Source organism: Meriones unguiculatus, chromosome 14 (assembly GCF_030254825.1).
Source record: "Meriones unguiculatus strain TT.TT164.6M chromosome 14, Bangor_MerUng_6.1, whole genome shotgun sequence".
Taxonomy (NCBI): Eukaryota; Metazoa; Chordata; class Mammalia; order Rodentia; family Muridae; genus Meriones; species Meriones unguiculatus.
In genome coordinates, this window is record NC_083361.1 from 40396325 (window position 1) to 40514027 (window position 117703).

Below are 117703 nucleotides of genomic sequence, written 5' to 3' on the forward strand. Positions count from 1 at the left end.
ATATCAGTATAATATGAGCTTGTCCACCCAGTATTCTCCAAATCCAACTCTCTGAATCCTATATGTTCCAACCCCTTCAAAACTTCATTTTCTCTTCTTCTTTTTTTTTTTTTTAATAACCTCACTAAATTCAACTAGTGCTGTCCATATGCAACATGAGTTTGAGGCAACCTATCATTGACCACATCTCCAGAGAAAAATTACTCTCCCCTACCTTACCCAGTAGCTATCAATCACCAATAAATAAGTCCTTAGATTGAAGGGGGCCTCATGAGCCTCTACTCCATCCGTGCTGTTGGCTGACTTGATGTTATGGAAGTAACCGTGGCTTCTGTGATATAATGAGTACAACAGCCAGGTCACGCTCAGCCATGCACTTCACAACACTTCTCTGCGCCCTCTAGTCCTTACATTCTTTCTGTGTCCTCCCCCAGGATGTTTCCTGAGACCGGGGTTGGGAAGGAGCTGATATACTTGTCACATTAAGACTGAGCTCTGGCAGTCACTTATTCTCTTGCTTTCTTCTTTATATACAGTCAGGGACCTCCAGCCAAAAGATGGGTCTTCCCTCAGTCAAGCCTCTCTGAAAACACCTTGGGGAATGTGCTCAGAAGTATGCCTCCTAGGTGACTCCAAACCCATCAAGCTGACAATGAAGATTAACAATCACAATGCTATGCCCAAAACTAAGGGGCCTGGGCATTCTCCCTCTATGTGTGTTCAGTAGAAGAAATGCCTTAAAGGGGAGATCTGGTCCATTGTGATTTGGAAGGCAAATAGTGTCACTTTGCTCCATGAATATTGTATGCATCTTATAAAAACTTCTTTAAAATCCACATCATGAATTCCATTGGGTAGATACTCTGCCCCTTTGAACTTCCAATCTCTCTTTAGAGTGATTTGCTTTGGTAGACAAATTTCTCTAGAAACCATGCATCTCAGCTAAATTCTTCCTTTTGAAAAACAAGAACTGAGAGGGATAACTCATGTAACAATGCTAACTATATGCTAAAGAAGTTGGCAGTTTCTAGACCTTCAACCCTAGCAGTGGGAATTGTGGTCGCACTATAAATCAGAAGAAATTGCTCAAAATGAACATCTTTACTTAAATTACATAGCTACCCAATCCTAGATTTAAAGATAAAATTTATAGTGCCCAGCCAAAGTGGATAGAACACATTTTACTGTGAAATGGGTGTGTATTGCAAGGCAAGCAAACTGCTGGAAGGTGGTAATGATCTGTAAAGTGCTCTTTCCTGCAGACTTATTCCAGCCCCAGATTCACTCTCATCTCTAGATTCTCTTCAGCTTCCGGGAAACAGTGCTCCCACCTTCCTATATCTGTAGCCCTCCACAGGACATGATGTCATGTACACAAGTAACTATCCTGCCCAGGCTGACACAGCTATTTCTTGAGATCAGTCCCTTTTGCTTTAATTCTAGCACGTTCTCATAATGTACTTCAGTAAGACATCACTGGCTGTAGGGAACTAGAATTTAAATCAGCTGACACAAGGGCCAAATTTTGAAATCAGAGAAAACATTCTTCCAGTTATGATCAGACGATAAATAAATAACTCAACACCCTTCCCAATCATGCTGCCTTTTTCACTGTGCAAAATTATAAACTAAACTGCTTGGCTACTCCTATTCTGAGAATCTTGTGCTTTTATTATGAAATAAGGATATTTCTCAAGCTCATAGTCACTCTTTGTTGTTACCTCTTTTAAAAAAAGAAAAATTCTAGGATGTGAGTTGAGTTTTTTAAAGCTCTGTTTTGACCAGTCAGGAGAAAAGGTAAGTTACCTGCCTACCAGCTGAACTGCCCCACTCCCTAGACAGGCTCACTTCCCACAGGCCCAGTCTACCCCTACCTCCTACCTCACCACCTCACTGGGGTCCCTGTCCCCCGCCTCCAGCACACTACTGCTGCTCACGTGTAGGCCATACCAGTCGAAGAACACCTGTTACACTCTGCTGCACCAAAGACCAAGCTAGTCACCAGAAGTCCAGCCCCCCACCTGGTCAGAGAGTCCCTCCTGGATCAGAGATCAGCAGGCCACCAGATATGCAGGCCACAAAAACCAGAAGACCAAAGAGAAAACAGAAACCAAGAAACAAAACACCCATTCAACAAACACAAACCCAGATGCCCAAACAAGAGCTGAAGAACACAATGAACAACAGCCAGGACAATGTGGACCACCACAGTCCCGCTACTCTATAACAGCGAGACCTGAATATCTTAATGCAGCTGAAGTGCAAGATAATGACCTTAAAACCAACATCACAAAGATGATAGAGGTCCTTAAAAAATGAAAAAATAAATCTTTAAAGAAATTGAGAAAAAGACAAAAAAAATTGAACAAAATCAATAAATCTTCCAGGCATAGTGATTCACAACTTTAATCTCAGCAATCAGAAGGCAGATGCAGGTGGATCTCTGTGAGTTCAAGGTCAGCCTGGTCTACAAAGTGAGTGCAGAACTTCCAGGGTTGTCACACAGAGAAACCCTATATTGAACCCACCCCAAACAAATGAACAAGAACAACAAAATCCCCTAAAGAATGAACAAACAGGTGAATGAAACAGTTCAAGATCTGAAAATGGAAATAGAAGCAATTTTTTAAAATCACACACAAACTGAGAGTATTCTGGAAACAAAAAAATTAGGTAAGAAAACAAGAACTACTGTCACAAGCATTCCCAACAGAATAAAAGAGATGGAAGAAAGAATCTCAAGCACTGAATATATAATAGAAGAAATAGATTCATCAATCAAAGAAAATGTTAAATTTAAAAAAATTCCTCATAGCCAAAGTTTGGGGATAGTTCAGGGAATCTTATGAAAGAAGGGGGAGATAGAAAGACCTGGAGGGGAGAGGAGCTCCAAAAGGAGACCAACAGAGCCTAAATAAATAAATAAATAAATAAGACAAAACCTGAGCCCTGGGGGCCCTGAAGAGAATGATATCCCAGCCAAGGACAATGCATGGAGAAGACCTAAAATCCCAGCTCAGATTAGCTCATAGATTCAGTATCCAAGTGGGGCCCATAGTAGGGGGTACAGGGGCTTTCTCTAGTATGAACTCAGTGGCAGGCTCTCTTATCACCCCCCCCCCCCAGCTTTGCCAGGCTACAGAGGAAGACAATGCAACCAGTGCTGATGAGATCTGATAGGCTAGGGTCAAATAGAAGAGGAGGAGGACCTCCCTTATCAGCAGACAAGAGGAGGGGCATGGGAGGAGATGAGGGAGAGGGACACAGTTGGGATACATATTAAATGAATTGTAATAAACGATAAAAATATAAAAGTAAAAAGAAAAATCCCAACACAAATCATCCAGGAAATCTGGGACATTATGAAAAGACCAATCCTAAGAATAACAGAAATGATAGAAATAGGAGGAGGAGGAAGAGGAGGAGAAGAATCCTAGCTCAAAGACTCAGAAAATATGTTTAACAAAATCATAAAAGAAAATTTTCCTAACCTAAAGAAGAACGTGTCTATAAAGGTACAAGAACCTTACAAAACACCAGATAGATTAGACCGAGAAAGATAGGCTAACAGCACATAATAATCAAAACGTATGGAACACAGAAAGAATACTAAAAGCTGCGGGGGGAGGGGGAAGCTAAATAACATATAAAGGCAGACATCTTACAGTTACAACCCACTTCTCAATCTAAAAGCCAGAAGGGGTCTGGACAAATGTCTTGCAGATGTTGAGAGACCACAGATGCCAGCCCAGACTACTATACCCAGTAAATCTTTCAGTCACCATGGATGGAGAAAATAAGGTATTTAACAACAAAATCAAATTGAAACAGTGTCTATTCACAAATCTAACCCTATAGAAAATAGAAGAAAAACTCCAGTACCAACAAACCACAGACAATAAATAACTTCACACCAGCAAAACCCAAAGAACACACACAACCACCACGATCACCACCACTACCACCAACAACAAAATAACAGGAATTAACAATTATTGGTCATTAATATCTCTCAACATTAATTGACTCAGTTTTACCAGTAAAATGACACAGGCTAACAGAATGGATATGAAAGCAGGACCCATCCTTTTGCTGCATGCAAGAAACACACCTCAAAATCAAAGATCAACATTACCGGTGCTGGCAGATAGCTCAGAGGTTGAGAGCACTGACTACTCTTTTAAAGGACCCCAGTTTAATTCCCAGCAGCCACGTGGCAACTTACAACTGTCTGTAACTCCAGTTCCAAGGGATCAGCACCCTCACACATACACCAGTGAACATAAACACCAGTGCACATAAAAAGAATAAAGGGTTTTGAAAAAAGTTTTCCCAAGAAAATGGGCCCAATAAGCAAGCTGGTGTAGCTATTCTAAATATCTAACAGAATTGACTTCAAATCAAAATTAATCAAAAAAAATGGGGAAGGGTAAACATACTAAAATATGTACACCTAAAGAAACTAATCAAGAAGGAGGACTCTGGCTCAGATGCTCAATCCCCATTCAAAAAGGCAAAGAGGATAGACATAAGAAGAAGGAGAAAACAGGGAACAGGACAGGAACCTACCACAGAGGGCCTCTGAAAGACTCTACCCTGCAGGGTATCAGAGCAGATGCTGAGACTTCTAGCCAAACTTTGGGCAGAGTGTGGGGAATCTTATGAAAGAAGTGGGAGACAGTAAGACCTGGAGAGGACAGGAGCTCCACAGGAGAGCAACAGAATCAAAAAATCTGGGCACAGGGGTCTTTTCTGAGACTGATACTCCAACCAAGGACCATTCATGGAGATAACCTAGAATTCTGCACAGATATAGCCCAGGGCAGTTCAGTGTCCAAGTAGTTTCCATAGTAATAGAAACAGGGACTGTCTCTGACATGAACTGACTGGCCTGTTCTTTGATCACCTTCCCCTGAGCGGGGAGCAGCCTTACCAGGCCACAGAGGAAGACAGTGCAGCCACTCCTGATGAGATCTGATAGACTAGGATCAGAAGGAAGGGGAGGAAGACCTCCCCTATCAGTGGACTTGGGGAGGGACATGGGTAGAGAAGGGGAAGGGACGGTGGTATTGGGAGGGAAGAAGGGAGGGAGCTAAGGGGAGAATAAAAAGTGAATAAACTGTAATTAATAATAATAATAAATAAAAACAAAAAATAAAACACATTTCTAAAAGAAATTAAAAGTCATAATATTGGGTGAGTAATAGGATGAATGAGGATGTGGGTGGAGTCATTGGGAAATTAGGTAAATGACATTCCTATATTATGCTTTATAAGTATATAAAAATCTCAACAGTAAAGATGAAATTGAAAATATTTGACTGTCCAAGTGGCTTCCCTAGTAAGGGGAACAGGGACTGTCTCTGGCATGAACCTTATGGCTAGCTCCTTGACCTCCCCAGCCTCCCATGGGAGGAGCAGCCTAGCTAGGCCACAGAGGAGGACATTGCAGTCAGTCCTGGTGAGACCTGATAAGATAGGGTCAGATGGAAGGGGAGGAGGACCTACCCTATAAGTGTACTTAGAGAGGTGCAAGGAGGAGAGGAGGGAGGAAGGGTGGGATTGGGAGGGAATGGGGAAGGGGTCTACAGCTGGGACACAAAGTAAATAAACTGTAATTAATATAAAAAATAAAAAAAGAAAATATTTAACTGAAGTCTAAAAATAGGTACTTTATAACATGTAAAACTATGATAGTGGAATATAAATGAAGATGGATACATTGTATGTAAGTGACCATCAGTTCTTTGTCCTTTCTTTGCCTTGCTTCATTTTGTTCCATTAGGAATTTACATGTCTGCATATCTTCTTGCACTTTATAAGTGGACAAAATTTTCTAAATATTTACATCATAAGAAGCACAGTTCACACTTATTATTAAATTATACTTTTCTCATAAAAAGAAAGATACAAGAAATCTTAATTGACTGATGCCCATTAAAATAAATTGAACTGTGGCCTGGTAATGCTGCTTCCCCCTCAGGAGGAGATAATTAAAGAGCAGGCCAATCAGTTCAGGTCAGAGACAGTCCCTGTTCCTATCACAATGGAACCCACTTGGACACTGAACTGCCATGGGCTACATCTGTGCAGGGATCTCAGGTTATCTCCATGCATGGTCCATGGTTGGAGTATGAGTCTCAGGAAAGACCCCTGTGCTCAGATTTTTTTATTTTGTTGCTCTCCTTGTGGAGTTCCTGTCCTCTCCAGATCTTACTGTTTTCCACTTCTGCAGCCACTCCTGATGACACCTAATTGACTAGAATCAGAAGGAAGGAAAAGAAAACCTCCCCTATCAGTGGACTTGGGGAGGGGCATGCATGCAGAGGGTGGAGGAAGGGAGGGATTGGGACAGGAGGAAGGAGGGAACCACTGGGGGGGATAGATATAAAGTGAATAAAGTGTAATTAATAAAGAATTAAAAAAATAAAAATTTAAAGAATAAAAAAATAATAAAATGAACTGACAATTTAAAAAAAAAGAGATGGGAAAGGACAATACATACTCATTAAGGGAAAAAAATCTATGAACACGACATTTAAATATCTATGGCCAAAACACAAAGACACCCACTTTTCTAAAAGAAACATTGTTATAGCTTCCATCACATGCTGACCTTCACAGCTGGTAGTGTCAGACTTCAATACTCTACTCTCATCACTAGAAGGTTGTCCTGACAAAAACTAAATAGAAATAATGGAGGCAACATGTTATGAATCAAATGGACCTAACAGACACCTACAGAACATTTCACCAAAACACAAAAGAATATAACTTCTTCTCAGCGCCTTCCAGAACATTTTCAGAAACTGGACACCTAATCAGTCACAAAGCAAGTCTAACCAGATACAAGAAAACTGGTGTAAAACTCCATTCTAGTTGCATGATCATGTGTTAGCGAAGCCATATACTGGATTTAACATGAGGACAACTGAGACCTATAGCCTTGATGACCCCTCCTTACTGTGGACCTTTAGGCAAGTTCTTTAACTCTCAGCTTGGGAAAAAAAAATTACATGTATTTTACCTTTACTTATTTGCCAATTATGGCTTTATTTCTAATTTATTACCTGTCCTATAAAAATGGAGCTGGGTCCTTTAAAGTATTTTCCCTTTGAAATCTGACATAATATGATTTATCAGTGGAGGGCCCAAGAGAAAACCTGTAGGGTATGTGCCCAGCTGGTTGAGGGAGTCATGTTTCTGGGGCCAGCTCCTGAGCAAGCAAGCCTTCCCCAGATGTCAATTCCTGCTGCTCCCATGTGCAGAAGTCCCAGCATCTCTTCACAAAGGTAGAATTGCTGAAAGGTCTTACCTAAGACAAATTCCCAGGAAAACATCCCTAGCCCCTGGAGAGGAGATTTTCTGCAAGTTCCGTAGGATAAATTCTCACTAAATTAATTTCTAAACTAACGACACATCATCAAAGGAAGACACATCAGATCTAGTCAGGTGAGACCCACAACACACAGCTTTCTTCTCGAAGTTCTGTCCTGTGGGGTCAGAGGCAGACAGCATAGTTTTGGGGACCAGAGTGTATACATACATACATACATACATATATACATACATGCACACACACATTTATATGTGCATACATTAATGCACAATGAGGTGAGCTCAAATGGGATCTGACATTGAGAATTGTTAATGGTGTTTATTACCTGGACAAGATCAGTTGAGCTGAATTCATGCTGTGCTGGATCTTCACTAGCCTGTCACACATGAATGGTGAGGAGACATCATAGGGTCAGAGGAGACTACCATGAACCACCTTGGTAGCACCAACTACCAAAGAACTCAGTTTGCAAATTCTTAGGCTCAGTAACCTATGAAAAAGCCAGACCCGTTCTGAAAGGCCCTGTGTATGTATTCATGAATGTTCATATGTGTGCATATATGTATTATGTATGTATGTGTGTGATGGCTATTCTTGGTTGTCAAGTTGACTACATATAGAATTAACTAAAACCCAAGTGGCTGTGTAAACCAATGAGGGATTTTTATTAATTAAATCATTTGAACTGGGAAAATCCATCTTTAATACAGTTCTCTGAGATGGGGAGATCCACCTTTAATTGGGCCACACCTTCTGCTGGCAGCTTATATAGAAGACATAGAAGTAACCATTTTCTTTTTGCCTACTTGCTCTCACTGGCAAGTTCATTGCTTTACTGGCATTGGAGTCTGCTTCTTTGGAATTTTGGACTACACTGAAGACCAGCTGAGACATTCAGACTCATGAACTGCATTCTTGGACTTAGTGTTGAGATAAAGTCATTGTTGGACTAGCTGGACCACACCCAGAGATGAGGCTCCCTCAATCAGCTGGGCACATATAGATCTATACATAGAGTCATTCTATCAATTCTATTCCTGTAGAGGACCTTGATACAGTGTGTATGTATGTACATATATGTGTGTATGCATGTATTTATGTATGTATACATTTATTAATGTATGTATGAATATATGTACATGTGTATATGTATATAAGTTTTTGCTGTGTTTGTACATCTATATGTATATCTGTATGTGTGTGCATGAATGCATTTTTATATATATGCATTTATGTACATATGTATGTTTGCTTGTTTGCTGAGACAGGGTGTCACTTTGTAGCCCAGGCTGGCCTCAGTCTTAGTGTGTAGTCCAAGGGGGTCCTCCTGTGTCTGCCTTCAGATGCTAGGATTGCAGGAACAAGCCACCATAGTTGACCCACATTTTGTATTAACAATGCTGCAAAACAAAGGGCTAAACTAGAGGAAATTCTAGTAGTTTTTATAATAAATATCTGTTTACTACATAAGGCCAATGTCATTAATAGAATACTAGATTGCATATATAAAGCAAAAGCAGCAGGAAATAGAGAGGATTGCCTGACCACTTTTCCATTTTCCTTTCTAGCTCTGAGTCCCAAGGTCTCACAGAGTAGTGTAAAAATGAATTTAGAATTGAGTCTGTCACATGGACTGTCTTTTTCTCCTGTTGTGTAGGAGCATTTTCATTTGTGAGAGCTCAGGTCTCAGAGGTTAACCTTTCAGAAGCACTGTGAGAGCTTCTACCCCGGCCATACCCAGCTCCAGGAAAGGTCCTTAGGGAAAGATGCCACTGCCTCCCTGGATTTGGTGGTTTTGTGGCCTCTTATGTGCCTTTTCTTTCTCTTCTAAACATTTTCAAATGTTCACTAATTAGATCACTGGCTACATTTATATTTGTGTGTTCAATTATGTTAGAAACAAGTGCAGGGAATTTCAAAATGTAATCATTTATGGAGAGTAAGCAGGAGGACAGTGTGCTGACTATCTGGAATAAATGTAAAATATTATTTCCATGGCCATCTTCTATTGGATTTGCTTCAGCTATATTGTATATGCTAAAAAAATAAAGCAAAATAGAATTAGGATGAGTGAGCTAAGGAAAACAGACTGGACACCCAATGGATTAGGTAACCCATGCAGATATTCTCTCGGTATTTCTGGCCCATCCTTTGATATCTGCCTAATCAACTGATATTTCTACTATTTTGGTCTTCTGTTCCAAACTTAAACCTTTATCTTCCCTTTCCCACTTAAGGTCAGGCAAATGATAAGAACACTGACTTTGCAGAGAAAATATCTGTGCATGCTCCTGCATACAGACGTGCATCTTTTTCTTCACATTATCCACATTCTCACAGCTGGTCTGACCATGCTGCTGCTATTCCATCTAAAGGCATCCCCTACCTACCTGCATTCAGTTCTATCATTCCTCTTCTAGGAGTGATTAGCCCTCTCTCTCTATTTATTTTTCAATAATACACATTGCTACATGTCTTTAGATTATTCCATTGGTGTTTAAACATGCATTAATTTCATAAGTATAAAACTTCACCCCCTGAGGCTTCATCTCTATGTGGTTACCACAGGACTCCTTATATCTCAGGCAAAGCTTAGTTGACCCCAAGCATATCTCTTACCTCAAAAGACAAAAACGGTCTTATTACTGAACCAATTCTGAGTGGCCATGTCCTGGAACATGTATTCAGGCTGCCCAGGATAACATGCTCTACATGAAGATTTTACTGAAGAGTCCAAACCAAGGCAATTACCAGACACATTAGTGGGGACCACAGTTATATTGGTTGCTGCAATGCAGAAGCTTCCACCCTGGATCTCAGATGCTGTGTGACAACATTCTCAGAACTGCATGCAGGTAGGAGATAACCTTAGATAGGATGGAAGCAACATGTTTGGACCAGCTGTGAGACTGTAAAGAGCTTTTGGGTCAGCTGAAGCTAATGAGAGTACATAGCAAAGGTTTTAATAATCACAAGGATTTTAGCCAGACACAGTGGTTGGCAATGAATGGCCAATAAGTGGACTAAAGAGAGCACAAGATCATGTGGCATTGGATTACAACATTCTCACCAGTCACAATAAGTAAGTTTCAAAAAAGAAAATAAAACAAATCAAAACCAAGCAAATAACAACAAAAAACCAAAAACATTTTCTAGGAGGCAGGGGTGAGTTGGTCAAGTTACAGCTCATTATGTGGAGGACAGAAGACTATTTTCAGGATTCAGTTCTCTCTTCTCATCATGTGGGACCCAGGGATGGAACTTAAGTCATCAGATCCGGAGATACAAAATCACTTACAGAGTGTAGATTCAGTATATTTGAAGGCAAGGTTTGATAAACAACTTACAGGGAGGAACATTTTATGAATTTCAGTTTTGCTATTGCTGCTAACAGAACAGCATGTCATAGAGAAATAGAAGGCCTCAGGTGGTCCTGAGATAAGCTGGGGTTTGACAGGAAATGACAAACGGCAGGAACCCAAGCCACTACAAGCTCTCACTCTAACCACATTAACCTGTTACTGCGTAGAATTCCAGGGACTCCTCTGTTGTTTTACATGCATCAGTATCTAGACTTGGAGTTCCTGGATGGCTGACATCAGTATACAGATAGGAAAACACGGGCCTGTAGTGAAACAAGCAAAGCAATGAAGGGACTCTGTGACAGCAAATGCAGAACTTGGGAATTAGTCGGAAGAACGAAAAACTCCAAGGAGAAGGGAAGCCCCACAAAAATAATACAGTACTTATATAACAGGGAGAGCAGACTGCAGGCTTCATCTGCCCTCTCTTAGTTAGCTTCACTTGTATCCCCACAAAGGTCTGCGACATCACCAAGAGAACAGATTTTCACATGAAGGGGGAAGGGGCTCATTTTCACACTCAAAATGAAAGTCCCCTTGTAATTGTCCCAGTGATTTTCATTCCTCATTTGAAACTGGGAATTTCAAGTAATTTTTTAACTCCTCCCTCTGAATTCAATGTTCTGCCAGTCCTTTGATTTTTGTGACAAATTTACAAATATTTGAACCCTAGCTCAATCTTTATAGATAAAATTCACCTGAATGTTAAGTTGGAAACAGTTCAGAACACATTGTTACTGCCTCTTTGTAAACGCCAGAGGGCACTAAATACTGGAGAATGAGGAAGAAAATTGAGTGTACACAGCAAACCTCACTAGAGGGATTAAAGGAAAAAGTCAGAATAGGAAAGTATAGAGGCCTCAGAAGAATCCATATGTAGATTATCTGTGCTACCTCAACAACAGAGGGTGCATTGGGTTGCAATCTAGAGAAACACACTACTACTAGAATGAGATGAAAATTAAACTGATAACTAAGATCTTCTCTTAAAGGGGCAGAGTAATCAACATCTGGGTGGTAGATAATCGGTTCATCCCTTCTCCCTTTTCATATGTTCCTGTCTCTGAGCCTTTATTTCTTTCTCTGACTGTAGTCCATCCCCTCATCCCTCCACCCCCCATCACAAGAGTGAAGTGAGAAAAGTATCCATACAGAATCAGATTCTTCTAAACTACTAATACCCAGACTATGTATTGAAAATTATTGTTATTACTAGAAGCCATGAAATTCAATATCTGACTGATACTCACTTATAGCGTTGAACATATGTAGCATTGAGTCAAGACCCTAAGCAAATGGAAATTTAAAAAATGGTGAAAATGTGACTGTTGAAAATACGCTTTTCTTTAGAAAGCACATTTGTCTCTGATGCTATCTGGGTTTCTTTTCATTTTTTTAAGGAAAGAGGAAAGAAAGATGGAAATTTAGGAGGGGTGGGGGTACATCTGTGAGAACTTAGGGGGGATTCAAAATGGAATATAAACGAAGCATATTATATGAATGTCTCAGAGGATAAACCATTATATTAAGGTAGAAAGATAGCCCTTATAGTCATATATGCACAAAATGTACTATACTATGATTATAAAGATTTCCTTAAAACTTAGTAAAACTGAAGAACATAAAGGCTGTATTATAACTCTATTGTAAGTATTGAAAGCTTGGTTATATTAAGTAATATTAAAAATAATTTGCTCTTCTAAAATGATACGCTCAGGATGCGAGGCTAAGCACTGCACTCAGGGTCAGCCGCTTTGGACCCAGAGAAGAGCATGTCTGATTGCATGCGAGTTGATGTCCCAGGTCCCGCCTCTGAGAAAAAGGTATCGGACGGGTCTGATGCTCTTTGGGTGGATGACACCTAAATGAACATCTGTACAAAGTCCCAATTTATTTCTAATATCAGAGATCAGACCTCTACTCTTGCCTGATGCGTCTAAAACAAAAAGGGGGAACTGTAGAGAGCTGCGGAATGCCGTGCCTTAAAGATGGAGCTGGTTTCCGCCTTCCACCTTCCCGATGGTGAGTGCTCTCTGTCACGAACAACTCCACATTTGGCTAAGGCCGAGGATCTGGCTTGCTTCCATGTATGTGGACCTATCTGCATTGCCCCCGTGGCACGCCTGGGTTGGCTACCCAGAGGCTATTTAAGCTGTGGGCTGGCTTTCCCCGGGGTCCGAGGATTGTTCAATGTTCCTGAATAAACTACATTGAAAAAAAAAATAATAATAATAATTTGCTCTTACGAAGAAAAGGAAGCCATGTTTCCTGCTTTCTCTCCTCTTGTCCATCATTACTAACAGGGTCTGCGTCTATCTTCTCCTTGTAGTGGACTGTAAGGTTGGATTGATGTTTGCCAGTGTCACTTCTCATTTTCAATCTCTATCCTCCATTTTGGACCCCAAAGAGTCACTTAATGATATCCCCATTGTATTCTTGACATGCCCTGCTTGTTTTAAAGTTTTTGTTGGGTGACGTTCTTACATACCTACATACTTTTCGGATTTACCTAAAAATATCCCATCCTCATCTTATGCTTTTCCTCCTTCTGAAAAAGTGTGGAAACTTACAAGTCAACACTGCAATATTCCTACTGGCTTCTCATTTCCTGTGTCCATACCCTCTGCTGAGAGTGGAAACTGTACTTCCTACACCATAAGCATCTTCAGAATCCCACAGGCATGTGCTGGGATACCATCAAGCGCTCAGGACCTTTTCACAGTCCTAGAACAGGGGTGCTGAAGAACAATGCTCAAATTTTCTTTTAAATATATTTAGCATATATTTTAAAAAACATTTGAAAAAAGTAAAAGTCGTTTGGTTAATATGTTTATTTCCTTCAGCGTAGTTATATTGGTAAAGGGTTTCTTTTTGCACAAGATAGTTATATTTGTTTAAACTTGGCTTAATAGAAAAGGCTAAACTGAAGCTCTTTACGTGTTTATTAGTAGATTATAATGTGACTCCAAATTAGAAATATCATCGTTTCCTACCTTTATTTTTTTTACAATGCTTAAGAATTTTTAAGCGCTTTGGTAATAGCATTCATCTGTTTATTGTTGTGTAATGTCTGTGTTTGTGTTGGGGTGGTGTACACACCACAGTGCGTTATTATTTTCTTTTATCATGTGAGTCTGAGGGTTTGAACTCAGGCCATTGAGCTTGGCAACAAGCACCTTTACTGACTCAACCATCTCCCTAGTCTTATTTTTTTTTAATTAAAAAAGTCTTTAATCCACGGATAAAATAAATATCCATGATTCACTTGTACAAATAAATTATGGAATGAATGATTCAGAACTAAGAGACAATTTTTCTACGCAGAAGAATTCTGAATAACTTATGTACTTAGTCTTGAGGTGGAATGTGGCTTCCAAGCTTAACGTTCAGCTGTGTATTGTAACTTTCTTCAAAACTATATGAAAAATATGAAATTAAAGCATCTGTGACCCTCACAGGATTGGACTACTAGAATTCTCTGGTAAAACTGGAGAAGGGATTACTACATGAAGCCCTTACCCTATGCACAGGTATTTCAGCAAAGAGAGGAGAGGAGGCATAGAGCATGCATGTAGACTTTTGCCCTTGTTTTAGTCTAAACAACTAAACCATAATGGTAAGATATATGCATGTTTCTAAAGTCTGATAAATAGACACCCCTACCCAACCAGGATCATAGCAAATAAAGACTCGGCACGCAGAGGTGTAAGACAGGCACCTGCCTGGCACTCGTGCACTAAGAAAAATTGTGTCAACCAAACCGAGCTCAAACAATGGTAGCAAGTTCTCTCTCCCTCCTTTCCTCATTTGCCCCTTCCTATCATCGTCCTTTCTTTTTTTCCCTATTACCTGATGGTCTGAACATCTTTATACACGAGAAACTTATCCCCACCTATACTAGACTATGGTTTTCATAAACATATCTCTGAGCTTCTTTGAAGTGTCTTATCTATAAGATGGGAACAACACTAACAATAATGCCTTTCTCCTATCTCTTAGCATTATGGAAGGGTTAACTGATAAAGCAAAAAGCTTTCTTAGAATGTTACCATCTAGGGTTCTTGATCAGCTTTGATTCCTCTGGCAACTGAAAAATTAAAAGGCAGGAAAGTCTTGATCCCCACAGGTAACACTGGAGAAATTGTGAACAGAGCAAACTGGAACAGACGAAATCAGCAGTTGAAAAGGGTTTTTATTGGGCATGAGGAAACACAAACAGCAGGCTCACAGAGAAAAAGACCCTGCACAAAGCAGGGAGGGGAAGTAAGAGGAAGTTCTGCTACTCCCTGAGGTCTGGGCTTTTAAAGACTTTAAAGGGTCTTCCTGCCTTAATTTATTGTTGGTCAGCTTGAAAAACAATGGAATACCTGATTGGCCCATTATTATTGAATAAACATCTCCTGATTGGGACAGTCCGTCAGCAAGGACATGCTAACTGATTAGAGAAAAGGCCCACAAAGCCTTTCAACTGCTAGGCTTTTGTCTCAGGAGGGTGAGGTTGAAGGTTCACCAACTTTATTATCTAGCCAATGTCCCCATTCCTATATGAGTGTCTACCCAAGAGACTCTCAACTCCTCACCCTCAACTGATTGAAATTACTCTTATTAAGTCTGAGATATACTGAGGAGTTTAGTTTTAACTTTATCTAACTCTCTTTACACCCTCCTTAGAAAGAGCATCATGCCCACTTCAGAGCTTAGGAAACTGAGGCATGGGAAGATTTCCATCTCAATGAGGATTTTAATGCTAGTCAATGGCAGAGCCTAAAGTTAAATGTTATCAGAGAAGAAAAAGAAGAAGAAAAGAAAGAAAGAAAGAAAGAAAGAAAGAAAGAAAGAAAGAAAGAAAGAAAGACCTCCTTTTCCCATTTGTTCCTCAGACTTTGCCATTGTTCAGTAATTAAATGGAATTGAATAAAACTGGTGTGGAATAGGTCAAAATCAGCCAAATTTGGTAATTATCGGTATAGTTCAATATGTCTTTAGAATTATGTTTGCAGAGGTCATCAAAAACTATTTTTAGAACAATTTTATTAAAATTTATAAGTAAAAACCTCATAGCATACAATTTGCAGCTTCTGGGAGGAGGCCTGAAAACAAAATGGGAGCCCCATTGTTAGACATTGTTATTAAGTCTTTATACTTTACAAGAATAAGTTTCTATTTCCTAAACCTAATATACTCTGTAAACCATATTTTTCAACCTATGCCGAACTTGTAATCCCATGCATGAGGCATACCCATCCCTTTTGCCTTGCGTAATTCCTTATCATCTGTGATTGCTCTGCTTCCACATGGCCTAGTCTTGGATTTGTCTACCCCACAGGCAGCCCTGAGTCCCCCACTCTTCCATCCAGGTGATAACAGCCAATTATCTGATAGTTGTTTTCTTCTTCTCTCTCTGTCTGTCTCTCTCTTTTGGGAGAGGGGCAAGGAGGTATTTTACCGGTTTTATTTCTACACATTTTTTTTTCCTGGGCTATGCTGGTCACACATCCATGCTGGGAAGCGCCATGGTGTGTCAAGGACACATTTGGATTTTAATAGTAAGTCTATTTGGGGAGCATGAATTAGCTCACCAAGCATGAGGTTATCCTTTGATGGGCATCTACTATTTGTCCAAGGCCCTAACTACATTGCCACAATATTAACATCTATTGGAATACTGAGTTAATGAACACTTTAATCATTACAAGATTATTATTTTTTTACAATAACATTACAATATTATCCTTTGGATAATAAAAATTGGTCCCAACATTCTAAGCAATGTTTGTATTGACATTTTTGTGTGTCATGTACTTAGCTCTTTAAGGTGGGAGACCTTTAAGTTTGTACCATGGATTGTAGAAGTACACCATACTGATAAAATCGTTCTCCTTAAAACAGTAAAGATATGAGTAGTAAATAGTTGCAGTATCCCCTCAGTAATAACAAATACGATGGAATAAAGACATCTTATGTTTTATTTATTTTGGAAAAATTTAAGCCTGGTGGTGGTAGTGGTGGTGCATGCCTTTAATCTCAGAACTCCTAGGCATATATCCAAAATATTCTCAAGTACACAAAAAGGACATTTGTTCAACCATATTCATAGCAGCTTTCTTCGTAATAGCGAGAACCTGGAAACAACCCAGATGACTCTCAATGGAGGAATGGATACAGAAATTGTGGTACATTTACACAATGGAATACTACTCAGCAATTAAAATCAAGGAAAACATGAAATTTGCAGGCAAATATGGGGCCTAGAAAAGATCATCCTGAGTGAGGTATCCCAGAAGCAGAAAGACACACAAGGTATATACTCACTTATAAGTGGATACTAGACATATAAGATAGGATAAACATACTAACATCTGTATAGCTAAGGAAGCTAAACAAGAAGGAGGACCTGGGGTAAGATCAATCCTTACTTAGAAAGACAAATGGGATGGACATTGGAAGTAGGAGAAAACAAGAAACAGGACAGGAGCCTACCACTGAGGGCCTCTGAAAGACTCTACCTAGCAGTGTATCAAAGCAGATGCTGAGACTCATAACCAAACTTTGGGCAGAGTGCAGAGAATCATACGAAAGAAGGGGGAGTTAGTAAGACCTGGAGAGGACAGGAGCTCCACAAGGACCAAATATATCTGAGGACACCGGTCTTTTCTGAGACTGATTCTCCAACCAAGGACCACGCATGGATATAACCTAGAAACTCTGATCGGATGTATCCCATGGCAGCATCCAAGTGGCTTCCCTAGTAAGGGGAACAGGGACTGTCTTTGACATGAACTCTATGGCTAGCTTTTTGACCTCCCCACCCCGCATGGGAGGAGCAGCCTACCTAGGCCACAGAGGAGGACATTGCAGCCTAGTGAAACCTGATAAGCTAAGGTCAGATGAAAGGGGAGAAGGACCTCCCTTATCAGTGGACTTAGAGAGAGGCAGGGAGGAGAAGAGGGAGGGAGGGTGGGATTAGGAGGGAATGAGAGAAGAGGCTACCGCTGAGATATAAAGTAAATAAACTGTAATTAAAAAATAAAAATTAAAAAAAATTAAACCCTGGTGGTGGGGCACTTGGGAGGTGGAGGCAGATGGATCTCTGTGAGTTCAAGCCCATCCTGGTCGAAAGATCCAGGACAGCTATGGCTAGACAGAGAAACCCTGTCTCAAAAAAAAAAATTATAAGTATACATGTATGTGTACATACACATATGTACAGGTACTCAAAAAAGCCCAGAAAAGAGCTTTAGACTTCTTGGAACTGTAGTCACAGATGGTTATGAGCAACCTGACATAAATGCCGGAATTGAACTCAAGTCCTTGGCATGAGCAGCAAAAGTTCTCATTCATTTATTTATTTAGTTATTCATTCACTCATTCATTCATTCGTTCATTCATTCATTACAATTTATTCACTTTGTATCTGTGCTGTAGCCCCTCCCTCGCCTCCTCCTAGTGCCACCCACCCTCCCTCTCCTCCCCCTATGCCTCTTCCCTAGTCCTCCAAGTGGGTTCCTTCATAAGGAGGGCTATCTCTGACATGAACTCATTGGCTGGTTCTTTGATCACCACCCCCCCGGGTGGTGCAGCCTTGCCTCACCACAGAGGAAGATGATGCAGACAGTCCTGACGGGACCTGATTAGCTAGGGTCAGATAGGAGGGGAGGAGGACCTCCTCCATCAGCAGCAAAAGTCTTAAACACCAGATGGTCCACCCAACCTCCAATAAGAGAAGACATAAATTATGGTTTCAATACACTGAGCAACCTTGTGTGGGTGAATTGTTTTCTTCATTTTATGGATAATGGAGCTGCCACTCAGAAAGGTTAAGAGACACAGAGATAGAGCTAAAATGTGAATGAGCTAGTATTTGTAAGTGGTTCCACTGGACCATTAAGTGATTAAACCTCCATTATCATTTTCATTAGACAACCTTGCTTGGAAGAAAGACAATAGACTATCAGGTAAAGCACAGCAGCGGGAATGTGGAAGCAAGGTTGAATCTGGGGTTATTTCCAAACTGCCCATTGTGGCGGCAAGCTAGCTGAAAATAGTTTCAGTAAATGATGAGTGAGACATATTAAGAGAAATGACAATAATAATTAGTATAGATGTAAGGTTAAAATATTTGACAAAATCAAAAGTAACTTGTTTTTGTTAAGTTTCAAACCTGGGACAATGGCTATGGTAGCCTATTTAACACATCAGAGTGGACCTGGCCTGCATGTTCTCCCAGTGTCCCTCAGTCCCTGTCTGTTACAGGGAGTGGCTGGCATACACACACTCTACCCTGAGTTCTTCAGCCCAGAATCTGGGCTGCTCTTTCCTATATAATCCAGGCACATTGGTTACTTGCCCTTTTTCTACCTTTGTCCTGATGGCTGCTGAACCTCATTCTCCTCTCTCTCCTCTCCTTTCCCCTCCCCGTTTCCCCACATGACCCAGCTTAGTCTGGTCTTGTCCACTCTGAACTTTCCCAGATACCTCTACCTCAGGCTAGTCTCTAACTCTGCTCTCCCTTTTATCTACAATAAATTTTCTTCTTCACCATTCCTAGGATCAGCCATGTCTTGTCTTGTCTTGTCTTTTTGTCTTTTCTTTTCTTTTCTTTTCTTTTCTTTTCTTTTCTTTTCTTTTCTTTTCTTTTCTTTTGCCTTGCCTTGCCTTGCCTTGCCTTGCCTTGCCTTGCCTTGCCTTGCCTTGCCTTGCCTTGCCTTGCCTTGCCTTCTTTTCCCATCCTGTTTTCTGCTTCGCTGAACTAAAGCTGTAGGTTCGATGAAAACCTTTGTCCTCTAAGTTGTTTTTTGTCAGGGTATTTTATTTTAGGAAAAGAAAGGACTTATATTTTTTAAGACAAGAGAATAACAAAAACACAGTGTAAAGTTAATCTTGATTGACAACTTGACTGGATTTAGAATCACCTAGGAGACACATCTCCTAGGTGAGTGTTTCTGGGAGGATGTTGTTGGAAAGAGTTAAATGAAGTAAGTAAGGGATGTCAGTAAGGAAGGAGTAAACAGTTCTATCATAATTATGAGAAGAGGCACGCACATCTATTGCTCACCTTATACACATCCATTTTTCAAATACGGTTGCAAAATACATCACGGAAAGACTAGTTCCGCAGTCTTGAATCACTTAGACATGCAGTGTTCCTAGAAGTTCAGTGGAAGAAAATCCGGACACCATAGAAAAAGAGGGACTGCGGCTGTGCAGCAAAAATCATAGCCATCCCGGAAACTTTAAACGGTGATTTCTCCGTTTCCAAACTTCACTAGAGCACACAGCAACCACACCATCAAGATATGCCAGATATTCTTTGGTCAACTGTCCCTTATTTCTCAAATCACCCCAGTCTAGCCCTAAGCAGTGTGGTGATCCCTGCATTGCCAAGGTGCCCTGCTCAGGTATCCGGCCATTTCACCTTCAGTCCATCCCACCCTGATCACCTCATCAGTAATTCCTATCTCCTAAGTACTGTGGGGCTGCTAGGCCCAATTCAGAGCAATCCCTTCCCTGGGGATTCCTCTGCTTCTTTGTTAAATTAAGAGGTAGAGTGAAGCGTAGGGCAATGCAGGCTGACTTCTAGCATTTATCCCAGCATGCTCCGCACAGACCTTAGAAGGTATTATTCTCAACTAGACTGTAGAAGATGTCCCCTTACCCATTCACAATTATAGGGTATTTCATTGTGCATGCACACTTACCTAGCCCATGCATAGCTATCCAACTTTGAAGGGACAGAGACTGACCCAAACTCTGATCTTCTCCCACTGCAGAAATGCTCCCGGTTCAGAATCCAGGAAGTGACCATTAAAGAACCAACACTCAAATTGCCGCAGATACCTAGCCGAGTGTCTTCTGGAACCTTGGAGAAGACACACGTCATGCTCAGGCCTTAAAGGGAGAGAGGAGCTTTAAGGGAAGTGTATCTTTTTCCCGCCTGACAGAAAATAACCCCAACTGGGAAGAAGATTTGGTCCTAGCTGGCTTCACTTTGAGTGGAGGGCCAGGCAATCCAGAGCGCCCAGGCCTACTAGTAGGCTGAGGCTGCCCACCAGAGGGGATGTAAGAAGGACTGGAGACTGTGAACTGTGCGCACCTGCCTTGAGTGGGTGGACCGGTTAAAACAGGAAGCTCGAAGCCTGTTGAATATGGAGCTGGATGGTCAAGAGCGAAGGGAGCCCCGGGACTCCCAGGAACCCACCAGACCTGAGGTCCCCAGGGATGATGGTAGGGTGGAGGAACCAGGAGTTCCAGAAGAGATAGATGTGGTGAGGGGCCCTGGGGAAGCAAGAAGTGTGGAGCGGCCTGACCTCTCCAGTGATGTGGTCATGGTGAGGGTCTCTGAAGAGAGCCAGGTGGAAACACCAGAAACCCTGGAGGACAGAAGAAGAGTAAGAAGAGTGGGGATGCTGCTGCAAATACAGGAGGCAAGAAGTGGGGAGGAATCCGAGGTGTCTGGAGAGATCAGCGAGTCGGTGGTCTCTAAGGGCAAGACCCCAGGAAGGCAAAAGGGGCAGTGGAGAAATCGTCAGCGGGAGCTGGCCGAGCAAGTGGGCAATCAGCAGGAGGAAGAAGGGAATTTAGGACAGGTTAGCCAGAACCAAAAGCCTGACATGAAAAGGACAGAGCAGCACAATAGCTTACAGTCAGTGAAGCGCAGGAGCGCAGACTCCAGTCTGTTTGGCCGCCGCAAGAGTCAGGGCAAGTACCGCCCGGAAAAGAAGCCCAACCTGCAGAGCCTCCCTAAGCCTTCAGCTGCGGTCAGTCCGACCGTGGCTCGTCGCTGGACCTTGACTCCTCGGGTGTCCCTAGTGCCTATGGTTCACCGGGGACCTCGAACGTCCCTATTGACTCCAATATCTCTGACACCTCAGGTGTCCCTGGGTCTGGACACCTTAAGGACTTCAGAGTCGTCTCCAGGACAAAGGCGACCTACCATCCGCTTCAGCCTCTGCCCCAACCCATCTCGCCGCCCATCACAGCGGTCCACTGGACCCTGCGTCTCTCTCTTCAGTGCTTTCAACGAGCTGGCAAAGCTGGGCGACCCGAATCTGCTGGAGATGGTGGAGGAGGAAGGTAGGACAGCAGGCAGGCGCTAAGCAGACACGGGAAACTTCTCAGGGCGGGGTTTCTGGGGGACATTGGCAGCTGTGTGTTTCTCTCCCGTGGCGAACCCCGCGCTGCGCAGATCCTGCTAGGCGGAGGGTGACATTCTGGGACGGACCTGCCCGCCAGGGACCTACAACCTGGGACTCCCTATAATCTCCGGACGTCTCTCTGTCTCAGACCCCACTGACCCCGAGTAAATGGCATTTCTGGCGCCCTGGCTTGGGAATTCTGCTCCTGGAAGGTGGATTTTCCAAGGATAGCCTGCACAGACGGCGACCCTCCAGTAAGGAGCTGGCCCTGAGGTCTTCCTGTCAGCTCTTTGCAGACTTTCAGCCCTGTTTTGAGATGGTGATTATAGGAGGGACAAAACTTGAGGTTTAATAGCTCTTGTGAACTGTTTACGGTGTGTGTGTGTGTGTGTGTGTGTGTGTGTGTGTGTGTGATACAAAAGCCTTAACTGAAGCCTTATTTCTGTTGAGAACACTAGTCAGATTTTACTGAGGTTTTCACTGACCTATATTCTGTTGAATTATGTAGTTTAGTTGACATATTTTTTTTCCCCTAAGTATACAGTTTTCCTGCTGGATTCTCCAAGCCTCAGTTCTCTTAATGATTCTGGGTTTTGTTTGTTGTTTGTTTGTCTTAAAAAAAAACAAAAAAAACCTGTTATTAGATATAAATTTGGGCATTAGAAGAGGGAAGGGTAAGATTTTTCTCACTCTGTAGCTCAGGCAGGCTTTGAACTCATGGCAGAACTCTTGTCTCAGAGCTTGTTCTTATTGTTTAAACATTGGTTTTCATTTTTCTATCACACGGGTCCATGGAACATGTAACCACTCTGTAGTGAATATTTTAAGAAGTGGCCACATACTGTTTTTAATCCCACCAGCGGCTTCTACGAATTCTTTGAAGAAAAAATATAAAACAAATGTGTGTGTGTGTGTGTGCTATGTTTTTCTGGGTAATAAAGAACAATACTTCATCGCATCAAAGACTGAGCTATTTCAGTCTTTCGGGCATTTGCATCTCAATGCCATTCAGTCTTAAGATGAGCCTACTTACTTGAAGCTCTGGTATAATCTCAGCTATTCCTCTGACTTGGACGGAGGTAGGAGAAATTTATACTGAAAGAAGTCCAGTGTCCACATCCTGTGCATACCTCTGGACCTGGCAGCCCAACACTCAAAAGAGCAGGGACCTAGCAGCAGGGCTTCTTATCTTTCAAGGTGGAAAATCAGAATGTCCCCTGCTTTGCTGTTCTGGTCTGGCCGCCTATTCATTCTAGTTGCTTTTCTATTGCTGTGAAGAGACACCACTACCAAGGCAATCTATAAAAGAAAATGTTTTGGGAGGCTTACAGTTTCATAGGGTTAGAGTCCATCACCATCATGGCAGAGAGCATGGCGGTAAACATGACAAGAGCTGAGCCTTACATCCTGATCCACAGGCAAAATGCAGAGAGAAAGGGGAGAGAGAGAGAGCTAAATGGAAATGGTGTGGTCTTTTGAAACTCAGAGTTCACCCCAGTGACATACTTCCTCCAACAAGCAACACCTCTTTTGTTAATTAAATTTTTATTTTTAATATTAATTACAGTTTATTTACTTTGTATCCCAGCTGTAGCCCCCTCCCTCAGTCCCTTCCAATCCCACCCTTCCTCCCTCATCTCCTCCCATTCCTCTCTCCAAATCCACTGATAGGGGAGGTCGTCCTCCCCTTCTATCTGATCCTAGCCTATCAGGTCTCATCAGGACTGGCTGCACTGTCCTCCTCTGTGGCTTGGTAAGGCTGCTCTCCCCTCAGGAAGAGGTGATCATACAGCCAGCCACTGAGTTCCTGTCAGAAGCAACATGTCTTAATCCTTCCCAAAACAGTTCCACCAAACTGCTGACCAAATATTGCAGTATATGAGCCTATAGGGGCCATTCTTACTCAAGTTAACACACTACTGTTTATGTTTCTGTGACTGCTATTGACAAGCTGACACTGGAAAAAAATAGATTAAAAGCTTAGCAATAGAAATGGAAGTTTAAAAGCTGAATGTAGAGTCATGTTTTTACAGCTATATTAAATAGTGTATCTAATAAAACTACCCGCCTTTTTTTCACGAGGATATTTGAGTTCTCATGCAGTAGTTAGTGGTTCTTAACAGGAATACACTCTAAAAATCTGCACTTAGGTGATTTCAAAAGCCTGGGAGGTAGAGCTTCCTCTCGTATACCAGGACGCAGAACAAAGTTGGGAGCATTAACCCATCTGTGATCTGATATTGACCCAAATAGTGTTTATTGTGCTACGTGGCTGCGTTTTATTTTGTGATGCTGGTGAGTGTGTAACGTGAGATGATCTCTTGGAAAACACAAGGGCTATTTTGGGCACTAGTTTTGCAAGAGAGCATGCTCTTGATAGGGTGATTTCTGAGAGGCTCAGTTTGCACTGGCTCTCATTTCTAGCATGTAAATGATGGCTCATTTTAATGATTAGTACTACCCTTCACATCTCTGGTTTCTCACATACAGCAAGTCTCCAGTGGTAGAGGAATCCCAAGGTGCTCATTTGGAGCTGGTGCCAAGTTTGGCCTCCTCAGGTCCCTTGTTTTGTTTTGTTTTTGTTTGTTTGTTTTGTTTTATAACTTTTAAAAATATTTATTTATTTATTTATTTATTTATTTTAAATGTTTTATTTAGATTAGTTTTATATGTATGAGTGTTTTACTTGTCCGTGTGTGGTGTGTGTACCACATGCATACATGATGTCCTCAGAGACCAGAAGAGGACATTGTGTCCTCTGGGACTGGCATTACAGATGGTTGGGACTGCTAAATGAGTGCTGGAAATGGAATCTGATCCCCTACAAGGGTAACACATGCTCTAAACTGCTGAACCATCTCTCCAGCCCCTTAGGTTTATTTTTATTCATGTATCTATGTTTCTGCCATGTGTGTAGGTGCCTGTAGAGGCCAGAAGAGGGCCTTGGATTCCTTGGAGCTGGAAAAACAGGCAATCACCAGCTGCCTGTTATGGGTACTGGAAAAGGAACTTTGGTCCTCTGGAAGAGCAGCGTGGACTCTAAAACCCTGAGCTCACATTCTAGCCCCAGTCCTCTTGTTTGGTGTATAAGTGTATCTGACATGTGAACATTTGTGTGTGAGATAACCAGTGAGTTGTGTGTGTTTGTGTGTGTGTGTGTGTGTGTGTGTGTGTGTTTTATATGGGGGTGGGGAGAAACTTATCCTCCTCTATATTTTTGCTTAGAAGAAGACTCAACACACAGAGAAGTACTCATGGGGTAATCTGGGGCAAGGCTAGAGTGGAGAATACCTGAACTGCCACAATGTGCAAGATGAGCTAGGCTGAACCAGAGGAGACAGTTTACTCCAGGTCAGGAAAGGTTAAAAGTTAAACAACTGTGAGAGGAGAGACTTCCTAAGAGGAAGTCTCCCATCCTCTTAGGAGCCCTGGATGGGAGACTTCCTTTGTCAGAATCTTCAAATGCATCATGCCAAGTTCAGATTAGAGTTTGCACGTGCTTATCCTGCCTGCTTTTGTGTTAAGCAAAGGAGAAGAGGCAGCTGAAGGAGGGTCTCCTGTTCAGAGTTCTTATTTTTCTCTCTTTAAAAACGGAGCTGTCAAATCACTGTGTGCCTTGTGTAAAGATGTGCTTTTGGTCAACTCTGTGATAGGGGTCCATTTGTGTCTTGCACTGTTCTTTGTTGTAACTATGACCATTTTTTTGTCTTTAAGAAAAGAAAACCCTACTGAGTTGATGTCCTCTGTACCATAACTTGAGAGATAAATATGTATCTCTGAGGGTTTTGAGTCTGACCTCTTTGCAACAAGACTTGTTCATTCATTTGGTGTTGCTTTAATGATAATGGTATTATATGAGAAGCATAGTTAGCTCATGGGTTTGCAGTTAAGACTGTCACATGTACATCTTGGTTTCTGGCTATGTCACATATGATGGTGACAGATATTATTGCAGGGGTACAAATGAGAGAACATTTTGTGGTAAGACACAATACCAGAAAGAGTTGGGGGCATGGTGTTCTCTTTCTATGTCAGGTTGTTCCCCTGAGGAATGACTGAGGCCCCTCTAGAGTTAAATTTGTTTCTTCCAAATGTGATACCTGGAATGGCCCAGTTAGGTGTGCCTAGCTTTTTACCTTCCCCTTTCAACATTACCACACTGGGCGTTCGACTCCCAGCACATAAAACTGTGGAAGACACACTCAAGCCATATCGAAACCATGTTAGAATAATCAGTCTTCATTTCACTCACAAGTCAAATGAGAACTGTTTGGTGGCAGTGTTAAATCTTACCTATCTATTGAGGTAGTATTTGCTGGAAAAGCCCTTGGAGTGTGGTTTTGTATGTTACAGACCTTTCAAAGAATGTTTTATTTCTCTTTTCCTCTTTTACATGGAAAAGTCAACACGCAGTGAATCTAAGTGGTTCAGCCATCACTGGTTCATTTTCATGATATGCTTGAAAGTGTGGAAGTTAAGTACTTTTAAGAGCACCTCCTGCAACACAAAGATATGATTGTAAAAATAATCATAAGAACTTTATTCGGACGCCCTGAAATTTAACCCAAATAACGTACAGAACTTTGTAAAAGATGAATTAGTAATATAACGTATGCTGGCATTAGTAACCTCAACAAGGATCTCTTACCCTGCCAAGCCCACACATCAGCTCATTTAATGCTCACATACCTTACGAGGTGCAGATAGCACCACACCATCGATGTGTCACCTGAACGTTTGTGTTCATGTCACACTTTTGCAAGGGAAGCTATGGATGCTCTGCTTGTTTGCCATGATGCATTCCCTCTTTATTTACAGTATCTACCATTTATTTGTAAATAACACAGTCTGAGGCCCAAATGAGAGCCTGAAAGTGCAGCTAATATTAAACCCTGCTATCTTATTATATCAGGCCTATGCTTCAGTTTAATTTCTAAACTAGTCACCATAAGATATGAACAACTCTATCTAACAAAAAAGAATGACTGTCACCACATACTGAAATAAAATCATGTGAATGTGATGGATAATGATAATGCTGTTGTGCTCAGACTTCTGAGAACATAAACACCAGTGATTTCCATAATCTGTGAAGAGGTGTTCTGCTTCCCAAGTCACTGCCAATCGTGGGGTTTGGTGAGTTGTACTATTTCTTTGATTGTGGAAAACCCACATAACTGGTAGTATTATATTTTCTACATTTTCAGAATATATACCAACTCTTCCTGGAATTATATTAGCTAGAGATGGTCTGTGAAAATATTTTCTCATCACTTCTACTGAGCTATTTCTCCAAAATATATTGTTATCTAAGAAGTTATTGTTTGAGAGATATTCCTCACTGTATTCACAAATTGGAGTTCTGAGAGGTTAAGAATCAGTTCTGTATGTAACCACCTGCACTGGCTGGAACATACTGAAGATGTATGTCCAAATGACTAAACATCTGACCATCGTGAAGAAATCTGGCTGCCTAGAGAGTGACTTTGTCTTCTTAAATAGCATTAGCTCTTGGGTAAATACAGAAAATAACAGAAATATTATCTCTCACATAGAGAGAGAAATAGGTAGATGTTCACAGTTCTCACTGGATGATCTTTTGGAGAGATTTGGTGCTGGCTTGAAGAGTATGTTGATCAGAGTTACATTTGTTTCCTAGTGACTGAGATTGTGTCCTTAGAATCAGGAGTTTTTAGAGAGACTTCCTTTAGAGGGTGATTTCAACAGTTTAGCTCCTGGAATGTCTTGTACATGTTATTTCAGTAATTTTTTCTTTGAATTTTGTTGGCTTGTTAAAACCCTGTTTCCTCCTCAGGTAGACTTTTGAGCAAGTGCTGTCAACATGATAGATTTTTTTTTCCCTTATTTCTTCTAGGCTTAAGAGCCAAAAGCATGGACTATTCTTTCCAAAGAAATGAGGTAAGTAGAATGTCTGTGCATCAGCTTCGCTACATATAAAGTACAAAATGAAGCCGAAGTTAGCCCCTCAGATGTGCAACTGCCTCAGACCCTGCATATCCACACCTACAAGAAACTGTTCTCTCTGCTCTCCGACCTGCTCATCCTGTAAAGTGAGACAGACTCCATGCCTCATTTACTGTTTTCATTTATCATTAGCTCTGGCATTCTCACTCACGGAAACCTTTCTGAATAGGTTGGCTCTTGGCCAATTGCTTGATTTAAGAGTCCCACAACTTCTAAAATTCCTTTAAAAAATAGGTTTTTAAACAGAGAACACTATATGCTCTTATTGGAGAACAAGCATATGTTTGAGCTGATCTTGAGGTTTCCTGTATCATAAATTCAGATGTGCTGAGGTTCAGTTTGCAAGACAATAACTTTGAGCTAATCATAGTGGGGAAGTGTAATTCTGATTATTGTGTAACATCTATCTATGTAATGGTTGTTAGTATGGAATATGCTTTTATCAAGGGCTATGTTTGGTTCAAGTAACTCAAGAATTAGAAAATTCTTTAAGCTAAAACAATAAAATCAAATACAGTTGGTCTCTGTATCTGAAAGTCCCATATCTGTGAGTCAATCAACCGAGGTTTGGAGGAAGTAAACAGGAGATTGTCCTATAATTGCATTATATATGCCATAAATACATATGATAGAGTTACACAAAACCAAAGGGTACTGTTGCTGCTTATGTTTGGAGCATTTTGTCTCTGTGATGATTTGGGGATCCTCTGAATGAGGATTTTGTTCTTGTAGAAGCTTGTGAGATCCACTCAGTTATCACTGTTACTGCATTTTGTAGCACTTTACTTAATTGCATAGTGGCTGGGATCTGGGAAGGAGGCACATGACACATGAAAGACGTGCCGCTGTTGAGGGAAACATAGGCTTGACCACAGTAGGAATTCTTATGCATAACAGGTCTGCGACAAAGGAGTCAATGAAATACTCAGAAGAGAGTTTATTATTAATACTATTAATTACAGTTTATTCACTTTGTATCCCACCTATAGCTCCCTCTCTCGTCCTCTCCTAATCCCACCCTCCCTCCCTCTTCTCCACCATGCCCCTCCCCCAGTCCACTGATAGGGGAGGTCCTTCTCCCATTCCTTCTGATCCTAGTCTATCAGGTCTCATCAGGAGTGGCTGCATTGTCTTCTTCTGTAGCCTGGTAAGGCTGCTCCTCCCTCAGGGGAAGGTGATCGAAGAACAGGCCAATCAGTTCATGTCAGAGACAGTCCCTGTTCCCATTACTATGGAACCTACTTGGACACAGAATTGCCCTGGGCTACATCTGTGTAGGGGTTCTAGGTTATCTCCATGAATCATCCTTGGTTGGAGTATCAGTATCAGAAAAGAGCCCTGTGCCCAGAGTTTTTGGTTCTGTTGCTCTCCTGTGGAGCTCCTGTCCTCTCCAGGTCTTACTATCTCCTACTTCTTTCATAAGATTCCCCACACTCTGCCCAAAGTTTGGCTATAAGTCTCAGCATCTGCTCTGATACCCTGCAGTGTAGAGTCTTTCAGAGGCCCTCTGTGGTAGGCTCCTGTCCTGTTCCTTGTTTTCTCCCTCTTCTGATGTCCATCCTCTTTGCCTTTCTGATTGAGAATTGAACATCTTACCCAGAGTCCTCCTTCTTGCTTAGCTTCTTCAGGTGTACAGATTTTATATGTTTATCCTATATTATATGTCTAATATCCACTTATGAGTGAGTATATACTTTGTCTTTCTGCTTCTGGGATACCTCACTTGGGATGATTATTTCTAGTTCCCACCATTTCAGCAAAAAGGTTTTAAAAAGAAAGAGAAACTTCATCACTTTATTTTCAAGCTTAAGAAATAATTGTAGGTTTGGGGACCCAATTAGAACAAACTTTTCTTTCTTTCTAAGGTCAGAGATAGTCAAGTTCCCTACCAACTTTCTTTAAGAATATTACTGCGTAACCTTCAGCCATTTCACACTTAAATAACTGTGCTTTCTGTGTTGTGGTAGAGTGAAGGCACTATTAGGCTCTTGAGCCAAGCAAGAACAAACTAAATTCCTTTATTGTTTTCATGGTGGAAGTGGAGATTCACCATTTATTTTATTTTTTATAGCTTTTAAACAGTTACTTTTGCTTCTATTGAAATGCGTATGTGTGTATGATACGCTCATGCGTTCAGGTGCTCATGGAGGCCAGAAGACAGTGTACAGGTCACAGAAAGAGTTACAGGTGGTGATTGGAACCAACCTCAGGTCTTCAAAAAAAGTAGCAATCACTCTTTACCTCTGAGACATTTCTTTCTCTCCCCCTTCACCATTTGTTGTAGTAGAGGCTGCCATTTCAGAATTATCCAATGGTGAGTTTTATTTGACATTTTGTGATATTTTGAAAAACAAATGGGATTCATAAGTGTAACTTGGGTTGGCTGAAGTAGTTTGAATACAAGCACAGGCTTAGCAGCATCTCTGACATCAGTCAGAAGGCAGAGAGGCTGTATTTTTTCCTGCCCAATCCACTGTGTAAGCTCTAGAACTTATGAGAATATTCCCAAAAGCTCCTGAAGTATCCTTAATCCATGATTATTAGTTTTTTTAAGACTGATTTGCCCAGAACCAACCAGTCATAGTGAGATGTTGGATGTGATCCTCCCAAAAAGATGTAACTGAGTGTCCAGTGTGTATATAGATCTCAAGTCACTTTTGTTAGCTGGGAGCAGTCCTTACCTCATTCCCAGAAATTCAGAAAGTAAGAAAGGGGACCTCAGGAGCAAGTTTGGTGATATGTGGATCACTGAGCACATTTACAGTTCTCAAGTGTACTGGAAACCCATGTCCAAGAAAGACGAAACGCTCTAGCTGCAAGTGGCTTGTGTGTATTATATACACAACTGGATTTTTCTTCCATTATGCATTTTTAAAAGAATGGCATGTTGTCTCCAAAGCTACAGATTTTTAATAATTCAGGCCAATGGCAAGAAAATCATGAAACATATGGTCAGTGATGTGTATTCCATTTTGGTACTACTCAGAATCCTTAAAATAGCAGCGCTCCTGGTTACTATACTGTTGTGTAGAAGTTTTTAACAATTTCACCTGTTGCAGATCCTCTCCTGACTTAATAGAGCTTTCTCTATAACTCCCTCTCTCTCCCTTTCCTCTTCTCCATTCCTTCCCTCTCTCTTTTTCTTTCCACCCCCACACAACTACATATACACATGAAAGTATATATTAGTACATACAACTTAACGTACTGTTTCAGAAGGGGAAATGGCATTCAGGTTTGTGGTTTCATGGTGTAGTATTTCCACAGAGAGAAGCTCTCTGTTCTTGCTTTGAAAACTTAAATGATTTGATTGTTTTGCTCAAGCCATCCTTAACAGCACTGTATCTACCTGTCCACCTTACCTTTTACTATTGACAGAGCTTGAACGGCAAGGAGACCAGCTTTCTCATCAGTACAGAGCCAGAGGCACTGGTAAGCGGCAGAATATGCTTCCTTTCCTGGGTGGACGGACACAAAGATTTCCTTCCACGGCCTGAACTGGGGTACTGTCACCTAAATCCCTGGCCCTTTAGTGCCGTATCTTAGGAATGTATTCATTTTGAAAAAGAAAAATATTTATTTAAAAAATTACATCACACATTGTAATGAGAATGACATATAAAGGGTGTCAGTTTGCATTTTAATAATTTCCAGTTTTGTAGAGGCTCCATCAAAATTTCCCTGTGCTTATGGAGAGGGTCTTGGACTTGAACCCTCTGCCTTAATCCATTACAATATGCTTCCATAAATTAATGACTAAGAATAATCATAATTTATACTTTAAAAATTAAAGTTGGATCAGTTCAGAAGTTATTAGACTTTAAATTTTATCAAGTTTAGGTATTTTTTTTTTATTTGCTGAGTCAATAAGCATGCTGTTAGAGGAGACAGGAAACGGAGTTCAAGTGTCCTCAGTTTCTGCTGACATTGTCTTTAAGGTCCTTAGTTGGGCTTCGGAGCCATGTCTCCTTTGTACCTCCAGACTAAGACAATTCCAAAAGCCTTGCTTGTATCTGTTGATCTCCAAGGTTGATGTTGGCCTTTACTGTGTAGAATGAGCCTCAGTGGTAACATTACTAATGTGTTTGTCGTGACTCAAATTGGAGATGGAGAAAGTAAACAGTGTGGCTAGCATTGCATCATGTGCTAGGCAAACTAAGAAACTTTAGCCTTGGCTTAAAGTAAGTTCTCTCAAGATTCTCTATGGAAAAGAATTTTTTTTCCTACACGGTACTAATCTCTGGGTTAGTAGGCAGTATGCACATAAGGACTACAGGTCGTGCTTAAACTTAAATTGCGTGAGAGTAATGATGATTTACTGTCAATTACAGTAGCAGAGATTGAACCCAGGACCATCTAACACGTGTTCTACCATTAAGCCACATTCCCCTTCCCTGAAAGGCTTCTTATAGGAGACCTTTCTCTTCTCCACCCTCCTCCCCCACATTAGTTCATATATTTATGCCATCTCTTGTGCTATAAACTCGGTAATACCTTCTTACTGAATTAGAGAACATTTTAGTGCAGCCTGTATAACTTGGACATATCCTGTTGCTGTGTTCTGTTTCATTTTTAATGTTTTTGTCATTTCTGACACTACAAAATACTGCAAGCTCACCTTGTACATTTCTCGCCTGAACCCTAGAAAGAATCACTTCTCTAGAGATCTTTGGTTTTCATTATGACTGATTATCATGAATTTTTATCACTCTAGATCATTTTAGACACATTCAAAATAGAGTAAGTGGAGGAGCACTTGCTTAGACTGCCATAAATGCAGGAGCTTCCCAACATACACATGGATAGCAGCCTTCCATGTAATACTGCCTGTGGGACTAGGGAATGGGGAGGAAGGAACTGTTTTTGGAACCAGAAGGAGAAAATCAAGTACATGAGACTCCTTGAGTTTATACACAGGAAGGTGAGGAGGGCTGGAGAAAAGCATCCTGGTTTTTTACTGGAGTATCCCTGGGCTTATTTCCTTTCTCTAAAATAAATGTTTTTAAAGTTCAGTTTCTCTTCTTTTTTCTTTAATGGCCCATAACTTTTGTGTCCTCCTTAAGAAATATTTTTCTTGCATCAATGTAAAGGACAATTTCTCTGATTTTCTTCTGCAAAATAGCATTTAATTGAGTTTAGTCTGTGATCCTTTTGGGTTGGTTAATTTTCATCACTCCAGACAGAGACCACGAGGCTCACCATACCATCCAGTTCACTCATGTCTCTTATTGAATCTATGGTCAATTCAGAGAAAACATCAGTGAATGACAGTAATCCTCAGGTCTCACCAAAGATGCCAGGAAAATCCAAGTACAGAGGAGAAGAACTTCAGAGCACCAGAACCATGTAGTTAATGCAGTGACTGATGTCCACCATGAGTGAACAGCAGTGGCCCCCCTATCTGCACATACAAACACTCATTAGATCTCAGAATAGCAATTTCACACTGTCTTAATTAGGGTTTTTATTTCTACCATGACTGTGGCCCAAAATCAAATTGAGGAGGAAAGGATTTATTTGGCTTACACTATCACACCACTGTTCATCATCAAAGGAAATCAAGACAGGAACTTATATAGTGCAGGAACCTGGAGGCAGGCGCTGATGCAGAGGCCATGGAGGGGTGCTACTTAACTGGCTTGCTCATCATGGCTGGCTTAGCCCAGGGTTTGCACCATCCACCATGGGTTGGGCCCTTCCCCATCAGTCAGTAATTAAGAAAATGCTTTGCCTACAGCCTGATCTTATGCAGGTGTTTTCTCAGTTGAGGTTCCCTCCCTTCAGGTAACTCTAGCTTGTGTTAACATCATAAAACTAGCCAGCACACACACCAACCACCACCATCTATTAAGGCTGCCCCAGAATTGAAACAATCCTTCTTGTGAATTACTGAGTTCTTTTAATGATAATTTATGTGTTTCTTACTGTTTCATTTTTACTAACTATGAGCAATGTTGGGCCCGTGGATGTAATGGACTTGATTTTTTTTTTTTTAAAGTTTTCTTCTCGTAGTCCAGAGAATTGCACACGGGGGCTTCTGCCTGCCTGCTAAGCACTCAGAGCACTCAACCAGAGAGCTCTTTCAGATAGTCTTCATTCTTCCGGATAACTTCAGGTCATTTACTTAGATTCTTAAATGATACCATGGTAATAAAAGATTGAAGAGCATTCATTGTTTCAATAATTGAATAATATTTCCTCTTCCCCCTCAGTATCTGGGGAAGTCCTGGAATATTTAAAATTAAACCCTATGTCAACTTTTTTTCTTTCCTGGTCTTTTGGGGACAAAGTCTTGCTTTGTGTCCTGGACTGGATTGGAATGCTCAAACCCTTCTGGGGTTATAGGTGTGTGTCTCCACACTGTGATACTATACAAATTTCCCACACTGTCCATCACCCAGAATAATGTTGAGGTTTGCTATGTTTCTTGATAGAACAATGTTTAACAAGACAGGTTCACTTTGTATTTCTGTTATTACTACACTTTTTCACCATTTCTTTTCTCCCTCATCTAAGTTCCAAACATGTTTTGAAAGTTGTTCCGCTTCCTTCTTCTCTCCATTTTATCTTCCTTCACTGACTAGGAGACCAAAGTTGTGTCTAACTGTGATCTGGAAGTAGGTTATAAGGGCTTCATGGTTTGGCTACTACTTGAAGTCTCCAAATGAAGTCAGTGAGGGTATGAGGCCTGAGAAAGCCTAGGCTGAGCAAACAGGAGTTTGAGGCTGTTGATTATAAAAGTGACCTCCGAGGCCTAGCGGCCATGCTGGGACAGAATGAGCCTGGCATTCCTTGGAGCTGAATAAGCTGAAGGTTCCAGAAATCAGAGACACCACACTGGCTGATCACTCAATCATGCTAAGGGCAGTGAGCTGACAAATGCATTTGCCCAAGTTCTCTGCACTCCTTGACAGGTGTGTTTTCCTCGGCCACCTCCTGTATACTTTGCTCTTTCAGAGATGAGAGTTTCTATTCCTCCACTATTCAGCTTTAAATGCTGTGTACACATACTGGAGGTTTGTGCAGTAGCAGGGAGAGCAATGACAGTCCTGTGGTGCGTGTGATGTTTCAGAGGGTGAAAGGATTCCCTGGGACAAACGTAGCACAGGTGGACATGAAACGAGAGAAACTCACCAAACACAGACATTCTGGGGCTGGCGTCTACGCAGGCTTTCGGCTGTTTTGGTGCCGTGGTGATTTGGAATAACTAACGCTAGTGTTATTGTGGTTAGCTGCCTGGTGTTGAGGCAGTGCCAGCCTTGCTCTGAGTCAGCATCACCACCTGCTCTACCCTGTCATCAACACTGTGAAGCTCGGGTTGCTGCGATGTAAACTAAGCTCCTTCCGGTAGCAAGCCCCTCCTCTGAGGGAACAACAACAGCCTTGCCCTGGGGCTGAAATGTCTCAGCATAGCCACCTACCCCAGAGCATAGCTTATTGGTCCACGTGTCTGTGTGCTGAAATCTTGAGCCCTAAACAGGATTTGCCGACTCTCCATTGGTTACTTCACAGCCTGAGAAGCGATTCAATTTGTTCCTGAGGAGGCGTCTTATGGTAAAAGAGTGCTAGCTGCTTGAGTGTCTGTAGTAACAGCCTGAGTGCTTTCTGTGTCATAAATGCTGTCCACACTAAGGGACTTTTCACTGATTGCAAGTTCCCAAGCAGACAGCATTTAACCACGGTGATTCTCAATCTTTCCATTTGACGAGTCTGCTTCCTAAAAGAATTCATGCAAACACATTCACATACACAGTGCAAATAGTTTCAGAGGCTCAGGAATCACCAGGAATGTAAGTCAGAGTAAGCTAGATGCCACCAAGTATTACTTTGTAGTAATTGGGCATCTCTAAGGACAATATACAGTAATATATACACAGATAAAGGTGTTATCTTGGTTTTTTTTTGTTTTGTTTGTTTGTTTGTTTTTTTTTACTTTGTCCTTTTATAATATGTAGACTGATTATATCTTTCTAGCCAAATAGCTTCCATATATTTTGGTAGATTTTATCAAACATGTTAGTTTATAATGTTGTACAACAATGTCAATGATTATTTTATTTATTTTCCCATATTAAAAACTGATTTATAGTCAAAGCATAGCAGCTTAATTTTTCTCAGATTTTTCTTTTTTACATTCTTTTATGAAAGAAGAAAAGGCTGTGGGTCTTATTTACTTATTTTTACTTACATTATTCTGATACTTCATCTGTTCTCCCTGTTTTACCGGTCATTTTTGTTTTTGTGTACATTTCCCCACTCTTCTCCTCACACGCCTTGAAAGCCTTTTTATACTCTACCACAGTTGCCAGGAACTTGTGGGTAAATAAAATGACGGTTCACAGTCCTTGTTTGTTCCTGGCCACCACCTGCCCCTTTTATGGGACCTCTCAGCTGGGCTGACAAGCGCAAAGCAGCAAACAGCACAGGGCTGCAGAAGATGCTCACAGGTATCGTACCTGCTGGGAAAAGCCAAGGGTCTAGCTCCCATCCGCCAGCTACAGGAGGCAGCGGGGAGACAGCCCACATCACTCACCAACCACTGCCTGGCCAAGCCTCACACTGGGCTGTTACAAGTACAAAGTATTACACCTTTCACATGAATGGTGAGGAGTACAAATCAAATGTGAAAGCTCTTTCTCCCCTGCAATGCTCAGTGTTGTTTGTTTCTTTGTTTTGTTTTGCTGTTAGAAAAGGGAAGGGATTCATGAACTTCATGTAAAAGGTGAACGTGTAATTCTTACTATTATATTGAGAAAATCCATACACCTATAAAGAAAACATGGATTATAGCGTGCCTGAGACACTGATAACAGACATTTGTAGGGCTTAGCCATGGTGAGGTCGGCTGGCCAGCCACCTGCTTCTGATTCCTTTGTGTACATCTGTAATCACTAACACCTTATGTTCACATGGTGAGACTGTAGTTGGTGTGCAATTAATCAAGCCCTGGAAAAAATGCATAATAATGTAGTATACTAATTGGTGTGGTGTTTTATTAAAACCACACATTTCTGCCTGAATGTGCACTTCTAGTTTCAATGTATAAGTATATACATCTTACAGTTTGGTGTAATTGCAGCATTTTTGTGAGACGTTGTTAATGTGTTTAAGCATGCAATTAATTTGTTTCATCCCTTCCTGATTATATAACATTTAATCCTCTGTGGAATTTTGCTTTATAAGAAGGACCTATTTTTTTTCTTGTGTGTGTGTGTGTGTGTGTGTGTGGTTTGTCATGACTCACTGTGTTAAGTATGGAAAAAATGAAGTGGTGGCCAAATTACAGCTAGTTTTCTTCATTTCTTTGCCTTTCGGGAATAAATGATAATGTGAAATCATGTCATGTATGTCTTCTACAGTTTCAAAAAAGGGAACAAAGCAAAGATTCAGTCTTCTTCACAGATGGAATTAGACAGATCGACTTTGTCCTTTCCTACGTGGATGATATGAAGAAAGATTCAGAGATAAAGGCAGTGAGTACTTATCTGGGAGATGTGGGGAAGTAACAAGACAAATTTTCAATAGACAGAACTGACTGAGATCCTACTGAGTATAGAGCCTAACAGCTAACATTCATTTTCTGAATGTTTTGGAGGTGATGACAGTGACAACTTCTCTCTCCTCCCTTCTTCTCTCTTCCTTTTCTCCTTTTTCCTCTTTTTCTCAGTTCTCTTTCTATGCAACTGATACACCTTGCTTTATATATTATACATGATCCCACAAATAAAAGATGTATCTATGAATCTAGCATAGTGGTTCTCAATATTTCCAATGCTGAGACTCTTTAATGCACTTCTTCATGTTGTGCTGACCCCAACTAAAAGATTATTCTGTTACTACTTCATAGCTATAATTTTGCTATTATTATGAATCACTATGTAGTTGCATCCCAGAGGTTAAAAATCACTTATCTACTTTTAGGAGACTGTTTCTCTAACCAAGGACCATGTATGGATACATCCTAGAACCTCTGCTCAGATATAGCTCAGTATCCAAGTGGGTACCCTATTAAGGGGAACAGTGACTATTTCTGACTTGAACTCAATGGCAGGCTCTTTGACCTCTCCTCCCCTCACCCCCAAGAGAGGAGCAGCCCTGCCAGGCCACAGAGAAGGACTTTGTAGCCAGCCCTGAAGATGCCTGATAAAACAGGGTCAGATGAAAGGGGAGGAGGTCCTGTCCTATCAGTGGACTTGGAAAGGGGCAGGAGGAGATGAGGGAGGGAGGGTGGGATTGGGAGGGAATGAGGGAGGGAGCTACAGCAGAGATACAAAGTTAATAAACTGTAACTAATATTAGAAAAATAAAAAGACATTACAAACAAAAAAAATTGTTTATCTAGTTTATGCAGTTTTCATCTTCAAAGTGCATGGCCAATAGAGTTCATAAATAATACCCTTTGTACCAAGCTCTAATCCTGACTCCACCACTAATTACCTTCTGAGTTGTTTTTTTATACTCTGCTTTACTTCCTCTAAGACCACAAGGTAGTTTCACAAGGTCAAGCATATTGTCTTGATGATTGTTCTTTCCCTAGGTGCTCAGAATGGTGGTAAAGTGTGATGAGTGCTCAGTAGCTAGCCAGTATTACAAACAATGAATAAGTGAGTTGATGTACATGTGTAATGATTTATTACATATACATATAAAACCTGAAAACTGAATGTTGTCTCCAAAACACGAACTTCCTTAGTTTTGTATCTTTCTAACTTGTTCCAGTGACTACCCATCTATGCCTCTGAAATTCATAGAGTGGCCAGCTTTGGATCTTTTCATATCTCTGGTGGATGCTCTTCTCACACCTGAAACTTTCATGAGGATTTTTGCTTCTTATGGCCATCTTCCTTCTCAGAAGGGACAGTACATGCTGAAGACCCCTGTTGACTTTACTCTTCCTCTCTTGTTCCTAAAATTCCAGAGTTTTTAATATCATTAACTTCACCTAATTTTTATTTATTCAGCCCCCAGTCTTTTCTTTATTTCTGTTACTTTAGCAGTTAGCTTTGGCTCACTATCATTCTCTTCTCCACCCCTCTTTTCTGATGACCATGAACACAGCACACACATAAGTGTTTATCTTGGCATTTGTCATTTCTGTCCTTAAACGTCCTTTATCAATGTTTTGAGCTTATAGTTTAAGTACTCATTTTAAAAAAAAATATATCATTGGTAAGTACATTCCATTTATCTGTTTAGCCGACCTCTTGAATCTTGCTTGCCCGTAATCTCTTTTTTTTTATCACATAGAGACCAGAAAAGATACTATTATATTGGCATGATTTTTCTTTCCTTTCTTATTTTCTTCCTTTCATTCTTTCTTCCCTCTCTCCCTCCACCTCCACCTTGCTTCCCTTTCTCCTTCATTCTATAAATTTTTTCATTAGCATATGGTGGTTATGGAAAATGTGACATTATTATATATGCACTAATATGTTTTGATCATGTTCATCCCTTTTTTCATTTATTTTTTCTACCACATCTTTACTTTCATACCCCTCCCCAATTCCACTGCCAATACTTGTTTAGTTGATCCAGATTTTTTTCCCTTAACATGCTGATTTCCAGTGATCTTCATGCAAACTACATAATTTCATTTTCCCCCATTTTTTTCATTTTTTTTATTTTATTTTTATCAGTTACATTTTATTAACTCTGTATCCCAGCCGTGTCCCGATCCCTCATTCCCTCCCAGTCCCTCCCTCCCTCCCTCATCTCCACCGTGCCCCTTTCCAAGTCCACTGATAGGGGGGACCTCCTCCCCATTCATCTGATCCTGTTTTATCAGGTATCTTCAGGACTGGCTGCAAAGCCCTCCTCTGTGGCCTAACAGGACTGCTCCTCCCTTCGGGGGTGGGGAGACCAAAGAGCCAGTCATTGAGTTCCTGTTAGAAATAGTCCCTGTTCCCCTCACTTTGGGAAACCAATTGGTTACTGAGCTACCGCAGGCTACATCTGAGTGGAGGTTCTAGGTTATATCCATACATGGTCCTTGGTTGAATGTCAGTCTCAGAAAAGACCCTGTGCCCAGATATATTTGGTCCTTGTGGAGCTCCTATCCTTTCCCCATCAGACTAACTCCCCTTCTTTCTTATGATTCCCTGTACTCTGCCAAAGGTTTGGTCATGAGTCTTTGCTTTGAAAACACTGCTAGTTAGAGTCTTTCAGATGCGCTCAGTAGACTCCTGTCATACGTTCAATGCACATCCCATCTGTCTTTCTAAATGAGGATTGATCATCTTACCCCATGTCCGCTCAATTGATTATCTTTTTTAGGTGTATAGATTTCATTATGTTTATCATATCTTATAGGTCTATATAAGTGAGTATATCCCATGTTTGTCTTTCTCTTTCTGGGATATTTCACTCAGAATGATCTTTTCTAGATCCCACCATTTGCCTGCAAATTTCATGATTTCCTCCTTTTTGATTGCTGAGTAGTATTCCATTGTATAAAAATACCACAATTTCTGTACCCATTCCTCTGTTGATGGACATCTGGGTTGTTTCCAGGTTCTGGCTATTACAAATAGAGCTGCTATAAACATGGTTGAGCAAGTGTCCTTTTTGTGTACTTGAACAAACTTTGGGTATATACCTAGCAGTGGTATAGCTGGGTCTGGAGGAAGCACTATTCCTATTTGTCTTAGAAAGCGCCAGATAGCTTTCCAGAGTGGTTGTACCAGTTTACATTCCCACCAGCAGTGGAGCAGGGTTCCCCTTTCTCCACAACCTCTCCAGCATGTGTTATCGCTTGAGTTTTTCATCTTGGCCATTCTGATGATTTTCCCCCATTATTTCCTCACATTTTCCTTGTTCACTTAAACCTGTTGTCTTAGTCAGTGTTCTATAGCTGTGAAAAGACACCAGCAACTCTTATGAAAGAAAGCATTTAATTGGAGTTTGCTTAAAGTCTCAAAGGTTTACTCCATTGTAATCATGGCAGGGAGAAGAGAGAACAGTGGGATTCAGGCAAACATGGTGCTGGAGAAGTAGCTGAGATTTTTACATCTGGAGCCACAGGAAGAGAGAAAGTCAGTGGACTCGGCATGGGCTCTTGAAATCTCAAAGCCCACCCCCATTTTCTCCAACAAAGCCATACTTATTCCTAATCCTTAGCATATGTCAGTTAGGCTACAGAAATCTGTAGCATAGCCTGTAGTACAGGAATACTGTACTGGTTGTGTACAGTAAACCTACAAGGACACATCTCCTAATCCTTCTAAGTAGCTCCACTCTCTGATAGCAAAGCATTTGAAAATGCGAACCTATCTGAGGCATTCTGATTCAATACGATACATCTGTTGATGAGCGCCCAGGCTGATTCCACAACTTGACTGATGTGACTAGAGCTGCAGTAAATAAGGTTCTGCAGGTGTCTTCATAGTGACTATTCTCAACTCCTGTCATCTTCATGCAGCTAAAGTCTGATAGTCAAAAATTGTAATCACTCTGCTACATATGTTTTCCTGTCCAGTCCCCCCATATTATACTTGCTTGCCAAAAATTCACTTTAAATAAACCCAACGTCTTATGTACTACATGCAAAGGCCTATGCATCAAAACCAAAACACTCATCTCCACATAAGAGCATTAGCCATTTCTCAGCTCTTCTCTGCCTTGACTAACATATTATTAAGGGTTCTATAAAGCAGCAGAACTTATAGAATGAATCTCCTTCCCTATATATAAAGAAAGAGAGTTTATTATAATCATTTATAGGCTGTGGTCCAATTAATCCAACAATGGCAGGCTATGAATTGGGAAGTTATTCAGGCCTCAAATCTGGGTATCTCAGCTGGTTCTCAGTATACACTGGACTTCTGAAGAAGTAGGCTCTAATGCCAGTTAAGGAATAGACTTACTAGCAAGGTCAGAGCAAACAGATAAGTTGGAAAAAGCCTCCTTCTTCCATATCCTTATATATGCTGCCAGCAGAAGGTGTGGCTGAAATTAAGTGTGTCTTCCAGTCTCAAAGGTCTGGACTAGAAGTGCATTCTCCCACTTCAAAGCAAGCAGACAATCTCTGACAGGTGCACCCTCCATTTCTGGGTTGTAGTTCATTCCAGTTGTAATCAAGTTAACATGCAAGAACAGCCATCACAACTAATCAACATTTGGTAGAGTTAGTTCCCTTCCCTGCTCTGTGTCTTTTTTTTTTTTTTTTGTTTCTGGGGCTCTACATTCACAACCCTTTCAATAGCTTCTCCTTACAAATCTGTCTTTGTCTCACAGTTTTAAATCCAAAACCTTCCTTTCTAGTTCCTAATTCTCTACAAAGTCCCTAATTCAATGATCATCCACATGTCTGTATAAACCTTATCAATATCTAAAACATAACATTTATACTCCCAAACTGACTACCAAAGCTTGACCCATCTTTAAATATACTCCATCTGTAATTATTCATAAATTGTAACAATTACAAAAGAAGGCAGAGTTGAATCAAGTACTTAAGATCATGTTCTGCCAGGGAACAGGACAGGATCGTACCACAGAGGACCTCTGAAAGATTCTACACAGCAGGGTATCAAAGCAGATGGTGAGACTCATAGCCAAACTTTGGGCAGAGTGCAGGCAATCTTATGAAAGAAGGGGGAGATAGAAAGACCTGGAGGGGACAGGAGCTCCACAAGGACAGCAACAGAACTAAAAACTCTGGGCCTAGGGGTCTTTTCTGAGACTGATACTCCAACCAAGGACCATTCATGGAGATAATCAAGAACCACTGCTCAGAAATAGCCCATGGCAGATCAGACTCCAACTGGGTACCCTAGTAATATGAACAAGGACTGTCTCTGATAGGAACTCAGGGTGGGATTGGGAGGGGATGAGGGAGAGGGCTACAGCTGGGATACAAAGTGAATAAACTGTAATTAATAAAAAAATCATTTTTTTTAAAAAGGATCATGTTCTGCATGTGCAAAGGACCTGAGTTCAGTTCTCAGCACACATGTGAGTCAGCCCACAACTGCCTTTCACTCCAGTTTGAGAACACTGATGTCCTCTTCAGACCTCCATGAACACTGCACGCACACGTATACACACAAATATACAACCTGAGTTTTTACAAGGTGTAACATATATGATATAAATTACTCCTCAGCATATATCTAAAGAAAGTGAATTACATGGAAATTAGACACAGACACTTTTTTAAAATATCTGTATGAAGAAATCCTCCCACAGCTAAAATTTTTCCTCACCTAAAATTTCCATTCTAGTTTTCACACATTTTCCTTCTCATGTGAATGGTAACCCTTGTACATCTTTTATTACTCATTAAATCCTGACTTTACAAAAAGAAACCTAAGTAGACTGATTGAAATATTTTTATCTTTAGCCATAATGCTCTAAGCTTTAATTTTTCTTTTGGTATTGAATTAAATTTATAGTTACATAAATTCATGATTATATGAGTGCATAATTGATAAAAAAAATTGACATATTACAAAAATGACAAGAAAAATTTTTTTTATTAATTACACTTTATTCACTTTGTATCCCCCCCCCATGGTTCTCTCCCTCCTCCCATCCCAATCCCTCCCTTCCTCCACCCTCTGCATGCCAGCCCCCCCCCCCCAAGTCCACTAGACTTCTTTTCCTTCCTTCTGATCCTAGTCAATTAGGTCTCATCAGGAGTGGCTGCATTGTCTTCTTCTGTGGCCTGGTAATGCTGCTTCCACCTCAGGGGGAGGTAATTAAAGAGCAGGCCAATCAGTTAATATCAGAGACAGTCCCTGTTCCTATTACAATGGAACCCACTTGGATACTGAACTGCTATGGGCTACATCTGTGTAGGGGTCTTAGGTTATCTCCATGAATAGTCCTTGGTTGGAATAGCAGGCTCAGGAAAGAACCCTGTGCTCAAATTTTTTGGTTTTGTTGCTCTCCTTGTGGAGTTCCTGTCCTCTCCAGATCTTACTGTTTCTCACTTTTTCCTAAGATTCCCTGTACTCTGCCCAAAGGTCACCCATAAGTCTCAGCATCTACATTGATAGTCTGCAGGGCAGAGCTTTTCAGAGGTCCTCTGTTTCAGGCTCCTGACTTGTTCCCTCTTTTCTCCTTCTTCTGAATGTAAACTTGTACAACCACTCTGGAAAGCAATCTGGCGCTTTCTCAGACAACTAGGAATAGCGCTTCCTCAAGATCCAGATAAACCACTCCTAGGCATATATCCAAAAGTTTCTCAAGTACACAATAAGGACATTTGTTCAACCATGTTTGTAGCAGCCTTATTTGTAGTAGCCAGAAGCTGGAAACAGCCCAGATGCCCCTCAGTGGAGGAATGGATGCACAAATTGTGGTATATCTACACAATGGAATATTACTCAGCAATAAAAAACAAGGAAATCATGAAATTTGCAGGTAAATGGTGGGATCTGGAAAAGATCATCCTGAGTGAGCTATCCCAGAAGCAGTGGGATGCACACGGTATATACTCACTCATATAGACATATAATATAGGATAAACCTACTAAAATCTGTACACCTAAAGAAACTAATTAAAAGGGAGGACTCTTGCTAAACTGCTCAATTCCTATCCAGAAAGACAAAGAGGCTGGACAAGAAAAATTTTAATTAATTTATTTATCCATTTTACATCCCAATCTAGCCCCCCTCTCCTCTCAACCCCACCCTCCCTTTCTCTTCCCTCTATCCTCCTTCCTCTACTCTTTAGAAAAGGGGAGCCCCCCCAACTCATCCCAGAATATCAAATTGCACCATGACTGAGCACATCCTCTTCCCCCGAGGCTTGGCAAGGCAGTCCTGCTAAGGAAAGAGGGATCAAAAAGAAGGGAACAAAGCCCATGTCAGAGACAGTCCCTGCTCCCCTTACCAGAGCATCTACATGAAGACTGTGCTGCCCATCAATTAAATCTGTATAGGGGGGCTAGGTCCAGTCCATCCATAGTCCTTGGTTGTTGCTTTAGTCTCTGAAAGCTACTCTGGACCCTGCTTAGTTGGCTCTGTTGGTCTTCCTGTGGAGCTCCTGTCCTCTCCAGGTCCTTCTATCCTTTCCCTTACTTTTTCACAAAACTCCTTATGCTTCGCCCAACATTCAGCTGTTAGTCTCAGCATCTGTTTCAATCCTCTGCTGGATGGACCCTCTCAGGGGCCAACCATGCTGGCTCTTGACTGCAAACATAGCAGAGTATCGTTAAGAGTGTCAGAGGCATATAATATATGATAAGCGTACTAAACTCTGTACAGGTAAAGAAGCTAATCAAGAAAGAGGACACTGGGTAAGATAATCAGTCCTCACTCAGAAAGGCAAACAGGACGGACATTGGAAGAGGGAGAAAACAGGAAACAGAAAAGGAGCCTGCCACAGAGGGCCTCTGAAAGACTCTACCCAACAGTGTATCAAAGCAGATGCTGAGGCTCATAATCAAACTTTGGGCAGAGTGCCAGGAATCTTATGAAAGAAGGGAGAGATAGAAAAAAATCTGGAAGGGACAGGAGCTACACAAGGAGAACAACAGAACAAAATATCTGGGCCCAGAGGTCTTTTCTGAGACTGATACTCCAACCAAGGACCATTCATGGAGATAACCTAGAACCCCTGCTCAGATGTAGCCCATGGCAGTTCAGTCTCCACGTGGGTACCTTAGTAAGGGAAACAAGGACTGTCTCTGACATGAACTCAGTGGCTGGCTCTTTGATCACCTCCCCCTGAGGGGGAACAGCCTTAGCAGGCTACAGAGAAAGACAATGCAGCTAGTCCTGATGAGACTTTATAGGCTAGGGTCAGATAGAATGGGAGGAGGGCCTCCCCTATCAGTGGACTTGGAGAGGGACATGGGAGGAGAAGAGGGAGGGAGGATGGGATTAGGAGGGAATGAGGGAGGTGGCTACAGCTGGGATACAAAATGAATAAGCTGTAATTAATATAAAAATTAAAATTAAAAATAAGAGTGTCAGAAGTTGGCTTTTTCCCATGGGGTGGGTGTCAGGTTGGACCAGGCTCTGGCCTCAGTATCTGCTCTATCTTTATCCATGCACTTCTTTTAGGTAGGGTAAATTTTGGGTCAAAGTTTTTGTGGGTGGGTTGGTGTTCCCCTCCCTCCACTAGGAGTCTTGTTTAGTTAAAGACAAGAAAAAAATTAACATAAGTAGCATACATATCATAAATGTATTGATTGAAGAGGTATGAGGGTTCAATATAGTTTTCCTCATTTATGCATGAATAAGATCATTCCTAAAATTGAAGGATTCAGTTTTAACTATGTTCTTTTGTTTTTATACATCTTGTGATGCAAAGTAAGGTTATTTGGACCAATTGCTTAGAATTACTGAATTATGGATTTCTTGAAACCACTTAGTTTTACGCAAAAATGTGAGTTAAGAGGTCGCTCAGTGGTTAAAAGCACTGGCTGATCTTGCAGACCCCCTCAGTTTGGTTCCCAGTACTCATTACTGTCCATAACTCTAGTTCTAGGAGATCAATTATTCTACTCTGTCATCTGTGGCCACTCCACACATATAGTGCACAGACATACATGTAGTCAAGACACTCATACACATAAAGTAAAAATAAATAAAATATTTTAAATATAAAACAATCTAATTAATTATAAAACCATTAATGTTTAAAAGAATGTTTAATGATCTGGCACTAACTCTAAGCTCTGCCATCAGTTCTGTTGAACTCCAGGGATCGATGATGCTCTAACTTACAGCTGAAGTTTTATTCACTCTCTTGGTGCCGAATAGAGCATTTTTAATTATTTTGCGTTCCCATTTGTTTTTTTTTTTTTTTATGTAGAAATTAGTAGGATGCCTTATAGTGTAGAAGTGTAGTTCAGCGAAGATGAATGATCAGGGAGTGTTTTCACAGCCATAGCCCCTTCATATTAACACTGGAAGTAGAAGGGCATACGAAAGTGATTCCTTATAAGATTTGCCAGAACCTCGGGGTAATGGCACCTATAAATCATAAAGACCTCAGAACAGCCTAATGAGCCCTTTCGAAGTTCACTCTTTCAGACAATGATCACACTTCGATCACAATGAAGGCTTGAGGAAACTGTTCTCATCCATGCTTGGTCCCAAACATACAATAAATATTATTATTATAAAGCCATGACCTGTAGTGAATCCTAACTTTTCTTTCTCTAAGCAAAAGCCCTGTTGCTATTCAAGAGCAAAAGCTGCAATGAGATGCTGGCCTCTGGTGGCATTAGAATTGTAACTTATCTGAGGATCACTAGTTTCTGTAATGTTGAGTCTATCCAGCCTGGAGTCTATGTGTGTCTCTCTGTCCCCAAGGGCTTCTCATACTTTTAAATCATTCATTAAAATGGTCCATATCTTCAAATAAAGCCTGTGTCTTACAGGCTACTCCTATTTTGTAGTTCCATGGTTTTGTCAATTATGGTATAGATCAAAAGCAGTCCATGGCCTGACGGTGAGGATGTATTGTAGGGTACTTTTATGTAGAGAGCCCTCTGGAAGCACAACCACAGATTCTGACTCTGCCTCGCCCTTAATAAGCCATCACCAATGCTAGCCAGACATGGCAGCTAACATAGACTGTTGGACTGGTGCCTTACACTAATAAGCCAGCACTACCAGCAAACACAAAGGGCTGCCATGGCATTGACAACTAACATAGGGTGTCAGGCTTGCACTGTCCACTAATACAGTGTACCTGCATCAACCTTTTCATCTGTTTTTTTTTTCCCTCCACAGGAAAGAAGACGAGAGTTTGAACTAAATCTCAGAAAAACAGGTCTTGAATTGGAAATCGAAGACAAACTGGTAACTACAGTTGATAAATTGATCAAGGATCTCATTTTAAGTGGGCTTTTGTCCTATCCATGTTTTTGGCTGGGTAGATGTTGGGGTTGGAGCAGTATATAAATCTAGTGGCTACAGAAATGTGCATGAAGACAAGAAGATCTGCATTTCCGCAGGTCAGCAGTCAGTGAGGTGAAATATTAGTGAATCATCTTAAAAATGAACAGGAGCATGGAGAATGAGATAATGTCCAGTCTGTAAAGTGCTTGCCATATGAGCACAAAGGCACAAGTTTCATCCCCAAACCATATAAGATCTGGATGCAGTGCAATGAATCTATATTGTCAACAGAGGGGAAACAAGTGGGTCCCTGAGACGTGCTGTCCATCAAGCCTACCCTAACTGGTGAGCCCGAGGTCCCAGTGAAAGACCCTGTCTCAAAACAGGTGAAGTGGATGACATCTAAGGAACTATACCAAGACTGAGACCCACACCTACACCCTACATATGCAAGTTCACACACATGCACACACTTTCTACTCGGGGTTCAGAAAGGTGAAGCACTTTGTGTGCATGTCTTATGTCTTACCTTGAAGCTGCCTAGCACATAGTACACAGCTGCATGGCTGTTTTACAGGACAGCCCACTATTTAACCCATGATACTCTGTTCATGAATAGTTCACATTCCTTCATCCTTTAACCCCACACATTTCATTCATGGTTATTCCTCCATTACCTTTAAACTTGTGTTTAAAGCTTTACTTAAGACCACATTCTAGGGCTGGAGAGATGGCTCAGTGGTTAAGAGCACTGTCTGTGTTTCCAGAGGTCCTGAGTTCAGTTCCCAGCCACCACATGGTGGCTCTCAACCATCTATAATGTGATCTGATATCCTCTTCTTGCGTTCAGGTATACATGCACATAGAGCACTCATATACTTAAAAACAAATAAATCAAAACATTAAAAAAGGACGACATTCTATCTATGGCTCTTCTGATAACCTTTAAATTTGATTTTATTTTCTAATTCTTATTTGTCAATTGTTTTTGCTGAACCATTAAATATGTGCAACACAATAGAATTTGTAACTTCTATGCCTGTGTAGTGGACCTTCATGTGGGCTCTACGAAGTAACTGATTAAGAACTCTAGCAACATGCATATTGTATAGTATAATATAATAAATATAAGATATTAATAACCTCATATAATTATCATGATCTCAAGCTCACTTAAAACTAGTATAGTATCCAGAATTTTATATATAGCTGTGAATCAGTCTAGTGCTGAGTGCACATTCACACTGAAGTATGTTTTAGATGACACTGAGTATATTCATGCTAGTATAGCCATAGATCTGAAATATATTTTAAACAAAATTCTCCCTCAGTCTGCATGCGTCACCGTGACTCTCCCTATGACATGCATTTATGCACATGAATATAATGTACATATATGTGTGTTCATATTTATGTTAGTACATCTCTTATTTCTTTTCTTTTGCTGTGATAAGACACTGTGGCCAAGGCAACTTATAAAAGTTCATTTGAGGCCTATTGTTTCAGATGGTTAGAATATATGGTGGAGGAACAAGGTGTGGAGGCAGGAACAGCCGAAAGATTGCATCTTGCTTCACAATAAAAGGCAGGAACTGAGACACTGGGCCTGGAATGGGACTTTGAAACTTCAAAGTTCTCCCCCAGAGAATCTTATGAAAGAAGGGTGAGATAGAAAGAAATATCTGAAGATTACAGGAGCTACACAAGGACAGAAACAGAACCAAAAAATCTGGGCACAGGGGTCTTTTCTGAGACTGATACTCCAACCAAAGACCATTCATGGAGATAACCTAAGACCCCTGCACATATGTAGCCCATGGCAGCTCAGTCTCCAAGTGGGTTCCCTACTTATGGTAACAGCGACTGTCTCTGACATGAACTCAGTGGCTGGTTCTTTGATCACCTCTTCCTGAGCAGGGAGCAGCCTTACCAGGCTACAGAGGAAGACAATGTAGCCAGACCTGATGAGACCTGATAGGCTAGGGTCAAAGGAAAGGGAAGGAGGATAGACTAAGATCAGAAGAAAGGAGAAGGGGAACTCCCCTATCAGTGGACTTGGGAAGGGTCATAGGAGGAGATGAGGGAGGGAAAGTGGGATTGGAGGGGAATGAGGGAGGGGGCTACAGCTGGGATACAAAGTGAATAAACTGTAATTAATAAAAAATAATTTTAAAAAGTTCTCGCCTAGCAACATACCTCCTCCGACAAGGTCATACCTCCTAATTCTTCCCAAATAGTTCCACTAACTAGGGACCAAGTATTCAAACACATGAGCCTGTGGAAGCCATTTTTCTTCAAACATCCACAGTACACTTGCATAAACATCTTTTTTTTTAAATATTTTGTTAACTTTTACTAGTTACACTTTATTCACTTTGTATCCCCCCCATAAGCCCCTCCCTCCACCCCTCCTAATCCCACCCTCCCTCCTCCTTCTTCACACATGCCCTTCCCCAAGTCCACTGATAGGGGAGGTCCCCTTCTCCTTTCTTCTGATCTTAGTCTATCAAATGTCATAGACTGCTCCCTGCTTAGGGGGAGGTGATCAAAGAACAGGCCAATCAGTTCATGTCAGAGGCAGTCCCTCTTCCTATTACTATGGAACTCACTTGGACACTGAACTGACATGGGCATGCATAAACATCTTAAAGAAATCTCATTTCCTTAAAAAAAATGTTGCCTAAAATTAAGTAAATTTAAATTTTCTTTTCATCTTTGAGATTTTATTTCTTTAATCATTAGCGTTCTTTTACAATGTCTTTTTTTTCTTATGCAGAACTCTGAAGATGGAAAAACCTATTTTGTGAAGATCCATGCCCCATGGGAGGTGCTAGTCACTTATGCCGAAGTGCTAGGAATCAAGATGCCTATTAAGTTGAGTGACATCCCGAGGCCAAAGTACCCACCCCTAAGTTACATGCTCGGGCCTGTGAAGCTCCCAGCCACCGTGAAATATCCTAAACCCGAGTATTTCACTGCTCAGTTCAGCAGACACCGCCAGGAACTCTTCCTCATTGAAGATGAGGCCACTTTTTTTCCATCCTCAGCAAGAAACAGAATTGTAAGTAGTAAAGGCCTTGGCCACCCCTCTCCACATGTGGTGGGTATGACTGAACTTCCGTGCTTGTGTATCCTCAGTGCTAAACATTCTGGGTTTTCCTCGTCATAATATAATCATCTGACAGCAGTATGCATGGCTGAAAGCCTGTTAGGTCCACCTTTAATTTGTTAAGCTCCCTATTTCTCAAATATTATTTGTTTACAAATAGGTAATTGATTGTAGGTACAGTAGTGAAAGAGACATTATGCTGTCTTAGTTAGAGTTTTATTGTTGTAGAGACACCGTGACCATGGCAACTCTCATCAAGAAAAACATTTAAATTGGGCTGCCTTACAATTTCAGAGGTTTAGTCCATTATCATCATGATGGGAAGCATGACAACGTCCAGGCTGACATGGTGCTGGAGAAGGAGCTGATAGTTCTACATCTTGCTCTTCAGGCAGCAGAACGAGACTGTGTGCCACACTGAGTGTAGCTTAAGCATAGGATACCTCAAAGCCACAAAGACACACTTCCTCCAACAAGGGCACACCTACTTCAACAAGGACACACCTCCCAAGAGTGCCACTCCCTATGGCCAAGCATTCAAGCACATGAGTTTATGGTGACCATATTTACTCAAACCACCACATATTCTCAGAGCAGCTACTCATAGCCCAAGAGTTTGGGTTTTATGTCATCATTGTAAATTGATTTCATGATCTTAAATTTGGATTTTGTAAGTTTAAAGTCTGAGAATTTTGATCACTCTAATTCCATTTGATTTCTTTATATATATATAGATAGACTTTGAGGAGCCTCAGACATTCTCTCCCCTATTAAAAACCTCCTCAGCCTTCTCTGTGTATTTCTTCTCCAGCTGTAGTCCTAGGTTTTGTAAGTTGCTGAAATAAAACCCCACATGCTACTGTTTCCTTGTGTTAGGTGGGAAGAAAGCATATATATATATATATATATATATATATATATATATATATATTGTTACCCTGAGAATTAATTGAAGTGATTTGTAGAAAGTTTTGAACAGCCCTTAATACATAGCGAATGTTCAGTAAGAATTATTATCAGTCACTTGACTTTAGAAGAAAAAATTCTGGTCCCATATTGGTCTTGCATTTTGTATCTTTCCTTTGCTCGTTTGTTAAATTTCATCATCTGGTTTCCTAACACTACAGACCTGTTGTCCCTTGAGACCACACATTCTCCCTTTGTAAGTAGAATAGATGGCTCATCCCACTTTCTTCCTTGTTTGTAAACAATTTTTTTTTATATTCACAGAAATATATAACAAAATGTAGCTCCTAGAATTTTGGTACGAAAATACAAATTGGAAAGAAAAAAAAAAACTTACTGCCTTTCCCAACAGAATTAAATTATAAAAAAACAATACATTACACCAGAACCGTTCATGGATAAAAAGCCCTCACTGTTATCTCAGAAGGCCTGGCTTCAAGCTGTAATGCTGCTGTTTCCTAAATAACATAACTTCTCTGGAAGCAGAGATCTTGCTGCTATCCTGTGCTGTCATGAAAATCTAATCAACAACTTGTTCCCTAAATATTTGTTAATGAGAGCCGAGGATGCTGCTCATCAGCAGAGTGTCAGTTTATTACAAAGCCCTGGATTTAGACTTCATACCACCTTCTAAAAAGCAATGGCCCCCTAAGATGGATCATGAGGCTGGTCAGCATAGGGAGTTCTCTGCTATCCCTTCACCTTATCCTTTGCTTCTCGTTGTCACATGCAAACTTTGCCAATGTGTTTTCTAATGGAGAAATAGGGCTCTGCCCTTTCTTAGTATAAAACATCAAGCTCACTATGTAGAGGACTGAGGTAGAAAGAATTCTTTCTTCCCATCCCACCCAGAACATTTTAGTATGTATAAGAACACGATGAATAAAACACAGCATTTCCCTAGGATAGACTCTCACACTTTGAAGAATCTTCCCAAACACCATGTCCTCCAAACCTCACAGTATGAATTCATATATGATTACATGTGATACATGACGTATATGTGTACACACACTATTGTAATTGAAAAAAAAGTATGGCATTTTTAACATGAATAAAAATAGACTTAGCAACCTTTATGGGTGGAAAAACAGACACAATCATCATGAGTTTTAAATTGATTAATTCATCTGCATTGAAAGAGAAAGAGATAAGAAATTTAGTATCACTTTGGTCATAAGTCTTGCTACAAGGACCTCACTGGCTCTCAGAGTACACTAAAGGAAGGACACCAGCTTCTGTTCCATCTCTGGTGAACACATTTCATTGCTGTTATACAGGTGTGTGACCTTTGGCTGTGATTCATAGAGATCGTGTTTCCTGAATATTGGTGGAATCCTGCCCTGAGAAGCTCTATAGACCAAGTTTTCCCAACTGTAGACAGCTCCTTTGTATCTCTGTGTATCTTTAATGTGACTGTTAGAATCTTTCGCAAACATCACAAATAGACTCATGTAAGATAGTGAACTTGCAGAGCTTAGAGGTTTGTACCTAGATTCTGTCCCATCAAGGCTCAGGCAGGAAGAAAGATTATCAGGAATTTAAGACCAACCTGGAGGACATGGTGAGTTCCAGGCAAGCCTGAGCAATAGAGTTAAGGCCCTATCTCAAAGATAGATAGATAGATAGATAGATAGATAGATAGATAGATAGATAGATAGATAGATAGATAGACTGACAGACAGAGGGATAGGCGCACATAATAATAATACACAAAAAGATGTAGAAGTAGAGAATGTTGGATATATGTTACTGTTCCCTTAACTAGCATTTCCAACACCTCTCTGGCACTCCATAGGATCCCTCTTCCCTGAGACAAAACACCACGGATATTGGTCCAGACATGTAATATTACAGTGGCCTCTATGTGATCAAGTCAAAGTCCCTCAATTTGAACCAAAAGCCAGAAGTAAGAAAGCTTAATAAGAAAGGTATGTGAAATTCAGAGGATGGCCAGAAGCTAGGCCACTTGTCCCAGTCAGTCAAATTCTGGATGCCAGGGAACAGTTCTTAAAGGAAACAGGAAGTGTCTTGCAGTTGACAGATACACAGTAAGATGGCCTTTCAGTCTTGTTGCTGAATGTGTTATGGTCTGGATAGAAGACCAAACCTTTAAGCAAACATTCCCTTACATCAAAACCTAATTCAGTGGTAAACCCTGCCCTCAATCTAGAAATCCAGAGCAGTGCAAAGGAAGCTCCTGCAGAATTGCTTAAAGCCTGTGAAGATGGGTTCCTGAGCTTTCAGGGAAGAAGCTGTCTCCTGTATACCCACACAGGAGAGTCAGTGTGTGCTGGCATAGGTGCTGCAGCTTGATGCCTGGAGGGTCTGGGTGAGGGGATGAGTGAAGGTAGCTGTACTCTTAATAGATTCTCAGTGTAGATGGAACAATTTAATGTCAGAAGAAGATGTCTTCGCCATAGGAGCACAGAGGCTGGCTCCAGAGCACCACAGGGCTGGAGGGCTGTTTTGCTAGGGCTCAGGCAGTTGATGGCTTTAAACTTTAACCCATGCTCCCACACCATTCTGGAATGCCAGTGCACATCGTAACTGTGCTAGAGCATCTCGCTCCATGCTCTATGAACAGAACAACAAAGCTTGGTTGACAGCGCACCTGCCTTCAACTGGATATGTGAACTGACAGATGAAATGCACTTCTCAGAAAAGCAAGTCCTATTGTTACCGCTCAGTAACAATGCAGCTGGTCTCCCTGGAGCTCAGACAAAGAAGCATAAAATGGCTGCTTTCATGCTGTTAGCACGGCCTCCATGCTTCAGCCTGTGGATCACGAGTCTTGGGCCCTTTTATGCAACGAATGTATTTTATAAGGTTATGGCTTATAAAACACAGAGACATAGTGATCGCTCTGGTGAATCAAAAATCTTCTGGAGATTATTCATGATTTTAGATGCCATTAAAATAAGTATTTACAACTCATTGGAGAGCAAAGATTAAAGTTACAAAGAGCAAGCAAACTCTTGATTGCAATATGGATGGATGATTTGAGGGTGCAAGATATTGTGGGGATAGTAACTGCAGATGTAGTGTAAACGGCACATGGGCCAGAATTAGAACTGAAACCTGAAGATTGGTCTGAACTGCTGTGGAGACCAAACACAGCCACCAGGAGGTTTAGGATAAAAGCCCCAGAATAGGTCCAAGAGTCCCACCAGACTGAGTGTGGCCAACAGTCCTCGTATGTTAAATAGCGAGGAAAACAGTGGTGAGAGACAGAAGCTAGCATTGTTTTTCTTTTCATGCTGAGGATTACTTTCCACCTGGAGGTAACTTTTGTGCATGGTAAAAGAAAGAAATCTATTTCTTCTCAAATGCATAGTCCACCAACTTGCAGGATTTATCAAACAGCGAACTCTCTGCTTCACAGTTAAGCTTTCCTCATAACTCAAGTGTATTTGCCAACCTAAAATAATAGGACTTCTCCAAAGCATACACACACACACACACACACACACACACACATATATATACTAGCACAGCATTATATCTGTAGTACACATATCATAATAAACTATGTGCATATTCAGAGATTGAAATAAATATGAGAATGAAAATCAAGATAATTACACATCTGAAATAGTAATCATTACTCACTGAATTATTGAAGAAATTGGCATCAGTCCGAGGCAGATGTCACTGTGGAAGTGCTTTCTGGGTAAGGGTGTGGCAGCCTATCTGACAGTCTTTTTCGATAGTGCCTATCAGGCAGCAAACGTGATTTCTCACGGACTTTTGCTGGTCTGACTTGTTTGGATAGTCTTGTATCAATGCCCAAAGTTGAGCTTTATGAGTTCTGTAATTTCCAAAACACTGCCCCTCACTGTCCCCTTGTACTTCTCTTGGGATGTGCTTGCTGTAGATACCTTTCTCCCTCAGCTGACCACACCACCTTGACTCTCTAGCACCATCTCACGTGATCACCATAGTACCCTGCAGTCCTTGAGATACTCAGCTCAGTTTGTTCATTGCCAGCTTTCTATACTTCAAAGAGATGGGGCCAAAAATACAAAACACTCCAACTTCCAACTGTGACCATTGGCTTTCTTAGGGTTTTGTTTTGACTTCTGTTCCTCTCAGAGGAGAAGAAAATTATAAATGCAAATTTTCTTGAAGAATGTCCTCAGAAAAGAAATGTATGTGAATTAGTTCCTTTCAGCAAAGAAAGTTCATTTCCTTTGGGCCCATGCTCACGCTTGCATTTCTCACTTTTTGTGACTTTTTAGTATCAAGCCAACATATGCATCCCACAGTCCTAGTTTGTCCCACAAATGGTTAGCAGCGCTATCTCACCTATCAGAACAAAGCACTTGAGGGCTAACTCTACCAGCTGATTGTGCTTCTCTGTCCCTCGTTTCTGACCCCGGTGAACAGGAGCGTGGGTGGCAGCCCCTCCCTGGCATTGTGACTTCCTGGACTTTCCTTTTCTCTCTCTACAAGAGAACAGCCCTCTCTGCTTTTCCTGGTGCATGTGGCTCTGTCTAGGTGTTCTTCTCGTTGCAAAGGCCACCTGTCCTCCACAAAAATCTCTCTGAATAAAGTCATTCTTAGCCAAATCTAAAGTTTTTGACAATATTATGCATAACATGATGCCACCACATTGTATATCTCCTTATACATTAGAATACATTCTCCACTTTGTTAATGTCAGAGGCAGAGTTCTTACCTTGGTGACTATTTCCTAAGGTAATAAATCAGAGCATATTAAACAATATTTATGATTGATTCATAACCATCAAGTTACATTAGCAAGACTGAATATTAAATGCCCTTCAAACAGATGATCAGGTTAGATGATGACAATCCAATGTCACCCAATGACCATAGACAGGATCCACCAATTAATCTTTGAGAGATGGAATAAGAGAAAAGAGGGTTGAGCAGTATATGTCTAATACAGTGAGAGAAAGACCAAATTCAGAAAGCAGGAAAAGTAGGCATTCTGACAAGGTGCTGGGGGTTGATAAAAATGCCATCACAGGAAACATCAAAGAGAAAGAGGTAACTAGAGGTAATTAGAAGGTGGAAAAAGAAATAAGACCCACTTAAGTTAGTCAGTACAAGCCCATGTCAGGCAAAGAGCCCATATATATCATTGGAGTAATTGGCTGAAGAAATACAGAAAATGGCCTGGCTACATATCAACTTGGTCTTATATTTCTCCAAGTGAGCTATTCAGAATGGTACTTGAAATGCTGATTCTTGTAAAGACTTATGGTGAATGAGATTCTCAGAGAAATTTGAGACAACAGAAGAAAAACAAATGATGATTCATCAACCCCTGGCTCCCAGCAAGGCAGTGGGGTACTGTCAGAACCTACCTGCCAATTCTATAGAATTCCCCAATCTATGTCTTCTCATAATCCATGAATAAAAGCTTTCTCCTGTAGTCAGAACCCATGTCCATTCCTAGGAGACACTGTTCGCTTTTGATTTTCAAAGTGTGAAAAAGCAAGAAGGTGCTGAGGTCTCTTCATACTTAGCTTATAGGTTTAGTGTGCTGAGTCCATTGCATTCTTACCTCACAGATGTAACACACTTGAGGTCCCTGCATACTTATCTCACAGACTTAATGCACTGAGGTCCCTGTGTACTTAACTTGCAGGTTTATTATATTCTGTCACGATGCCCTTTTGGAGAAGAAGAGGGGAAGAAAAAGATTGGCATTGAAAGACTGCTAAATACAAAAACTTATTCATCTGCCTTCCCACTCCATGACGTGAGTATCAGAGACCTCCATAATGCAGAGCCCATTTCCTCTTTCCCAGTCAGAGGCTGCCTTCCTAAGGGATGGAATAATTGTCCATTTTTTTATGAACTGCTTAGTTCTCCTTCATGATGTGAAAATTTCCAGATTCCATGCTTCCAGACTGAGAACTGCACCAGCAAGTATTCCTCATGCAGACACTTCCAATCACGTCTTCTTAACAGTCATTTATATTTGCACACAATACTTTCTTTAGGCTCCATTTTGGAAATGGTAGTTATAGTTTAAAAATTGCATGACTTAATACTCAGAAATTTTACCATGTCTTTTCTTATTCATTTTGATTTTTTTTAAAAGAGTAGATGGACTCATTTATCAATCAAATGAAGAACTAGTTTCAGTAATGTGGAAAGCATTTTTCTGGGTATTCTTTTCATACAACCGTGAGTCGAAGTTCAGAGATAAGGGATTATCTGTATATGAAGCAGATATATAAATGCACTGGGTATTGAGGATGTCAGTCATTAGAAGTATTTTTACTAAAAACCAAAATTCTAAAGACTTTTACATTGAAATTGACGACTCATTGCACAAAATTATGGAGTCCTATGTGCTTTACAAAGCGGTGACTGCATGTTGAGGCTAATTAGCCAAACCTGAGAGTAGCCTGGCAACCAGGAGCTTTTCTGGGAGTGGGGGAGGGGGAATATTTGCATTTGAATGGTTTAAGTACAGTCAGTTTCACTGTGGTTTCATGGTAGTTATCTGAGGTTGGAAATGTCTATTCACTACTTTGAGACCATCCCTTGGATCTCATTTCTCCTGTTTCAATAGCACTCTGTCCTAGCTGGAAAAGAGTTTTATATGATGCATTTCCTGAAAGAAATACATCCCTCCTTGTGGAGTAGAAACAGATATTTCCATTGGAACAAATGGGAGACATTTTTGTCTATTTTCAGTACTGAGTGCTTGATGGTTGCATTAATTAAGTGATATTTTCTCTATTTTTCTTTTACTGAAAACAGAATTTTTTTTTCATAAAATATATTCTGATTATGGTTCCCACTCCCCCAAGTACTCGCCTCCCACCTGAGTCCACACCTCTTCCATCTCTCATTAGAAATGATTTTTAGAAGCCTGTAGCCAAACTTTACCACATGACTTAAACTGCAACCAAGCAATCAACACTGTGAAATCTAACTTAAAGATGGTTCTACCAGGACTACTGTGACTTGTTTCCTGTAGGTTAGAGTACCAATTCCATACAATAATTTTCCCTTTCAACCAGCATGTGATTCTTTAATATAAGAATGTAGAAACTGTCCACCCTCCCCTAATGCCTCTTCGCCAAGATGTCCACAGTCTTCATCCTGTGATTGAAGAACTATGTGGAGATTACAGATTCAAAATACCGCCGACAAATGGACTGATGATATAGAAGGATCCATTTACTTTGATATATATGTTGCCAGGCATTCTTTGCCAATTTTTCTTTACAATGGTGTTTTTTTCTTTTTACATATTACAAAGGAATTTTGTTCACTTTTGTACCTGCAAGGCATTGATTCTCTTAACCCATTGCTCAGTTATAAATCCAGCTCCTGTCCTGGTTCCAGGTTATTTCAGTCTGTGTGCCAGCACAGCCTCATTGTTCATTGGAAATGAGTGGCACCAAGTTGTCCTTAGAGGCAGCTGGACTTCAACCTCTTCTGTTTAGAATGGAAACTTTTAAATGGTGGCTTTTCTCTTGTGTGCTTTTTAGAGTGATGTTTTACATGATCTCCAAACACTATCCTAAGGGCACTGTCTTTAAGCTTTATTTCTCAAACATCAGTTGTGTTGCTACTGAACAACAAAAAGCTTGAATTGGTGTAATGTAAAATGCCACACCTATCCTAATTTTCATTTGTGTTAATCTTGAAGCTGAATACTCACTCTGCACTGCCTCACCAGTTCTCAAGTGCACATAAGTTTTTAATGGATTTTAAGCAGTTACTTGCATAAGTGACACTTTGCTTGTTTGACCAACTTAATAAATCACTCTGACTGTGGTTTTGATAACTTTAGTAAATGATTTTATGTGAGTGGAATATGAGTTAGAAATCTACCAGTTAAAGATGGTATGAGCTTTGTCCACTGGCTGCCTTTCCACAGAGCCTCTCTTCCCCCTTAATCATCTGTGTCTCTTGCTTTCTCCTCTTATCCTCTCCTTGTCTGTGAGCAGGGCCAATATTGGAAGCCATCAAAAACTTCTTACATCAATGAAAGGTACATCCTTTGCAAGAACTGGGCTCGGTTTTCCTACTTTTACAAGGAGCAACCTTTTAATTTGATTCGGTAAGTTCATTCAGCATTGTGACTGTTAAAAGCCAATGATATGATCTTTGTTCATAGTTCTATGGTAGGCTACGATGTGCACTGCTTTTGTTACTCACTGCATTTCATAGCCTTTCTTTACTGTGAATTGTTCATTTGGAAGCTCAAAAGTTGCCACACCTGTGATAAGGAAAATTCAGCGTAGCCATTAAGGGTCAGGACCTAGCACTTAGCTAGGTTGAAGTCAGCCTAATTCCTGCCTTGTACAAGCAGCACACATTTGGTCATAATACTGAAATGCCATGTGGGTCATCTTTAACATGAAAATGATGCTTTATTTTCCTTTGAAAATTCGATGTGATTTCTTTATATTTTAGTTTAAGTACATACACTAATTTTGTTTTACTTCCAGAGTAGAAGAATTTAGAAAACAGGAGAAACTGACCTGTGAATGTTGGTTTGTTGCTCTCAGAGATCTGTAGAGTTCTTGGTTATATAATCTCAATATATTTAAAACATGCTGTAATCAATGCATAATAAATAATAGAATGAAAAGGTATATGTGGATGTTTTTGACTTTTGTCTTATAACTTTTGTACTTGAAATTGTTTCCAAATGAGAGCTATAATAAAACAAAGAGAGAGAGCTCAGAAATGGACTCTTGTATAACAATGACTTGACGTTTCAGCTGGGAACCCCATGTGGGAAAAGGCATTTTTGTGATTGAATGAAGCTAGCACAGGTGGACGGGCATGTGCAAGATGTGTATCTGTACCTTTTCCAGTGCATAAATGTAAATGTAGATTGATCAGAGGAAAAAGTGTCAGTTTAGGCTTCTCAGGTCAGACATAGCATACAGGATAATGAGTATATTTGGTTAAAGACATAGTATACCACAACAAAAATATGTACAATAAGCATATAAGTGAAGGACACTCATCTAGCATATAGGAGGGACTCATGTGATAATGGAGAATTTGACAAAAGGGCATAGCAGTTACTTCATCAGAGAACTATGCTCATGGATGAGGCAGCCCATGAAGAAACCTATGGATAGTCTCCCATGGGGAAATAGAAAATCCGTGTCATTGAGTGGCACCACATTCCTGCTAGCAAATGCAAAATCAAAGGCCACACAAGAAACCACCTGAGGCAGGCAGTCATTTGAAATCCCAAATACCATTGGTGGGAATGCATGGCCAAACCCTTTGTTAATGTCTTATGAAGTTAAATGCATTCTCTCTTAATGATGCAGTAGTTCTGCCCACAAATGTTTAGCCAAGAAAAATGAAGAATCTGTCCATAGAGGAATCACATTTGAATATTGAAAGCAACTTAGCTGGTAATAAAGAGAAACTGGGAAGAGTGAGACATCTAAGAACAGGAGTTGTATAATAAGTCAAATATCCATACCCAAACTTTGCGAGATCCTGTGTCAAAACAACAACAGAAACTATAGTAATAGCTTAGCATCTAAGGGCAACTGCTGCTCTTCCAGAGGACACAAGTTTGGTTTCTAGAACCTGCATTTGAGTGAGTCCAAGAAGCAACTACGTATAACTTCAGCTGGGGGTGTCCAGTGCTTTCTTCTGGCATCTGTGAGCATTGCCCTGCTATGCACATATACACAGCCACACCGACACACACAATTAAAAATTAGACTAGTAAAAATAACAGAAAAACAACAAAAATGAAGCCATGAATGTGGGAAAGAACTTGAGGTGAATATTAGAGAGGAAGATTATGTTAATCAGAATGCACATTGTACATGTATGAAATTGTCAAAGAATAACAACAAAAGCATAGAAAGCAAGATGAGGACCAAGGCTGCAAACTAGTGTTTAGGACACTCAGTGTGGAAGTTACTCACACATAAAGGTTTAACTGTTAGTATATACTTTTAAGTTTACTCATCAAATCCAAAGTTTAGTAAAAAACTTTCTATCCTTCATGTTATATACATAATAAATTCCCATTTTATCCAATTCAGGAAATGGCTTCGTGGTTTCCCACATTGAGACTAATGATAATTATAGGCCTGCAGGCCTTTGTGTATGCTTTTTTATATGACTGAGTATCATTCTTGAAATTTGAAAGGGAGATGAAAGTAGTCATTTAAAAGCTAAGCACAAAAGTTGTCAAAGTAACCAACCATGATCTGATTGATAGTAAGCTCCACTCCACAAGACCAAGAACCTAGACTAGATAGGTCATGAACCTAGGAAAAAAACTAAAGGAACACAGCAATAGGGTGAGTACTACTGCTAATGACATTCTGCTATGATCAAAGATCAGTGCCTTGCTCAGCCATCATCAAAGAAGCTTCCTTCTGCAGTAGATGGGAGCAAATACAGACTCACAATGTAAAGCAATGTGAGAGACATTCAAACATTCAATCCTAAATGTAGTGTCTCCATCAAATACTGCCCCTCACTGCTCAGGGAACTCTGCAGAAGTGGAGGCAGAAAGATTGTAAGAGTCAAAGGGAATGGGGGACGCCAAGGAAACAAGGCCCTCTAAACATGCTGATGCACATATGAACTCATAGAGGCTATGGCAGCCTGCATAGGGCCTGCATAGGTCTGAGCCAGATAGGGTCCAAGTATTGAAAGGACAAATAGACACAAGTTCCCATCCTTAACCCAGAAACTATATCCAATCTTACTCACAAAGTAAAAATTAGTGTTCTCCAACAAGGGTCTCATCCAGGACACAAACAGCACTTAAGGGCCGGATGTTATGCTCAGCAGTAGACGGCCAAGCAGTAGATGGCCAACACAAAATGAGTTCTATAGTATTTTTGCAAGTTTTCAGTCCTACAGTGTTTTGTTTGGATTTTTAATTGTTTCTTTGTTTTACCTTACAGATCTTTTGCTTACATATTAAGGTTTCCGATTTTGTTTTTATGAGTTCTCTCTCTGTGTGTGAATGTGCGTGTCTCAGTGTCTATATGTGTTTCTTGCTCTTTTTCTTTGGCTTTTATTATTTTTTTCTGTTTGTTTTGTACTATTTTGGTTTGTCTGGTTTTGTTTTTCTTATTCTGTTTTATTATTGTTTAGATGAATGTTTATATTCTATTGAGAGAGAGAGAGAAGGGTATGTATTTGGGTGAGAAGGATCTGGGAGGATTTAGGGGAAATGAATTGTAATCAGAATATACTATGAAAAAAAGCCTATCAATTTCCTTCTTTTTTGTTTTGTTTTTGTTTGTTTGTTTTTTGAGATAGCATTTCTCTGTGTAGCCTTGGCTGTCCTGGACTCACTTTGTAGACAGTCTGGCCTCTAACCCATAGAAATCTGCCTGCCTCTGCTTCCCTGAGTGCTGGGGTTACATAGGTGTGCCACGGCATCTGGCTCCATCAATTTCCAAAAACAGAAAAATTTCAAAGAAGGAAAAACAAACAAACAAAAGCGTAATTTTTCAAGATATTCAGGTTCTTCGTGAATTCCTGAGAATATTTGTACCTGTGGCATCAGGACAATTGTTGTGCCTCCTAAAATGGTTCTGTAAACTTTCAAACAGCAAAAGGAGAGCAAATAAAGTATGTCAAAAATAAAATACTTAGTACTTAAATTTAGTGGAGGGGAGGCTGAGCCTGGAGGTTTGCTAAGAATCCAAAGCTAGTCTAGGTACAGAGTGAGACTGTCTCAAAAAAGAAGAGACAGAAAGGAAAAGAGAAAGGAATAGTAGCATCCTTTTTTGTGGGGTTGGTGCTATGCAGTATTATAGAAATTGCTTGACTCTTTAGTAAAATCTCAGAGAGGTATAGAGACATTCACTTTTACCGTGGAGAAACTGTCAGCAGTCGATTGCTTAGGGACTGTATCAGCATTGTGGGGAAAATAAAAAGCAACATTACAAAAAATGTTTGTCAACATTGAAAAGGAAACATGAAACACACAGCAGACACCTTTTCAATTAGAAAAGTTTCAAATGCTGAAGAATTAATATGTAGCATGAGAAATCTATTTAAAATCTGCTTAAAATAGTCACTGTGGGAAATGACATTTATGTTCCTTTTGCTTACTCACTCTGGTCTCCTCCCAGGGCAAGGTGGGGAACTGCAGGTCAGTATCTTCAGTTCTCAAACTATTAAGCAGTAAACTTTGAAACCCTTGTGTGTGTGTGTGTGTGTGTGTGTGTGTGTGTGTGTATGTGTGAAGTCTGTCCGTATCAGAAGCTGTGTGAAGATCACAGAACTGGTGATGAGTTCTCTGAGGCAGGGAGGTCCATGAGGCTGGACTCAGTTAAACCAGACTATGAGTGCAAGCAGGTGTGAGGAGCCACACTATAGACTTTGCCACTCTGTGAAGCAAGGGTTGCAGTTACACCCGAGTGCCATTGCAGTACCCACTCCAACTGTCAAAAAGAGGCAAGATGAACATTCATGCAGATTGTGTCTGCCATCTTAAGCTGCCAATTGCTACATGTTACATCCCATTGTATAGTAATTTGTTATTTATTTTATATTTAATAACTTAAAATGGATAAAAACTTTAACATTATTGAGTTCTCAATATGATATTATTTAGAATTTAAATTCTATTCCAGTGGTTTTCTTTTCATACGGGCTATTTTTTTTAACCATTACTACTATGAACTTTGCTTGCCAGAGTGAAGCCAGTGAACGTGGGCCTCAGTTTTCTTCCAGCCTCTTACTTTGACTCTCTATCACAGGGATTATTATGGAGAAAAAATCGGTATCTATTTTGTGTTCCTCGGGTATTACACAGAAATGTTGTTGGTTGCAGCTGTGGTTGGCTTAGCCTGCTTCATCTACGGCTTGTTATCAATGGAAACTAACCAATCTAGGTGAGCACAAGAGACCAGCTGAGTAGTGGCTGCCCTTGTCTTGGCTTCTATACCCTCTTTATTTTCCCCACATTTACCCCAAAAATGCTTCCTTGTGGCAGCAGGTAATATTGTCCTTACCTGGAGCTTTGTGGAATCTGCCTTTTTAATGTTGTTTTTGTTTTTACTGCATTTACTCTTTTTATTGCTTGAGACTTTCATACATGCCTATAATGTGTTTTGATTAAATCCACCCCTACCTCTTCAGCTCCTCCACTATGTTCAGTCATTTTCCTTCCCAATTTCCTGTGTTCATTTTAAAACCCATGAGTTCATGGGATGATTTTGACTTCATGTGCATACACAAAGGGGAGCACATCCCTGAAGAAAACTGACTCTCCATTCCCCGGCACCTGTCATACAGCTCTTCAGCCAGGAGTGGGACATCATGATTCTGCATCCTTCCCCCATCCTGGCATATTATCTGGTTTGATCCTGCTTAGGTCTTCTCCATCAGACCGTGTTTAAAATGTGTGGTATAAGGACTCTGTTCCCTAGAATACACTTAAGAGACTGCAGAACCATTTACTTCATCCCCACTTTTGTTGGGAGTGGAAGCGTGTTGAGCATTCTGGTGAGACTCCAAACTACATTTCTTTTTATCTGACTTCTTTGGGTAGCATTGAAATCTGCGACCCCAAAATCGGAGGCCAGATGATCATGTGCCCACTTTGTGATGAAATGTGTGATTACTGGAGACTGAACACCACGTGTTTGCACTCAAAGGTAAGTGTGCATGTCGTGTGGTGGGATGAAGACTGGAGCCTCCTTCCTTCCCGTGGGGACATGTTTCATATTAAGTGGTTTTTATGGTGGTGTTGCTTTTACAGTTCTCTCATCTGTTTGATAATGAGTCAACCGTGTTCTTTGCAATCTTCATGGGGATCTGGGGTGAGTGCAAAGTCTTCTCCAAAAGAGTTTTCTTTGTTTTATGACTTTCATGAATTTACCACATTTTGTCTAATCTGCTGTGTAATTTTCGCAACTGATAGTTTGCTGTTTGTTTGTTTTCTTTTTACCATTAGAAATAACCCTGGGGAAAATAACACTTTTCTTTTTTAAGACAAGATCTTATACAATGCAGATTGGCCTTGAAGTCTCTGTGTAGCTTAGGGTGACTTTGAACTTCTGACCTTCCTGACTCTGCCTCCTAAATTCTAGGATAACTGGTGTGTACCACACACCAAGTTTATGTGGTTCTAGGGATAGACCAAGGCCTTGTTCACACTAGGCCAGCACTCCACATTGAGCTATGTCCCCAGCTCCTAAAACAAATTTTTTTTATATTTATAAAACAACTGTCAAAGAATAATTCTGACAGTGTGAATTTGCAGAGAAAATTTATATTTGCAATTTAAAAGCTTTGCTGTATACCTATATAACTTACATAAAATGGGACTTTTATAATGCAGACTTGGGTTTCATTTTTCAGCACCAGAGACTCTAGAGGGTTGGCAGTCTCTTTAATCACATGTGATTTGATGGATAATATGTCATCTCATTCTGCTTTTTATCTGCAGTTTTTTTGGTCACAAATGTTTTTGATTTTCACTAATCTTTGGACTTTCTTTGCCACTGAAAGCATTTTTAGTGCTGTAATACTTTGTTAGTGTTTATGTTTAAAAAAAAAGACTCCTTTGCACAAATATTGCAGATATTTCTAAACTCATAATTTACATTCCATCTCCTGGTCAGGAGAACCTTTATTATATAACCAAGTCATAAGCATTTCTTTCTAACTTTTCTCAAGCTGTGTGTTTCTGTAGCTCACCTAAGATGCGGAGCTACACACAGTCTATGCCAGAAATGCAGTAGTTTCATTCTATGAAGTTCTGACTGTAATTTGTCAGGTTCTACAGTATCCACTGTAGGGCAGATAGTACTCTACATGCAGATGGTGAAATGTGCCTGTGTATTGCCTTTATCTCGAAGCAGACACACATAACTCATGACTCCAGTCACTGCTCTAGCTGTCACTTTAGAACAAGCATCTTCATGATTTTAGTTTCCGGAGTTTCAGGGCTAGACATGTTTGTGCTCAAGTGTATGTTGAATACTGTCCTTCCTCCCCTGGTCCCGTCTTTCTTTCTCTCTCTCAACTACACTTGATCCCTGGACGTCTTTTTGATTTTTTTATATTGAGTCAGGAAGTTTCCCAGGCTTGTCTTAAACTCAGTCTAAGTAAAGCAGGCCTTGAACTCGCCAGTGTCCAGCTTCAGTCTCCTAGTCAGCTGAGAGGACAGGCTGGTACCTTCCACCATGCTGTAATACCTAAGTCCTGTGTAAGCTCAATCAAAAATGCACAAACCAAGGGTCTCTATAATTTACAAAAGTTATTTTGCAATGATACCAATCTTCGGATCCTTGTGAATTTACGTAATCTCAAGAAACCCATAGAAATTATGACTGTAGTTTGGGTTTTAGAATAAATCTTTTCTATTTTCATGCATATACTTTTGCTAACTATTTTTCCCCCATGTGACATCTTTGTCCCTGTTTATCTGGCTTTCTTAATTTTTTTACAGAGTGGCAAACTTTGACATGAGAAGGGTGTGACTATTCAGTGGACCTGTGAGTCACAAGTATGTGGTTTGTTTCCACAACACGGTCACCAAATATTGCTGCTAAAATTTATACCAGTTTTAGTGTTTAGCTAATGTCAAGATGAAATATTATGGCAGATTATCTGAATGAGGAGGCAGTGTAGATGGTCTAGAAATTTACAACTTTAACTGTTATGAAATTAACTTGAATTTTCATAGTGAATAATTTCTGCATCACTACTTAACGTCAAAACAGTAGTCACTGACAAACATGACATCAAAAATGGGCACCATTTTCTACTGACAACATGCAAACTCCTCTGCAAACAAATGATTAAAGGCAGAAGTGAAGGTTTCTTTCCTAAGAGTCGTTTTTACTAGGGTCAGTTCTGTGTGCACATACGCGTACGTGTGCTTGCGCACACTGGGTTCCCAACACCGTCCACAAGAGGGCATTGATCTTCTGCAACCGCAGTTAACGGTGGCCGTGAACTCAGAGCTTGAATTCTCTGCTAGAGCAGCAGGACCTCTGAGCTGCAAGTCGCCCCTCCAGCCCCAAGGATTGCTGTCTTGCTACTTTTGTCTGTCTGTCTGTTGATGGCTCCACCCTGATGCTTGCCTCCCCTAAAGTCACACTGTTTCTGGAGTTTTGGAAACAGCGACAAGCCAGGCTTGAGTACGAATGGGATCTGGTGGACTTTGAAGAAGAGCATCAGCAGCTCCAGCTACGGCCAGAGTTCGAAGCTATGTGTAAACATAAGAAGATGAATTCTGTGACAAAGGTACAGTAGACACGGAACAGTGGTTTGTCTCGGGGACCCTCTGCTATCGATTTCCCTGGAATAGTGTTCCATCAACACAATTAATTAATTGATAATTAATTAAAATTTGAGATGTTTATATATTCATATATGTGAAAATTTCACACACATTTACAAAGAGAAAGTTATAGTTAAACCCATGGGTAGACTGGCCATACAACATTGCATTTTCACCCCACAGACAACATTTTCTCACAGGTATCCACACACCTTCCTGTCACTAGATGATTTTTGAAGCAAATACAATGTATCAGAATATGAAATATGTGATTTTACTACTAAAAGAGTAAAAGGGAAATGGAAGCTAGTGTGTATAGAAATGAGATGTGTTAAACTTAAACACTTGTGTTAAGATAGTGGATTTAAGTGTAATGACTTTATTTTATCAAATATCTCTTTATATCGTGCTTTTACATTGATTATCATGGGAAAGTCACTCCATTGGAGGTGATAAAGGTCTAGGTTTTCACATCTTTAACCATCAAATTGGCCATGTATTCTTGATTAACACATTACACTTCCTGTAAACTCACTATTCTCACGTGAAGGTAGAACATTCTTTTCCTTCAGAGGACAGATGTTGGCAGCGTAAGTTAGGAGCCCCGAGTTCTATGAGAAAGGGGTCCTCTACCTCAGACCTCAGATCTTCTGTACAAGGCTCCCAGGGTACCATTGCAAGAGAACTTCCAAGACTCTTTTCACACTTTAGGAATTAGCTTAATATCTTTTTTTAATTTAAAATTAGTTTTTTTATTTAGAAATAAATAATAGGGGCTGGAGAAATGGCTCAGTGGTTAAGAGCAATGTCTGTTCTTTCAAGGAACCCGGGTTCAATTTCCAGCACCTACATGGCAGCTCACAACTATCTGTAATGCCAGTTCCAAGGGATCTGACACCTTCACACTAATGCACATAAAATTAAATTAATTTTAACAAAATTAAAAAAGAAATAAATAATAGGAAATTATGTCAAAATTAAACAACCACAATATCCTACAAAGATGTAGCAGATGTGAAGCTTAGGCTTAAAGTAGGTACTCTAGTAAGGTAAGAAAGGACTGCATTAGATATGGACTCATTTGCTAGCTTTTTGATTGCTTTCCCTTGCCAGGACTACCTTGACAGGCCACAAGGGAAGAGGACATGCTGAGTCCTGATGCAACTTGAGCTGGGGTGGTTGGGAAAGGAAGCCAAATATCTTTCAAATTTGACTTCAATATCATAAAAATCGCAGCATGTATAACACCTAGTTAATCTGAGGCGTTACATGAATTACTTTTTCTTGTTGTTGCTATGAAAAAATACCATTGCCAAGTGCAATTTATAGAAAGGAGAGTTTAATTTTTGCTTAGGTTACGAAGCAAAAATCCATAATTTGTCAGGAAATGCTTCAGCAAGAAACGTAGAGATCACATTCATCCACACATAGAAAGCAGAGAGAAAGAGAGAGAGAGGGAAAGGGAGGGAGGGGGAGAGGGAGAGGAAAAGGAAGGGAGGAAGGGGGAGAGAGAGCGAGACCTGGAAGTAGAGTCTATAGATGCCCAAAGCCCTCTCACAGTGATGTATTTCCTCTATCAAGGCTACACTCCCTAAAGGTTCCATAACTTCTCCAACAACTCCAACAACAGTGCCAACACCTGGAGACTTGTGTTCTAATGCATAAGCCTTTGGAAGACCTTTCTTTCTTTCTTTCTTTCTTTCTTTCTTCTTTCTTTCTTTCTTTCTTTCTTTCTTTCTTTCTTTCTTTCTTTCTTTCTGTCTTTCTTTCTTTTTTCTTTCTTCCTTTCTTTCTTTCTTCCTTTCTTTCTTCCTTCCTTTCTTTCTTTCTTTCTTTCTTTCTTTCTTTCTTTCTCCTTCCTTCCTTCCTTCCTTCCTTCCTTCCTTCCTTCCTTCCTTCCTTCCTTCCTTCTTTTTGCTTTTCTGAGATGGTTTCTCTGTGGAGCCTTGGCTGTCCTGGAGCTGCTTTGTGGTCTTGAACTCACAGAGATCCACCTGCCTCTGCCTCTCTGTGTGTTGGGAATATAGGCTTGCACCACTGTGCCCAGCTAGACAAATTTTACTGAAACCAGCTGTTCAGAAAAGACAGTGGATAGAATAATAACACAATGTGTGAGTTTCTTTGTTCTTATTTTCATAGTATAAAAAGACAACAGAGGCAGACCACTTAGTTTCACCCAAAATTAACAGAATAAAAGATGCTGTTTACATTTGCACTTCATGAACAAGAAGTGTGTGTAGATTCTCCCTGATTCACTCACTTCATTTAGCTCTAACAAAATTGAAATTAAGAAGGAGAAAATTTTCATTTCTGGCAATAGATTTTAATCACACTAAGAATTCTCACATGTGAGTCTGCATTGATGGTACATGTGTGTGGACACGGACACACACACACACAAACTGGGTACAGACAGAGACATAGTGCATAGGATCCCACGTGCACACAGTTATACATGCACACATTCGTGCACAGCCTGCATCGCTATGAAGGACTTCGAAGCCTTCTCAGCTCAGGGTATGTTCTGTAGCTATTGTGCAACCTGAAAATCATAAGCATGGAATCTTATATTTTATAGAACTCCATGGTTTGCATGTCTCCTGACAGCTCTTCTTTACTGAATAACAACATTCATAAATAGATGTTTGACTATGACTCAGAATGCCATTTGATCCAATTATTATCTTGTATATTAAAGCCTGTGATGATGGAGGTAGAAGAGGCTGACCTGCTTAGTTTTGGGTAATGAAACACGGACTTCACACACAGTAAAGCAAGTAGGGAACATTTCAGATGGAATTAAATTGTACCTTGTCATATTTCAGTGATAAGCTTTGCACTGTGTCTCCCCTCTGTTAGGCCCTGGGGGGCCACTGCAACCCATCACTTAGGAAGTAATTTGCCTCAATCAAGTCTTTCATGTCAGGTAGAATGTCACTTCAGAATCTGATGGTCTTTTCTTCAAGGGAAGGTGCCACTTTTTGTGGACTATGTAATGAGAGAGCCCTTTATGAGGGCTCTCCCTTCAATGTACTCCTTGATTTTTCTACTGCCATTTGCAGTCTCAACTATGAGGACAAAGTGCTACTTTGTTATTTCTCTACTATTACAGGAGATGGAGCCACATATGCCTCTGTGTAATCGCATCCCATGGTACTTTGTGTCAGGGACCACAGTGACCTTCTGGGTAAGCACCATTTTAGACTATTTTACCATTTCTATAGAACATAGTCATCTGTGGACCACAGTCATCTCTATAGCTATGTCTGCATCAGCTTTGTGATCATTCCTGCAATGCCCCATTCTTCCTACATTGGCTATACCTTTTATGCAAAGCATGCCATAATTTACATGTTTTTTCTAATACTGAGATTTGTAGAAACATATAGAGGGAGAGTCCTTTTCTGTCTCATTGACTGATACCTTTGACACCAAATCACATTCACCTTCATTGCTGTCTCTGGTTAGTGTTATCAATCAATATGTCATTCATTTGCCTTTATCTCCCTTCAAGTATCTATACAGGTGATCCAGCAATTAAACTATTACAATTCTTTTTTATGCTGAAATAAGCAGAATAAAATCTGAGGAAGACAAACCCTGTGGTGAAGGAGTTGGTTTCTCTCCACATCTATAGTTAATATGCTTATTCAACACAAGCTTTTTTTTTTCCATTTCCTTCCTTTTCCAAATTTGTGTACCCTTCACAGTTAGCCTGTACTTGGAGAAGAGGGGTGAGGGTGTTATCCTCTGAGGAAATGCCATATTAAGGTGTAAAGAAATTAACTATTTAACTTTGGTTTACTTCTCCGGTATATACACACTGTACTTTGTAACAGTTCTTATTAAAATATTTTTATATCTTGAAGTTGTTTGAGATATGCTTTCTTAGCTTACATAACAACTTTTAGAAGAAAAAATAATTAAGGGGAAAAATAGCCACTTCAGGATCAATTCTGAGGAATTGAGTAGGAAGCGTGGTCTCAACATTGTTGTTATGTTTAATTTTCCACTTATCACTCAATTTGATTTCCTCTCTCAGCTTTAGAAGAGAGTTTCCAGTCACTGAATTGATACAGAGTGATACCACTTTGCATTACACAAAGTATACAGAATTGATGTGGGAACTACATAACTAAAGCCTAGATCGTGTTTTTTTTTTTTTTTTTTTTTTTTTTTTTTTTTTTTTCTGAAAGGGGAATTCATTCAAGAACACACAGTATCTGTTTCAGGACTATTTTTAATTTTTTTAAAAAGTTTAAAAAATAATCTATATTGCTATAGATAATCTAGACAAATAGCTAGATAGACAGACACACGGACAGATAGATGGATGGAGGAAGAGTAGATAGATGATAGACAGGTGGATGGATAGAGGATAAATGATAGATGATAGATTCATTTCTTTTTTTTTCTTTTTGAATTTTATTTTTTTATCAGTTACATTTAATTAACTCTGTATCCCAGCCGTGTCCCGATCCTTCACTCCCTCCCAGTCCCTCCCTCCCTCATCTCCACCGTGCCCCTTTCCAAGTCCACTGATAGGGGGGGACCTCCTCCCCATTCATCTGATCCTGTTTTATCAGGTATCTTCAGGACTGGCTGCAAAGCCCTCCTCAGTGGCCTAACAGGACTGCTCCTCCCTTCGGGGGTAGGGAGGCCAAAGAGCCAGTCATTGAGTTCCTGTTAGAAATAGTCCTTGTTCCCCTCACTTTGGGAAACCAATTGGTTACTGAGCTACCACAGGCTACATCTGAGTGGAGGTTCTAGGTTATATCCATACATGGTCTTTGGTTGAATGTCAGTCTCAGAAAAGACCCTGTGCCCAGATATATTTGGTCCTTGTGGAGCTCCTATCCTTTCCCCATCAGACTAACTCCCCTTCTTTCTTATGATTCCCTGTACTCTGCCAAAGGTTTGGTCATGAGTCTTTGCTTTGAAAACACTGCTAGTTAGAGTCTTTCAGATGCGCTCAGTAGACTCCTGTCATACGTTCAATGCACATCCCATCTGTCTTTCTAAACGAGGATTGATCATCTTACCCCATGTCCGCTCAATTGATTATCTTTTTTTAGGTGTATAGATTTCATTATGTTTATCATATCTTATAGGTCTATATAAGTGAGTATATCCCATGTTTGTCTTTCTCCTTCTGGGATATTTCACTCAGAATGATCTTTTCTAGATCCCACCATTTGCCTGCAAATTTCATGATTTCCTCCTTTTTGATTGCTGAGTAGTATTCCATTATGTAAAAATACCACAATTTCTGTACCCATTCCTCTGTTGATGGACATCTGGGTTGTTTCCATGTTCTGGCTATTACAAATAAAGCTGCTATAAACATGGTTGAGCAAGTATCCCTTTTGTGTACTTGAACGAACTTTGGGTACATACCTAGCAGTGGTATAGCTGGGTCTTGAGGAATTACTATTCCTAATTATCTTAGAAAGTGCCAGATAGCTTTCCAGAGTGGTTGTACCAGTTTACATTCTCACCAGCAGTGGAGGAGGGTTCCCCTTTCTCCACAACCTCTCCAGCATGTGTTCTCGCTTGAGTTTTTCATCTTGGCCATTCTCATGGGTGTAAGGTGATATCTCAGGGTCATTTTGATTTGCATTTCCCTGATGGCTAATGAGGATGAGCATTTCTTTAAGTGTTTCTCTGCCATTCGATATTCCTCTACAGAGATTTCTCTGTTTAGCTCTGTTCCCCATTTTTTAATTGGATTACTTGGTTTGCTGCTTTTCAGCTTCTTTAGTTCTTTGTATATACTGGATATTAGTCCTCTGTCAGATAAAGGGTTAGTGAAGATTCTTTCCCAATCTGTAGGCAGTCGTTTTGTTTTGATGACCGTGTCCTTTGCTTTACAGAAACTTTTCAGTTTCATGAGGTCCCATTTATTGATTGTTGCTCTTAGAGCCTGTGCTGTTGGTGTTCTGTTCAGGAAGTTGTCTCCTGTGCCAATGAGTTCTAGGCTGTTCCCCACTTTTTTTCCAATTGATTTAGGGTATCTGGTTTTATGTTGAGGTCTTTGATCCACTTTGAATTTAGTTTTGTGCAGGGTGATAAATATGGATCTATTTTCATTTTTCTGCATGTAGACATCCAGTTGGTCCAGCACCATTTGTTGAAGATGCTGTCTTTTTTCCATTGAATGGATTTGGCTTCTTTGTCAAATATCGAGTATTCATAGGTGTGTGGGTTTATTTCTGGGTCTTCTATGCGGTTCCATTGATCCTCCTTTCTGTTTCTATGCCAATACCATGCCGTTTTTATTACTGTTGCCCTGTAGTACAGCTTGAGATCAGGGATGGAGATACCTCCAGATGATCTGTTGTTGTACAGGATCGTTTTGGAGATTCTGGGTTTTTTGTTTCTCCATATGAAGCTGAGAATCTTTTTTCAAGGTCTGTAAAGAATTGAGTTGGTATTTTGATGGGAATTGAATTGAATCTGTAGATTGCTTTTGGCAGTATGGCCATTTTCACAATGTTAATCCTACCAATCCATGAGCACGGGAGATCTTTCCATCTTCTGATATCTTCTTCGATTTCTTTCTTCAGAGACTTGAAGTTTTTCTCAAACAGGTCTTTCACTTGCTTGGTTAGAGTCACACCAAGGTACTTTATGTTATTAGTGGCTATTGTGAAGGGTGTTGTTTCCTTAATTTCTTTCTCAGCCTTTTTGTCTTTGGTATATAGGAGGGCTTCTGATTTTTTTGAGTTGATTTTATATCCTGCCACTTTGCTGAAGGTGTTTATCAGCTGAAGAAGTTCTCTGGTTAAATTTTTGGGGTCGCTCATGTATACTATCATATCATCTGCAAATAGTGACACTTTGACCTTTTCCTTTCCGATTTGTATCCCCTTGATCTCCTTTAGTTGTCTTATTGCTCTGGATAGGACTTCAAGTACTATGTTGAAGAGATATGGGGACAATGGGCAGCCTTGTCTTTTCCCTGATTTCAGTGTGACTGATTTAAGTTTCTCTCCATTGAGTTTGATGTTAGCTATAGGCTTGCTGTATATTGCCTTTACTATCTTTAGGTATGTGCCTTGTATCCCTGATCTCTCCAAGACTTTAAACATGAATGGATGGAGATAGGCCTGAAGTTCTCTTTTTTTGTTGGGTCTTTGTATGGTTTAGGTATCAAGGTGACTGTGGCTTCATAGAATGAGTTTGGTAGTGTTCTTTCTGTTTCTATTTTGTGGAATAGCTTGAGGAGAATTGGAGTTAGCACTTCTTTGAAGGTCTTGTAGAATTCTGCGCTGAAGCCATCTCGTCCAGGGCTTTTTTTGGAGGGGAGACTGTTAATGACTGCTTTGATTTCCTTGGGAGATATAGGGCTATTCAGTCTTTCTTCCTGATCTTGACTTAGTTTTGGTAGATGGAATCTTTCAAGAAAATTATCCATTTCATTTAGATTTTCAAATTTTGTGGCATATAGGCTTTTGTAGTATGACCTAATAATTGTTTGGATTTCCTCAGTGTCTGTGGTTATGTCCCCATTTTCATTTCTGATTTTGCTGATCTGGATATTTTCTCTCTGCTTTTTAGTTAGTTTGGCTAAGGGTTTGTCTATCTTGTTGATTTTCTCAAAGAACCAGCTTTTTGTTTCATTGATTCTTTGGATAGTTTTACTTGTTTCTAATTGATTGATTTCAGCCCTTAGTTTGATTATTTCCAGCCATCTGCTCCTCTTGGGTGTATCTGCTTCTTTTTTTTCTAGGTTTTTCAGTTGGGCCATTAAGTTGTTTGTATGTGATGTTACGAATTTCTTCTTGCAGGCACTTAGTGCTATAAATTTTCCTCTGAGCACTGCTTTCAATGTGTCCCATAAATTTGGGTATGTTGTGCCTTCCTTTTCATTGAATTCTAGGAAGTCTTTAATTTTTTTCTTTATTTCTTCCTTAACCCAGCTGTCATTGAGTAGTAAGTTGTTCAGTTTCCATGTGCGTGTCGGCTTTTTGTTGTTTCTGTTGTTGTTGATGTCTAGCTTTAGTCCATGGTGGTCAGATAGTATACAAGGGATTATTTCAATCCTTTTGTATCTGTTGAGGCTTGCTTTGTGACCCACTATATGGTCTATTTTGGAGAAGGTTCCATGCGGTGCTGAAAAGAAGGTGTACTCTTTTGAGTTTGGGTGAAACGATCTGTAGATGTCTATTAGGTCCATTTGATTTAGGGATTCTGTGAGTGCTTTTATTTCCCTATTTGGTATCTGTCTAGTTGATCTGTCCCTTGGTGAGAGTGGAGTGTTGAAGTCTCCCACTATTAAGGTATTAGGATCAATGTATGATATAAGCTTTAATAATGTTTCATTTACGAATGTGGGTGCTCTTGTATTTGGGGCATAGATATTCAAGATTGTGATGGATTTTTCCTTTGATGAGAATATAGTGGCCCTCCTTATCTTTTTTGATTAACTTGGGTTGAAAGTCTATTTTATTAGATATTAGGATGGCTACTCCAGCTTGTTTTCTGGAACCATTTGCTTGAAAAACTGTTTTTCAGCCCTTCATTCTGAGGTAGTGTTTATCTTTGTTGCATAGGTGTGTTTCTTGGATGCAACAGAATGTTGGATCCTGTTTCCTTAACCATTCTGTTAGCCTGTGTCTTTTTATTGGTGAGTTGAGTCCATTGATATAGATAGATAATAGTGACCAATGCATGTTAGTTCCTTTTGTAATGGAGTCGGTGATCTAACCCTGTTTCTTTGCTTGTTTTCTTTTCATTTTTGTTGGGATATTATCTTTATGCCCTGTTTTCTTGGGTGAATTTGTTTTCATTGGATTGGAGTTTTCCTTCTAGTATCTTCTGTAGGGTTGTTTGCTGTGTAGATATTGTGTAAATTTAGTTTTGTCATGAAATATTTTGTTTTCTCCATCTATGTTGATTGAAAGCTTTGCAGGGTATAGTAGTCTGGGTTGACATTTGTGATCTCTTAGAGTCTCCATGATACTTGCCCAGGCCCTTCTGGCTTTCATAGTTTCTTATGAGAAGTCCGGTGTGATTCTGATAGGTCTACCTTCATATGCTACTTGGCCTTTTTCCCTTGCTGCTTTTAATATCTTTTCTTTGTTCTGTAGATTTAGTGTTTTGGCTATGATGTGACGTGATGTGTTTCTTTTCTGGTCTAGTCTATTTGGAGTTCTGTAGGCCTCTTGTATATTTATGGACATCTCTTTCTTTAAGTTGGGAAAATTTTCTTCTATGATTTTCTTGAAAATATTTTCTGGACCTTCGAGTCTGGAGTCTTCTTTTTCGTGAATTCCTATTATTCTTAGATTTTGTCTTTTCATAGCATCCTTGATTTCTTGGATATTTTGTGATTGGAACTTTTCTGATTTTACTTTTTCTTTGAAAGAAGTACCATTTCTTTCATGTGTTTGAATTTGGATTCCTGTCTCTCTACGATAGCCTCTATTTCTTTTTTCATTTCCTTTTTATATGCCTCTAATTTTTCCTCTACTTGTGTATCTATTTGTTTGTCTATGTTTGCCTGTGTTTCTTTAAGGATATTGTCTATTTCTTCTTTCTTTGCCTCCAATTGACTGGCCATCTCTTTGAAAGACTTGTTCATTTCCTCCTTATGAGCCTCAAATAATTGGGCAAGCATGGCTTTAAAATCTTTTTCCTGTGCTTCTGCTGAATTGTAGTATCCATCGATTTTGAGGTTTGCTGGTGAAGTCATGATGTCCTGATTTATGTTGGAAGTGTTCTTTCGCCTACCCCTGGCCATTGGCTTATCTGAAACCTTCCCTGTTTGTTTTTGGATTCTATAGATCAGACTGGTACTGTCTCTCTCTGGCATCTGGAGAGTTCTTCAGGAAGCTGAGAACTCTCAGCGTGTGCTGAGGACTAGCTGTACCTGTGGGAGGAAAGTACGCAGGTGCAAACGGGGCAAATTCAAGCGTGTGCGCATGCACGTGTGTGTGTGTGTGTGTGTGTGTGTGTGTGTGTGTGTGTGTAAGTGTGCGTGGACGTGTGTCTCGAGGGACAGAGTGATGGCTAATGTTGAACCCTTGAGTGTGTGGGAGGGGCTCTGCACTGTATATGTCGCAGGCTCTAATGATGATTGCAGCGCAATTTCTGGCATTAACTGCTTTAACTCTTCAATTAGATCCACAGAGCAGGAACTTCAATGTCCCTAGTGCCCCTCTGTTTCCCAAAGTGGGTATGTGGGTGGGAGGGGGTTCGATGCCTGGCTTCTGTTTTAGAAGGACCCAGGATCTGGGGTTCTACAGATTCTTAAGGGTGCACTCACTTACAGGCAGGTCACTTGGCAGAGATCTTGGTATCCAGGGCTCTCTGCTCTCTGGTTTGGCCCTGATTCTTTGATGTGCTCCGCCAGTTCTGTGCTGCTGTCACTGCCAGTTTCTGAGGTCTTGCTGCAGCTGGAGATTTCAGGGTGGTCACTTCAGCAGGGATGGGGTAACCAGGCTCTCTGTTCTCTGGTTTGGCCCTGGTTAGTCTTAAACTGGAGGGCTGTTGTGCCCCGCCAGCTCAGTGCTGCTCCGTCGCCAAGTCCCGCTGTAACTGGTGACTGGGTTGCTAGTCCCGATGCTTTCTGGGAAGTCCTGGGGTCTCTTCACTGTGCTCTCCAAGCTTGGGAGGCCCAGCGCCTGGTGTGTCCAGGTTGTATGACGTTTCTGCCTGGTTTTGGTGAGTATATAGCGTATTCTCTGTCACTGTGGGATTGGGTGGGCCATACCGTCAGTGATGGCGATCCTGCAGAGCTAGTATGGCATCTAGCAGATTCGCGCCCTGGGAGGATGGTGCAGCCGCCGCGCAAATCTAGGACTCCGGGACACGTACTGCTGGCTTTTGTCTGCCGCTAAAGGGCTTGGGGCTCCGCCTCAGCGGCTGTGTACCCCAGGCAGTTAGGTCTGTGCTGAGAAAGATGAGTCCTCTGTGCCAGGAGGAGGGAGGTCTGGGGGAAGGGAGTGCCGCAAGATCAAAGGATCGTTTCTCTCCTTCCCCAAACAAGTCCCCGGGTGACCCGAGACCAAAGTTTTCACCTTCTGCGATGTTCCCTGTTGTTTAGAAAGCCTCACCGTAGTTTTCCTGGGTTAGAGGTCCTTCCATTCACCAACTCAGAAGTTCAGGTATCCCACCACTCAGAAACGGTGTGTGCTAGTCCCCATCTTGGCTCCGTCCCCCCCCCCCCCGATAGATTCATTTCAATGGCCACATCAAAACATACCAAGCCAGGATTAGAATCCAGGAATGTAGCTGTCATTTGTAACCACTGTGAACAGATGAATTAAAAAGTGAATGTAGTCGTCACCTCTCATTTGGCTATGATAAAATAACCTACAAGAATCAGCTGAAGACAGAAGAAGTCTATTTTGGTTCTAAGTTGAAGGACACACCCCATCACAACAGAGGATGCGTGGTAATGGGAGTTTGAGGTGCTAGTCACGCTGCATGCATAGTAACAAAGCAAAGAGAGATGAATGTTTGTTCTCAGCATGCTTTCCCCTTTTTATGCTGTCCAGTTTCCAGGCCCATAAAGCTGTGACACTCACAGTTAAAATGGGTCTTTCCACTTCAGGTACCTTAATCTACACACAAACATGTCCAGAGGCTTTGTCTCCTGTCAAGCTGTCAGTATTTTCCACCACAGTGGGTACCGGTTCTCCTTGTTTCATATTTAACTCATAGCCACCAACGGGTTTCTCTTTAAGACATCTACTTTGACCTGGCTTATCTGTTGCCTCTATGGTAAGAGGAGTCACCTTGCCTGAAGAGTTGCTAGGAAATATAACAAAACATGAAAATAGCACATCCAGTGAGTCTCGGTTTTCCCCTCAGATGGCTCTCCTCCTCAGCAGCATGGTGTCCATCATCATCTATCGCCTGTCAGCCTTTGCCAGTTTCTCCAGCTTCATGGAAAGTGAAGCCACCCTGCAGAGCGTGAAGCGCTTCTTCACCCCGCAGCTGGCCACCTCTTTCTCTGGATCATGCCTGAACTGCATTCTCATCTTGATCTTGAATTTTTTTTATGAAAAGATATCTGCATGGATTACAAAAATGGGTAAGCTGGCCAAATTATGAGAGTGATTTACACACAGGTTTAGCCAAGATTACACAACCAACTTTGAACCTTCTCCCAAGGAGTTGTTTTCTAAAGGGATCAATTTTCAGGATGTTTTGTGCTCTCAGTAGATCCACATCTGATTTTTAAGAGTTCCTGAGACCTACATTCAGTCATTTCATAACAGAAGCAAAGAAAACTGTCAAAAAGAGTTCAAGACTCCTTGGCCATTTTGAGGGCTCTTAACTCAACTTTCCCAGGTGGAACTAGCTGAACCCTAATCAGAATCTGCGCTGTACTAAAAACATGGGATGATCTGGTTGTGCATGTTCTGTTCTTGGAAGGTATTTGCTTCTGGAAATCATTCTAAAAAAAAAAAAAAAACTTAAAAAGAGAACAGTGCATTCGTTCCTCCCACATGACTCTAAAACATAATGCCTCCCTGTTTAGGTAGCATCTACTAAAACTAAGATTATGTTATTGTTAAACTTTTAAAATTTCTCCTGGAGTGGAAAGGTGGTGGAGTCAAAGGTGAAGCAAGGTTTTGAGTAAGAAATGCTGCTGCTATTCCCATCTTGGACAAGTTAGAGATAGACAAGACAAGCCTCTTAGCAGCCAAGGGCATCCCTTCTCACAGCACTCCTTGCTGCCCCTCCCATCTCATATGCTCATTCCAATGGCCACACAGAGGCAGGAAGAGCACTGAATAAGCACTGTTTGGAAACAGTCCTTGCCTCATCTTCAAATTTTGAGTTCTCAGTCAAGTTCACATTCTCTGCGCAAGAGTAGATAAACTGCTTTTAAAGGCACCAAGAAGTAAAAGCTTTCTTCAGTGAAAATCATCCTTGTGGTCCTATCTGAGACATTTTTAATGAATAGATTAGAGCTTCAGCAAAATGGAAGCTATCTGTGTCCTTAGAATAATGTATTCTACTTCTGAAAGTGTGATGGTCTGGGTCAGCTGTTCTACTGGGACATTACCAACTGACTAAAGAAAGTGTGTTCCCCTACTCTTTGAGATCACAATGCTTTGGCAGACATTGGGGAGAATTTATTTTATTTTTATCTTTAGAACTTGTTAAATTAATCCTGATTACATTTTAAATAAAGGAAGAGAAAGCACGTGCTAACTCTGCTAGCATTTTCAGCCATAGTTTAGTTCAAGAGAGGAAAGTACAATTTACTTAGAAACCATTTTAGCCCTTGATATAAGCTATCCTGGTTTCAACCTGCTTGACCATGGACAAAGGAAAAAAAACCATGGTGTGTTTTTGTTTTGTTTTTGTTTTTGTTTTTGTAGTGTCTAGCAGTGATAGGGACAGGTACTTCCAGTCTTGCAGGCATTCAAATCTCATATTCAGACTGTCTTATACCTAGAGAAATCCCTACCCATGAAATGTAGTGCTGATTCCTAAGCAACACAACATGACCAACAGAAAGCCAGCACAAACACACAGCTTTTTAATATTGGGTAACGAAAGCATTTTCACATATTTTTTTAATGATATGATTAGCTATTCACTTCTAAGTATAGCATTCAAGGAAAATACATTTATCCTTGATGGTTATTATTGGCAGAAATTCCTCGAACTTACCAGGAGTATGAGACCAGCCTCACTCTGAAGATGTTCCTTTTCCAGTTTGTGAATTATTACTCAGCTTGCTTCTATGTGGCCTTCTTTAAAGGGAAGTTAGTGGGATATCCTGGGAAGTACACATATATGTTTGGCATATGGAGAAGTGAAGAGGTAAGAACTCTCTTTCAGGTCACATATGTGACCTCAAATAAGTAAAGCCAGCCTTTCTCCCTAACCCAAATATTCGGAAGTCCAGACATTGACTCCATCCACTGATCAGTTTCATCATCTGTTAGATTTTTGAGTTTCCTTTGAGCAAGAATTTATATGGGATTTGTCTTGGTTTTCTTTCCTGTTGCTATGATAAAATACTTTGGCAAAAGCAACTTAAGGGAGAAATGGTTTATTTCCTCTTACTAGTAAGAGTGCAGTCTATCATGGCAGAAAAGTCAAGGCAGCAGGAATTTGCAGCATCTGTTCATGTGGCATCCACAGTCAGAAATCAGAGAGCAATGACTGCCTGCTGCTGCTCAGCCCACTTTCTCCACTTACACAGCCCAGGGTCCCATCTAGGGAATGGTTCTGCCCACAATGGGCAGGTCCTCTCAACTTTAATTACTAAAGTAGAAATGATCATCTAGATGCATGTCCAAAGGCTCATTGCCCAGGTTATTCTACTACATTCCAACAGGATGACAATTGACATTAACCATCAAAGAGCTTATGTTTGGCAATAAAATATAGAATAAGTAGAATAGGACTTTTATTAATGAAGGCATCTGGGAAAGGGTCAAGATTCAAGAAAGGGCTCTTCTATAGCTTGTTAGACAAGACCAATGGTTTTCAAACTGGTCATATGAAAATTATGCCAGGTTTCAATCCTAGCCCAGACAAGAGGACTGATAATTTTCTAAGAATAAGACTTAGAAGTCTGTATCTCCAGCACAGTCCACAAATGGGTATGATGCAGCTACCCTGGTACATGGTCTATGGGATTGAATGGCTCCTGAATCCCATCATTGCCTCTCCCAACTACATTATAAATCCATACTATATCTTCTTGTGTTTCATATATTCCAGCTGTTGCAAAATTTTGTTTCTCCCCTCTATCTCTGCTTTCTCCTCTCTTGTTCCTGAACAGTGTGATCCTGCAGGCTGTCTGGTGGAACTGACAACCCAACTAACCATCATCATGATTGGGAAACAGATCTTTGCAAACATCCAGGAAGCCTGTCAACCGTACGTATGACTCACACATGGCAATATCTGATGTAAATAGCTATGCAAAAAGATGTGTATACTTATTATTGTCATAGTGTCTTCTTCAGAAAATGTCTAAACAAACAGAAGCAACTCATGTTTAATGAACAGTGTAGGAAGCCTCTGATAATAGAGGCTTTCATTTTAGTTACTTAATTGCATGGTCATCACAGCTTTTTTTCTTTAGTTTTATTTTAAATTGACAAATAACATTTATATGTAGTCACTTGTATATACATGGTTAATGAGTATAATGTAATGTTTCGAACAGGCTTTTTTTTTTCTGAGGGGGTATGTGTGTCTCACCTTGCACTCTGGCTGGCCTGGAGCTCACAATTCACAGAGATCCATCAGCCTCTGCTTCCTGGAGTGCTGAGATTAAAGGCATGCACCTTACACCCTGTGGAGCTGTTAAGCCTACATTTCTGCTGCTTGAGTGAAGCAGTAAAGTTTTAACCAAAGAATAAACATATTAGTGCCCAGTAGGTTATTATGTATGTTGCATATTATACTTCTGTAATTTAAATTTTAATATAAAATTGTATCGCTTCTTTGAGCATTCCATACATTGCATGTAATTCCTATTCACCGTACACTTCCCCCTAACTACTCTTAGATCCACTCTTCTCCATCTCCCCACCCATTTCCAGCTTCCCATTCTTCCTTTTACTTCTCTTTTGCAGTGGTCCACTGAGATCAGTTTATATTCTACATGTACTCATGGGTGTGTGGCCATCCACTAGAGGTGGTCAACTTATCAGGGGCCACAGTTTTAAAAGGAATGGACTGGACTCTCAGTCTCCAGAATCCATCACCCAGGGGTGGCAGTTCCTGACCACCCGCTCACATGCTACTGCATGCTGGAATGTTGAGTGGCTTGAACTTGTTTGCAACAGCCACAGCTGCTATGGGTTCATGAGCACAACAGTCCTGCCATGCCCAGAAGATACAGTTTCTCCCTCACCTAGTTCTTCTCACCTCTGGCTTTTACAGTCTTTCCACCCCTCTTACCATGAGCTTTGGGATGTTACATATAATTGTTACTATAACTAAAAGTAGAACCATGGTGGGTTTTTTCTTTTAAATATTTGTGTTATCTTGTATAAGAATAGAAATGCTCGAGAACTTTGGTCATTTGTAAAAGAATTGCTCCCTCCTCCAAAAACATAACAATAATAAACACATTATAAACATATATACATATATGTATATATACACATATATGTGTGTATATATGAATATGTATACATATATATCTATAGATAGAGATATAAAATTCCAGCTTATCTCATACATCAGAGGAACATTTCTACCAGTAAAATGAAATAGGATAATAAAAGCCTCAACTTGTATGGGCATTAGCACTCTTTCAGAAGCCAGAGGTTGGGATTATTTCCTATTTGTTTATGAAATTTAAAACACATTAGTGGAGAGAAATAGTGTGTTTCTGAATTGGAAGACACAATATAAGAAAACTGTCTGTTATCCCTATGGTGACACAGACATATATGTTTATTTCAATGAAAACATCAACATTGTTGTCTGTATAGAAGAGCAGATTCTAAACATTATGTGGGCAGTTAAAAAAACTAGATAACAAAGATGGAGGAATTACTCCATTTGATTTTAAAACTCACTACAAAATTTTGTTAATGACAAGATTATGAGATTGGTGACAGACTGGTTCTATAGATAATGGGGAGAAATAAATATGTTGGAAATATGTAATCTGTACAAACATGACTAATTTATTCTTGACCTGGTTGCAAAATCAATCAATCAATCAATCACTCTACCAATCAATAAATAAAACCAGTGAGCTTTCATTTTAGGAAAAGTTGAAGAAAATCAGACATCCATACACAAAATATAAAATTTGATTTGGGACAAACCTCACTTACTCAAAAATAGCTTCAAATAGATAATAAATAATGAAACTATTTTAATAGAGCAGAAATAATTAGTGTAGAATTTAAGGTAATTACCTGTGCTGTGGAAATCCAGCAATCCCTGTGGAAAGAAGCTCACTAAAGATTGCATGGGATTCCTAAGCGCCCTCACCTCTATCTGGCCCTGTGTGCCCTCCCGTCCTTTTTCTTTCTTTCCTTTTTTTTTCTTTCCTCTTTGTGTTTGAGTTTGGATCTAAGCTATATATAAATAATTATTCAGTACACAATTGCTTCAGCAGTCCACGTGATGATTTATTTATCTGTTGATCATTTGCAAGTATAAACTCTGCCTTTTTAGGGTCATATTTTTTTATTTGCCTGATTAATTAACACGAAAGGATGGCGCTCTGGTTGTGTGTGTTTCCTTTGTAGCAGTGTGATGGTTCAAGGTATTTGATGCCTCCTTTCCTACCTGTCTGCTTATAGGGTTTGTTTGTTCTTTTGTTTTTGGTTTTGATTTTTTTTCAGCAATGGTTTGAAAGCTTTAGCTACTGACCCCTCTTTGTTTTCTTCTTTTTTGAGTATGTGTGTAGAAACGCTTTTGTTTTATTATAAATTTTATCCTTTTGTTTTTTAGTAATCCTAAGAGGTTGCTCGGTCTTGAGCTTGCTGAGACATCTGCATGTTTTCATCTGCACTGCAGGAGTCACCATGAGGGGTGCTTGAATACCTCCTCCCTTTTGTGACAACTGAAAAATGCTTCCAGCTACGTCAAAGCCTCCCTGGCAAAATCACCCTGGTTGGGAGACACTGTTTTCAGTGCATAAAAATGCAGACTTTGAAATTCAGGTTTAACTTCTTGTGTTATTTGGTCTCAGATCTTTGGAAGGTTCTGGGGTTTTATTTTGTTTTTTTCTTTTATTTATTTTGGAAGGATGTAAATGTTTTTTTTTTCTTCCACTCCAAGATCTTAGTACCTGAAGCATCCACTGCCTAGTGGCAATACATAACCACAGCTCAGTGCTTGTTTTATTTCATTCATTTATTTTCAGTCATACGACTTACTGGAATATGACCATGCATATTCTCACTTAGGGTTTTATTTCAAATGTTCTTCACACTGATGAGGACATTTGCCTCTATTTTGTTGGTTGTTTTTAGTCATATTGAACCAATTTGGTTCTAGGATTATCTGTAAGAAGCAAACTTCAGAAAGTTTTTGATACCAAGTGCTTTTGTGTTTAAGCTTATCTCTGCCAGCGTGTCTATTGTATTGATTAATTTGCTGGTTATAAAAAAACAGACTTATTCCTCAGAGCAATTCAACACTGCCATAATCTGCTTTATATGGTTTGGAATTTAGTTGTTAGTGTATTGGAATATGTAAGTGTCTCTGCTTTTCCTTTCATTTTCTATTACACTCGACAATTCCTTATTTCTGCAAATGTTTTCTGAGCATCGCAGAGGCATGTAGACTGGCCATTGCCCCTGGCCCTGACCACCTCCTTCACATGCTCTATCTGCTTGTGTTTGAGTGAGCACAGCTCTTGTCAGCAGGTGGAGTGGAAGCTACTTGCCTTCTCCATATTTCTACGTGTGGCAAAAGCAATGCTAGGTTCTCATGTGAAATTGATCTTCGATTATGCTAGTGTAAGAAGCGTAGATCTCCTTCTGACAGTTTCCAGACTCAACATACTGGCTCTCTGACTTTTTCTTCACATGTCAACCTTTATCATTTCTGGCAGCTTGATTTTTAATTGGTGGAGACGCCGAAGATCCCGAACCCACTCTGAGAAACTGTACAGTCGTTGGGAGCAAGATAATGACCTTCAGATTTTTGGGAGCCTTGGGCTGTTCTATGAGTACTTGGAAACAGGTAATTTGCAATCATGGTTCTGAGGCAGCATCAGCACTAATAAACGGAATACTTTTCATCACTTGCAATTTTTTTGTCTTATATATGGTAGATGTTTGATATTATTGAATGGAAAAGATGAATGAATGGACAGGTGGGTGGGTGAGTGGATGGATGGATATATGGATAGATGGCAGATAAATGAATGGTAGTAGATATATGAATATTGGAAGATGTATTTATAGATGGATATGTGGTTTTGTGTATGTGTAGGTGGGTGGTGGATGGCTTGACAGGTGGACAGATGAATGAATGACAGAAACACACATATTTATTTATGGTAGATGGAATAAAGATGGATGGATAAATGGGTGGATGGATTGAAGGTGGAGAGATGTATGGATAACAGATGAATATAAATACAGATGTCAGGAATAGATAGATATGGGTAGTAGAATTGATGAAAGAAAGTAGATGTATATATGTATGGATGGAAGATAGAAGACAACTGGAAAGATGGATGAATGGATAGGTAGAGAAAAAGGTTCAGTTTTTCTTTGTTCCAGTGATTGAACAAGACACACTGAGGTGAGATGTTGGAGAATTAGTGCTTAGGCTGTTTGTGTAGTCTGCCAATAGCATTTTTGCTACCCAACATCCCCTGCTTTTTCTGAAGCTAAAGAGAGTAGTTTATATATTTACTATAAAAATCATGGTGCAACAAAACAGATGTTCTGAAAACCATTAAGTGATTAATATCTATTAGATATACTATATATTTATCTTGAAACCTGTCAGTGTGAAAAAGAACATTTTTATCCTTCAAGATAAACCGTTATCACAGTGTACTTTATGTTGTACGGAAGTAGTTTGGTAATGCTGTGTACGTTGTAGTACAAAGAGATGGGATTCTTGTTTTATGCAGTTCAGTACACGGAAGGCTTTTCTGGCATTCTTGCTATCTAGGGTGATAAAACAGTATTTTTTTCTCACTGTGTAAGTTCTGAATTAATACACACATACACACACAGGCAGGAGAGGTTAATACTGACATAAAGATGTGTAATATCATTTATAACAAAATCAGCTTCCATGTATTGAGAACCAACCAAGACTTAGTTTATACTGAGGACTCTCACACATTCTTCTCGTAAGGAGATAATGATGAATTGAACTAATTGGCTGACTGTATCTATTTTTTGTATTGACGATACTGAAGTTAAATAGATTAATTAGTTTTCTAGGTGAATATCTGAGACTACCGCCTTGAAAACCCACACTGCCTCTCCCTCAGATTAGTTATTGGTTCCATAAAAAGAACAAGAACAAGGAGGAGCAAATCTGCACTGCTAATCACTTCCTGACGAGGCAGATGGAAGGAGGTGGGGGTGCAGGCAGCAGGAACTAGCCAGAGTGGCCTTCTTTCTCTACTGTAATGATGGATGACCTGTGTCTCTTCAGTTATCCAGTTCGGCTTTGTCACACTCTTTGTGGCCTCTTTCCCCTTGGCACCCCTGTTTGCTCTCATAAACAACATTGTGGAGATCCGAGTGGATGCCTGGAAGCTCACAACTCAGTACAGGAGACCTGTCGCTGCAAAAGCTCACTCCATAGGCATCTGGCAAGACATTCTTTCTGGAATGGCCATCCTTTCTGTCGCAACTAATGTAAGCCTGCCTCCTTCCCTGGGCGTTTTGTATTTCTTTTTTTATCTGTGGGGATGGAGAAGTGTGAATGGCACCTGACTCGATTCTCATTGAAACCAGTTTCATCACAGTGATGGTTTGTAAGGACAAGCCTTTCTAAACATTGTTTCCTAAGCAAGAACAGTAGGAAGAAAGTACTAGATTACATTGGATTTCAGGATGGTCTACAGATTGCACCAATCTAGGCAGAAAATCAGTAACAATGTAACAGGTTTGAACAATGCAATCAAAGAGTGATTATACACACACACATATATATAATATGAATTTACTTTTTTACTTATTGTAAAATAATTTTGAAAATTAATTTCACAAATACTAATTTTATAGCCTTCATATTCACCTAAAATTATGTTTTATCAAATCAGGCTTTTACTGAGATAAACAAAAGGAGATATGTCAACTGAATATTTATGATTTATTTTAGAAAGCTTCCATAAAGGAAATGTGATTGAAAATGTACAGTTTAAATGTGGTGGAAATATAGCAAAATGAAGTGGAGCAGAGTTCCAGAAAAACCCTCTGCTGATAATGCTTTTTAAAAACTAAGACAAAAAAACCCTGCCTTAATCATGCAACTTCAGCTACCAAGGGAAAACTCAAAGAAACAACATGTGAACAGAAGCAGTAAAAAAATAAAAATAAAGATAGTCTTTCGTTTCAAATAAAAGAATAATTAATACAAGAGTTAGATTGTTGAAAAAACATAAACAAAACAAACAAAACCCCAAACCCATGAAAACAATGACAGACTCCTCTGTACCAGTTTTTAAAAATCTGTTTGAAATTACCAATTTTGAGACAATAAAAATGTCAGATGTGTTCAATAAGCAACAGATATACCAAGTATACTCACAGCCATGGTAGTAACAGAAAAGGATTTTTAAAAACATACCCCCAAGTGCACAGGTGCCAGAGTCAGGTGCATGTTTTCAAGTGCACACATGTGGTCTAGAAGATATGAATTATTTCTGTGACTATCTTATTTAGGAAAAGATAGCACCCCTATATAATGAAGTTGTGAAATTACTTGTAATAAGCAACAATTAAGTGCCAACCCACACTCATTCACTTCTATAGACACTCAATACACAGACACGAAACACAGATATACAGAGACATACAAAGAGACAGAGTCACAAATGCACACACAGGTATATCCATGCATCAATATTCACAGACGTATACACATGTAAGCACACACACAGGCCTTAAAAGTTTATACAGACACACACAAATACAAACAGAAACACAAAGGGAGGGATGTGAAAAAAACACACACAGACACAGACAAATGAATTCTGTATCTGTCTCTCTCCTAGCCCAGATAAGGAAATTCTTTTTTTTTTTTTTTTTTTTTTTTTACTAAATAGCTTTATTTTATTTCAATATTGTCAAATTACTACTAAGTTAAATTTTCTTTTTCTTTTTCACTTTTTTTGAATTCTTTGTAAGAACAGTGGATCTGTCTGTCAGGAACATGACCTATGCCAAGGCTGACAAGAAAGAGCATGCTTTGGGGCACCAAACACAGATAGGTTCAATTCCTGACTTAGCTATTTTGTAGTTAGGAAACCTTGGAAAATTAATTCCAGGCTACCCATGAGCCTTTGCATGTTGTAGAGTGGTGTTTGAATCATTTCATGTCCATGTGACTCCCACAAGTCAGACTTTGAGCACTGGGTTGGGCTCACCATCTTTTCTCTCCCTTTGTCCCTCAGGCCTTCATTGTCGCATTCACATCTGACATCATCCCCCGGCTAGTTTACTTCTACGCCTACTCCAAGAATTCTACAGAGCCCTTTAATGGATATGTTGATAACAGCCTGTCAGTGTTCCTGATAGCTGACTTTCCAAATTACACAGCACCCATGGAGAAGAGGGACTTCAACACTTGCAGGTCTACTTCTGTCTAGGTTTTAGCACTGTACTTTTAATGTCTTTCTTTTATTTTTTAGTATATTTTTTATTAATTACAATTTATTCACTTTGTATCCCAGCTGTAACGCCTCCCTCATCACCTCCAAATCTCACCCTCCCTCTCTCATCTCCTCCCATGCCCCTTCCCTAGTCCACTGATAGGAGAGGACCTTCTCCCCTTCCATCTGACCCTAGCCTATCATCAGGACTGGCTGCATTGTCTTCTTCTGTCGCCTGGTAAGGCTGTGCCCCTCCTCAGGCAGAAATGATCAATGAGCTAGCCACTGAATTTATGTCAGAGACAGCCCCTGTTTCCCTTACTAGAGAACCCATTTGGACACTGAACTGCCATGGGCTACATTTGTGCAGGGGTTCTAGGTTATATCCATGAATGATCCTTGGTTATAGTATCAGTCTCAGAAAAGACCCCTAGGCCCAGATTTTTTTGTTCTGTTGTTCTCCTTGTGGAGCTCCAGACCCTTCCAGGTCTTACTATCTCCCTTTACTTTCATAACATTCCCTGCACTCTGCCCAAAGTTTGACTGTAACTCTCAGCATCTGCTTTAATAACCTGATGGGTAGAGTCTTACTTCTTTCTTAAATTGTCTTTTTCCTAATATTTGTCTTATAGTGTAAAAGGTTTACTTGAGAACACATTTCCTGGGCTAACATCATGCATCAGTTCTGGAATTTACACATTGTATGTCCAAAAGACTGTACGAAAGGAAAAGATACCATGGGTAGAAGTCATATTGCTTTTAAATAGTTTCCTGTTTTTGAATTATTCTTGAAAATATTCCTCACTATCTTGGACATGCTCCCTGGACTTCATCCATAACCTCTGTCTATCAGTTAATATGGTTAATTACTTGAATTTTATCATTCATTCTCAGACAATATGCTAAGAAATAGAGAAATAACAATATAATAATGGGACCAGTTCACTGGCCATAATTCCACTGAAAGGTTTTCTTCAGTGTAGAATTATGAGGTAGGATATGTGAACTGTTATTTTCACACCCGGTGTATCATGTTCTGTGGGGATCTTTATTCCATAGATATGAAAACAATTGTCAGTAACTAGATGAGTATATAATAGAGATATTCAGATGATAGATGGCCAATGGAGATAGGCAAGTGGTTGGATAGATAGATACATAGCTAAATACTTAGATGAAAGATACATAGATATAGACGTGCATGGTATTGGTAGATAAATGATAAAGACTGATAGACATAGAGATGATAGATGATAGACACACATAGTAAAGATAGATGATAGGTATGTATGACAGATATACAATAAAGATAGATCGATTGATATATGATAAAGATAGATATATTCATAGATAGATAAATATATGGATAGGTAGAGATAATATATGATATATAGATGATATAGATAGATGATACAAAGAGATAGTAGATAGATCATAAATAGAAAGTAGATGATAGGCCGATAGACATATGCACACATATGTACATACAAATGCCTTTAACATTCATTTCAAACTCATACTAACTTCCCCCTGCGGGATTCTAACAAAGAGCAAGAAAATCATTTCAGGACAATCAGAAAAAAAATCACTGATATATGGCACATTTGGATATGAAGGGATCATTGCAGACTTGGATCCCTGTTGTCTGATTTCTTGGTTTCATCACTTTCTAAAAGCTGAACTGAGTAACTTGGTCTCTCCAGGAGAAGTTTCTCTGGTTTACCATCTCTTAGGGATGTACTATTGGTAAGTAGCAGAAGCCTGGAGCTATGTGAAAAGGAAAAAGTTCACCATTATTTGTTATTTTCCTGTGACCTGGTTTGTACTCAAATCTCCTAAGAAAAATAATAAAAGTCTATGCCAGCTCTCTTTATTAAACTTACCTCAAATACCTGTCATCTATCTGCCATTCTATCTATCATATATATCTATAGATGCCATTTATATCTATCATCTATCTATTTACTTATATATTACAGATTATCTGTCTCGTCTATCTACATGTCTGTTTATCTACCTATTATCTATTAACTATCATTGTATCTATCCTAGATTACCTACCTCTCCCTCAACTACCTATCATATATTATATCTATCTACCATAAACCATCTCTCTCTATTCATGTTTTCATGTGTGTGTGTGTGTGTGGTTCATTTTGTTTTGCTGTTTCATTTTGTTTCGTTGTTTTGTGTTTTTTAGGTACAGAGATTACAGGAACCCTCCCGATCATGAGGACAAGTATGCCCCTAGCATGCAGTTCTGGCATGTCCTTGCTGCCAAAATGACCTTCATCATAGTAATGGAAGTAAGCTGATCTGCACTCTCCCCATCTCTCTCTCTGCCCATCTATTTTGCCCCTCCCTAAAACAGCTGTTTCTAAACACATCTGTCATGGAGAAGTTAGTTTCTTCACCTTTCTTTTGAAGAGATCATTTGTTGTCAAAACTTGTAACTTCTCTATGGGAGTTTGTTACTCACTTACAAAAGGTAAAGGCACCTTGGCAACAGGAAAAAAAAAAAAAAGGAAATGCATGGCAAGGTCAGGAAAAGGCTGATTTTTAGAACACACATTCTGAGGACTCTTTTATAACCCTCTCACCCACTAGCCTTATGTTTTTACCTTTAACAGTGAACCTTCTATTTACCAAAATATGACACTGGCTTAAGATTAGTTAGCTACTAATTAAAGCTGGGATTTGTTGCCGTCTGTGTAGCCATCCAAAACCTCTGCCCTGCCCACTGCAGGACACTCCTTAACTGTGTGATATTTGGACAGAAAGCTCACAAAAAAAAAAAAAGATAACCAGCACAGAGGGAGATGTATAAAGTTCTTTAAACAGGAACAGGGGGTGGGACAAATGTGTGGTCCTCCTGTGGGAGTGCCCACAGACAACGCACGTGCAACCTGAGCACATGCTGTTCAATCAGTGTCTCTTGGACTTTTTATTGCTATCTAGGCGATCCATTTGTGTTTAAAAATCAAATGTAGTTAGCTCAGAGAGTAACCCCACACATTTCTCACTAGCTAAAATTCTGATCTCCTGAAGCAAGCGCTTTCAACTTTGAAGCTCATATTTTAGTCTCAAGCTGTGACTCTTGATGTCCTACAGTGACAGGCCACACACAAGAGCACACTTTGACACTGTCTTTACATGTACATCATCATCCTACTCCACTCCTCAAAATAATTGTAATATGTATGGATATGTAGATATATGCATGATTTACGATGCTCTATAATTCCTCTTCCAAAGCACAAAAGCTCAAAACAGAATCATTTGGTGAACCATGAATCCTTAATCTGACAAGATTTCAGTTAATCAATAACATTTATTCATTTTCCTTAAAGCGGTTGTTGGTCAAAGAGACACTTCAGAACCTGCTACTACTTGGTTTATTCCCTAAATGATACCGATTTTGATGTTAAATCACTCTCAACTCTGAAGTAATATATTCACTAGAGTTTCATCTAAGTGTTTAATCAAGGTTTGCGTACTACAACTTTTTTTAAAATTCTTTATTAATTACACTTTATTCACTTTGTATTCCCCTCCTGGTTCTCTCCCTCCTCCCGTCCCAATCCCTCCCTTCCTGCACCCTCTGCATTCATGCTCCTCCCCAAGTCCACTGATAGGGGAGGTCTTCTTTTACTTCCTTCTGATCCTAGTCAATTAGGTTTCATCAGGAGTGGCTGCATTGTCTTCTTCTGTGGCCTGGTAATGCTGCTTCCCCCTCAGGGGGAGATAATTAAAGAGCAGGCCAATCAGTTCATGTCAGAGACAGTCCCTGTTCCTATTACAATGGAACCCACTTGGATACTGAACTGCTATGGGCTACATCTGTGCAGGGGTCTTAGGTTATCTCCATGCATAGTCCTTGGTTGGAGTATCAGTCTCAGGAAAGACCCCTATGCTCAGAATTTTTGGTTCTGTTGCTCTCCTTGTGAAGTTCCTGTCCTCTCCAGATCTTACTGTTTCCCATTTCTTTCATAAGATTCCCTGCACTCTGCCCAAAGGTTGTCCATAAGTCTCAGCATCTGCATTGATGGTCTGCAGAGCATTAAATATGGAGTACAGAGCTAAACAGAGAATTCTCAATAGAGGAATATTGAATGACAGATATTAGCACTTAAAGAAATGCTCAACCTCATTAGCCATTAGGGAAATGCAAATCAAAACGACCCTGAGATTTCACCTTACACCCATCAGAATGGCCAAGATGAAAAACTCAAGTGACAACACATTCTGGAGAGGTTGTAAAGAAAGGGGAACCCTCCTCCACTGCTGGTGGGAATGTAAACTTATACAACCACTCTGAAAAACAATCTGGTGCTTTCTCAGACAACTAGGAATAGCGCTTCCTCAAGATCCAATTATACCACTCCTAGGCATATATCCAAAAGATTCTCAAGTACACAATAAGGACATTTGCTCAACCATGTTTGTGGCAGCCTTATTTGTAATAGCCAGAAGCTGGAAACAGCCCAGATGCCCCTCAGTGGAGGAATGGATGCACAAATTGTGGTATATCTACACAATGGAATATTACTCAGCAATAAAAAACAAGGAAATCATGAACTTTGCAAGGTAAATGGTGGGATCTGGAAAAGATCATCTGAGTGAGCTATCCCAGAAGCAGAAAGCTGCACACGGTATATACTCACTCATATAGACATATAATATAGGACAAACCTACTAAAATCTGTACACCTAAAGAAACTAATCAAGATGGAGGACTCTGGCTAAAATGCTCAATTCCTATCCAGAAAGGCAAAGAGGATGGACACCAAAAGAAGGAGAAAAGAGGGAACAAGTCATGAACCTGACACAGAGGACCTCTGAAAGGCTCTGCACTACAACTTTTTTTTTAAGGTTTTATTTATTACAGTTTATTCACTTTGTTTCCCAGCTGTAGGCCCCTTCCTTATTCCCTCCCAATTCCACCTTCTTCCCTCTTTTCCTCGCATGCCCCTCCCCCAGTCTACTGATAGGGGAGGTCCTCCTCCCCTTCCCTCTGACCCTATCTCTAATCACTGTCTACATTTTCTTCCTCTGTGGCCTGATAAGGCTGTTCCCCCCTCAGGAGGAGGTGACCAAAGAGCTACCAATGAGTTCATGTCACAGATAATCCTTGTTCTCCTTACCAGTGAACCCACTCAGACACTGAGTTGCCATGAGCAACATCTGTGCAGAGGTTCTAGGTTAGCTCCATGAATGGACATTGGTTGAAGTATCAGTCTTATAAAAGACTCCTGGGCCCAGATGTTTTTGGTTCTGTTGTTCTCCTTGTGCTGCTCCAGTCCCCTCCAGGTCTTTCTATCTCCCCCTTCTTTCATAAGATTCCCTGCACTCTACCCAAAATTTGGCTATGAGTCTCAGCATCTGCTTTGATATCCTGCTGGGTAGAATCTTTCAGAGGCCCTCTGTGGTAGGCTTCTGTCTTGTTCCCTATTTTCTCCCTCTTCTTTTGTCTATCCAGTTTGTCTTTCTGAATGATGATTGAGCATCTTACCCAGGGTCTTCCTTCATATTAAACCTATGATATAGGATAATCATACTAAAATCTGTATACCTAAAGAAGGTAGACTAAACATACTATAACTTTATAAACATTAGCAATGCTTGTTTCATGCAATATTCTTTGAAAACATTTCCCTTCTTTATGGTTTATGGTCCCTCCCTTCTCTCTCATCACTCTTCCAGGCAGCAAACTGCTTCCAATATCCTGCCCTGGGTTTGCTGCCTACGTTTGTTGGATTTATCTTTCAGGAACTCTCTGAAGAAAAATTATGGGTGGTTTGTTTTTGAAATCTCAATTATTGAAAAATTTCCAACAAATATTACATTCATTTGTTCTGGAATTAAAAGTCTAAAGTTGTTTCCATCAATATTTTTAACTTTAATTTTGATAATTTTAGAAATCATTTAAGACATTGCTCCATTTTTGTCCACTGTCTAATGCTGTTATAAAGTGCAGTGCCATCCAGTCAGCTTCATTATTAATGACCTGAAAATGAACAAACGTGAGCATTCTCCCACCTGACAGTCTGAAACTTCACAAGCAAGTTATTCACTATGGGTCAACGTAGTTGTTCTGGATGATGACTGAGTCCTTTAGATCTAAGAACACACTCTTCCAGTTCAGGGGTGCAAAAACAATGTCAGTTCTCTTATGATTTCCTTTTCACATGCTTCCTTGTTGAATTCTTGATGATCCTAACAGTATCTCTGATCTTCCTTTATCTCTCTTTTAGCATGTCGTGTTTCTGTTCAAATTTTTATTGGCCTGGATGATACCGGATGTTCCAAAAGATGTTGTGGACAAAATCAAACGAGAAAAGTTAATGACTGTCAAGATTATTCATGACTTTGAGCTCAACAAGCTGAAAGAAGACTTGAATTTTGAATATAATGACTTCAGTACGGATACTAAAGAAAAAGAAAACAGATCCGTGAGCAGCAAAATCTCAGTCTAACCCCATATGAGTGGAGAAGCGGGGTGCCCTTCTCTGTTCACTCTTGCCTCTGGGTTTTGGGCTGGATGCTGGAAGCCATGTATCTACTTGTTTTTCTTTCCTTCTTTTATTTTTATTTCAGCGTATTTATGGACTTTAATCAAGGCTGGCAGCGTGCTATCGGAAGAAAACACAGGCAGGCATAATCAACTGGGCTTTCCCAGGGTCTGACTTTCTGGGGTTCTGTAAACAGTTGCATGTGGGCCCATGGATTCAGAATCAGGGGAATCATGGAGTGTTGCTGCTTAGAGTGAAGCCCTGGCCTGGGGAGGAGCTGCTCTGTCACTTCCCGGGGCAACTGCACATCTCTATTGTCTTCTCTTGAGTGTCTTCTGTCTCCTTCCCAACAAGAAAAACATTGTTGGGGCAAACAGCCCCACCAAGTCATAAAACATGCGCTGTTGCAAAATGCACAAATGAAAGCCGAAATCAGATGTCTGGGGAAATCTCACCTATTAACAAACACTGGGTAAAAATCACAGCAGCAGTGTGCCCTTGACAATGTCAGGTGAGAGTTGGCTTATGTCAGAATCCTTTCCTGGTAAAAGTAAAATTACTTTTTTCCAAGAGACAAAATGAATTTTCATAAAAGACTTCCAGGGGGCTTTAAACACAGTGTTTCCATTTTGTTGAGTTGCTTCAGCACTATGATGACTACAGGTTTCCAAGTAAAGATACTGTGTGAAGTCAATATGTCTTCTTAGGAGTTAAAGAATGCAAGACAGTGCATAGAAGTTGACTTACTCATTTTTAAAGTGAAACTTTTAAAATTTCTCTGAAATGCTGATTTTTGTATCATGAAGCCTTTTTGAGCTCTAACCATTTGTATAAATTGGGCAGAAACTGTTTACAAAATGTGATATTCTATCTCTAAAGAAACTCCAAACTTTGTGATAAGTTTACAGTCTTTTCATGGGCTACATCACTCCTCAATGTCCAGCGCCTTCGTTCAATGCCTTTGACACATGAGAAATTGTCTAGGTGACTGTTGATTTGACATGATAGAACATTTCAGATGTCAACCTTGTCTTCTCTTAGAGAAATTACCAGTACTGTGTGCACAAAGTTTATCACCAAAAGATAATCAACCAAGTGTGAAGGTGATAGTAAGGTGGGAAAAAAAAGTATATTTGTTGAATTATCCTTTCCACATTTAGGGCTATGTGGATATGCAGCAATTCTTGTCATCAGTTCAGTTAATAAAATACCACATATGTGTCTGTATGTAACTTGTCACTAGAGTGGGAGATATAGACCAGCTGTAGAATACTCAAATCTTTAGATTTTAATTAAAATTCAGCTACAAAGGAGTGTTTTCTTAAGTTACATACACACAAAGAAACTTGATCACAAGATTCTTGAAAGTAGTATTCCCTTAATGATAACACAATTTATGGCATAGTTGATATTACAGTATAAACTAACTACTGATAGCTATTCTGTATCAAAACTAGGGATTATGGATTTTATAAAAATGATAAAAGAGTTAGCATGTCACATTATTGACATTTTTTATTTGTTATACAGGAGGTAGATTTTGTGCTATGTTTGGGTCACTGGAAATGATTTCATAATTTCACATGTGGAGATGAGATGGTCAACTTAAGAAAACCAGTGCCCTTGCACATGATTCAAGACACAGCTGTGATCCTCGTACCCTGTTGCATCACACTGTCACTACAGTGCTCCTCACACACAGCTTACCTTGCCTTCTTCATGGTGCTAATGTTTTTAAAAAGGAAGATTATAATTTTTTTTTTTAGGAAATACACTTTACTTCTGTGACTTGACTGTTTTGTGAAGCTAAGCTGCAAGACAAGGACAAAGCTGACTTGCAAGCTGCCCATGCACTGCAAGTTCAAAACCAGCTCAAGTACCGATTGTCTAAAGCAGTTGTAGAGATGAAAAAACTCTTAAGATTTATTGGGACCGGCAGATATTTCATATTTGCGTTGTAATTTTCTGCTGAGTTCATTCTCCTTTCATGTTTCACCCTCGGTGACTAGAGTCACTTCCTGGAAAAGTCTGTTAGGCAAAATCAAGTGTAGTTTGTTGAGGCAGATTCGCTTCCTTTCATCTGAAACATTGGTTGGGAAGGAATGCTAAGCTTGATGCGACGGACCACCCAACATGTGTTTGTATTTAGGAGTACAGCTGTGATTTTTTTTTTTCAGTTCTTTAGTCAGACCATCAGTTTGCTTTTTTTGGAACGATTCCAGGGAACTTTGAAAATAGAATCTTCAAGTGCCAACACTCCAAACCACACAGCTCTTTCCAAAGACCCTTGTGGCCTCCATCTTCATTGCTTCTTTTCACACATGAAGCAAAGTCCTTCACATGACTTACTTTAGGCATGAACGGGAGGGAGCTGTCATCAAATGGAAACAAATCTCTTCTCAGTGCCAGGAAGGGTGAGAGAGTATCTGGAAGAAACTCCAAGTTGGCAATTTTTGTGTGCCAAAAGAAAGCCTTTGCTTGCAAAGTGTGTTTGTAGGGTCGTGTGCTGTGAACAGTCATTGACCCTGCTCTCCAGTGACAATGTCATTCAAAGAGATAACCTATTGCTTCTGATGAAGCTTTTACCGTTATTATGTAACTGAATGATGCCATGAAGAAAGATATTGCATTACCAGGCTTTGGACTGTGCCATAAGGAATCAATAGAACTATCGTGTTACTGTTCTTGCAATTTGAATCCAATTTTCTGTGTAGTAATTAAAGTACATCAGTTATTTCATCGTTAAGTGGAAATTAATGACAATGTTTAAAATGTAATATATAATATGGCATAAACTGTGTGAGATACAAGTGCCCATTACTCTTAATATGTCAATGGATGCACGACGCAGCTCTCCTGAGATGAGATGCTGTGTCAGGTGGTTAACTCAGAGTACACAAACTTGCTCTTTCCTTCCTCTCTTCCTCCTTTCTTCCTTCCCTCTCTCCTTCTTTGCCTCCTTCCCTTTCTCCCCCTTTTTTCCTCCCTTTTCTTTTCTTCATTACCTTCTTTCTTAAATAGAGTACACTGGTATTCAGGAAGAGTTTTCCATACTTATGGACCCAAACCTCAAAAGCCGGATCACTCGGTGATTAAAGTAGTGAATAATTTCAGGTATTTTGACCCAAACATGGTTTCTTTTTTTCTCCATTTCATTTTTTGAGAACTTCATACATGCACATAATGTATTTTAATTAACTCAATTCCTTTATCCCCTACAATACAGTTTCTCCTTAGCTTCCCCTCCATTTTTCCTTCCCAACTTCATGTGCTTTGTTTTTAAACCATCTTAGCTCATTTAATGCTAGCTTAGTTTTAGAGATGAGATAATTTCTTAAACCAAGAAGTTTGGAGAAGGATTTTCATCAAATGCACTGTTTTGCAGAGACTTCTGAACATACCCACCCACAGGGTTAGCTCAGAACCTCACTGTACCTTCTGCAAAATGCAGACTGAATCGAGGGCAGTCTACAGAGGTTGCAGAAGTTTTTCCTGTATCACTTGCCTTTTTATTCTAATTTGGAAAATGTTCCTTGGGGAGGTGATAAGATGATTAAGAACATTATAAATTTGCAGCTAAAGCACTTTGACAGAGACTCCTGAACAGGCACCCTGGCCCACCAGGAGATGGAAAAGTCACATAGCATCAGGGCAGTGAAGCCTCCATAACTGCTCTTAACACTGTCCTTTCCAGGCACAGTTGAGAGGCTTTACATCTCTAGTTTCTGCTTATTAAAGATATTATAATCCGGGCATGATGAAGCACATCTGTAATTCCAGCACTCTAGGAGGCAGGGGCAGGCAGATGGCTGAGAGTTCAAGGCCAGCCTGGTCTACAAAGCAAACCCAAGACGGTCAAGGCTTGCTTTGAGAAACAATGTCTCAAAAATAAAAAAATAAAAATAAAAGAATTCACTTCATTCAACCAATATATTTTTTAAGAGATTGTATCACATTCTAACTACTTTATGGCTCAAACATATTATCCTACAGGACTTAAAATAGAAAAGCAAAACTATCAATATTACAGGTGAAGACATTCTTTGAAAATTATAGTCTGGAATGAAATTTAGCATTCAGTGATCCTGAAGTCTTGCTGTGAACAAACCGGAGCCTGCAGGACCATCAGGTAGGGGCAACAGGCAGGTGCAGTGGCCCTGTGTCCTCTGCTGCTTACGTTACTCTGCAGGCAAGTTCCATTCATGGGAGCCCAGGGCTCATCAGGGGGGACACAGGAGAAAGCCGAGCAAACAAGCTAGATTGCTTATATGTGCATTGTACCATGTTGATCTTCAAGATCGGTCATAAAACAAACAAACAAAAAACCTCAGCTGCTTTCCTGCTGTCTATCATTTTGGCAAGTAGAGTCTGACTGCTTTTTTCATCTCTGTGACAATATACCCTACCAATTCAAATTACAAAAGGTGGGGTTTATTTGGGCTCGTGGCTTGGGGATTCCGTTCATCATGGTGGCCAAGCATGAGACAGCTGGTTCCATCACATCCACAATTAGGAGGCATAAAGACTGGTTAGCAGCTCACTCCTCTTTCTTTAGTTGGGAATTCCAGCCTACAGGAAAGCAAGGAAAACCAAGAGAAAAGAAAAAAAAGTCACCCTCCATCATAGCAGCTTATTTACAAATCATCAGTGACAGAGCTCAGGCCCAGCAATAATAGACTGGATTTATCCAGTCTATTTTTTGTAACCATGAAAAAAGGTGGGTAGGAAGTGGACAAAATAGTTAAAAGCAGACTTAATGTATTCATGGTAATGTGTCACATATGAGCATCTGCATGCAGGTATGTATGAAGTGTTAAACACATTCTTGCCCTCCCAAAAGAAACCTTGTGAATAATATGCTTTATTTGTTTGTATTCCATGAAGTAATAAAACATGCAGTTTGTGAAGAAAAAAATTATCAGCCCTAAGTATTTGATCAAAAACATCAAAAAAGAATTATAAGGGAAACAACCCATGTGAAACCATTAACTGGGAGAAGAAAGGCAAGCTCAGGGAAGGAAGTCCACTGTGTGGTGGATTTGCCATGTGACAAAGCTGGCGATTCCCGAGAGGAAAAGCAAAGAAAGAAAGAAAGTGCAGCTGAACTTCCAATAGATTTAGGGTGTATTTGGGAAAAGAAAAATAAATAAATAGAGGGTCCAGCAAGGATCACAAGTCCACATGAAATCCCTGAGCTGTCTGTGAACACATGGAGGCTAGAAAAGGATCTCCACCAGCACAGGGCATTAAATGTCTGATGGCGCTCATAAGTACAATGGCTTCCCATTATTAAAATGTGAGTCCAAGCTCCAAGAAGTATACTGTCACCTGGGCATAGTATTTTCACCTCTGTGTATTTGAATATTGTCAGATAAAAGTATGTTAAGAAGAACGCTCTTAAATATTCCTCCTAGTCAACGTGTTTATTATAGACAGGAGAAAAGAAGAAACTTTATCAGAAAATGCAAAGGGGGACCCTCATTTGCATCTAAATCTCAGATTTAGATTCCCAGAAATCAAGGGTGTGTGAGGACCATGTTTGTAAAGATTTATTTATTAAGTATATCTGCAGTTTTGTGTCAGAGGACAGTACCAGACAGTAGTGAGCTGCCATGTGGGTGCTGGGAATTGAACTCAGGACCTTTGGAAGAGCAGTGAGTAATCTTAACCACTAAGCCATCTCTCCAGCATAAACAGGAAGAAATCACCAATATTCGGGCTGAAAAGATCTCCGTTGGGCTAACAGATTGTTTTCCTAGGCAAATGAATTGGCAGCAAAAAGAGATGAAGAAGAATTCACAGATAAAAACTTTAGGAAACATCACTCTCTTGTGCCTTCTAAGTAAAATCTGATTTGAAGAATAAATAAATTAATAATCAGAGAGGGCTTACAAGCAGTGATGTCGAATCTGAAACAAGGTTATTTTTAACCTTTAAGTGTGACGTTACTTGGGTTTTGAGAATATGTTTATTTCTGAGACATTCCGAAATGGCTCGGCTCGGTGCCTGGAATCTTCTTCATGTAATTCTAGACGGGATGAGAGGGTCAAATCAGAAGGGAGTTCAGTAAATATAATTTTTTGGTGTCCGTATGCTGTTTGTCACCATAGGGGAAACCTGTGGGTTTTGAAAGCTATTGTTTCAAATTCTATAGGAAGACTATCCCCAACAGGCAGACACCATGCCCACTGTGCACCACTTGGTGAATAATTTCACACCATAAAGCTGACCACAAGAATACCCATTATGTTCAGATATACAAATACGGGAGCTACAGATAGAAAGATGATATTTGGCAAATACATGAAATGATGATCATGATTCGTTTTAAAAGAATTTAGTATAATGCGGTTCTTTAAAATGAGAAAACCAACTTGGTGCGGTAGTCACAGTGCGCAATGTAACGCCCTGGGATATAACTAATTCCCCCTATATAGTTAAGCCTGTTGGTTGTGACGATTTTTGCTATCTTGGTTGCCCCCTGCTGGCCATGAGGAGAAATAAAAGTTAGTTTCCAATTTAACTGGCTCCCAGAAACTTGGAAACTGAGCAGTTGGATCACCTGGATAAAAAGTGTTTTAATCTTTCGGGACCTCTCCTTACTCGTGCTCCTATTGCAAACACCGTGCACAAGTCTCTCAGTAGAGAGAAATATGGCACGGGTAAAGAGGGTGTAAGGTTCACAGTTCAGGGGTGAGTGAGAGCTGAAATCCACCTTCTCTTAGCAAATTACCTTTGTGGTTTTGTGGTAAATGAAGTTCCTGCAGCACATTCTTTTTATTTTATCTATCTATCTATCTATCTATCTATCTATCTATCTATTTATTTTTGAGACAGGGTGTATCTACATAGCCCTGGCTGTCCTGGAACTTGCTTTGTAGATCAAGCTGGCCTTGGACTCATGGAGATCTTCCTGCATCCGCCTCCTGAGTGCTGGTACTAAAGGTGTGCACCACCATGCCTGAAGCATATTCCTTGACCTGTACATAACTCTTGTGGAGTGACAATTGCATTGCACATGCCAGCTCCACTCCTCTTTGGAGTGTTTGGCTGCATTCCCTAGGCTTACCTCATCCATGCACAGCCTCATCCTCCTGCTGCTACCACCCTCATTCTTTCACAGTTCATGCCTTAGAGCACCACACATTATAAGATTGATCGGGTATCCACAGGAATGAAGGGCTAGTTAATAACTCATCTGATCATGGTGACCCGCTGTTCAGCAGTGTGCCAGGCTGGGTGGAGTCCTATGTGGGGTCTGGGAAGTCAGGGAGAACTGCCCTGGTTGATAGGGAAATCTGTAAGGCTGTCTGTGAAGTGCTGCTGTGCTTAGGAGGAGATGTAAGGATTGAAAACTGGACAAAAATACAGCAGAGGTCAACCAGTTGTCTGTCACCACTGGAGATTAGAAACAGCTCCACTGAGAAGTCTCCTGAGACTGTTTAAATCCGAACTCAGAATTACTGCATGAAAGACAAAGCAAGCTCCTGCTGTGCTCCACTTCACCCTTCGCTGGCTGAAGATTTCATCAAGCAATGAAAATCTTGCTTCCCAACCAAGCCACGGATGAACTCTGGGTGAGTGGGGCAGAGGGTGGGTATCAGGACACATGTTGTCTGTGCTGTGGCCTCAAAAATGGAACTTAAGATCTAGGGCCAGTCAGTATGTCTTTCCCCTCTGTCTCTACTATCTCTGTCCTCCACAGGTGTAACCAGTGAACCCTCCTCCCCCCTCCACCTCCTTTCCGTGCTTTGTTTTTTCTGGTCTTAAATTGAGCTGTGCCTAAGCTTTCAGCGAACCAAGCCCCACCCACTCTCATTGTTCACTGGAAGCACTCTCTGGTTACTCTGCTCTTCATTTGTGAAATAAGAGCTGAGCGTGTTTGCTGATGGAACAGCTCTACTGAACTATAAATATGTACCACAGAACTCACCCACTTAAAGCCTTTTGGCTATTATAAAGACATTTGATTTAAAGATACATGGGCAAGTTTTTGTGTGAGCAAAATTTTTATTTTATTTCTTTAGAGTATATACCTAGAGGTGCAATTGCTCCTTTTGAGGGTGGCCTCAAAGTTGTGTTCCTTTGGCCTCAGACTTCTGAGAGCTACAATACCACATATAAAGAAAGTGAATGTCAGAAATGGAGAAATCATTTCCCAGATCTGTGGTCCTGGAGGATGTGTAAACAACACCTATGCCTCCTCACAAGCTCCCAACAACAGGCCACAATGTCATTCTACCTCAGTTCATGCCACAGAATCCATGCATTTTAAGTATAGAACATGGATGACCCTAAAACAGCCATTCTGGAAAGTGTTTAACCACCATGGATGATGGCTCCCCCATCCCATCATAGATGGAGCACCTTTCTGCTAGCCTTCTCCATCTATATGCTCTAGTACAACGCTGACACCTCCTAAGTCATGTACAGTCAGTACCAAGTTCCATCCAAACGGCTAGACACTCTCTCTGGTGAGGATCCAATGACCTCCCCACTCTTCCTGGAAGGAATGTCAACAGTCATAGGCAGGATGTGACTGACTCCTGCAGACCAGTACAGCTGATCTAACGAAGATAGTGAAAGGGAATGGTTGTTTTGTTGGAGGAAAGTGCTACACAAGTATAACTATGATGCTTTTCATCACACACGTGAGCTCACAGCAGCTGTGACCTGCACAAAATTGAGCTACCCAAAACCCAAGTATGGATGGGGAAGAGGATCCTGAAGTCCCACTCCAGCAGAAGAGCTCTCTTGAATTGAGAGCAACAAGGGGAGAGAGTGGTGTGTCCTGAAGGATGCACCTGAGGGTACCATGCCCCAGCTGATGGTCCTACAAGCATGTATGTAAACACAGCACTAAATGGTATCAGTGGTTTAAAGACAGAGAGAAGCAGAGAGCACCTGAGGTTTGGAGTAAAAATCAGTGCAATGAGTAAGGAAGGACTTGAAATATTTTCACAGTGTTTTCTTCTTATTCCTTTACAGTCTGTGTGTTTGCTTCAGCCTTCATCAATTTTGCCGTGTCTGAGCCTTTCAATAAGGCTTCAGATATGTGATTTGAATTATACTGCTTTGGATAATAATATGCTAATCTATGATAGAAATACAATTTTAAAAATTACTCAATAGATCTAACTAGCTTTTCTCTAGAAGCGGCTTCCATGGTTAGGATTTCCATCACTGGGGTAATTATTTGTGAATGCTGCTCAAGTAGATGTTTGGCATGGTTTGCCATTCTGAGTTTTGACAAACATTACACAATGAGATGTGATACAGAAAGCCAGCTGGGAAGGGAGTAGACATACCAGCAGGGGGCTATGAGGGGTGAAGGTGGCTTCAGTGCCAGTAATAAATGATAAACTTTACTCCTCCCCAGCAGATCCTTATTGCAAATGTGTGCTAGACAACCATCCCAAAAGAGCAGGAGATAGCAAGTAGAAAATGACGTTGCCCTTAGTTTATGGTTGCTGCAGAGTAATTTCAGGCTGAAGGAAACTTGGCCAGAAGCACTGTTTCCAGAGAACAGCATCATCTTTTGAATAAATGTTGTTTCTTCGAACACAGAGGTGACCCTGAATTTTACAGAGTCACTGAGCTGAAGGGACTAAACAATAAAGTTAATGGTAGGCCTTTAAAAAGTAAGATGACAAGTAAGATCAGAGCTTATCTCAAACATCCTGTTTGAGCACTGCATGTTATCTCTCTGTTTTTGTCTACCCCTCACTATTTGTGGTGATTAATTCTTCCACTCTTTTCTTTATCCATTTCTTCATGTCCCAGTTTATCTATCCTCTCTCTTGATCATCTGACCCAGTCAAACTTCATCCAGCTGAAAACTATCTTTCCCTTGTTTGGAAGAGCTTTTTATCAAGGTATTCTGACTGTCCCTTCTGGGACCACTTTTGCAAGGTCATAACAGGCAAGAAAGAAATGAATTCCCAACTTCTGCATAACTATGATCTTCCATGAAAAGCAGCAAAGGCTTCCCAGCAGGTTGACCATCCTTTTATATTCAATGTTTTCCTTTAACTGTAGTCCCGTGTAACTTGTATAATAAATGAAAGGATTAGAAAACACTTCAAAACACAGAAAAATTAGGATCAATATGTAAGGAAATGTGAGGATTGGCTTTCTAGAAGCCATCAACGCACTCTTGGCAGAAAACTACAAAGCTGAATACTACTGCGTGTTGAAAAATGTAGGTCACTGCTTGACTTGAGCCAGCATGATTCAAGATAGCTTAAAACCTCGTGGCACTTTTCCTAAAACCATACACAATGATATAAAACCACACATTTATTTTATTGGATTAAGAAAAGTTATAGCTAAGCATTGATTGGACTTGTTCACTGCATCATTGCTGTCTCTGTGCTGGTTGGCATTTAGTCAACTGGGCACAAGCCTGGTTGATCTGAGAAGAGAGTACCCACTGAGAAAACATACCCACTAAATCTGGCTGTAGTCCACTCACTGGAGCAGTTTCTTAATTAGAGATTTAGATGGGAGGGCCCAGCCCACTGTGGGTAGTGTGACCCCCGGGCAGATGGCCCTGAGTTGTATAAGAAATAAAAATGAGGAAGTTATATGGAAAAAGCCAGTGAGCTGCACTCCTTCATGGTCTCTGCTTTTGTTCAGTCCTCGAGGTTCCTGCTCTGACTTCTCTCAGAGATGGAGTGTAACCACAGGGTTGTAAGCAAAAGTAAACACTTTCCTCTATAAGTTTCTTTGTAGAGTAATGATGACGTTTTATGACAACAGAAACCAATCATCCTCTTTTTTCTGAGGTAGTGTTTCTCTGTGTAGCTTTGTTTGCACTAGAACTTGCCTTGTAGACCACGCTGACCTCAAACTCAGATATCCACCTGGCCCTGCCTCTGGAGTGCTGGGATTAAAGGTGTGCACCACAGGCACCCAGTTCACTTCTTTTTTTTCCCAAACATTTGATGTTGCATATGACTACTCTAACTTTAGGAGCCAAGGGTGGACTGGGGGAAAAAGAAAATGTATTAGTTAGAGGCATTAGCTGGAAGCTACATGCTCAAAGGCATTGCTTACTATCTGCCAACTCCTAAAACAACTGGAAACATGGGAGAACGACCCAAGGCTCAGCTTCTGAGAGAAAACAGACACATCTGCCACAAGTATAATAATGGTAAAAGCTTTGCCCACTGTCGTCATGAAGCACTAAACTCAAGAACCTACCCCATTGTGCTATAGTTTGAATACTGGCTATGACATCGAAAGTGCATCTTGAAAGATTATGAGTGACAGAGGGGGCAAGGAGGATCTTTAGGAGGCTGTTTGGGCTCTGCCCTAAAGAATAAGCTGATCACTTCATTCAATTAATGGCTAGTAATTCAGAACTTACCTACTGGCCAGGTCTCTCCCAAGTTCCATCTTGTAGCCTGCTGCACTCTCAACACATTCATGGCTCTGCCTACAATAAGGCAACTTCTCAGCCTCTCAACTTTGGATCAGAATAAACTCTGTTTCTGTAAATGTTCCATTCTGTGACAGCATGTTTTTACATAGAGAGAAATGGACTAGAATGCACAAAAGCTTGTTTACTACCAAACTTGCTTCAGGAACATCACCCTAAATGCAGGTAACCAAGTGTCTCTTTCTCTTTAAGGTTATAGGACATTCTAGGGACAAGAGAGTTTCAATGGTAAAAGTAGAAAACTCCTCCCTAAAAAAGAAAAAAAAAAGACAGGATGAATCATTTATCCCTTTCTACCACCACAGAAGCACTAGCCCTCCCAAGGCTTACCACCATATTTCCGAGCTTTTAACAACAGGTGGTGAAATCTGACACTCCATCACCTTTTTCCTCATTATACTTCTGTGTCTTTTTCAGGAAGTATGTTTGAAAGATGGGCGATATGGGATTACTTAATGATGTGGCCGTGACTTCCACCTATGCAGTTCAAAAGGCAGAGGACACTCAGATGTCTCTCCAAAGAAAGAGGGGACAGTAACAACTTTCCTTGCCATCTTCTGTCTCATGAATTTTTCTGTGCACTCTAGATTTCTGAGGCGCTCTTCTGCCAAGAACTTGGTTATGTACCCAGTTCAGCCTTAGGTAGAGTCTAGAACAATGAGTTCTGTTCTAACAATGTTGGTTTTTCCAGAAAAATATCACAAGAGAGAAGTGAGTTGACAATATCCCTGGAGAAATCCACCAACAAGGTCAGTTGCAAAAACACATGAATCTGTATGTGTTTGCTACAGTCTTGCTTGCAGTGGCACTTTTGTTCTTAGTATTTGGTTTTTATTTATCTGTGTCATTATCTAAGCAGGATAGATCTTTTCTTTCTCAAGTGTACCTGCTTAGCCTTTCCATCTAGCTGAAGTAGAGTCGTTAGTACCATGACAAAGAACAACCTTCGATCATTCTATGTAACAATTGTTTCTTCTATTTTCTGAACATTCCCATTGAATGTCATACCATACACAGATGCTCTGATGTGATAGGTGTTGTTCCAGAAAGTTCTGCTTATACAGAAGACATGAACCCCACATGGAGTCATCACTCCTCTCAACTCTGTAAACATCTTGAAAAGAATGAAAAGAAGGCAGTTATAGCAGAAAAGGCTGTGACAAAGGACCAGGTTTAGAGTGAACGGTCTGTTCCGGCCTGCATGTTCTGCTCCCCAGCCTGCAGTTCCAAACTGTGTGGAGCTGAACAGATGCTCTCTATACCTGTTCATCAGCCCTCTGCTGTTTGCACATATGCATGTCTGCCTGAGTGCTGGGAGGACAGGCACACATCACTATACTCATGTCTATATAAGAAGCATTTAGCTTTTCTCTTTTTTTCTGGTTATAAAACCAGAAAAATGGACCTTGTAGTCATGGTAGCCAATGGACATGCATCCCTTTGGGTGGATACACAGATGAATATGAGCCTCAAAGCTAGCAGGCACATGGGGATCTGGAACAGGAGTCCTTATAGAAATAAAGGGCTAAAAGCCAAAATATGAATGTATGGCAAGAACCAATCCCCAGCCCCTCTCCTGTTTACCTTCCAGAAGGTTGTTTGTCTAAGGTTTAATTCTCTCCATGAAAAGGACTGGAGAATTTGTATAGAGGGAAGCTCATTAGTTAAAGCCAAAAGGCGTCCACTGCTCCTACCCATGGGGGCATTCCTGAAGGGCTGCAGAAACAGCCGGGCTAAGAAGGCATATAAGCCCACCTTGCTTTTATCAAAATGAACAAAATGAATAGCTGAAAACTATTAGATGTTTGACAAAAGACCCTGGAATAATCTAAAACAATGCTACAGGGGGAGACTCGTGGAAATGGGGGTCTAAAGATGAGTCTAAATTGTAACAAGTTCTAAATTTTTCATAGGGTGAAGAGAAGGTAGTACCTCCTTCAAACAATAATAATATGCTATTTGAAAAGGGGAAGTTCAAAGAGTAAAGAGATCATGAAACTTAAAAATGAGTAAGCCTTAAAAATTGATGGACCTGAAAAGAAAAAAAGGAAATCTACAGAAAAAAATAAACTAAAATCAGCATAAACACATCGAAGAGAAAATGATTGTTTAAACTGAAGATCAATTCAATACGGACTATGTCCAACTCACAAAATTTAAAGAATGGAGGAGTCAGAGGAAAAGAAATTATAAAAGAGATTAATATGAACATCTGAGATTTGAAGGAGAGAAAGCAATTTGCCTCTGAGTAATAAGCACAGATTTTAAAAAGTTTCCTTTTAATAGTTTTGTGAAACTATAGTGTGTCATAAAAACTCAGGAATTGGAGTAGTGTGAGGCCAGTACCAACAACACTGGGCAGAAAGCAATGGACCCAGGCCACAAAATACCAGAAAAATACTAGGCTTAAAACTCACTGACACAAGAAATCAAGTATAAAGCCAGAAAAATAATCAATTTTCAGATATACAAGTTCCTAGTAATTTATCCTTGTGTTTTCTGTTCCAGAAACTAGCAAGAATATGTCATTAAAAAAAGGTATAGGAAACAGATTATGATGATTTGTTTCAGAAAAGAACTGGGTGATCTCCCAAGATTAGCACTAACGAGGGACCATAAGGCGGCAGCTGTGCAGCCTGACCAATGAGGGTGTCATTCGTATTCACGCAGAAGAGCAGAGAGAACTCAGAAGTAGCTACATGGAGCTGAAAGCATCAAGAGTCTGAACATATTCTTAGAGAGTTGGGAGATGAAGGGGCACAGAAACAGTATAGAACAGAAAGGTGCCATGGAGCCCAGGAGAAAGAAAACACTGTATTGATAGGAAGTGACAACTGAGCTACCTTGGCAGTAGGTGGTGGGGGCATTGTGTGGCTTGGATTTTAGTTCTGCCATTGCACTATGTGACCGTGAGAATAGCTTAGCACTAATTGTTACTGTCTTTATGTACGGAGGGTGCTTGATTTAAAATAAGATAGAGGGCATAGAAAATATTGTTATATAGAGGGAGGAAAAGGCACAGACAGATATGGAAGGGCAGGAAGAAATTTAACTGCACCCTTCATAGAAGTAAGTTTACAGGGCCATCAAAAATTGAAAATCAGCCAAGTATAGTTACCATATAACTAACTCCTGCGGTACCTACTCTGTTATATGCTGATTTATACTGTACCACACTCATACACCCATAAACATACACATATACACAAGCACACATGCACACATGGGTATATGGACCAAGACACGCTTACATACCTAAATACCTACATGAGCATGCACATACACACCTATAATTGTACACAAACACACACATATGCACATATACCTAGAGGCACAGACAGGTACACAGACACATGCACAAGTATACACATACATGCGCACATATCCAAGCACAAGCACATACACATATAAGCATAAACATACACATGATTATGCAGATACACGCACTCAGGGTCTTTTACACAAGGTGCAAACTCACCAGCACAATAATCTGTCAGGGTGCTCTACAAGTAAAGGAAATCACACTCAAATAAGATAAAATACTAATTAAAAAATAACTGGGGCTGGAGAGATGGCTCAGAGGTTAAGAGCACTAGTTGTTCTTCCAGAGGTCCTGAGTTCAAGTCCCAGCAACAACATGGTGGCTCACAATCATCTGTAATGAGATCTGGTGCTCTCTTCGGTGTTCAGGTGTGCATGCAGGCAGAACACTGTATATATAATAAATAAAGAAATCTTTAAAAAAATTCTCATTGGCTCTGTTCAGCTAAAGAGTGCATTTCAGCATGGCTTAATCAGCCTTCTGCCTCTGCTTCCCCATCACAAGTGACCAACAGGACTGTCACTCCCTACTGAAATCATTCCAGGGCGTGGCCAATTACTGCTTTGTCCCACGGGCACTTAGTATGCTAGCAGGGGCGCATCTTATTCATCGTGACTTATCAATGTGCTTATGCATTTTCCTCAGACAGAACCCTGCAGAAAATATTAGCATCCCTGGAGACCTGTCAACTATCACTTTCAAGTAAATTTGCTTTTCTTTATTTAAAAAAATATTTATTTTTATTTTCTTTACATCCTAGTTGTAGCCTCATCCATCTTTCCCTCCCAGTCCCACCCCTGCTCCCTTTCCCCTCCCCCCTCACCTATTCCTCAGAAAAGGGGAGCTCCCGTTCCCATCCAGCCCAGCTCATCAAGTTGCATCGGGACTGAGCATGTCCTCTTCCCCTGTGGCCTGTGAAGGCAGTCCACCAGGGGAAAGAGATCATAAAGCTGGCAAATGAGTGCTTATCCGATGCAGTTCCCACTTCCCTTACTAGAGGACCACATGAAGCCTAAGCTGCCCATCTGCTACATGTTTGTCGGGGGCCTTGGTCCAGTTCATGCATGGTCCTTGGTTGATGCTTCAGTCTCAGCGAGCCCCTCCGGGCCCTGGTTAGTTGACTCTGTTGGTCTTCTTGTGGAGCTCCTGCCACCTACAGGTCCTTTTCTCTTTCTGCCAACTTTTCTTTTAAAGCAAATCAAAGTGATCGTTTTATTGCCACTAGAGGGCAGCAGCTAGAGAAGCATCGCCGCTGCTCATCTCTGCAGAGACCTCGTATTCTCATCTCCAGTTACGGCTAGAGAATGCTTACAGCATGGTCTAACATTGTCAGTTCTATAGCAAAACCATGTATTTGGATCTTTGGTCTGGGAAACATCACTATAATTATTCTAAAGCTTGGGAAAACCTCCATTCTGCTTTTTTTTTTTGTTTGTTTTTGAAATAAATTTCAATTTAAAAACCTTTTTTAATATTTTTTCTTCACAATTTATTCATTATATATCCCTATTGAAGCTCCCGCCCTCAACTCCCCCTTTCCCCAGCCCACCCTTCCTCTCCCTTCCCCTCACCCTCTTCCCCTAGTCCACTGAAAGGGGAAAGTTCTCCACTATTGCCATCTGCCCATAGTTTGTTGAGTCTCATCAGGACTGCCTGGATCCTCTTCCTCCGTGGCCTGGCAAAGCTTCATCATCAGGGGTGATGAATATCAAAGAGCAGTCAACTGAATTCATGATAGAGGCAACCCCTGCTCCCCTCATTCGGAGATCCACATGGAGACTGAGCTGCCAATGGGCCACATCTGAGCAGGGGGTCTGGGTCCTCTCCATGCATGGCCCTCCTTTGGTACATCAGTGTCTGCAGGATCCCCTGGGCTCAGATCTTTTAGTTTTGTTAGTCTCCTTGTGGGGCTCCAATCCCTTCCATGTCCCTCCACTCCTACCCCTCTCTTCCTCCATAAGACTCCCTGTGCTCTGCCCAAAGTTTGGCTGAGTCTCAGCATCTGCTTCAATCCCCTGTTGGGTGAATCCTTTCAGAGGACCCTCTATAGTAGGCACCTATCCTGTTTCTGCTTTTCCACTGCTTTGATGCCCCGCCATTCAGTAAGAATATTTGCTCAACTATGTTTATAGCAGCTTTATTTGTAGTAGCCAGAATGGTGGCTAAATGGAAGCAAACCAGATGTCCCTCGATGGAGGAATGTATACAAAAATTGTGGTACATTTACACAATGGAATACTACTCAGCTATTAAAAACAAGGAAATATGAAATTTGCAGGCAAATGTATGGAACTAAAAGAGATCATCCTGAGTGAGGTAACCCAGAAACTGAAAGACAAGCATACACTCACTTATAAGTGGATATTAGCCATATAATATAGGATAGCCATTCATAGACCTAAAGAAGCTAAACACTAAGGAGGACCCTATAGAGGATGCTTAAATCCATTCTGCTTTTCATAGTATATTTATTTATTTTGTTGACTTGATTTTTTTGAGAATTCCATACGTGAGTACTGTATTTACATCATCTACATCATTTTCTCCCTTATTTTGAACTCTTTCTGTGCTCTCCCAACTCGTTCTCAAATTAATGACCTATTCTTTAATTATTAGTGTGTGTGCTCAGTACGTTCAGCTTTGTTCATATATATATGCATAATGTGGATATTTAATACATATTGTGAATATTGTTTTATATATAGTGAATATATATAATGTGAGTATGTATAGAGCGGGCCACTTGGGATGGCATAATCTATCAAGGCTCAGCATGGAGAGGACTTCTATCACTTAGCAGCTATTAATTTCCTTAGTTCTTCATCTAAGGATGAGGCCCTCTGTGGTTTACACATCCACACTGGCATACTAACTAGTATGCTCACTTTTCCTGTCTTGGTTGGATAGCCAGACTGGAGGATTTAATAGAGGCAGCTTCCCTGTCACACACAAAGACACTACCTCATAAAGGATGTCTTGGTCCTCTGACTCTTACCATCCTAGAGCACTCCCTTTCACAATGTTCCCTGAGATGTGAGTGTAGGGGCTGAGTTGCACATGCGTCAGTTGGGGTTGGCCACTTGCAGTTAGCTGCTGTAGTAGAAATAATGTAGACAAAAGAGTAAAAATGTAACGTGTCTGAGTGTTGACTGACAGCTGGGAGCTTTCAATAACTTCAATACCTGGATAACTTCCTTCAGGAGAGACAGTGCCTGTCAGTACATTAGGCAAACACACAGCTGATAAGAAAAAGACAGGACAGAAAAAGAACAAGATCACTACAGAACCCGGCCAGAGAGAAGACATGCCCAAACACCAGAACAGCTTCTTTGTAATTCGATTTTTTAAATTAATTCGTGAAATACCATAAATAGAAGCACAGTGGTGAACACCTTTAATCCCAGCACTCAGTAAACAGAGGCAGGGGGATTTCTGTGAGTTCAGTTCCAGCCTGGTCTACATAGTGAATTTCTGGACAGTCAAGGGTACATAGAGTGACCCTGTCTCCAAGAAGAAAAGAAAAGACAAAAAGCATCAGAAAGGATGATCATAAGCCATGGTGACCTCTGCCTTAGTTTCTTCAGTACTGGGAATGTGTTTATATTTGTATAGTTTGTGTCTCTTTTACATCTTATTTTCAACAAATCAATCCTATGTGACCATTACTTTTCCTTTAAAGAGTTACTTTTAAATGTTTCAAAAAGACCAATGATTTCAAACTTCTCTTGTAATTTGTCATCAAACTCTGTAGAGAATGATGACTGAGGAATTCAAACCTGGAATCTCTTTACTGGCATGGAAAATAATTGCTATTCTTTTTGTTATTGACTTATTGTTACTGATGGTGCTTTCTGTTTGCTTTAAAACCTGGTCTGGTCTGAAGAAAGTTAATTTTCTTTTGAGTACAGAAAGAAAACACAGAAAAAAGGTTTCTGAATCTTCTTAATTATAGATACAGATTGGGTACATGTAAAAAAGATATGTTTTACATGTGGTTATAGGCATACATTTTTCACATTTAAAATTTAATTTTTAAAGACTTATTTTTACTTATGTGTATGTGTTTGTGCCTGTGTGTATATATTCATGTCTATGCAGATTCCTGTAGAGGCCAGAAGATGGTGTCAGATCTTCCGGTGGTTGGTTGTGGGATGCCTAATGTAGGTGCTGGGATTTAAACTCTAGTCCTCTGAAGGAGCAGCAAAAACTCCACTGAGCCATCCTTTCCAGCTTCAGGAAGGTATACTTATTTAACACTCCCTGCTTACATATTTTTACTTAGGCAGATTACAGAAAAATCAAAGGAGATTTTATAGATTACAGAAAAATCAAAGGAGATTTTATAGATTACAGAAAAATCAAAGGAGATTTTTATATTAGGCCACTAAACAGAGCAGCACAGTTGTGCTCTTCACATGAAACTCAAAAATATATTATTTCTTTTCTTCCTGTCACTCAAGAAATTGTGATAATTTATTTGAAAAGTCTCTGAGGGTAACACTGAAAAGTAAAGTCAAATAAAGCTGAACTAAAAACTGTCCACTTAAAAACTCTTGATAAAAAATGAGACAAGATCAATCCTGGAGCTTATTTGGCCTAAACCTGAAAGGCATGTGGAGTTATTTCAGTGAACATTTACTTAAGCATCCAGAGGCAAATAAAGCTGTACTACCAGAACTCATTGAAATACACTTCTATCTTTGAGAATATACACTTTATGATTTTCTCACTGAGCTCATGAGCTTACTGTGATCCAACAAAGGATTAAGCCAAATTAGGACCAAAAGTTTACAACAAATGAAATGTTCCATTCCAGATACTTAGTGAACTGATAAGTTTGACTTGTGATAATAACACCCCCGAGAAAAAATTTATGTGTGACTCTCAGTATGTGCACACACATTCACAGAGAGAGACAGACACACAGAGACTGACAGACTGACTGACATAAATGTAAATATTGTAATGTGGTAGGAAATAGCTTACAAAAACATCATAACTTAATCTACTGTGCAATCAAATCTTAAGCCATCCCTCTGTATTATTAGCTGGCATTTCTAAAGCTCAGCACAATGAAATTTCTTTTGTGTTCAATGAGAGATTCTCAAGCAATCAATGAGGCGTCTATAACAAAAATTTAGTGATCTGTTTGACAATTGCGAGCACATTGCCATTAAGAGAGGCTCTACGTTGTTAGCTGTAGACTTTATTTGAACAGATACTAACAGAGAAAAGGGTTTAAAAGGGGAAGAATGAAAAAAAGAAAAAGAAAAAAAACAAAAACAAAAACAAAAACAAAAAATACCCCAGTACCTTAAATTACATAATTAAGGGTTAAGATCATTTTTTTTAAGTGTTAACATTTCCTTCCACCAGAGGGCAACATTTGCAAGACATTTAAATAATCCATCCAAGTAGTTCCTCACAAAAACAAGTGTAAACCAGCCTCTTTGCTGTGGGTAATCCCTTATGTAAATATCAAGGTATCCAGGAATACAGTTATTTAAACAAATATATATGAAATTCCTATCTAGTCATAGACAAGCAGCCTATGAGAGTCTGTATGAGAAGATAGAATTTTCAAAAAGAAACCTGCTTTTACAGACTTTTTCTTGCTACCCCCTCCTTATTTTATTATTAACATTAAGCTTAAATATAAAAACACCCTAGTACTGGAGGAAATAAAAGGAAACAATTCCCACCAGTGAAAAATAGAAGCTGTGTGATTTTGCAAATGGAAGACATTATAACCTCCTATAAACCATGTTTTGTAGCGAAAAGGAAATGGAAACTTATTTATGTAAAGTCATTGAGCCTGTTATGACAGCAATACAGTCTGAGCCAACCCCAACCCAGCTGATCTCAGCTGCATCCTCCAAGCTTCAGGTCTTCAAAGAGTGACCTAGGGAACAATGTGTCCTGAAAACTTGGTAAGCTTGCATCATCTGGGGCTCTCCTGGGTCTCTTGAATTATTTTATTCTAACAAGACCTCTGACTGTGGGAAAGTACTCCACCCCATTCTGCTTCCTCATCCTCATTGCCAAGAACACAGTTTACTGTGGTTTGTAGATTTCGTTTTTCTCCTCTAGAAAATGGAAATAAAACCATCCCAGTCCAGAGACTTGTGAAGGATGAATGAGGTCACCTGGGTATGAACCATTCATAAGCTATAATAGCTATGCACATGAGTTATATGAATGATGCTGGGAAAAGAGATCATGTTTTCAG

At 40.2% G+C, this 117703-nt stretch overlaps 1 protein-coding gene across 1 annotated transcript; it reads left to right on the forward strand.

Annotated features, from left to right (window-relative positions):
• Nucleotides 1-20846: 20846 nt before the first annotated feature.
• Nucleotides 20847-97917, forward strand: Ano5 (anoctamin 5). The gene is made up of 21 exons (XM_060366214.1): nt 20847-21774; nt 27712-27755; nt 31200-31253; nt 37181-37294; nt 47514-47582; nt 50398-50682; nt 57317-57430; nt 59643-59755; nt 64413-64547; nt 65207-65312; nt 65417-65477; nt 67760-67911; nt 71061-71135; nt 79769-79991; nt 81570-81739; nt 82710-82807; nt 86463-86593; nt 88034-88239; nt 90000-90178; nt 92398-92503; nt 96452-97917. Exons 1-21 carry the CDS (start codon nt 20847-20849, stop codon nt 96671-96673), a joined length of 3585 nt encoding a protein of 1194 aa, XP_060222197.1. The 3' UTR covers nt 96674-97917.
• Nucleotides 97918-117703: the final 19786 nt, after the last annotated feature.

Coding starts and splice junctions, on each gene's coding strand:
- Ano5 (XM_060366214.1), top strand. CDS start 20,847: ATGGAGCTGGATGGTCAAGAGCGAAGGGAGCCCCGGGACTCCCAGGAA. Junction 79,992..81,569: donor TGCATGGATTACAAAAATGG/GTAAGCTGGCCA, acceptor TATTATTGGCAG/AAATTCCTCGAACTTACCAG. Junction 86,594..88,033: donor CTATGAGTACTTGGAAACAG/GTAATTTGCAAT, acceptor GTGTCTCTTCAG/TTATCCAGTTCGGCTTTGTC.